Source organism: Perognathus longimembris, chromosome 14 (assembly GCF_023159225.1).
Source record: "Perognathus longimembris pacificus isolate PPM17 chromosome 14, ASM2315922v1, whole genome shotgun sequence".
Classification (NCBI taxonomy): Eukaryota; Metazoa; Chordata; class Mammalia; order Rodentia; family Heteromyidae; genus Perognathus; species Perognathus longimembris.
In genome coordinates, this window is record NC_063174.1 from 43,909,654 (window position 1) to 44,053,832 (window position 144,179).

Here is a 144,179-nt window from a genome sequence, read left to right on the forward strand (position 1 = left end):
GTGGTGTACAGAGGGGTTACAGTTTCGTAAATCAGGTAATAAGGACATCCTTTTCGGGCATTATTTCTCAATAATAATAATAATAGAGGAGTAAATTAGAGAAGGTCCCAGAAGCCAAGATCAAGGACCTTAAATTTAGTTCAGCAGATGATTTAAAGCTGAAGGAGGACTTAAGTAGAGGGCGTAGGTCAAAGAAACAGGCATGAAAGGCAGTTCTTGAGGCAGTCTGGGTTTCTATGGCAATGAGAGACAAAAGAGACTACTGGGGACAAGGTTAAAATTGTTAAATCAGTAAGGTGTAGACCTGGGATGTAAGACCAAAAGAAAGGATTAGAGAAGAGCTCATATAATCCATTCTCATTTCCAATAGAGGCATAGCATGGGAAGCATTTGCAACAGTCATAGTCCTTCAATGTTCTTGGGGTGTGAAGAGAATAACTGAGTTTACTGGCAATTTTAGCACAATGTAGTTAAGAAAGTAAATCTGCAAAATTGACTTACCCCAGGGGCAAGTGGTATGTGTGTGTGTGTGTGTGTGTGTGTGTGTGTGTGTGTGTTGGTGTTCCACTATAATGGATCTTCCTTGCCCAACCATCCATCCATCCATCCACCCACCCATCCATTGATCATCCATCAGTCCATCATTATTACTGGTAATTAGGAGCTGCTTGCTCACAGTTAAGAGATCACTGCAAGCTGAGAATTAGAGTGCTGCACCAAGTTGCAGCAATTAACTCATTCCACTCTGGGAATTCCCAGTAGATGATAGGATTTATTCTCAGAGGTCCTACAGCTTAACTTGATTCCTCACTAGCTGTGACTGTGTGGCCATAACTAAGGTAACATTTGAGGTGGTGGGGGGAGCAGGTAAGCAGAGCTTCTGTAGTCACTTCTCAATGAATTTCAACTCTCGCTCTCCAGTTGACTAGCTGTGGGTCTTGGGTTAGTCATCAAAGTTGTGTTGCAGTTTTCTCACTGGAAAAAAAAAGTATAACCTATTTTCATAAAGTTTGGATGAAGTTTAATGAGTTAATGTAATGTATAACATAGAGAAAGCACTAAAAATAATTACATTTTTCTGAACCTGTCATTAACAGTTCCTAAGCTTCTTCTATCTTTAAATGAAACAATTGTACTCAGTTTCATTTCTGTGGTACTTCCAAGCTACTGTTCTGTTACATATGGTAGAAATAAGAAGTTGCTCAAAGCATGGTTTCATGAATCACCTTAGCTTATTGACTTATTCTTAGGATCGTAATGCCTAAAGATGGGGAGAATACCATGAAAAAAATCTCATAAGAAATACACATGGTAGAGCATATTAGATACACAATGAAAACATTTCAACATTACTCAAGTCTCATTGTTAAATTAGGTGGATGCAAGCCTTTGTGGAAAGTAAAGTCTAATTAAAGGTTGAGGTGTGTGTGTGATTGAGGGGGGCGGGGCTTGACCATTACAGGGGATGTCTAGTACAAAAGGACATAAAGTACCTCTGTGCTAGGGCATGGTGCAGGTGTTGTTAGCAGGTGAGGCCTCCCAAGGCCAAGGCCAGCTGAAGCCCATGCTCTCTGCTTGCAAAGAAGCCGCAGACAGAGTGCAGCCTGGCCACAGCCTAAGCACTCAGTGTTGGTCAAACCCTTGACTATTATGCATTTTGAAGTCCAGTAGTTGAGATCAGTAACATACATGGGAGACTCAATAAGATTCGATGAATACCTCCGAAGGCAAGGAGAGCTTATTCACATTTTTGGAAGGAGAGGGAGTTTATTCCAGTTCTCACATACAGGATCTTATAAAATACCCACTCTAACAAAACATCAAAACAACAAAACACAGGCTCTAAAACAGAAACATCATGTAGCAAGCTATGTAAATGTTTGGAATGGTTTCAAAGCTAAGTGACACATTGTTCTCTCCCATATGATGTATGTTTGAACCATTTCATGACAGCCTGGTGCTTTATCATCATTCTGTAGGGAAAAGCAGTCTTCCACCTCACTGTCATTCCTTTTAGATGTCTGTCATATGTCCTCCAAATTTTTACACACACACACACACACACACACACACACACACCTCAAAGCTGTACAATGCATAAAATGAATAAGTAAATAAAAGCATGGTATAGTATCTCCTTCCCTCCCTCCCTCCCTCCCTCCCTCCCTCCCTCCCTCCCTCCCTCCCTCCCTCCCTCCTTGCTTGCTTCCTTTCTTCTTTTTTTTTTTTTGGCCAGTCCTGGGCCTTGGACTCAGGGCCTGAGCACTGTCCCTGGCTTCTTCCCGCTCAAGGCTAGCACTCTGCCACTTGAGCCACAGCGCCGCTTCTGGCCGTTTTCTGTATATGTGGTGCTGGGGAATCGAACTTAGGGCCTCGTGTATCCGAGGCAGGCACTCTTGCCACTAGGCTATATCCCCAGCTCTCCTTTCTTCTTTTGGCAGCACTGGGGGTTGTACTCAGTGCCTTTCCCTTGATAGGGAAAGTCTCAAGTTTTTCCTAGTTCTGGCCTAGATAATGATCCTCCTACTTACTGCCTTCTGCATAGCTCATATCCCTGAGCCACCATGCCTGGCTTTTTGGTCGAGACATGGTCTCACTATCTTTTTGCTAGGGTTGGGCTCAAACCACAATGCTTCTCATCTCTGCCTCCAAGTTGCTGCCAAGTAATATTTAGAGTTATTTTGTTAAGTTCTTTAGGCAAAAGTAACCCTGTAGGTATTTTGATTGACATTGAGCTATCTGTAAATTCACTTGGAGAGAGCTGATATCTTTGCCATTTAATGTCTTCTCAGTAGCATTATTTAGGTTTGACTTATTGAAATCTTTTCCACATCTTCCAATAACATTTAGAAGTTGTCTCTCCATAGATTGTACAGGTATCTCAGGATATGAGTTCTTAGGTTTTTTATTCTTTTGCTATCATGGATGTAATCTGTTTTTTAAAAATAAAATTACCAATATAACATAGGATTACATATAACAGTAAGTTGTATTAAGAAAGTCCAAAATCATCCGAAGTGCACAAATAAGGAGCAAATTTTGAGTGTAGAGGACTTATAGTCAGGGTCACCTTGCATTTACTGAGATGTGTTTTTATACCTCCTTTCTGGAACTGAGCAGTTCTTGGGGTGAATAAGTAGAAAGGAGTTTTCTATCAGCCACTTCTTCAGCTAGCTCTGGGATTTCTTGTCTAAAAAACACTGCAAGACCTGCTGACCCCATTTCTTTCCAGATTTAATTATTCCTCTTGAAAGTTGGCTCTAACCTAAGGGAATGTGAAATACAAGGATCCAGTGGGGATGAAGCTTTTGATGCAAGATAAACTATTCTTTTTCCTATTGTACAGCCTGACAGGGGAACAATTTGCCCCTTGCTCTGAGCCCTGTCATTTGTTTTGATCATTTTGATTGCTATCCAGTGTGCTGTTGGCTCAGAAGGCAGCCATCTGAGATCTGAAGTAATCCTGTTCCTTTAGAACCAAGATAGATATCAACCCCAAATATTGCCTGCTTGCAAGCCAAGGAATGGTAATCACTATGGTATGGATGGCTATGAGTTAATTTCTGTAAGAAGAAAACAGTAAGGCAATAAATTTGGCTGTTATTGGCTGATAATTCTTTTGTGGCTGTTTATCTCATGTAACCTTAACAATAGCCCTATGCATACAGCTGGCCTTTTATCCAGTGCTCAGGATTGAACCCAAAGCCTTGAGCATGCTACATGGGTGCTGAATCTCTGAATCTCATCCGCCAGCCCCCTCTGGTTATGGATGGGAGGACTGAAGTTTAGAGATAGTATGGAAGTTACCCAAGAAGGCAAACAGAAAGTGGCTCATCTACAACTTATATCAGAAAGCATAAGCTTAACCTATTTTCTGTACTCTCTCAACTTAGAATTATCTTTCTAAGAAGTCTAGAGCCAGACCTACCTGAGTTCAAATCCTGCCTCCCTCATTCCTTCATTTATAAACGTCCAGCAAGTCTACCTACATTAAAAGGCTGTGAGGGTGATAATAAGGAATTCAGGTAAAGTGTTAAAGTACACTTGAACACTGCTTCGAGTGCTGTGGGCACTAAATAAATATTAGCTGTAATACCTAAAAAAAAATTACGTGTTATTGGGCACCAGTGGGTCATGCCTGTAATCCTAGCTGCTCACGAAATTGAAATCTGAGCATTGTTCAAAGCCAGCCCCAGCCAGGAAAGGCGCTGAGAGGCTTAACTCCGGTTAACCAGCAAAACCCCAGAAGTGGGGCCATGGCTTAAGTGAAGAACACTTAGTGTTGACTGAAAAAGTGAAGGGATAGAACCCAAGCCCCAGAACCAGCACCAAAGAAAAAGAAACAAAAGTCCCTGCCAATCCATGCTGCATCTCTAAAGTTGAGGGTGCTGCCTTCTGGGTTGTAGTTGCTCTGTTAGGATTGAGAGAGAGAGAGAGAGGAGAGAGAGAGAGAGAGAGAGAAAGAGAGAGACATAGAGACACAGAGAGAGAGACAGAGAGACAGAGAACACAAGATAAAGCAAGGGAATTGTATGATTGAAGACAAACTAGATAAATAACAAATGAGGGTTGTTCTAGTGTCTGACCTGGTTATTTTTCTTATCTTGCTGGGCTCCTTGGGCACCTAAGTTTGCAAACCCTTGTGAAAACATGAAGCACTCCCATTGTGCTAAGTGTACTGTGCTGGCGTAAGTTTAAGGTGCGTTGGAAGCACTAAGAAGAGGTACTTCTCCAGGTCCACGGCATTCAGAAGATGTCTCCTCATAATGTCACCTAGCCAGGGTCATGCTCCAAAGTATGAAAACAATTCAAGTTTCTATGAATGCCTGGAGAAACACAATCCATGCACAGAAATACTCCATGATAAAAAGGGAAGGTTGAGCCCAGACACTAGTGGCTCATGCCTGTAATCCTAGCTACTCAGGAGGCTGAGATCTGAGGATCGTGGGTCAAAGCCAGCCCTGGCAGGAGAGTCTGTGAGACTCTTATCTCCAATTAACTACCAGGAAACCAGAAGTTGCACTGTGGCTCCAGTGATAGAGCACTGGCCTTGAGCTGAAGAGCTCAGGGACAGCACCCAGGCCCAGAGTTCAAGCACCATGATGGACAAAAAAAAAAAAAGGAAGGTTGTATTAATACATGTTTATAGGTGAGGTACTGAAGGACAGAAGTAGAGGTTTGGGTAAAAACTGAAGTGAGGGTCTTGGAGCAACATGGGAGTGGTATCACAAATACTAGGAACAGCCTCTATTGCATCTACTGACTTGCCCTTGATCTTCTTAATGAAGTTCCTATGCAGACCCCCTATTCCCAGGAGGAGAGAAATGGAAACATCTGTACACACACAGAGACACACACATGAACTTGTGCATCAATGTTCATAGCAGGATTATTCATAATAATCAGAGTATAGAAATAGCTCAAATGTCCATTAACAGATGAATAGACGGTATATCCACATGCTGAGATATTCAGCAACAAGAAGGAATGTTTTACGGACATATGCCCCAACATACATGACCTTAGAAGCTCTGTGTGAAAGAAGAAGTCTGTCACAAAAAGACTAGATTTTATGATATTCCGTTGGTATGAAATACACAGAACAGGCATAGCTACACATTGTAGATTGGCCATTGTCTGACGCTGGTGAGAGCAGAAAGCAGAGGCTGGGAAAGTAAAATGACTGTGAATTTGGTGAAAGTTTCTTCTTGGAGTGTTTAAAAGTAAACAATTCTAAAACCAAATACTGTTAGTGATTGCACAACTTTGTGTATATCATAAAAAGTATTGGATTTACATTTTGAAAGGGTGTTTTGTTTTTTTTTGCCCGTCCTGGGGCTGAACACAGGGCTTGGGCACTGTCCCTGAGCTTCTTTTGCTCAAGCCACAGCGCCACTTCTGGCTTTTTCTGTATATGTGGTACTGAGAAATTGAACTCAGGGCTTCATGTATGCCAGGAAAGCACTCTACCACTAAGCCACATTCCCAGCCCTGAAACGGTGAATTTTATAGTATGGGATATACTTTTTTTTAAAATTATTTATTTTGCCAGTCCTGAGCCTTGGAATCAGGGCCTGAGCACTGTCCCTGGCTTCTTTTTGCTCAAGGCTAGCACTCTGCCACTTGAGCCACAGTGCCACTTCTGGCCTTTTCTATATATGTGGTGCTGGGGAATCCAAACCAGGGTTTCATGTATATGAGGCAAGCACTCTTGCCACTAGGTCATATCCCCAGCCCGATATATCTTTTTTTTTTTTTTTTTTTTTTTTTGCCAGTCCTGGGCCTTAGACTCAGGGCCTGAGCACTGTCCCTGACTTCTTTTTGCTCAAGGCTAGCACTCTACCACTTCAGTCACAGCGCCACTTCTGGCCATTTTCTATATATGTGGTGCTGGGGAATTGAACCCAGGGCTTCATGTATGCGAGGCAAGCATTTTTGCCACTAGGCCATAGTCCCAGCCCCCAACATATCTTAATAAAACCTTTTTTCCCCCCAAATTTCTACATCAAGCTTCCTCAGACCACCTCTAAGGTAACAAGGAACCTCATATGCTTTTGTTTCTCTCTTCCTTATTTATTTATATTGGAAGACTCTCTTTGCTCTCTGTCTGTGTGTGTGTGTGTGTGTGTGTGTGTGTGTGTGTGTGTGTCTATGTGTATGTGCCAGTCCTTAGGGCCTGAGCACTGTCCCTAAGCTGCTTTTTCTCAGGTCTAGTACACTACCACTTGAGCCACAGTTCCACTTCAGGATTTTTTTGGTGTGAGGGACAGTAGTTTATTGGAAATAAGTCTTTCATGGACTTTCCTACCTGGGCTGACTTTGAACCTCAACCCTCCGATCTCAGCCTCCTGAGCAACTAGGATTCCATGCTTGAGCCGCTGGTGCCTGGCTCTTTTGGTAGTTTTATTGGAAATAAAGAGTCTCGCAGACTTTCCTGCCCAGGCTGGCTTTGAATGGTGGTCCTTAGATTTCAGCCTCCTGAGTAGGTAGAATTACAGATGTGAGCCACTTGTACCAGCATTCTTGAGTTGTTTTTTCTCTTGCTCAAGGTTTGCACTCTACCACTTTGAGCCACAGTTCCACTTCTGGCTTTTTGGTGGTTAATTGGAGATAAGAGTCTCACTGGTCTGTTGCCCTCATTGTGGGAGGGGGAAAGAAACACTGGCTGAAACTTAAGGTCCATTATCAAATATAAAGCGTCTCAGCCTTGGGGATATGACAGCTTATAAGGGAAAGAGGAAATTCCATTGCCACCTCAGCCTCTTGAGCAGCTATGACTACAGGCACATGCCACTATGCCCAGCAGTAATTCTACCTAGAATGAATCAGTTCCCTCAAATATTTTCAAGGAGCAAAAGTTTTAATGGCAAAAAATAGAGGATTGAGCTGGATGCTGGTGGCGTACGCCTGTAATCCTACTTACTCAGGAGGTTGAGATCTCAGGATCTGGGTTTGAAGCTATCCTGCCACAGAAAAGTCTGAGAAACTCTTACATCCAATTAATCAGCAAAAAGCTGAAAGTGAAGATGTGGCTCAAGTGGTAGGATGCAAGGCCTTAAGTTCAAGTTCCAGTACCGGAGTACTAGTACAAAAATAAAAAGAAGAAAATTGATTAAATAATTGTTAGGAACTAATATACCATTGCAAATATTAAGGATAATGCTTTAGAATTCCTGCTGGCATGAAAAAATATCATCTTACACGAGGAAGCAGTCATTCCCAGCAGGATTTCTATATTATATATTATTTAAAAGTTTATAAGAGTATACTGTAAAATGATAGTAGTGACCACCTTTGCAGGGTAAGATTGTAGGTCATTTAAATTTTCTTTTCTGAAAGTTTTCAAGTTTCAACAATGAACTTGTGGAACTTTTGTTCATAAAAAGCTTCAAACATAGTGAAAACAAAAGGAAAATAGTAAAATTACCCCAATGGATAACATACACTAGAGATATCTTCACACCATGTTTATTGCAGCACTATTCATGATAGATAAGTTATGCTATTGGCCTACACATCCATCAGTGAGAAAAGAATATTCTTCATTCCATAAAGAATTAAATAATGTCATTTGCAAAAAAAATGGGTAATACTAGTTATCATTACATTAAGCAAAGTAAGTTAGACTCAGGAAGACAAGTATGTTTTTCTCTCCTTTGTGGAATCTAGAATTAAAAAAAGATACAAGTCTATGTATAGTGGCTTATGCCAGCTACTAAAGAGGAGAAGATAGAGAGCAACGTGGTTCAAGGTCAGTCCAGCCAAAAGGTTATTGAGACTTTCCCCTCAACCAGTAATGTGGGTGTGGTGGCATGTGCCTACTATTCCAGCTATGCAGGAGGAATAAATAGGAGGATTGAGGTCCAAAGTAGCCTAGGAAAAAATGTGAGACTCTATCCAAAACCATAACAAAAACAAAAAGGACTGAGGTGTTGGCCAAGTTGTAGAGCACTTGCCTAGCAAGTGAGCCTTGTGTTCAATCCCCAGTATCAACCACCACCACCACCAATCAAACCCCCAAACCCCCTCCACAATAGAAGGGGATATTTGGGAAGAGAAAAGAGGACCAGTGAGAGGAGGAAGCAGGGCTAAGAGTGGTTGTGAGGATCTCTTCTCTTTCTACGTAGGCTTGAACTTAGAGCCTTGCGCTTTCTAAGGCAGGCACTCTGCCACTTTGAACCACAGCTACACTCTGGTTTTTTGATAGTTAATTGGAGATAAGAGCCTCACAGACTTTCTTGTCCAGGCTAGCTTCCAACTGTGATCTTCACATCTCAGCCTCCTGAGTAGCTGGGATTATAAGCATGAGCCAGCAGCACCTGGCTTCTTCCTTGTTTAAGTTAATTGAAACTCATCATAACAGTATCCTGATGAGATGTGCTATGTGTACTTTTTGTGAATGTCTATTTAAATACCCATTAATATAAGAGTTTAGCCACTTACTCCTTACTTTAGAGTCAGAGTCACAGGGATTGAGCAAGGGAAACTTGCAAATGGGAGGAGAAACAAGACAGCAAGGGAAAAAGCCCAACACTCCTATCGTTTCAGAAAAAAAATGTCTCCCACAGGGGTCTTGGGAGCATGAATGGAACTACAAGAATATCCCTCCTCTAGGCCCAAGGGCTGGACTTTTCTGTCCATCATTGACCGTGGAACTAGGTCAAAGAGCCAGGCAATTTCCTGGTGAGACAATCTCCTCCAGCCCATCAAATTTCCAGAAAATGAGGCAGCTGAGTTCTAGAAGCCAACGCTTGCAGCAACTCTGTGATGGGATGCGCAGGCCTAATAAGGATACCTGGTCAGTACAGTAACTATGAGGACTATACCACCTCACATCATCCACTGAACCACCAGAAAGCCTTGACCCGCTATCAGAAAATCCATCCTGCTGTAGAGGTTGGCCTAGCCAATGTAGTGCCTTAGTAAACCAATGTAGTGGGTTTTTTTGTTTTGTTTTGTTTTGTTTGTTTTTGCCAGTCCTGGGGCTTGGACTCAGGGCCTGAGTACTGTCCCTGGCTTCTTTTTGCTCAAGGCTAGCACTCTACCTCTTGTGCTACAGCACCACTTCCAGCCTTTTCTATTTATGTGGAGCTGAAGAATCGAACCCAGGGCTTCATGCCTGCAAGGCAAGTACTCTATGACTAAGCCATATTCTCAGCCCCTAATGTGGTGTTTTGTGGAATGACTTTGAGGGAGAGGAGCCTAGGAGACAGAGCAGTGGATGGAAGCCTGGGGAAAAGTCTAGGCTTGAGCTGCATGGGAAACTGCATAATGATCTTGATAATAGAAATGGAGAGGAGGGGAAAGATACATGGGTACCTTCCATAGCTCAAGCTCCGTAGGTCAAGACAGTGATATGGAATTAAGAAGGGGGTGAGGTTGGGATCAGCAGTGCTTGGGCAGAAACAGAGATTTGGACGTGAGAAAGCCCATTTGTTTCTACTGTCCAGATCAAGAGAACAATTTCCTAGCACTCGTATTCATGGAACTATAGTCTCCTTTGCTTTTGCCTGGAATGTCCAGAGTTAAGGGTAAGGATTTCCTCTTTAAATGTTAGCAAAAGGGGCACAGTATGTGAAAGTCTACTTGCTTTCTCCTCCAACAAAGGGGCTGATCCACCCACCTGCCAGTGTGGCTGCAGTTCTCAGAACAGGCTATAAGACCATTTCCTCTCTTTGGATTGAATCGTCCTTACATTTCCATTTGCTTTTCTTTTCTAATGAAGGGTCCTCACAGCCTTTCTTGATTTCCTTTTCTGGAGCTGAAGGGTGCCGTGAAATATAATTTGTGAAGGAAACTAAAAAGGACACCAGGAACCCCAGTTTGCATCTCATGTGAGCCAAGATCTTCTTTGGGGACAGAGGGTCAGTGCAGACAAAGCAGCTCTGATCATTCCTGATGGTTTTGCTCCCTCTAATTATAGGAAGTATTTAGCTATTGTTCCCTAATTGCTCACTGCAGTTGGGTTTGAGTATTGTTTTTTTTTTCTTCTTTTTGACAAAAGCTGGTTTCTGATGAGTTCCTTTTTCCCTCTCTCTCTGTTCTTTCTTTCTTTTTTTTTTTCTGCTTTGGTTCATTGCCATATTAAGGCCTGCCACGCCACTGGCAAACAGAAGGAGGTGGTGTGGTATTTCTGGAGAAGCAACTTGGCCTCATCTAGTTGTAAGTCCTCCTTGGTTGCTTAATAAGGAAGAAGGACAAGCGCTTGCACATGTCTTTAGTATGTACCTGGTGCTGGACTCAGCCCTGGAACAGGTTGTCTCATTTAATTCTTGAGCAAGCCTGAGAGGCAGATGTCATTACCCAAGATGACAGATGAGGACTGTAAGGCACGAGAGGATCTCATAGTCCATAGGTAAATGAGCAGGATTCAAACCTACCTATGTCTGCCTCCATATTTGTTTCTTCAGAAGGGCCTGAGACCATTTACAGACTCTTTGGCTAATCAGACACTGGTGTTGACATTCCTACCACAAGGCAGGCACCGAGGAATCCTGTTCTCACTGGAAAAGCACTTATTTCTATGTTTTTAGTGAGAGGATTTGTAGGACTTTGAAATGAGGGTCTTAGATCTTGTGTTGGTTGGTTCATGGTATGTGACAGATTTTTTCCATGTTGAGGGTAGCAATGATAAAGAGGAAACATACCACAACACCATGAGGGCTGTAGCCATTAGAGTCCTACAGGAAATGGCATGATCAAAAGTTAGTTACATGCAGATTATTTAGAGCATGGCCTACTTAGAAGAACTAAAGAAACCAATTTGGGATGGTGGGGAGTGGGGTAGGAAGCAGCTGAAGACTAGCAATAACAGGAAGCTATCTTCACCCCTAGGTCTAAGGCGCATTTGAGGTCATAGCAGAGGTTCCTAGACAGAAGCTATGGCTCTGTGAGACCTGAGTTCAAATCTCCATGCTGGCAAAAAAAAAATAAAAATCTAGTTGGAAATTTAAATAGAATTACATTGACTCTGTCTTCCCCCACGAAGGAAAATGTCTCCAAAAGGCATCTTACACATCCACCTGTCAGAAATGGAGGTCAACACCTGATAGACTCACATGACTGAGACTAACCTGCAAAATGCTTACCATTTAACTCACTGGTTATTTGTTCTACAAAACACCTAGGAATGAAACCTACAAATCCACAGCTGCGTCCTCCACCCAACAGGAATCTATGACCTAGTTGGAAGGGCTGGAAAACAGTTCTGGTGTTCTGCAGAGCAAGAGCTGCGAGGCCCCTGGGGCTCCAGGGTTAGATAAAGGTCAAAGGAGAGAGCTGGTGGTTCTGGACCGGCCGCCCTAAGCCCGGAACTACAAATCCCAGCAGGCCGCGCGGCACCGGCTTCCCCGAACAGCCTGGTGGCCTGGACACCGTTTCCTGGGAACTCGGGGACCACGGGGGCCAGCGGGACAGCAGTCGGGGTGAGCAGGGGCGGTCGGCGGGAGGTCTTCACTGGGGCCGCGCGGCACATGGAGCGCCGGGGGGCCACCGTGCAACCTGCGGGGCGGGGGGTGGAGTTGGGCAACGGGGAGGGAATCCCGAATCCCAGCGGTGACCTTGTCACCTGGGCCCAGCGCGTGGCCCCAGGGCTCAGGTGACTTCAGTGACCCCGCCCCAGGCCGCGTTAGCTGTGGACGGGGCTCGGTGCGTGCACCCAGGTAGCAGGAGCTGGAGGAGGGTGCCCGGTGGCTCCGCTAGGAGCCACTGCATGCTGGGAGCCTACTGGGGCTGAGGACTTGGTGTGCTTCTGAACAGGTGTGTGTGTGTGTGTGTGTGTGTGAGAGAGAGAGAGAGAGGAGAGAGAGAGAGAGAGGAGAGAGAGAGGAGAGAGAGAGAGAGAGGAGAGAGAGAGAGAGAGAGGAGAGAGAGAGAGAGAGAGAGAGAGAGAGAGAGAGAGAGAGGAGAGAGAGAGAGAGAGAGAGAGAGAGAGAGAGAGATCCTGACACCCTGGCACCCTCCGCTTGGGCTTGGGGACCAGCCCCAGGCCACTACTTACCCTCAGCACCAGCAGGAGTCATGGGCCTCAGGATCAGTGTGTGGAGTCTGTCTGCAAAAGAGTTGGCGCAGCTCTCGCCTAGAGTGAAATGACATGTACTTCTGCTAACTAAGAAGACATTCAACAAGTATTTATTGGTTGCCCCGGATGCACTTGGTGCTCCCTTGGATGCCCAGGAAATTCATGAGTGAAAAAGTGTGCAGTCACAATTTTTTTTTAAAAGCATTTTCTGGTTGCCATAGTTCTGAAAGTGTAGAGTTTGTTACTCCACAGAATCTGGACCCCTTCCCTCTAAATCTCTAGTTGTGGGATGGTCTTCCAGGGCTGGTATGGGTACCAAGCATATTTGCAGGTCTAACCTGGAGATGCTGTTGGTCTGGAGTATGTTATTTGAAAACTACTATTCTACAGGGGGAAAAATCATTTCAACTCTTCCCACCTGGCGAAGTGCCTTGTCCTTGTTTGCCAGTCTTCTGTTGCTGTAGCACACGTATACATATTACTTTACACACTATTAATTCTCCCCAAATGACTTTATACACAGATTTTCACAGCCACCTACACATATGTCAGTTATATCCTAATCTGTTTTGTTTCATTATTTACTTTGGCCATTAGACAATGATTCTTATGGATGTAAGATTTGACCTCACATCCTGGGAGAATTTGCATTTGTTTTTTGATGGCTAAGCCATCCGAGCCCCTTCCCCTCAAAGGGTGGGGGTACTGACTTACCTGGGATTCAGATTTGCCTACCCTTCTTCTCTCCATTTGTCTTTCTCCCCTCTCCTTGCCCCACTTTCAAGCTGCTTATTCCTTTTGTCCTTTTGGTTGGAACAGATAACATCTAGATTAAAGTTCTGACTTTGTCACTTACTAACTTCTAGGCCATATTTCTTTGACGTGCTTATCTGTATGTAACTGATAGCAGTTTAGTATTTGGTTTCCCATTTAGCTCGGTTCTGGGGATGGATATCAACTTCCTACCTATGAACTTGATATTATGACCCATAGGGATATTTTCCCTGGTTCTAACAGCACTGTCAACTTGGTAGAATGGAATGGATTGTCTTAGTGGGAAAATATTGCTTGATCTTGACCTTTAGTGACCTAGGGTGTCCTATTAAAGAGACCTGGTGCCATAAGTGGACAAGGGCTGAACACTTGGAGTGGGAAGGTCCGGTTCAATTGGTTACTCTGCCATTGTACTAGCCAAGCACCTGGGTTTATCATTCAACCTTGGCTCTGTGGTTTCCCAGTTTATACCTGGGAATGATGAGATTGGTTTCTCGTTACTGGTTGCATGGGATACTAATCAGATGAGTGTAAAAGGCTCTGTAAAAGTTAGTTATTGCTAGTAATATTTCCTAGTGATTAGGTTTTAGGCTTTTGCTGGCCTCAAGCTCCCTTCAAAGGTGTACACTTATATGGAAGATAACTCAAGGGAAAGTAAAAAAAGGCAAGTAAACAGAATGGGGCAGGGATTCATTAACAAAAAGTTTAATAATGAAAGGTGCTTTTCATTGACAGACATATTTCATGCCTGACAGGCCTTTTAAAACAGCCTGAGGGAAGCAGTTCAGTTGCATGTTAAAGACTCACAGAAGCCATAGAGAAAACTTCAGTTCCAATCTCTGTAGACACACTTTGGCTTCTATATCATCCATTTTATGTATTTCAATTTCTACCTCTTTTATTACTGAGGACATTTGTTTGAGGGGATGATTGCTGTACTGCAACTTCCTAACCCTGAGGTGGTCTCAGGGACGGGGGTGGTCTCCATGGATCAGGGGCAGGTGCAACTGGAGGATGGGGTCTTCTATATGGAGCAAAGCCTGAGGAAGTTCTGGGGTGGTGGTGCAGAATAGATTTAATTCATTTTTATTATTTTTAATTGTACAAAGGGGTTTCAGTTTAACAAGTCAGATGATCAGTACAATGCATCATCTTTATCAGTGCCACTGCTTCCATTATTCTCCCCCGTCTTTTCCATACATGGTTACATGATTCCATTTTCACATGTATATGGGGACTGGCAGCTCCAGGTATGTGTTTTTACTTAGGGACCTCATAGGTATAGTTGATCTATCACTAATGCTTCTAGTTTTGGGAGCACTAACTGTGTGATAGACTAGGATTTGGCAAGTTGTAATCTGGGGCCAAATCTTGCCAGGCCTGTTTGCTTGAAGGAGGATATATCTGTCTTTTAGCTGTGCCATAGAGAGGTGGTCACCACCAGGTGGTTGTGTGGGACAGGTATCTGGGTCAGCCAGAATTGGAGGAACTGGGAGAAAGTGAGAATTGGACACTGCAGGGTGACTAATCTGCTTCTGACATGAGAAAAGTAAACCTATATTCCAAGTGGATGGTGAGGTCACGTAAAACTATTGAATTTGCTATACGTTTTTTGCAATTATTTACATTAATTCTTCCCTTTGCACCTATTGGAGGAGGCAGATAGAGGGCCAGATTGCTAGAGATAAAACCAGACTGTTAGAGATAAAGTTGGATTCTTAGCCATCATTCACTCTGTGCCACCTTCCCCATGTGGGCTTCTCTGGAGACCCCACTGGAAGCTCCATGAATCTCCCTCCCTGGGGTCATCAAGAAGGAGGGTGTCACTTATTTCCACTAATTAGAGACCGGAGAGTACTAGTGCTGTTTATGTAGTACTGGAGCCTAACCACAGGCAAAGAAGTCTTCTCTTGGAGGCATTCAGCCCAATTACAGCAGGGGCCATAGGGATGAATCTCCATCCCTGAGAAAAGGAATAGCAAGAACAATAGAAGAACATTTCTTTAAACATAGCACACAAATTAGGAGGTATAAATAGCTTCCTATAATGGTCACTCTGGAGTGAGAAGTAGAAACGCAGGAAGTCTTATTAATGCCTCCGTGACAAAGTATGAATGCTGACTTATTATGAGGTCTGTGGTGGATCACCTCTGACCTGCTTTGAAGAAAAGTTAGAAAAGATCATGCTAATCCAATTCCATGAATTGAGTATGATGGGTACAGTTCAAGGACTTGGAGCTGGCTTTGGTGGCTTAAGCCTGAGGTCTCAGCACTAGGGAGGCAAGCAGAGGAGGCGAGAGAATAATGCTTGGTTGTGTAGGTCAGTCTGGGTGATATGCAAATCTATATCTCAAAAGAAGGAGAGGAGGGGAGGAGGGAGGAAAAGAGGAAGGGGGAGGATGGAGGGGAAAAGGAAAAGAGAGAAAGAAAGAGGAGTGCAGGGGAAGAGAGGATGAAAAGGAAGGAGAGAAGGAGGGAGGGGAAAGGGAAAGGATGGGAGAAGAAGGGAAGGGAAAAGGAGAAGGGGAAATGGGAAAGGGGAAAAAGGTGAGAGTGAGAGAGAGAGAGTGATTGAGAGAGCAATTGAGAGAAAGTTCATAATTCTATTGTTGTTCTAGTAGGACACTTAGCAGAGTCCTCTTACTAGAATGTAAACTCCACGCAGGCAGGACTCTTAGTCTGTTTTGTTTATTAATGTATAGCAAGCATGTGGCCTGTGTTACATCGGTAACAAATACCTCTTGGTTGATTAATATTCACCTTCAAAAAAAAGAGGGAGGATGTGTCTGACTAGGTTCTTGTATCCTGGCAGAAACAAAATAGAGGGTGAGCTGAGCCTTTTACCCTTTTAACAGGAAGTACTACAGGATGAGGCTGTAGACTGAGGTGAAAGGTAAGGTTAGGTATGGATTTGCTAGGAGATTAGGCCTGGGATATGCAGAAATTCGCTGGGAACTAACAGGGCAGGTGTCTGTGGTGTGTTTGTGTGTGTGTGTGTGTGTGGGGGGGGGGGGTGGTCCTATGCCAAAGCTTAGCATTGGAGGAAAAGATAATGAGAATAATTTTTTAAAAAACGAGTGACAAGGGATCAGCACCTGTGACCCTTGAGTTCCTATGCAAATGGCACCCTGCTGAACATTTTACATGGCTTATCTCATTGGTCACCACCCTGTCAGGTAGATACTGACATTAGTGTCTCATTTGATGGGAAACATCACTAGGTTTAGAGAGATTTAGCAGTTTGTCCAAGGGCCCTCAGGTTTGGATGAGGTAGGCTCAAGGGCGCCAGAGTGCATGTTCTTACCTCCTACTCTCTTGTTTGGAAGGATTATTAAAATGTTGGCCAAATGAAATGGGAATAGAGAGTTCTTCCTAAATAAAGAGAAATGTAAAGAAAAGAAAGAACTTGTCCAATGCAAGGTTTTAACTTGTTTTCTTTTCTGTCTTTATTGAGCTGTCCTGTGGGTATGCAAGGGAATGATTGTGCATATGCACTAGGAGGAAAGATTGCTCCAATCAAATTAATTATCATGGCAGCACCTCATGTACTTACCCTTTTTGTGTGTGTGTGGTGAGCACACTTACAATTGAATTCTTTGTTAATTTCAACTAAATGATATAGTGTGAAATATAGTCACCACCTTATCCATTAGAACCCAAGAACTTCTCTCTCAATGAGAACTTTCTACTCTTTGACTAATGCCACTCCATTTCATTTCACCCCTAGTAACCAACATTCCACCTCCAGCTTCTATGAATTTGACTCTTTTAGATTCCACATACCAGTGATCATGCACTATTTGTCTCTCTGTGACTTAGCATAATATCCTCCAGATCCAGCTATATTGTCACAAATGGCAGGGCTTGTTTTTTTTTTAAATGGGTGAATCATATTCCATTATATAGTTATGCTAGAAATGATTGTAATCATTCTTGGGTAGTGAATACAGTCAGCTGGGCTGAAGAGGGGGAAACCTGCTTTTGGGGAATGTTTTCAAGGATTAAATGTGAACACATGAAGCATCTCTATTAAAAATAAAATATTTAGAGGAATGAGTCACAAATATGAGCTTGTGTAAAAGTCACCTATTATCTTACTAGAACACAGATTCCCAAGTCTCCCTCAACTCCCCTCCCTCCCCGACTTGGTAGGCCCCAGGGTAAACTCGTGGCATGGTGATTTTGAAATGGCACCAAGGCTGATGTGCTTCCAGGCATTGCTCTGAGCATGCATTATAAACACTGGGTAGGAAAAGAAGAATACAAAGGGAGAATAAACAGACTTGGAAAAGTGCTAAGTCTAGGAAGAGTAAAGAAATGGGAGAAAAAGGATTGGGGTGTGGCTCAAGTATGAGGCTCTGATTTCAATTTCCAGTGCTACAGTGGGGGATGAGGGGAGAGAGAGAGAGAGAGAGAGAGAGAGAGAGAGAGAGAGAGAGAGAGAGGGAGAGAGAGAGAGAGATACTGAGCAGAACAGAAAGGGAGCATGGAAAAATGTTAAGTTTAAATATAAATTCGTAAGTTAAACGCAAACATAAAAATCAATTGGATGTTATTTATAGAACACAATATAAAATATAAATTGAAAGTAAGAATGGGAAGAGATATATTTTGTGAACACTTAGAAGAAGAAAATTACCTTGTGGCTATGAGGTCTAAGTCAAAGTAGATATTTTATTTTGTGCTGGTCCTGGAGCTTGAGCTCAGGGGTTGGGCACTTTCCTTGAGCTTTTGTGCTGAAGGCTTAGTACTCTACCATTTTAGCCATAACTCCACTTCGGGCTTCTTTTGGTGGTTAATTGGAGAAAAGAATCTCCTGGACTTTCCCGCCTGTGCTGGTTCCAGACCATATCCTCAGATCTCAGCCTCCTGAGCTGCTAGGATTACAGGTGTAATGGCTTTTTTTTTTTTTTCCGGTGCAGAAGCATTTTAATTTTATGCAGGCTCATTTGTCTATTCTTGCTCTTATTTTTGTGCCTGTATGTTCCAGAGTTTTCCTGTAATAGATGTTACATGTAGATCTTTGATTCACTTGGAGTTGGTTTTTGTACAGGGTGAGAGTTAGGGGTCTAGTCTAGGGGTCCATCTCCTATGTGTAGATAGCCAGTTTTCTTGGCACCATTTGTTGAAGAGGCTGTCTTTTCTCCAATATATATTTTTGACTCTTTTTTTTAAATGATCAGAGGCTGTAACTGTATCTTATTGTCATTTAGTAGTAGCTCTGATATGGTAGTATATCATGTATTTTTATTTATTTATTTATTTTGTTGGTTGTTGGGCTTGTACTCAGGGCCTGGGCGCAGTCCCTGAACTCTTTCACTCAAGGCTGCCATTTTGAGCCACAGAGCTTCAGGTTTTCTGATGGTTAATTGGAGTTAAGAGTCTCATGGACTTTGCTGGCTTTGAATCATGATCCTTAGATCTCAGCCTCCTAAGTAGCTAGGATTACAGGTGTGAGCCACCAGTGCTCAGATCATATAGCTTCTTGTTTATCATTGCTATCTCTTGAATGTAAGGTCCATGTGGACAAGGACCATTTTTTCAGTAGGTATTATCCTGTTTTATAAATGAGGAAACCAAGGCCTGATGAGATTGAGAAAATGGCAGAGTCAGGATTTGAATCCTGGATTAACTACTAAATCTTTCTCAATTTCCCTTTCTACTGTAGGGCCTGGGGACATGGCCAGAAAGGCTGTCAAACTTGCGTCATGGACCAGTGTGGCTCTTGGTGCCTCTGGTGTGTACTTCTACAGCAACAAGTACTTGGACCCTAATGACTTTGGCGCTGTCAGAGTGGGTAGAGCAGTTGCTACGGTAGGTTTTTCCCCTTTAAGGAGTGTCATGGGAACTATAGTACTACTTGCAGGTAGGCATGCTGCTCCCACTTGTATCTCCTATGTAGAGATACATGTGTGCCCTGGAACATGCCCAAGCTCTTTCTACACATCTGCATTTGTCATAGATGTGTGTGCTCATAACCCTTCCCTCCTATACCTTCAAGCTCTTCTGTCCTGCAGCTAAACGGAATGGTGTCATGGGAGATCTCTGCTCTAAAGCCTTTACACCATTGGATCTGTGTATCCTAATTTCATTGATGACTTAGCGAATGCTGAGGAAAGATGACTTGGTAGAAAAGAGACATGGCAGATTAAATTCTACCTATAAAGTAGATCTTGCTCCAGTGAGCAGGTGTGAATGTTCTGATGCAGGCCTCAGAGGTGGAGTGTTGAGGCCTTGAACTTTGAGAATTCCTTTTGATCCTTAAACTGATAGAGTTAGATATTTGACCATTCAAGGTTTCCTTCAGTGGGTCAGTAGCCACATCGTTCTGTGTCATCGTGTTGTCTTAACTCTGCTCACAGAGGTTCTCCCAGACATTGCCATACAATTGCCCCATTGGTAGTTAAATTGTCATGTGCCTCATGCTTTCTCTGCTTCATATCTCTGCCACCGGTGAGCTCATCTCCCTTCCCCTTGACGTGGAGATACATCAAGAAAGATGCATCTTGTTTGGGTTGTTGTCTAATTCTTCAGTACTTAAACATTATCAAGTGTTCTCGTGAGTCTGGCTCAGAGAAGGGGCTGCTGACAGAGTGCCTATCCTCAGGGTGAGCTGAGTTATAGGCTGTGGGATATAAAACCATCCACAAGTGTTTACCAAGTGCTTGTTTTAGTCCCAGTGTTATAATTATGTGCTTTGAGGGTAGAAAGAAACTGTCTCATTTGACCCAGCTTTCAAGGAGTCTTTGGTCACAGAGCACACACATGAGTGGTTAAAAAGCATTTCAAAACCATGCACCTGTCAAGCTTGCTAACTGTGGGCAGACATACAGGTGAGTGGTCCACATGAGTGTCCTGGGGGAAGCTGACTTTGAATGAAACCTTAGAGATTGAAACCTTAGGGCTGTAAACAAGGGAAGAAAATATCAGCAGTGCTTTATAAACCAGCTACTGTATAAGTTCTTTGTGTGTGTGTGTGTGTGTGTGTATGTGTGTGTGTGTATGTGTGTGTGTGTTTCTGTGGGTCTGTGTGTGTGGTAGTGGGGTTTGAACTCAGGGCATCATGGGTACTAGGCAAATGCTCTGCTACTTGAGCCATGCCTGTAGTCCTTTTTAGTTTTAGTTTATTTTTCAGATAGGGACTTGTGGTTTTTGTCCAGGCTGACTTCAGACCATAATCCTCCTACCTCTTGCCTTCTGAGTAGCTGGGATTACAGGTGTGCCTTTAAGATGCACATTCTTTAAAGGGCTTGAGCCTGACCATCCCATATCCTGCTCATTGAACAGATTCTGCTGGTGACTGGTGTTCAGTAAGTATACATTGGATGGAATTATGCTTTGGGCAGTGCAGACAGAGATAGGCTCTTTAATATAAATCTCCCTAAGCTCCTTAATTTTCAGTGTCTCAAGGGAAGTTTGGGTTCGATAATCCCCAAGACTCTTCCATGCTAGAGATATCTTTTTGTTTGTTTTTGTTTTTGTTGCCAGTCCTGGGGCTTGAACTCAGGGCCTGAGCACTGTCCTGGTTTCTTTTTGCTGAAGGCTAGCACTCTGCCACTTGAGCCACAGTGCCACTTCTGGCTTTTTCTATATATATGTGGTGCTGAGGAATCAAACCCAGGGCTTCATGTATACAAGGCAAGCAACTTTACCACTAGGCCATATTCCCAGCCCCCCTCCCCCCATGCTGGAGATATCTTGGTGCCTGTAATTTTCTGATTCTCCAAGGAGAAGAGATCCTCTCCAGGAGTTTTGATCAGAGGATCCAGAATCAAAACTTGGGCTTTTAGGATAAATATAACAATAATGTTTACTTGTGATACAAAAAAAGCAGAAGTTTGTCTTAACAGCATTCATTCAACTCACACTTATTGGGCATCATCCAGTGTGCTTGGGGTTCTGGGGTCACAGAGATGAACAGGAAGGACTAGCCCTTATGCTTACAGATTTTACATTCAGATGCCCCATAGACGAGGAAACAACTGTGCAAGAAAAGCTTGAAGGGTGGTTAGTTGGGATAAATAAATTGAGAGTTCCTGGTGCATAGGGGCAACTGGAGATTGGGCCCCTTGGAAAGATGGCATTTGTACAGAGCTCTGGATGACAGGAAGAAATCAGCCAGGTTAAGATCTGGGGGCTCCTTCTGAAGACCTAGCAGCCCATGTTGGGGGCTGCAGTTATAAGACTTAGGCAGAGGAGTAATAGGTAATGTCCAAGTGCTAAACTTTCCTTCCTTTGGTTCACAGACAGCTGTCATCAGTTACGACTACCTCACCTCTTTGCGGAGTGTCCCATATGGCTCAGAGGAGTACTTGCAGCTTCGATCTGAGGTAAGGGACCAATGAGATCTGTCTGGGCCCGGGCCAACTCTCAGCCAGCTTCCTGTGGGCAGAGGCCCACTTCCTCCTTCATGGAGGTGTTTCGGTGCTGTGAGTGGGGCTGCCCGACCTGCATTCAGCTGGGTTTCCTATACTGAAGTTATTCTTGGGAGATGCTGTTGGGGGGGAAGCCATGTATGTTTCCAGTGAGGGAAACTCAAGAGGGATGGAGGTTTGGTTCCTGAGATAACTCAGCAGGCTTCTAAACTGCTTTGTTGGGCCAAACCCACTTGAAAGAGGTTAATTGCTTCCCTATCCTCTAAAGTCCCTTGGGGACCTGTTGTAGGGGAAGTGGTGCTGTGGACCCCATGTGCCCTCCCTCCCCTTCCCTGGAGCAGATGTTAAGCTAGCCGTCCAAGCTTGCCGTTCTGAAAAGTCCTGGGTCAAGCAAGAAGGCATTTTTGCGTCACATAGGTTGAACTTGAGCTTAATGACATCTACTTGCTCATTTAAAAATTTCTTAATCCAAATGTCTTTTTTTGTAGTTAGTTTGTTCCAATCTGGGTCCACATAGGAACATGTATTATATTTGGCTGACATTACCTGAATATTTAAAAAAAAATCTACAAAGCCTATTGCATTTAAGTTCTGTAACATTTCTTCTACCTTTCTTTACTTTTTTTTTTTTTTTGGTGCTGGTCCTAGGGCTTAATTGAGGGTCTGGTACTGTCCCTAAGGTTCTTTTGTTCAAAGAGCTACAGCTCCATTTCTGACTTAAAAAAAATAATTTATTGGAGAAAAGAGTCTCACAGACTTTCCTGTTTGGGCTGGCCTTGAATTGCGATCCTCAGAGCTTAGCTTCCAAGTAGGTAGGATTACAGGTGTAAGTTGACGATGCCTGGCTATTTTTTTTTTTAAAGCTATTTTCTTGATGAAGAAACCAGATCATTCATTTGGTGTGGAAGTTTCCACATTCAGCATTTGGCTGATTGCATCCTTAAAGTGTTATTTAATGGGAAATACATTCAAATGATACACAATTCAAAATACATAATATTTGAAATGGTCAGAATGACCCTTTTACCCTTGTTCTTCAGGTGCCTACTTTTCCTCTCTGGAAGCAGTCATTATTTTTTTGTGTATCTTTCCAGAGCTATCTTCCTATGTGAATATAATCACTATGTTTTTATTGCTGCCACAGATAATAGGTACATGTCTCTGAAAAAAAAATTGGAGGATCTCAAAGTCCTTATTTCTGAAATGTAGTGCTTCTAGCCCCTTTCTCTATCTAATCAATGTGGTGATCTTGGCACCCATCAGTGTGACTTCTCTAGAGATGTCTGAGCCACATTGGAGGAAAGGCCTCTCCCTGCCTTTGGGAACCTGCAGAGCAGATGGTCTATGGATATTGTAAAGTTGCCTGCCAACTTTTAAGTCATCTGAAAGACAGTGGTGCCCTGGCTCCTGGAGAAGCTGACAGCTTTGGGGGATGTGTGAGGAAAGTACAGGCTGGCATTTGATGAGAGGGCAGCTCGTGATGGCTGGACACACCAGATAACAGGATGTGTAGACTGGTTCCCAGGAATTGTGCCTGGGAACAGGGATCTGGCTGGCGAGGAAAAGCACGAGTAAATACTGCGGGAGTGTTTTCTTCCATTTGAGCGCTTATCCCTTCTTGTCATCGTGACCGATAAAGGAGTGAGTGAAGGAAAATAAAAAGCCATCCCTATCTCACCTGTCAAGCCAGCATCTATCTGTAGGTTCCAGAGAATGTCAGCCAGGAGACTAGTGCATCAGGTAGTGACTTCGAGAAGCACTTTCAAGGTTGACACTGACAGGCTGGCTCAGTGACTCAGCTGTGATTCAGCTGTGAAGTGGGTCTGGGGCACTGAGACACTTAGCTTAGTAGCTGAAAGTCTTAGGAGAGAGGACTCTGGAGAAGTAGGCTTCTAGTGCCCAGGATGCTTATAGACTGAGATGGATGTGATCTGTTAATGGTAATGCAGAAGGAAGTCTGTTGGTTTAGGTGCATAGGCAAATGGCTGGTGGCAAGAGGACAAGTTGATTCTAAAGAGTTGGAGTACTGGTATTTGTTAATTTTTGTAGCTCAGAAGTCATTCTCATTGTGGGGAACCATAGTTTTTCTTTGGGGAGCTAGCTGCCTTATCTTATACACGTACCAGATGAGATTTAGGTCGGATTCAACCTACCTTTGTTTCTTAGGCAATTTGGTGGAGTCCTTTCTTCTGGCCCTAGAAATGGATTCATTGATGGTTATTGAGCCATTTCTAGCCAGTGAGCAAATATATGTGTGCATGCCTACTCATGCCCACATGCAGGATAAATAGGTCAAAAAGCTCTGGGTTTATACTTAAATCTCCAGTTCTAGTTCAACACCAGAGCCCTTAGCTTTCTCCCTTTCTTTATGTCATTTCTTTCTCTGACGGTGAGACCTGCCTCTTACTATCTACAATATTAACTAAAGTAGGCAAGACCCTAGAAGCATAGGGGAGCAGAGTGGCCCCTTAGATGGGAGAGGTGAATAAGGTATTGAGGCTGCATTTGGAAAGATACATTGGATTGAGACATGTACCACTGAGGGCAACATGATTTTTGGCTGAGGTTCATGGGCAAGACATTGGAGATTGTCCATAAAAAACAGAGATTACTTAAGTGTTACTGGAGGATAAGGGTACGGGACAGTGAAGGGGCAGGTCATAAAGGGACCGGAGACCAGATTATACCACAAAGTGAGAATCATGGAAAATTCTGGGGCATAGATTTCTTATGGCTTCAGGAAGAGCCTGAGAATGCTTACTAGTTACTGAACATCTTTTCAGCTTCTACTGTTTGTCAGGTAATGGGGAATGGAGTTGGGGAAAGAGATTACAGAGAGGAAGGAAAGGAAGAGGGAAAGGGGAAAGGGGAAGAAGGAAGAGAAGGAGAGGAAGAGGAAAAGGGGTGGGGGATATTGTTGGTTTTTTTCCTTAACCAAAGTCATGATGTCGGAAGGGCCTTGGCCTTGACCTTCATCTTTGAAGCCTTTCACCTGGCCTTGTTATTGAGCAGAGCAGGCCACTGGGACCTGTGTTATAGGGGCCTCAAGTCAGCAAAATGTGTGTGTAGATATTACACACACAGTTAGTACAGTTATTACAGATACTACAGTTCTTAATATCTGAATTGAGGGGCTGGGAATATGGCCTAGTGGTAAAGTGCTCGTCTTGTATACATGAAGCCCTGGGTTCAATTCCTCAGCACCACATATATAGAAAAAGCCAGAAGTGGTGCTGTGGGTCAAGAGGTAGAGTGCTAGCCTCGAGCAAAAAGAAGCCAGGGACAGTGCTCAGGCCCTGAAGCCATGCCCCAGGACTGGCAAAAAAAAATAAATCTGAATTGGGGTGGTAATGACTTTCCTTGACTGAGAAGGAAAATGAACCCAGGAGATGTAGCACTCTGCCAGGTAGAGATCAGAGACTCGACCTTGTTACTGATAAATTTTTGAGCAACAGTATGTGGTACTGGAGCAACTGGACTTGTTGGACTTGACTTTCAAATTTGGTGGATTTTGTTCAGCAGAGGCCTCTCTGGAGGAGCAGGAACTCTTTAATTGGGTTACAGATCCTTTGCACATGCAATGTTGGTTTACCTGGTGAGGGAAGTCAGTAGATTTCCATGTGTTGTGTCTGTCCCCCGGATCTTGTTCACTGTTTTCATTTGTCATCATGGGATGTTTGCCTGAGAGGACTCTGCATGGAAGTGGAAAATTGAATCCTTGTTATCTTGGTGACTGGCTTTCTCAGAGTTTGTGATAATTTTCCCCAGGAGCATGAGCTGCATATAATGTGCTCTGGTTAGGTCATCTAAGGATTGGTCTCCTGGATTGGACCCAATGCCTTCTCTTTAGCTTTCTGTGTACCCAAGCCCTTCAGAGCAATGTGAATCTGTGCAATTCTCTGCAGGGGTTCTGACTTCAAAGCCTGTCTGATTCCAGGAGTGTTCTATAGGAATTGGAAATTCCAATTCTATTGGAAATCTTAGGCCTTGGCAGGGTCTGGGAAACTTAATGGGGCCACTGCCTTCACTGAGAATCCTGGAGTAGGTGGGGTGGGGAAATGGGCATATGGATGTGGTGTGACTGGAGCTTCCCTGTGGAGACTAGGCTCACTGGGTAGTGAGGGCCTAGACAACCAGAGAAATACTAGTTTGTTACCCCCTTGCAAGGCCTAGGCTTGTCAGAAGCCTCGGCCTATGTCCAGTAGTAGCATCATACTGTTTTGTCATATCTGCATATACCTTCTATCATTTTTAAACATGAAACTGGGCACTGGTGGCTGTAATCCTAGCTACTCAAGAGGCAGAGATCTGGATCATAGTTCAAAGCCAGCACAGGCAGGAAAGTCTGTGAGACTTCTATCTCCAGTTAACCACCAAAAAGCTGGTAGTGAAGCCGTGGCTCAAGTGGTGAATCACTATCCTTGAGAATAAAAGCCAGGGGACTATGCCCAAGCCCTGAGTTCAAGCCCCAGGAACAGCAAAATAAACACCAACAAAAAGAAATATTTTAGACCTAAGAAACAGTATAAAAACAATACATTGACAATCCTTGTTCTCATTGTCCAATTTCAGAAATAATACTTCATTTATACAATTGTAGCCCTGGGTACTTCTTCCCTGAGTTCAGCCTTCTTTATTTTTTTCTTAATTTGATTTAAAAAAATTGTTATTTTGGGTCTGGGAACGTGGCTTAGTGGTAGAGTGCTTTCCTAGATGCATGAAGTTCTGGGTTCAATTCCTCAGTACCACATAAACAGAAAAAACTTGAAGTGGCGCTGTGGCTCAAGTGGTAGAGTGCTAGCCTTGAGCTAAAAGAAGCCAGGGACAGTGCTCAGGCCTGAGTTCAAGCCCCAGGACTGGTCAAAAAAAAAGTTATTTTAAAGACGATATACAGAGGGGTTATAGTTATATAAGTCAGGTAAAGAGTACATTTCTTTTTGGACAATGTTACCCCTTCCCTTACTCTCTCTTAGTTTTTCCCTCCCATACTCAGCCATGAATTGTATAGTTCATTTTCAACATAGGGAGAGTCAAGTGAGATTAAGTCTTTAGTGGCGATTACCATTATTTCCATTTTACAGATGAAGAAACAAGCACAGAGCAGTGAAGTGACTTGTGAAGGGTACACAGCTAGTCCTGTGTTTATTACTTTCCTGTGAGCACCATAACCTCAAACTGAGTGGCTTAGGAGAGTAATCTGGAAGCCAGAAATCTGAAATCAAAGTACTAACAGGATCATGCTGTCTCTGGGGGCTCTTGAGAAGAATCTTTTCCTACCTCTTCTAACTAATGGCAGCTCTAGCCATTTATGACTCCATCACTCCAATCTCTGCCTCTTGTCTTCTTTCTTATGGGGACATTTGTCCTTGGACAATCCAGAGTGATCTTTTCTGAAAATTCTTGATTACATCAGCAAAGGTCTCCACCACAAGTTTCAGAGATTAGGATGTGGGTATTATCTTTTTGGTGGCTTTGATTCAACCCATTACAGAGCTTGGATTCAATCCCACAAAGTACAGGGGCCCGTGACCATCTGCATCCTGAACTCTCAGGGCTCCCTTAGGCCAGCAGTCCACAGATTGTGGATTTGCTTATAGAATCAGGAAGTTTGGGCCACTTGTCAGGCCTTAATTAACCAGTATTCTCCCATGTCTCTCTCTTACCTTAATGTGCCGGGGGCTGGTGTGTGTGTGTGTGTGTGTGTGTGTGTGTGTGTGTGGCCACAGGGGATGTCAGGACAAACTCTTACCAGTGTGTCCAAGATGTGTTTCTTGTACCTCTTGTTTCCACATTGGGAGCCACAATAGAGGGCTGTGATGTTACTGAGAAGGTTGATGGCATGCTCTCATGTCTTGGCCCCAAGCAGCTATTTTCTATTAAATTAAAATCCACTCAACACTCTTCCTGCATAAGACTACCCTCAAAGTTACAAGGAGACTTTTTAATAGACTTTTCCTTGTAGGACCATGAGATGTATGTCCAATTTGCAGAATAACGTCAATTAAGCATACAAATAAGCTGTTGGCTAACAACAATAGCACACTAGTGGGACACTAATGTAAGGCAAGGTGGCCTCAGAACTGGAGTACTGCCTCTCCCCATCTCTCCTCTTTTGCTAGCCTCCCCCTCCCCCTTCCCTCCCCCCCCCCCCCTCCTCCTCCTCCGTCCTGGGGCTTCAACTCTGGGCCTGGGTGCTGTCCCTAAGCTCTTCAGCTCAAGGCTAGCACTCTACCACTTGAGCCACAGTGCAACTTCTGGTTTTCTGGTGGTTAACTGGAGATAAGAGTCTCATGGCCTTACATGCCCAGACTAGCTTTGAACTGCAATCCTCAGATCTCAGCCTCCTGAGTCAGCAGTGCCCGGCTTCCAACTTTTTTCTTGTGGGGCAGATCTCCTTCTGATGTCTTTGTGCTGTGTCTGGTCATAGTACAGATTTTTTTTTGGCTTGGGGTTGGACCCAGGGCCTCATGTTAGCAAGCATTCTATCTAACTGTCCAACTCCTATCTTTTTTTTTTTTTTTTTTTTTTTGGTAGTACTGGATTTGAGCTCAAAGGCTAATGCTAGGTAGTTGTTACACTTCTGAGCTGTACCTCCAGCCCTATTTTGCACTGGTTATTGAGATAAGGTCTTGCTTTTTAAAATAAATTTTGGCTAGGCCCATACCTAGATCCTAATCCTTCTAGTTTAAGCTTCCTGTTGCAGCTGAAATGGCTACCTCACCCAGCTTCTTCTGTTGGGATGGAGTCTGGTAAACTGGGCTGGCCAGAACTCTGTGATCCTCCTGATCTTAGCCTTCCAAATATCTGGAATGGCAGGCATATACCACTACACCTAGCTATTAGTTTAGAAGGGGTCTCTCAGACTTTTTGCCTGGGCTAGCCTCAAACCATGATCCTCTGCTCTCCATTTCTGGAGTAGCTAGGATGATAGGTATGAGCCAGCTCCAACTTCTGTTCTTGAGAAGACAAGAGGTAAATAACAATTGATGGAACTCACAGGAGCTGCCTCTACTCCAGAAGGTCAGAACTCTTGTCTGGCTTGCTGTTGTCTTTGTACCTTTAGAGCAGTCATGATACACAGCAAGAGCAGTGTACACTTTACAGTGAACCAGTGAGGGCAGGACACAATGATCACACTTCCTGTGAAGTGCCCTGAAGGAGATAAAATGATCAAGGTGTGTTCATAAACTGCTTTGTTGAGTGGCAACACCTGCTTAAAGATAATTTAGAAAAGAAAAAGGAAAAATAAAGAAAATACAGCATGGGACACAGAGCCACTGAAGTGGGGCTGGGAGAGGCTCTGATATTACTGGCTTTTCTGTTGGATCTAAAGAGCGATCCAAGAACTGGGGAGGTGGGGGGGGCAGAGGATGAGGGCATGGGGAAGGTGGAGGGGGCTGCTAGAGGAGGAGGCATGACTAGCTGTGTAGGGCTAGTGCAAATTGAAAACATGGCTCTGTAGGGAAGCCAGTCTCCCCTCCTGGGGCCCGCCTGCCCCAACCACAGAGGATGGGAGCTGCTTCATGCTAAGAGTACTCAGGATCTGTTGTGGGCGTGGTGAGTTCTCCACCATGTTGCTTTTTGAGGGGGATGGAATCTGAATGGCACCAGCGTGACCCTTACCCTCTCCATACCTATGCCAGGCTCCCTGCAGGGATGAAGAGCAATGACAGAACACAGCCTCCTTCACCTATGTGCCCAGCTGCCACCTGGGCATAGAGCAGCGGAGTTCGTAGGGCAGAGGTGGGAGGTTCTGGAGAGCCAAGAGGTTAAGGGGCTGGGAAGGGCTGCTGAGAATCCATGCTGAGAAATGGATCCCCACCAATGAAGGTTTCACTTAGGAAACACCAATTCAAAAGTAAAATCAAGAATTTCAAGCTGGGTGCTGGTGGCTCATGCATGTGATCCTAGCTATTCAGGTGGGTGAGGCGTGAGGATTGTGGTTCAAAGCCAGCCTGGGTAGAAAGGTCTGTGAGTCTTTTATCTCTAATCACCAGGAAAATGGAAGTGGCGCTGTGGCTCACAGTGGTAGAGTGCTAGCCTCGAACAAAATACTCAGGGGCAGTGCCTAGGCTCGGAGTTCAAGCCCTCTACCAGCACATATGCAAAAACAATCTATCTCTCTACGGAAAATTCCGAGTATAATTAAAAAGCACAGAGAATAATGAACCTTCTGCCTGGCACCTCAATCTAAACTATGTTGCCATAATCAGTTTATTTGTTCATCTGTTGCTGAAGACATTTAAAATAAACTGTAGAAGTCATGGCATTTTACCTGCAATTTCAGTATGCCTCTCTAATCACTGACATTTCTCTAAATAATCCCAATGTTATTTTCACAGGTCATAAGATTAACAGGCATGCTTTCATCCTTTTCCTCTGTGTGGACAGTTGTTCCTCAGACATCCTGCTGATCTTCATAGTGCCTCCTGGCTTTGTGTCTAATCTTGTCTTCTTTCCAAGAGTGATGGCTTCTTGCCTGCGTCTTTCAGGGGTTTGTGTTTTGGTCATTCTCATCAGCATCCAAGAACTCATAGCCATGAGGAAATGGAAAAGGTCCCTTCCAGTCCTACATGCAGGCCTGTGGCCTGAGCAAGCAAGCACAGCGGGGAAGGAAAGGGAAGGGAAGAGAAACTGGCTGGCTGGGTATATTATTCTACTTGGTTCCCCCCCCCCTTTTTTTTTGGTCCGTAATTACCATTCCAGAACTGCCCTCACTCTTCGAACCACAGAGCAAATGCGGAGAACAAATTAATTATGCATCTCCGTACTGGGTGTGATTAAGGGGCAGATGGAGGGAAGGGTTCTCTTCAGGTTTTTCTGTCAAATAGGTTCCCAAGTGGAGGCTTTCGAGACCCAAGTGTATGTCCTGGGCTCCCCTGGGACACACATCTGGCTGGGTTGCCCAGTCACACCAGCTCATTTGTTAGAATTTCAGGGGTACTTAATACCTCCCTAAGTCATTGCTGGTGCTTATAATTCCACTATTAGAAAGTAATTCCTTTGGCCTAAAATTTGGTTCCTTATTAAAATGCAAGTCTCTTTGCCAGCTGTTTAGGATGTTTTATTCATTAAGCATTCTCAGCCACTAGAACTGCCCCTCCTATAACCTTTCTTTTAGGATTGCTGTCTCTGAAACACAACCTATATTTGGAATCCCACCCATTCCATAGAATGCGGCCCTGGGTTGGTTGTTATGTCTGTAAGAAGAGAGGCAAAGGAGCTCCTTTTATGATTCAATATTCCCTTATAATCACACAGGTTACCGCCATAAGGAGTGCCTTTTTGTGTGTGTATGCCAGTATGGGGCTTGAACTCAGAGCTTGGGTACAATCTTTTAGCTTTTTTTTTTCACTCAAGGTTGGCCCTCTACCACTTGAGCCACATCTCCACTTCCAGCATTTTGGTTAGTTGGAGATGAGTCTCATGGACTTTTCTCCCTGGGTGGCTTGGAACCACAACCCTCCGATCTCCTGAGTAACTAGAATTACAGTTGTGAGCCACTGTCACAAGGCTATGTTTTCCTTCTGACTAGAACCTTTGGCAGCACCGTGCTTAATACAAGGAAACTTGTGCCCTTCATCCTATTGCATTAGCAGCTTTGGCCCGAGATCTCCCTTCCGTGGGATCAGCAGGACCACACTGACAGCAGATCCAGACTGTGTGATTTTTTTTTTTTTCCAGTCTTGGGCCTTGGACTCAGGGCCTGAGCACTGTCCCTGGCTTCTTTTTGCTCAAGGCTAGCACTCTGCCACTTGAGCTACAGCGCCACTTCTGGCCATTTTGTATATATGTGGTGCTGAGGAATTGAACCCAGGGCTTCATGTATACGAGGCAAGTACTCTTGCCACTAGGCCATATGCCCAGCCCAGACTGTATGATTTGACCCAGATTGACAATAGCTCAGAGTGGTTCATGGTGGACAGGGAGAAGGTACAGATGAGTACTTGATGTCATATTGTGGCATTATGTCTCTCTGATGGAGGGAAGACTCAGGTGTGGGGACAGCAGTCTACTTAGAGTTGGGGCTAAAATAAGAAAAAATAGTTTTTAGAACTCCAGTAACATAGTTGTAGGCTTTTGCTGTCAGAAGATACTCTAGAGACAGTGTAGCTCTGGGAATGCAGTTGATAAGTAATGCTGTCTCAAGTGTAGGCTGGAGAAAGTCTTCATCTGGGTTAGTGATTTTCATAGTTGATCACGTGCTACGGATAAAGTAATAGAGGGTTTTGTATGCCACACACTTGCTAGTCCTGATTCTGTTCAACCTTGCAGTTTACAAATGAGCCCACTGAGGTTTCAGGAAGCTAAAATGATTTGTCCAGATTTGCATAAGTAGAACCAGAAATTGGTAGATTTGGACCAGATTCGGTTCCTTGTGTCATTTTCTTTTTGAAATATAAATGTTATTTTTTGGGTGGGGTAGAGTGGAGTAGGGGTTGAATCTAGGAGCATACACACATTAAGCCTATACTCAATCCCTAAACAACACCCACCAGACCTGAAGATATTCTAGATATTCATTGTGGTTAGAGAGCATTGTGGTCTTGGACATAGAGTCCTGGGTTCCAGTCCTAGCTCTGCCCACTAATTAATTGTGTATCTCTGGTCAAGTTAATTAACCCTTCAAGTTACTTAGCTATACTCATAGTTTTTCATCTACAAAACAGAGAATCATTTTACACATTCTATGGGTAGTTATGGAATTAAATTAGATAATGCATGTATATGGAGTTTAGGATAGGACCTTGCACATAATAACATAGCATGTCTGGGGTGATTACTTTTGATGGTCAACTTGGTAAGATAAAGAGTTGCCTAGGAGATAAGTAAAGCATGGCTCTGAATCCACAGTGGGTTCAGAATGTGAGTAGATTATTGAGAGATGATGGAGCTTCCCATCTGGTTGGAGGAAGTAGACCACTGGAGGTGTGCCTTTGAAGGTTGTGCCAGGTCTCTAGTCCCCTCCCCTTGCCCTGCTTCCTGTCTGCCGTTAGGTAGCAAGCTCCTCCACCATGATGAACAGTATGCTCCTGCCACCATGATGTAATGCCCAAGGGCATGGGACCAAGCAACCACAGACCAAACCCTCTGAAAATGGGAGTCAAATCAGTTCTCCTCCCTAAAGTTGTTGTCTCAGATATTTTGGTCACAGTGATGATGTTAGCTAATGAATATAACCATCCTAATAAAAATCCCAGCAGACCTCTTGTAGAAACTGGCAACTAATTCTCAAATTCATAAGGGAATGCCAAGGTTGTTGGAGAACAACACTGAAAAAGAAGATCAGACCTGGAGGATTCATACTTCCTGATTTCAAGAGTTACTCCACAGTGATCATAATAAAAACAGTGTGGCATTGATGTTAAGTTAGACAAAATTGAGCATTGTGAAACAGAGTCCAGAAATAGACCCACACAAGTACAGGCAATTCATTGTTTACAAAGATGCAAAGATGGTTCTGTTATCTGTTCAGCTGCATAATTAGAAATTCAAATGCAGAACTGAACTCTGATCCATACCTCACATGCTACATAAAGATCAGTTCCACACCATGGCTCACATATGTAATCTTAGCTAGTCAGGAGGTAGAGATCAAAATGACTGTGATTTGAGGTCAGCTCAGGCAAAGAGTTTGCAAGCCCCATGATAAGCAAGCAAAAGCTGGTATTAATGTTTCATGCTTGTCATTTCAGTGATATGGGAAATGTAAATAGAATCATAGTCCAGGCCACCCTTATTGGAAAAATAATAAAGCAAAAAGTACTGGGGATATGGCTCAAGTGGCAGATTGCCTGTCTAGCAAGTGCAAGGTTCTGAGTTCAAATCCCAGTGTCCTGCATTCCCCTTAAAAAAAATCAGTTTCAAGTAGATCAAGTTTCTAAACTAAAACTACAAAACTTCCTTCTGCCTTCCATCTTGCCTGCTTTTTGTTAGTGTGACACAAATGACTTGGGCTGTATTTGATTCTGACAACTTTCATTAGAAAATGGAAAGGCAAGCCATACATGGGGAGAAAATACTTGAAAATAATTTGGAATACTTGTTTAAAGCATATATAAAGAACTTCTAAAACTTGGTTATAAGAAAACAACCTCGCTGAGCACTAGTGGCTCATAATCCTAGCTACTCAGGAGGCTGAGATCTGAGGATTGTGGTTCAAAGCCAGTCCAGGAAGCAATGTCCATGAGACTAGAGGTGACTCCGTGGCACTAACCTTGGGCACAAAAGCTCAGGGATAGTACCAAGGCCTAGAGTTCAAGCCCCATGGCCAACAACAACTGAACAAAAAAAAGGAAAAAGGAAAGAAAACAACCCATTTTAAAATGGACAAAAGATATGAGCAAACATTCCATCAATGAAGACATACAGAGACAGGAACCAATGACATACACCTGTAATCCTAGCTACAGGAGGCTGAGATCTGAGGATTGTGATTCAAAGCCAGACTGGAGCAGGAAAGTCCAATGACTTTTATTTCCAATTAATTACCAGAAAGTCAGAAACAGAGCTGTGGCTCAAGTGGCAGATCACAAGCCTTGAGCAAAAAAGCCCAGAAATTGTGCTCAGTCCTGGAGATCAAGCCGTAGGACCAACACCAAAAAAGCCCAAACTGTTGCTATTCACCTTATAGCATATGAGCCTATTTTGTTTTATTTAAGACTTAATACAGTTTGTGTTGGACTTTTGTTTTGGGTTGGTTGTGGGGCTTGAACTCAGGGCCTAGGTGCTGTCCCTGAGCTCCTTTGCTCAAGGCTAGCACTCTACCGTTTTTGATCCACAGCATTACCTCCAGTTTTCTGGTAGTTAATTAGAGATCAGAGTCTTACAGCCTTTCCTGTCTGGGCTGGCTTTGAACCATGATCCTCAGCTCTCAGTCTCCAAGTAGCAAGGATTATGGTGTCCTGCCATTGGCCTTTTTAATTAATTAATTAATTAATTAATTTTGTGAGGGTGTAGTATTGGGTGTTGAACTTAGGCTTGGGTACTGTCCCTTAGTTTTTTTTTTTTCTTCCTCAAAGCTGGTGTTCTACCACTTGAGCCACAGGTTTACTTCCAGCTTTTTCGGTGGTTAATTGGAGAGAAGAATCTCAGATTTTCTTATCCAGGCTGGCTTCAAACTATGACTCTCAGATCTCAGCCTCTTGAGTAGGTAGGATTATAGGTGTGAACCACTGGCACCTGGCTTGTATTAGCTCTTTAAGCAGGGTACACTTTATTCAGTTGTTGAGCATGGTGGCCTTCCAGAGTGTATTTCTGGAGTTCCAACTGCTCTGGCTACCAAGACTGAAGGGAGATGTGTGTGTGTGTGTGTGTGTGTGTGTGTGTGCGCGCGCGCGTGCGCACGTGCATGTGTATGTATACATGTGCATGTGTATGTGTGTTGCTAATGCATCTATCCTGGGCACTGGGGAATAAATGAAGGTATCAGAGAAGAGGGCAGGGAAGGAGATGCTGTTAAGAGCAGGTTGCACTCACCCCTCTCTGCCCCGGTCTGTCTCCCTGCAGGTGCACCTCCGCTCTGCCAGGCGACTCTGCGAGCTCTGCTGTGCCAACCGGGGCACCTTCATCAAGGTGGGGCAGCACCTGGGCTCTCTGGACCATGTGCTGCCAGAGGAGTACACCAGCACTCTGAAGGTGCTGCACAGCCAGGCCCCGCAGAGCAGCATGCAGGAGATCCGCCAGGTCATCCGTGAGGACCTGGGCAAGGAGGTACCACTCCTGGGATGGGGCTGGGACAGTGTGCTCCTGAAAGGCCCTGGCAGAGCTCTTGCCACCTGGGCCTAAGGGGCTGGGGATCCCCCACTGATGCATAGCCACAGATCACAGCAACTTTCATTGCTGAAGTCAGAAGCCAGAGAGTCTCAGGGGCCCTCAGGAAAAATAATCATTAAAATATGCAATTCCCATCATATGGTTCAAACCTATACATGAGTTACTAAGGGCTGACTGCATACTGACAGCTGAGTGGTATTGTGTGCGTTAACTCACCTTATCCTCCCAGCAAACGTGTGAGGTAGGTGCTGTTACCGACTCCAAATTGCACCTGGAGGACGGGGGTGGGGTGGGAGTGGGGGGGTTAGAATGGTAAGGTCAAGGTTCCAGGGGCATGTTAGTAAGTGATTTCAGCACCCTGCTCTGAGATGCCATCAGTGTTCAATACTTGGACTTTTCTGGAACATTGATGGTAGACGCCCTTTCAGCCTCCATGTAATTTGGCACAGTTGTATGGACCTTCATTGCTCTGTTCTGGTCACAGTACTTCTGGGGACAAGGAGGAGGGATTTGAGAAGTCCCCTGTAGATACTGGGGCAGTGCATCAGTCTAGGCTCAGAAATGCTGTGCTACACCTTGAAGGTCCCTAAGAGATGTCTACTGAAAGCATTCCCTCCTTTATCTATTTTTGTATCTGGACTCCTCCCCTTAGAGAATCCTCTGGATCTTCTAGAGTCTTCTGAGCCAAATAATATATAAGTTGAGCCTTCCACAGGCTAATACCTTTGATGCCTTCCAGTTGCCCTTGATTGAACTACGGATGTCCGCCCAGTCCCCATCTCCTACCTGTTTCAGGACTCAGTGGGTACAAATTTTATCCCCTTAGCATCTCATACATAAATGGGGATAACCATGGCGACCACTTCAGTGGATCGATTGCTGTGAGGATGGGGAGGGATAATCAATGCAGCTTGGTTTGGCTAGGCCCTAAGGTGGAGTAGATGTCCAACAGATATTGGGCACTATGGCGATGGGCACTTTCCCTATGCACTGGCCACGTGGCACTGGTGCCTTAGCCCTGGTGCCTGTGCCCATGCTTCCCTACCGACTTACAATGTCTTTTCTCTGTCCTCTCTCTGCCAAGTGATTCCAGACCAACTGTCCAGCTTCCCATCCATTTGGCAAATGCCAGGTGAAACTAGAGATTTTAGTTCTCTTGTGAAGCCCTCTGACCTGCCCCAAGTCCAGTCTTTTAGGTCCCACAGAGCAATGAAGGATATGGTAGGTTCCCAGTGCTTGTTTAATGTGTAAATGAGCTTCCTTTGGTGACACAGAGCAGGGCTGAGACTAGGCTCAGTGATTTGATAAAGACCAGTTCCTTTTTAAAAAAAATTGATCTGTGTAGAGCTGGCCGTGGTGATCAGTTCCTTAATGTAGAACGGGTACCAGGTACCCAGCATCCAGTAAAGATGTTCCACTCCTCAGCAGTGGCTTGGCCTTGAGGGGGGGTGTTGGGGGGCTCATTACCTGGGTCTTTGGGGCCTGGATCATGCAAGAGGTGAGCTCAGAAACAGCTCTGACTCCCTTGCACTTAGGAAGAGAAAAGGGAATGAAAGGAAAGTTTGATTTTAGGGCTGAGTGAGGGAGCAGGCTGCAGGCCGAGGGGAACAGGGTTAGGAGGGAACCAGGCAGAGGGAACAGGGTTGGCACAGTGCTGTTAAGCATGCCTTTGGCTCTTGCTGAGATTATTGGCCTTCAGTTTCCAACAGCACGCTATTTACCCCCAAATTGAAAAGAAATAAATCAGTGTAATAACACTGAAGCACAGCATTCCTGACATGTGGCAGTTCAGCAGGGGTGGATGTGACGGCGGGTGGGGGGAGCAGTAGATTACCCCTTGGAAGCCTGGGGGGTGGATGGGGGGAGGGGATGGGGCAAGAGCAGTGCAATGGCTTCCTCAGCTGGCTGGAGGATGTTTGGAGTGGGATGACATTTCTCTTATGTCCTCAGCCAAGTAGTCTTGAGCAAGGTGGCCCTGTGGTCTCCAGCCCAGTTTGTCTGGAGCCCCCTGAGAAAGAGAAGCTAATGTCAAGGTCACAGTTACTATGGGTTAGCCTTCACTGCTGGGAAGCTTGTGAACCTAGCTTTCTTACCACAGTGCCCCCAGGCACAGAGTCAAAGTCTTCCCTCCTCCCCTGCTTGGGAAGATGTGGTTTGTTCATTCCCGGTGACACATTTTGCAGGCTGTGGGTGGAGGGAGGGGAAAGGGGCTGTGTGGGAAGCAGGGTAGGTGAGTGTGGGGGTGTGAGGGCGGGGGTTAAGTCAGTCACTGTGCACTTCCCTCCTCCACCAGCCCCTCCCATGACACTGTGGGGGTCGGTGTCACTTCCAGGATGAGGCTGGAGCAAAGGCCTGGGTGCCTCACCAGCCCTAGGCCCTTCCGTGGCAGCTCTGAGTCTGGGAAATACCATCCTGCTGCCCCCTTTGGTATTAGAATAAAAGCTTTCTCTTGTGGGGTGGGGGGGGGGGGGAAGAAAGGCTGAGTCTATCTTGCATCACTCTCTTTCTAGGTTCCAGACCTTGGCTAGATTTTAAGGCCACTCCAAGGTCAGAGACTGCATGAGTACTCCTAAATCTCAGACTGTAGAAAGGGGAGGTGGCTGGGCGGGAGCTCAGGACTGTTGCTGGGCAAACAGTGGGCCTTGCTTTGTCCTTTCCTATCAACAGAGGCCTTAGAGAGTCACTCCTGTCCTCAGGGAGTGAGGCTGGCTTTGACCTAGCATGGGCATGGAGAATGAGATCTGGACCCTGCATCCCATGATTATATTTAGTTCAGATCAGTCCACACCTTTGGCCATCAAGTGGGCACCATCAATGGAGAGGAGTGGCCAGTGATGACGACCATCCTTTCATAGAGATTAACTTCAGCAGAGTGCCAGAATCACTTGGTGCAGCAGAAACCACAACGCGAAGAGACGTATGATCCTCTCATTCTCCAGGAGGCAGTGTCTTTAAACTGCCTCAGAAGGAACTGAGTTGAGGGTTTGGTCTCAGATTTGGTTCTGACTCTCCTGGTGTGTGTGTGTTGGAAGGGGATGGGGGTGGGGGATCGGGGGGGGGGGGGGGGGCATAGGCCCAGGTGCTGTACTGACCTTGGCCAGCAGATGGCGCCTGAGCTTGCGCATTAGGAAGGGTGTTGGAGGCTTGGCCTTCCCCCTAAAGGGGAGTCTTGATCAGATGGATGAGACTCTGGTTCTTTCTACTCTTGGACGTGATCCAAGGAGCCAAGGCTGCCATCTCTCCATCTTGAGTGGGGCAGGCACAGGCTAAGCTATGAGGCTGTTGACTGCTTCTGTGGTTGGAAACGTATCCTCCATGTATTATTAATGGTTTGGTCCCCTGGGTGGTGCTGTTGGGTGACCATGGAAATGCTATGGGGAAGGGCCTAGTGGGAGGACCTTAGTCACTGAGGACACACCCTTGAAGGGGATTATGGACCTTGTACGTTTCCTGTCTGTCTTGCTTCCTGGCCATTAAGTGAGTGGTTTGCTCTGCTGTGTATTCCTGGCCATTGACATTTGGCACCCCTATCACAGTTCAAAGCAAAGGGTCTGCCTGATTGTGGACTGGAACTTCTAGAAACATGAGCAGGATAAATATTTTCTCTTAAAAGTGAATTATCTCAGATATTGTAACAGGAAGATGACTAATAAAGCCACCTTAGCCTCCTTGAGCTCTTGACCCCTGGCTGGAGGAGTAGGCTTGATTCCTTGTAACAAACATGAACCATCGGGGCTGGGGATATGGCCTAGTGGCAAGAGTGCTTGCCTCGTATACATGAGGCCCTGGGTTCGATTCCTCAGCACCACATATACAGAAAATGGCCAGAAGTGGCACTGTGGCTCAAGTGGCAGAGTGCTAGCCTTGAGCCAAAAAGAAGCCAGGGACAGTGCTCAGGCCCTGAGTTCACGGCCTAGGACTGGCCAAAAAAACAAAACAAACAAACAAAAAAAACATGAACCATCCTTCCACCTTGCTCATCCGGGGTCCCACAGGTTCTGGAAGCCTGTGATTCTGTAGCTCAACAACATCTCCTTCATTCTTCCATTCCTTCCCCTCCCTTGCTTGTTCAGGCAATTAGGATTTGGCGAAAAGGCACTGTGCTGTGTGGATGGGTATGACGGGATTCTGGCTCATGGGGAGGTGTGCTGATCAAGGCAATGCCTGGCTGTACAAGTGTCTATCTGAAGAGTTTGCAGGAGAAAGAGGCTCCACCCCAGTAGATGGAGGCTTTCTGACACCAGTGGTACCAGACTCAGGCCCTCGAAGATGGCCGAGATTGGAGGAATTGCACAGGTTCTATAAAGGTGCAGAGATGAGAGAGCATAAAACTTCAAGGTGACGTGGAATCTTGTTGACTAGAATGTGGTGTTTAGGAGGCTACACTATTAGGGCTGAGGCTACATTTTGGAGGGCCTGGAACTTTCTTTTTAGATTGTGAGTCTGAAGGATTGGAGAACTTGGAGAGAGACATGAGCAAAGGAAAGTTGGTGAACGAATTGGGATATGAGAGGGGGGCATCCGTTGAAAGAACTCTCTAACAGCCTGAGCAGCTCAGCCTGAGCAATTTATACAAGTAGGGAAGACATAAATGAGGCTTTCTGAGTTGGGCAGAGAGCTTGGGGAAAGCAGGCTTAGCAGGTGATCAGTAGAATAGTGAACTGTAGAAGTAGTTTTCTTCAGCAATGGACACACACACACATACACACACATATACACAGACACACAGGCACACACACTAACACTCATCCATATGTCCCTCCCTCTAAACACAAGCGAGTCAGATTTTATTCCTACATATTTCAAGAGATTATGGAGGTTGGTTTGTTGTCCTCAAATATAGTTGTATCGAATGAGATTCTTTCTACCTCTGAAGTTTTATAAGAAACAGAAGGAAATGAGGTCAGCTGCTGGAGAAGAGCCTTTGTTAGGGGCAGCTCTTACACTGGTATCTCAGGAAGTGTGCTTTTATGTTTTTATCAGTCTTTTACCTCTTAACTCCCCTCCCAGGGGATGATGTGTGTGTGTGTGTGTGTGTTCATTTATTTATGAAGTGCTGGAAATTAAACTCAAGGCTTTGTGCTCACTGGGCAAGTGCTTTGTTTATTGAATTACACTTTAATCCTTAAGGTCTTTTTTTTTTTTTATTCTCCTGAGATATAGTCTTGCTAACTTTGCCTAGGTTGGCCTTGAACTGGCACTCTTCCTGTACCCACCTTCCTGTTTACAGGTATGTACTGTGAACAGCATGAACTGTGTATCAAGCTTGGCATTAGTGATGGAGAAAAGACACTATAGGCAGACACAGAGGCAGAAGCAGGAAGGTGAGGCAGGAGAATGGCTGGCGTGGGAGAGAGGCACACAGGACCTGGTCAGGACAGGGAGAACTTGGTGGGAAGTAGGAAAAGGTGCTCACTGTCCTTCAGCTTGTCCATCAGGCTATGGCCTTTTTGCCAAGGTGGGGCAGGATTTCAATCCTGGGTTCTCCATATAAATGGAACTAACAGGAGATGCATATATGTGTTTGTATGCCTCTATCTCTGTCTCTTTCTCTCTCCCCGTCTTTCCCTTTTCCTTTCCTTCTTCTCCCTCTGTATAGATAAGAGAGACAAATAGACATTGATTTTAGGTAATTGCATCAGATGATGATGGAGGCTGGCAAGTTCAAGATCTGCAGAGCAGCCTAGCAGGCTGGATTCAAGTGTGAGCCTGAAGGCTATCTACTGCCTTAATTCCTTCTTGCTCCAGGGAGGTCTACCTGTTCTATTCAGGTTGTCTCCTGAGTGTGTGAGGCCTACTCATAGGATGGAGGGCAATACGCTTCAAATGCACCAAGTAAATGTCATCCAAAAACATCTACACAGAATCATCTTGAGTAACATCTGACCTAATACCTGGGTCCAGTGGCCCAGCCAGGTTGGCACACAAGATGAACTGTAATAGTTCTTCATGTGGCCCTCGGCAGGGATTATACCCTCAGACCTGACTTCCCCTGACACTTAACCTTCATACTGAACTTGTGAAACAGGCAGAGGTTGCACTGCCTGTTGGTTCATTACCTTGGTGACATTGGCATGTAAAATGGGGTAATGACAGTATCCGTCCCAAGGGTTTGCTCTGGAGAAGAATTGATACAGGTAGAGCAGTAGAATCCATCTGACACAGAGCAAATGTCCTGTGGATGTTGTTAGCATTTCTGTGTGTTATGCTGGGTTTTGTGGGAAGGAAGTTGGGTTCTGTGAGACTTGTAAATGGCAGAGTTGGGTCTTTAACTGGGTTTTCTAATACTTTGTAGAATTCTCTGTCCCAGGTAGTATTTTGCTAGAAGAACCCTTCTTCCTATGCCTCTTAATGATCAGTTCTGAGAATGCGTTTCACTGATCAGCCCCTTCTCTCCTCTGGTAGAAATCCCCCATAATCGCCTAGGCAGTAGCCTGGACATCTGTGCCTATCCTCACTTTGGGGGACTGCTTGAGTTAGGAGCTCTGATGTTTGTGCTGGACTGATTGCAGGGATGAGGGTTGGATGCAGAAGTATGGTTACTGCCGAAGAGGAGCCCCAGGGGCTTAGGGTGGTAGGGTTAGTGGCGGAGCTATATTCAGGACCTGTCAGAAGCACATGAAGAGTATATGCAGGGGTGATTATGCTCTGGAATTGGCTAGGGATAGGGAAATGGTTAGGGCCAAAGGGACTAGGTGAGCCCCTCTTCTTCCTTACCCTGTGGGTCAGTAGGACTGGCAGAATACTTTCTTGAACTCCTGCCCTCCTGGGGTTAAAAGATGACTAGCTTTATTGTTCTTTGCTGCCTCCTTTCTGGTGCTGAGCCAACTTCTTCCTACCCTTTGGCTCACTCATGTGCACTTTAGAGTCCCTCCTCATACAGGTACTGCACAGTCCTGGCAGCCCTTTTGCCCTGGAGCTGTTGTCCCCATTGTTTCTGCTCTCCCTTGCCAGCAAGGGTCTGGTGAGGCCACCTCACCCTTTATGATGCCCCAGGTTTTTACTGGCTTGAAGCCACATTGAGGATCACCAGGAAGGGTTCAGCTGTCCCCAGACCTGTCTCCTCTGGCCCTGGGCACAACCTAGGTTTGTCCAGGTGTCTCTAGACTGTCCTCCAAAGGGCCACCTACTGAGTGGTCAGGAACAGAAGAGAGGGATCTGGTATCCACAGAGCTGGGTATGATAGAGAGGCCAAGGAGAGAGATGAGCCCCCTCCCTTTTGTCCTCATCCTGCCTCCCCGGCAGATCTCAATAAAAAATACATTTATATTAAAAACATAATGAAGAGTAAAAAAAAATTTTCCCCCCAATAATGCCGAACATCAAAAGGAGATTTTTATCAATTATGAGAGAGAAATTTTGGCCATAAAATGGTAATTTACCGAGTGGGAGATGGATGGCAGGAAGCATTAATGTCAGCCGGGACGGATGGCCTGCCATTAGTCACTGGGAGAGGGAGACTAGGCAGTGGCCACAGCCGCCTGGCTTTCCTCCTCTGATGTTCAGCTGACCCCCATCCCGCAGCTCTGTCCTTACTCAGCCTGTGCCCCCTCCCCGCCACGGGCTGTCTCCAATCAAGTCCTTTAGACCAGTTAGTCTCCTGCTCCTCAGTGGGCTTCACACACGGGAGTCCACAAGGCCTTGTGTCTGTGGACAAAGCCCCACTGCGGGCAGAGTAGGAGCTGCCCTTTCTCTCTGGCTCACAGCCTTCCAGCGTTTCATGCAGCTCCCTTCTGCTGCTGCCAGTCTCAGCCTACCGTGTGTGCTCCCTCAGGCTTTTCCTACCTTCTCACGGGCTTGAATCACTTGGATTAAAAAAAATCCAATCTTTAACCTTCAGGTGGAACCACTAGCATCCCCCTGACCATGACCACTACTATTACTACTACCACTACCACACCATCACCATGACTATAATACCACCTACCACCACCACCACCACCATCACCACCACCATAACATTATCTACCACCACTACAACCATCCCCACTAACATAATACCATCTGTCACCACCACCACTATCATCACTACCATAACACCACCTACCACCACCACTTCCAGCATCACCACTACCATAACACTACCTACCACCACTACAACCTTCCCCACTACCATAATACCATCTGTCACCACCACCACCATTACCACTACTGTAACACCACCTACTACCACCACTATTACCACTATCATAACACCACCTACCACCACCACTATCACTACTACCATAATACCACCTACCACCACCGCTATCACCACCACCATAACACCACCTACCATCACTGTCACCACTATCACCACTACCATAATACCACCTACCACCACCACTATCACCACTACCATAACACCACCTACCACCACCACTATCACCACCACCACAACACCACCTACCACCACCACTATCACCACTACCATAACACCACCTACCACCACCACTATCACGACTACCATATCACCACCTACCACCACCGCTATCACCACCACCATAACACCACCTACCACCACTATCACCATTACCATAACACCACCTACTGCCACTACTATCACAACTACCACCATCTCCACTACTGTAACACTTACTACCATCACCATTATATTACCATCATACTACCTACCACTACCACCATCACCACCATCACCACAACCACCACCATCACTACTCCCACTAGAAACCAGAAAGTTCCTCTGTCATGGTTCTGAGGCTGCCAGTCTGAAATCAAGCTGTTGACTGAGTCTTGCTCCCTCTGAAGGCTGGAAAGGAGGATCCATCTTTGCCTCTTCCTAGTTTCTGGTGACTCTGGGTACTTTTTAGAGCTCCTGTGTCACTCAAAACTTGACTTTCTTTGTCATATGGCCTTCTTCTAAGCACCCTTGTTGCTAGATTTAGAGTCTACCCCCTTAAAGACTGTCTTCTGCCTCTGCCTCCCCCTTCATATTTCCCATCGGGGAAGCAGAGGCTCTGAGAGGCCATAGCACATGTTTGAGAAGAAACAGAAGCAGAATTTGAACTTCAATGGCTGAATCTCTGCCCTCCAGCTAAGGAGCATTAGCTCTGAAGAGGGGCTGCATTCTGGGGGCTTTAAAGGGAGTCCATGGAGTTTGAGTATTGATGTGTCAAGCTTTAAGGATTCTTGTATGTAAATTCACATCAGCTCTGTGTGTGTGTGTGTGTGTGTGTCTGTCTGTCTGTCTGTGTGTTGTGTGTGTGTCTGTGTGTCTGTGAGCATGCGTGTGTATGCATATGTGTATTTGCAAGGCCAGTGACGGATGCAGACATTTTGGGCCAAATTAGCTAACAGTACAAGATGGACAAGGTGGCCTGATGCACGAGCCCTGTGCACCTGCCCCATGCACCTGTCCTTTGGGGAGTGCCCATGCAGTTTTTCAGCTATCTTTCTAAATGGAGTAGGGCCAGTTTTTCTCCCTCATTAGTCCTGTGGAACTCAGAGTGTCCCTGGATGGGCAAGGGGGTCAGGTAGAGTTCAGATGCCATGGTTGTTGCTTTGGAAGCGATACCCCAGCAGCTGCCCTTATGGAACTGCCAGAGAGGCTGGGGGATCAGTGTGTCCTCCTCAAATGGAACCTGTGGCCTCCCTTCTCTTCCCAATCAGGAGAAGAGTGGTGCCCTGTAGGTTGCTTGGGTTGGGTGGATGCATATCTTCTTTGGCTCTTCTCTGTGTCTCCTCATGAGTTGTTTTTGTGGGTGGTGGCTGAGGAGAAAGGCTGGAGGAAGAGCTCGGGCCTGGCCAGCTTGACAACTCTGCTGTGTGTTCACTGCACAGTCAGTGACCTGGCTCAGTGCGGGCTCTCTTAGGAGCCAACTCCAACACCGGAACTCATGGGCATTTTTGTGAGAAGCTAAGGGGCTGCAGTCAGGAAGTGGGGATGGGATTCAGGGAAGAGGAGACAGCTAGTGACCCTGGGCTCTTAAACCACCTGCCACTGAGGGTGAAGGAAGCTTAATTGTAGCAATGGGGCCACATACTCTGCACCACCTCATCCCTCTAGGGCCAGAGGGGAAGGCAGGCCATTATGCCCAACTTATTGACTTTATCATGGATGCAAATACTGAGAAGGGCAAGGCAGGCAGAAATGGGGAGAAAGATCTGAAGGGTGCCATGGGGCTCCAGCCAGTGCCTTGCAGAAATCTTATATACAGCGGTACCAGGAGGGAAGTGCTATTATTCTGATTCCCATTTTGCAGAAGGGCAAACTGAGGCCAGAAAGGTCAATCACATGCCCAAGATCACACAGAGTTGGAGCCAGGAGCAAAAGCAGAGCTGGCTAGGAAGCCCTGCCATTCCATTGCTTCCTTTAAGGACCCCCATGCTGATCAGTGAGTTTTCTTATCTTGGCAGGATCGGTGTCTCTCTCCTTGAGAGAGAGAGAGAGAGAGAGAGAGAGAGAGAGAGAGAGAGAGAGAGAGAGAGAGAGAGAGAGAGAGAGAGAGAGAGAGAGAGAGAAAGAAAGAGAGAGAGAGGTAACAAGCAGGTGATGACTGTAATAGCAAGGAACTAAGTGATTTTTTTTTTTTGTTTTGAACATGCATTTGGTGTTTTTTTGGGGTCAGTCTTGGGGTTGAACTTGGGGCACTGTCCCTGAGCTCTTTTACTCAAGGTTAGCACTGTACCATTTTGAGCCACAGCACTACTTCTGGTTTTCTGATGGTTAATTGGAGATAAAAGTTTCTCAGACTTTCCTGACTTGGCTGGCTTTGAACCATGATCCTTAGGTCTCATCCTCCAGAGTAGCTAGGGTTACAGGTGTGAGCCACCAGTGCCCAGGCATCCTTGAATATGTAGTTCCATTGAGTCCTGCAATCAGTAAGATGTGTCTCCCTTCTCCCAGTAGTTCCAGAAGTAGAAACAGATTCAGAGGCATTGATGACCTACTGAGGAACATACAGCAGAGCAATGAATAAGCCAGGCACGGAGCTTAATTGGCATCCTGTTTCAGACACATGGCTGCTCAGGCTGCCTCCAGGAGGTGAGGAAGCCAGGAGAGGGGCAGGTTCAAAGCCACCCTGGTTGGTCTGGGAGGCTGGCTGGTCATGAAATGGGCCTCAATTCTTCTCTTGACCTCTTGTGGATCTGCCATCTTACCTCCCATCCCTGGCTGGTCCCTGCCATATAGTCTCTAGAGCTGCTGGTGCCAGGATGTGGGTGGAGGGGAAAGCCCTTTCCCCCAGCAGAAGTAGGGTGCTGCTCTCTTATTCCTTCTCCAGGAAGAGCCCCCTCCTACCATCTCCTCCTGTCCCCCCATTCATTCTCTACCTGACGTGCAGCTTGCCAGTGGAGGGAGGCACGCCCTTTGCATCTAGCTGATTTATGTTCGCTGTTGAAACAATAATGTTTAATCTGGAAAGGGCTAATCAATTTTTCATGCTGATTATGAATAGGCCAGCTGGGCCTGCTGCTTTATTCATGGAGCTTCAGGAACAAGCCCATTTCCCAGGCCAGGCATCATTGTGGCTCAAGCTGTGGGAGACCCTGCTTCCAGGAGGGCACCTTTGAAGGCTAGCCTGAGCTGATTGGAAGGGGAAGGATATGTGTTTGTGTGCATATGGAGGAGTGTGTGTGTGTGTGTGTGAGGGGTGTGTGTGTTGTACGTGTGTACATGCACACACTCATGTGTGTATGAGAAGTCAGGGGAACCTGACACTAGGGGGAAAGCCAGACGTGTGTGGGTGTGTTTGTTTGTACACATGCGCATGTGTGTATAGGTTGGTTGTTAAGGACCTGGGCACAACTAGGGGTGCAAGATGGAGAATAAGGATTATAGACAGGTCAATGAGTTCTTTCGTCCTCTAACACCGTGTGTGTGTGTGTGTGTGTGTGTGTGCGTGCGTGCGTGCGTGCAGGTGTGTCCTGATACTGGGACTTGAATTCAAGGCCTGGGCACTGTGCCTTATCTTTTTTATTTAAGGCTATTGCTTTACCACTTACGCCACATCTCTATTTCTGGTCTTTTGGTGCTTAATTGGAGATAAGATTCTCATAGACTTTCCTGCCTGGCTGACTAAGATGTCAGCCCCTTGAGTAGTTAGGATTACAGTTTGTGAGCCACACCTGTACATTCCTGTACCCTCCTCTAACATTCTTATGTGTTAGTTAAGTGATAATGTAGACCTAGAAAGGACACCTATTCTAAACACCAGAGTCCCTGTTGTGAAAGCCCAGCACATGTCCCCACCCTGGGCCTGGAAGACACCACTTCTCTCTAGTCTCACTCAAAGTTCAGACACTCCTTGAGGTGACAGTCACCTAGGTAACACATTCAGTCCTGTGACTCTTGCCAGCTCAGCTCAAGCCAGTCCCTCTGCCTGAGACCTTCCAAAGGTCTCCTGGCTCATTCATCTCTTTATAACGGTGTCCTGCTCACATTTACCTCTTCCATGAAGACCTAGGCCATCCCTCCTACACCATGCTGGATCAACCACATCTGGAAGCTGCAGCCCACCCAGCAGACAGCTTCTCTCATCTTACGTTGATATTATCCCACATCTCAAATGCTGCCTCTCAGAGATGCTGATGGTTGCATTGAGTCAGCAGTCCAAGCCAAGCAGTCCACACAGACTATTCCTCTTACTCCCACTGTGTGGATGGCTATGGAAGGGGGAACAGAAGGAATTATGGTAGATACAGGGCCCAAGGCCTTTCCCATCTTGCTACCAACCAGCTGGATCCCTTTGGGAAGTCACTTCACCTCTCTTATGGGGACCCCCATGATGACTAGGCTGAGCTGGGCACCAATGGGGGTTTTGGTACCTCATTCTGGACTTGGAGGCATGGGGGCGGAGCTCAGGCTTATTTGCCGTGTGGCATTTTGCCAGATCTGGTGGCTGGGGAAGCCTGTTCTGGCCGTGGATGGATCTGCCATGGGCCAGGGTATCCTACTTCATTCTCCCTCTCCTTCTGGTTTTGGTGTGTGGATGTCTGGCGGTGAGTGGGAAAGGCCTTTGGGGCTTTATCAGGATGAGCTGTCAGCTCTCACATTTCATGGGCCTCCCAGGGTGAGCATGAACCTTTGGGGTCAGGCTTGATATTCCATCTGATGGGGGGAAAGGGGAACTGGAGCTGAGGTCAGCCAGGACTCTGGTGATGGAGATGCTGTGAGCTGGATTTCCAGCCCCCTCTTATACTGTATGTCACTTCCTGCCTGATCCTTTGCCTTGGAAGGCTCTGTCTTCACCTCCTCAGCCACTTACTGGTTCTTCAGGTGTCAACTCTTCTTACCTCCTCAGAGAGACCCTCCCTGTCTCTTCATTCCCTGAACACTAGCTCTTATGGGACAAATTCTGTCTTTACAGCACCCACTAGAATTCGCTTTTGTACTTTATGCTTGTGGTGACTTACTCCCTTGGCCCACTTTAAGTTCCAGGAGTGACTCTGGGTGGGGTGGTGGCTGCACCCAATTTGGACTCCCTCCCTATTAAGTCTCCAGTAATGAGTACAATGCCCGCATGTATTAGTAGCTCAGTAAATGAGTATAGAGGAATGACCTTTAGTGAATGTGTTGTCCTCTGTAAATTGGGGCAATAATATCTGCTCAGTTAAACGATGCAGGAATTCTGTGAAGGCACAAGTGTTATGCGTATATAAGGCATTACCTGAAGAGCAAAGCCATCCTGACATCTCCTTAGATGGACCAAGCTCAGGTTCAGGAGGAAGTGGGTGGCTTCATGCTGGAGAGAGGGGCAGCTCAGCTTCCTCATTCCTGGGCCTGTCTCTTGGAATGCCTGTTTTGGCCCTGTAATGGGGTTAGTCTTGCGCTTCCAGGGTGCTCTTCAAGGCTAAGGGTGGATACCTGCCTCAGTTGGACCCTGGAGGGGAGGGCAGTCTGTCGGTCCCTGGCTTTATTATTATCCACTGTCCAGGATCTCTGTTGCAGGCAGGAACATAGCCACGTCACCCTGAGCGGCTGTGGGAGTTATTAAGATGGGGAATGTTGAAAGATTAGATTTATGACAAGCAATGGTGGATTATGAAGAATAATTTATCAAATGTCAGTGCCTACAGCCTACAATTTGCAGAAGGTTTGCTTAAGCTGAGCACATAGGATTGGCCTGCCCCCTCCCCCACCACTAATGAATGACAGCTCTAATGGATGGCTTCCCAGGCTGGCTGGCCTCACTGGGTGTTTATCTGCTTTTTATTAATCATTATTATCACAATAGTCCCCTAGAGTCCTTTCACCCACTGCTCTTGAGGTACTCGGCACTCCGGAGGCTCCCTCAGCTGCCTCGATGGAACTCTTGCTGCTTCTGGGAGGTGTTTCAGCTCCCCTAGATCAGCGAGGAGGCCCTGAGCACCCCTGTGATGATGAGAGGAAGAACCTCAACCCCATTCATTCATTAAGCAGTGCTGACTGAGCACAACAGTTAAGTGTCTGGGACTTTAGATATGTTCAGTCGCAATCCAAGCCAGCAAGTGTGATGTCAAAGGAGGGAAGGGAGAGGCTGACTGTAATGGTGTCTGAGGGAGGGGAGACCTCCATCCCTCCAAGAGTCCACCACTCAGAGACAGTCTCAAGTAAAAAGATGAATTTATTGGGGAAGTTCCAGATGGACTGGTCCCAGGTTTCAGAAAAACATATAACACAGAGCAGGACAGTGGCACAGAGACTTACTTTCGGAGGATTTCCAAGTACCAACAGACCAATTCAGCTCCAATGGAGAGCTGAATTGGGACACCATGGGGATGACAGACACAAGACTCGAACATGTGACATGGCGTAATGGCGCCTGAGTTCACCTGCCCCTAAATAGGGTGAGGTCAGGGGGCAGGGTCACAGGAAGCTCCCAGTTCCAAGCACTTGACAGACAGGTTCAATAACCTATAGGCTATGTGTCACCCCTGTCTCTTGGGGTTCAGGAACTCCCACTACCTGGGGATGGGACTTCCCTTCCTGTAGGAGTCCAGGCATGCCCACCAAGAATTAGTGTGCAGATTCAGGGGGCATGGGGCACTATTGTTTATAGGGAGAGGGAATCTTCCAGGGCCTCTGAGAAGAGGGGGCTGGGGAGATAGTGGAGATGGAGTCAGCTTCTGCCCTCTTTCCCTGGCCAGATCTGACCTCCATATTACACTGACCACATGTGAATGGAGGTGAGAGGGCAGCTGTGGGCACTTGTTCTCCACCACACAAGAGCTCCGAGGAGTAAAAGATGAGTAGGGGATGGAAGCCTTTCAAGCACGTGCACAAAGACCCTGTGGTAGGCATGGGGAGAGAGGGGGAGTGTTCTGGGGCTGAAAGAGGCCATCTGGTTGGGAGAAGGAGGAGTTGGGTCCAGTGAGGTGGCTAGGGTGAGACTTGCTGAGTTGTAAGGAAGTCTCCAGGCTTTATTGTCTCCTAGGTTGAGCTTGCCCCAGGGCATGCTCATAGCCACCCTAAGTGTGTGCCTGCCCCAGGCTCATTGCTTCTCTGCCTGTCAGGAGGAAATCAGCCAGGTCTGATCCCTGAATTGCTTATGGAACCAAGTAAGTGATTGCCTTATGCCTAGAGGCTCTTCAGCAATGGGAAGACTTGAGCCTTACTTACTTACTGCTCCTGGGAACTTTGAAGCAATTTAAAAAAAATTCTGGGGTGGATGGACCTCAGGTTCCCCTTTATTTTCTTCCTAGCTCGGCCATTGCAATAGCTAATGGCTCTGCAGAACTGACAGTTTGATCCTTCAGAACCCCAGGAGGAAAAAGAACGCAAACTCTCCCGAAGATGGGGTCTAAGTGTTCTCAAGCTGTTCTTCCCATTATTATTTTATTACAATAAATGGCTCTTCAGGGAAGCGCTACCCTGCCTTGAGGCAGGGCAGCTGTTGAGTGGAAGGTGAGAGAGACTTCGATGCCCTGCCCTCTGTGGACTCCTCCCTCTCCCCAGAGTTGGTGTGTTCATCCTGGTAGTCTCCTCACCCTACCTTGCCAGATGTTGCAAGTCTTAAGGACTGGGTAGAGCAGCAATGTGAAGGGGCATGGTCTTGCTTTGTAAGGCCTCTTCAGTGCCAGAGAAACCACTTTGTTAGCCCATGTACTTCATGTGGTTTCTTTTTTTTTTTTTTTTTTTGGCCAGTCCTGGGGCCTGGACTCAGGGCCTGAGCACTGTCCCTGGCTTCTTGTTTTTGTTTTTGTTTTTTGCCAGTCCTGGGGCTTGGACTCAGGGCCTGAGCACTGTCCCTGGCTTCTTTTTGCTCAAGGCTAGCACTCTGCCACTTGAGCCACAGCGCCACTTCTGGCCATTTTCTGTATATGTGGTGCTGGGGAATCGAACCCAGGGCCTCATGTATATGAGGCAGGCACTCTTGCCACTAGGCCATATCCCCAGCCCACTTCATGTGTTTTCTATTGCATAGCAGGCCCGCCGGGCATATTAGTGGACTGGCTTAGTTAGGTACAGGAACAGCACACTGCTTCCATTTCATGTATTAACTCTACTCCATTGGTGGTGGCAGCCTGGAGCACTGCATGGAGAGAGATTGCAAGGCATCCCTGAATTCAGCAGCAATGAATGCCGGGAGGGGTCAGCCACGTCTTCTTGGCATGGGTGCACTTATGTATGTGTTACTTAGTTATGGCTATGTACCAAATGACTCCCAGAATTCAGTGGCTTAAAACAACAGCTCTTTGTCTGAGGCTCAGGATTGGGGGGTAGCTTATTGGATGGTTTTGCCTCAGTGTGTTAGAGTCATCCAGAGATAGGTACAATGGAATTGTTTTAGATACAAAGACACACGTGAAAGGATTTATTAGAGGATTGGCTCATGTGATCAGGGAGGCTGAGAACTCCCATGACAGTCCATCTGTAAGCTAAAGATTTTGGGATTCTAGTAGTGAGTGTCTAGGGAAGAAAATGGTGAAAATTTCCATTTACAGCCAAAGGCCTGAGAAGCTAGGGGATGGATAAGACCTGGAGTCTGGATAAGTCAAGGCTGGAGAGCCTGGAGTTCTGCTATCCAGGTATTAGGTATCTTTGCTTCAGGAGGAGACAGGGAAATCCTTTTCTTTCTGGACCCACAGCCAAATGGATGATACCTGCCTACATTTACTCAACCTGTTCATAGGCCAGTCCCCTCTGGAAAGACCCTTATACCCCAAAGTCATGCTTTACCTCTCTCCAGCTGTTCCTTAATTCAGTCAAGCTGGCAGCTACCATTATGACTGTTCCATGCATGACATCTAATGAGGCTGCAGTCATCTGAAGACCCATTTGGGGCTGGTGGGTCTGCTGCCTCTCTGGAGAGCTCTTTATGGGCTTGGGGTCTGGCTCCTAATCATGCATCTTGCGTGACTATCATCCTGACATGTCAGCTTGTCTCCCCCAGAACAAAATGAGACACACACACACACACACACACACACACACACACACACAGGAGGATGTTGCCATGTCTTCTGTAACTTAGTTATTTCCTACATAAGGGACTTAGTTATTTCCTACATTGTTGGGATGGAATGGATCATGAATTCCTGTTCACATCCACAGGGAGGGGGAAAGAGGGGGAAAAGACCCTTCAAGGAAAGATATATTTAAAACCTTGCGAGCCTCTTTTAAAACCACCACCTGGGGAATGAGAGTATATGTGTTACCTTTTTGCCGTCATAGTCCAGCGTCATCTAGGAAGGTACCGGATGGTCCTGAAGAGGTGGGCTACACACCAGATGTGTTTGAGGTTGGGGTGGCAGGAACAGCAGCCAGTGAATAATATCAGCTGGTAGGGAGGGAGACTGGCAGGGTGTGTGTGTGTGGGGAATGCAAGATGCCCGAGGCAGGTTTCCCTGGGAAAACATGCACAGCAGAGGGGATGCAGATGCAGGGTGCAAAGGCTGGATGCAGGAGTTTTCCAGTTCTTTCTGGCTGGAGCTCTCCTGCCTGCCTTAGGCAGGGGTAGGGAGAGCTGGTAAGGTTCACTTGAGCCACTACAGTAGCACAGCCACAGACTTTGTCTGCCCATCGGCTCTCTGGTGGATGGCAGCTGGCACCCAGCCAGGCGTGGGGTGGATCAGCCCTAGACACTGGAGCCAGATGTTGTTTACTGCTAATGCCATGGTAACCTGCCTTAGGTGGTCTGCCCCAGGTGCCCTGGGCAGTCTCCCTGGCTCCTAAGTGGAAACTGCCTGGCCCTGGCATCTGTGCTTGCATTTGCCTGCTTCAAGACAAGGTTCTCTCTTTACTAGGAGCCCAGCAGCTCCTCATTTGTAAGATGTATCTTCCATATGATGCTCAAATGTCTAAATCTGAAGTTAATCTGAGGTGAACGAATATGAGTCTGACGATGACAGGATGCAATATTTGTTATTTATTAGGTCTTGATGGAGGTCCGTAGTTCCCTCCCCACAGTGACCATGAGCAGCTCCAGGCAGACTGAGCTGCTGACTGTTGGGGCTGGCAGCCAAGACACTCTTACCCAGAAAAACTCCCCAGCAGTCATCGTATAGCCTGGCCCGGAGATCCCAACTCCCTGTCACAGTGTGTTGGGTTGAAGGAAGACCCTGGCCAGTGCTTAGCTGCTCAATGTGGCATTTTGGAAACCTTACCCAGCCAACTGGCTTCCTAGAAATCTGCAGGGCTGATTTAGTGGAGAATCGCTGTCCCATGACTCCAGCTTCTAGGCAGGACCTCCAAGCTGAGGCAGATTGCTGAAGACTTACTGGCCTCTTGTCTGCCAGGACCTGGGGGAGGACACATTCCTTCTGCCCCTGTTTTTCTCCTCAAAAAAGGACATTTCCCCTTTACACACACACACACACACACACACACACACACACACACACACACACACACACACGGCTAGAGAAACTTTTTTTGTGTTTTTTTTTTTTTCTTATTCTGTGCAGCACCATTGACCATCGATATATCTGAATCTTGGGTCGACAGTAATTAAAAAGCACATAAGTAGTCATTTTAAAATGCAGTTGTTTTACTTGATTTTGCCCACAGACCCAGAGAGAGAAGAAACAAGGAAGCAAGCCTTGGTAAGGGAGACAAGTTTCTGGGAGTGGCTGGAGGCAGCTGAGGGCTCTACTTGAATCTAATTACTGCAAATGCTGCAGTTGTTTTTCTTTTTCTTTCTTTTTTTTTTTCCCTGCTAATGGTTTTCTGCTGAAAGGGGGACAGGCAAGGCCTCACTGATTGGAGGGGGTGGGATTTGTTTCAGCTACATTGGAGGGAGGAGTAATTCTGCTTGCAGGACAGGGTCTATTTTTCTTTACTATCTATCAGCATAAAGTATTTCCACGGCACACTTGGAAATCAACTTCCATTTAGAGATACTTTATTCATATTTAATTACAGGCTGAAATACCAATCTTTAATTACCTTTTTTATAAGCCAGCTAGGAACATCCACTAGCAATCAATTAGTGTGTGTGTGTCTGCGCATGCACGTGTGTGTGTGTGTGTGTGTGCATGCATGCATGTGCTCTCATTTGTGTGAGCACAGGTGGGTGTGGGGGCTAGGAATTGCTTCCAGCTAGAAAGGGAAAGGATGATTGCAGGGGTGCTGGGGCAGTGTCATTGGGGTTCGATTTGAATAGCGCCTCTGTGCTGAGGGGTGCAGCCTCCTGTTCCCTGCCTCCTTTGCTTCCACTAGTGAAAGTGGAAATGTGGTCAAGACCCTCCCAGCTGGGCCTGCTTAGGGTGCTAAATTGGCTGGTGGACTTGGTTGGTATCTTGGGGCATCCTCAATCCCCTGGTGTGGTAGGAAATTGCGTGGGGTCCCTTCCTGCCCCTGGAGTGCAACACACTGAGGCTCCCTCTCATCCCAGAGGTTAGGATCTGCTTGCCTCAGCTCTTTCCTTCTTCCATGTCCCCGTGGGGTGCTCTTGGCAGCTGTTCTTGTCACACAGCCCTAGGATGCCATGTCACTCTCTAGGTGCAATGACTCCGCAATGTTCCTGCAATGACATGAGTTTGAAGGTTGGTTATCCTCCTTGAACAGCAAGCTGGTCTTCCCAGGGCTAGGTGGAGGCTGGAGGGTGACCCCAAGTTCCCTTTGCTGCAGGAAGATTGGACCATTCTAGCTGCCGGCGTGGGAAGAGGGGTCAGATTCACAGTTCTGCTCCAGAAACACTCTCCTTGTTGTTCCTGTAGGAACCACCAGGTCTCCATGGGAATGGTGTGGAGCTTGCTCCTTGTGGAATGGCTGGGGCAGGGCTGAAGCTCTTCCTTCTGGCCCAGAAAGAGAAAGGAAACTGGGTGGAACCTACTCACATACCCCACATATTCTCTCTCTCTCTCTTTCTCTTTCTCTCTCTCACACACACTTTTATATTTGTGCTATAGAAGATCTTAAAGAAATGGAAAGTAGTTGAATTTTGGTCTTAGCCATCTTTGAGAAATTTTTCCATTTGGCAGAATATTCACATGTAAAGCATATAGTTGTTACCATTTGCATTGAGAAAATGTTCCCCTCAGGAAAATTAGTATAGCATTCGAAAGAGTGAAGGAAAGGAAGGACAGAGGGAAAGAGGGAGGAATGAAAGAGGAAGAGAGAGATAAGGAGGGAGGGAGGGAGGAAGGAAGGAAAGAAAAAAGGAAGAAAGAACAGGAGGAAGGAAAGAGGAAAGGAAAAGGAAGGAAGAATGGAGCCAAGGATGGGAGAGTGGTTTGTTTTCTACCTTATAGAGAAACTGAGGCACACAATGGGTCAATCTGCTCTAGAAGGCGTCACAGGTGATGGCTTGGCAGTCTTGGAGTTGCTGCCAGCATTGCTAGGCCAGGAATGGCTTCAGGAAGCCAGGCTGAGGAGTTCCTCAGGACAAGAGGTGGCTGTTAGGTCTAGAGCCTCTGGCTCAAGTCTTATGAGCTTGCCCTGACAGTGGAAGTGGAGTTTCTATCATTTGACTCTATTATGGGCGTCTGTGGGACTCAGTTTGGTTAGCTTTTAATGATCTCTATGTGATAAGTCAGAGAACTCAATGGTGGATAATTAAGTGGGTAGAACATTCTAGATCGCACTGATTTGGCCTTTTATGGAGGTGCCCAGTGTCCCTGTGCATGTGGTACAGATGTGCCCTCCATGTGTCTTCTGTCCCACCACTTTTGTGTGCCTGGTGTGAATCTCTGCCATAGCAGAGAAGCTGACCATGGCCCTGGGTTGCCATACAAATGATAAAGGAGAACACCTATTGTGGAGCATCAGTTGGCTTTGGCCTATCTCTCTGACTCCTCTCACTGAATTACTCTTCCTCTCTCCATCCTGACAGATTCAAGACTTGTTCCTGAGCTTCGATGACACCCCTTTGGGGGCCGCCTCCCTGGCCCAGGTCCATAAGGCAGTGCTGCGTGATGGACGGACAGTCGCTGTGAAGGTCCAGCACCCAAAAGTGCAGTCTCAGAGCTCAAAGGACATTCTCCTCATGGAGGTGGGCATTGCCTTTGTTCCTTTCTTCTCCTGAAATCTCTATATCCCTGGGACACAGGTGACTTGAGTCACTGGCTGAAGCTGGAAGGCAGAAGGTGGCCTTTGAGCAGCAGACTGGGAGCTCACTTGAGACCTTGACTGAGGCAATGTCGTAAGAACTTTGACCAAACCATAGAGTGGAGTTAGTTATCATTTTTGATTTGCCTCTGGGGCCCTCTGAGATGGTTTCAGAATGTGCTGAACTGCTGGTGAGGGGCTGGGCTGGGGCTGGGGCTGGGGAGGGGGAGGGCAGGAAGGAAAGGGATGCAGGGGAAATGAAATGAACGGAGGTGATTTCCTTGGGGGCAGAAAAAGTTCCATGGTAATTTGCTAAATTATAACAAAAAGGACCATGTATGTGGTCAGCCAAGGGATAGGGAGTCATGTCACTTAGAAATATTTATGCTGATTGTATATTTGATTATCTGATGTTTATTTTGGATGAACAAACTTACCTGCCTAGTAATGGACCTGGGAAAAGCCCAGGGGCTCTAGTGTGCCTCTAGATTTTTCTTTTCTTCTTTTTAAGTTTCATGTATTTACTTAAAAGTTTATTGTCAAGGTGATGTACAGAGGGGTTACAGTTATATAAGTCGGGTAATGAGTACATTTGTTTTTGAATAGTGTCATCCCCTTCCTCATTTTCTCTCTCTTGACCTGCCTCTGGATTTTTCTAGTTTCATGTACAGACTAAAGGAACAAGAGGCTGAGCCAGCATCCCCCCCTCCCCCGCACACAGGGAGGTCACAAATGATTCAATCTGCTACCATGTCTTTTTCCTTCCTTTTCTTCCTCCCTGTCTATTCCCTCACTTTACTGCGGACTCTTGGATTATTGTCTAGTCATTTTGAACTAAACTCACAGATTTAGATCTCTCCTGCACTATGCCCTAAGTAATGAGTGAGTCGTCATCTTGGGAGGAGTAAGAAGACAGGTGTGTAAACAGCCAGAGTGAGAATAGAGGTGTGAGCTCTGGCAAAGGGGTTACAAAGGGCTCTGGAGCACCATGCTTGTTTGCACAGGGCCATCCCATGGAGCTTCATGGGGGAAGTGAGTTTGAGTGACTTCCTGGGGAGCCCATGATACAACTGGGCTGGGCAAGGACAGCCAGCCCAAGGAAGGTAGGTAGGATGACAGAGGAGCCATATTCCAGGCTAAGGCTTAGAATAGTATCCATAGTCAGCCCTCTGTGTTTGTGGGAAAGAGCAGATCTGATTTTCTCCTGTAGCCAGTGGGGAACCATTTAAGAATTTTAATCAGGGGACTGTCATGATCAGATGTGCATTAGAAATACAAATCTGTTGGCAGTCTGGAGGATATATTGGAAAGCAGAAAGCCTGTAGCCAGGAGACTAATTGAGGGGCTGCTGCTTTGGTCTGAGAGAGAAATAATGATGTGAAGCAAGGCGGTGTAATGGGGTGGAGGAAAAGGATGGGCTCAGGGAGTGAACTCATGAGACTCACAACCAGCTTTATGTGGGGGAAGGGGCAAGGACTGGTGTGAATGAGGCAGAGGAGAGGGAAGTCCATTTAGGTTTCTGATGATGAAGTTTGGATGCCTTTAACCATGTGTATCAGCCAGTGTCCAGTCAAGGGAGAAGAAATATCTCTGGATATTTCAAATAGAGGGAATTTGGAATAGAAAATGAAGTTTACAAGGGATGGCATTACAGAGACCACCAGATGGAATGTTGAGATAGATCACCAACAGCAGGAAGCCGCTGCCATTCTCATGGTGGAGGAAGTGAAAAGGACAGGTGGTTTTCTGGATCCCAGCCTGTGGTGGGAGCTGGGTCTGTAGTGGGGGCTAGGTCTGTGGTGGGCACTAGGCCTGTGGCAGGCCTGCCTGGTGGAGCAAGTGGGAGCCACCACTCTGGTATTTAAGGTAGAAGTTTTTCACTTCTTCAAGTCCCCCATATTCCACTGGTGTTGTCCATTGGCCAAACCTAGCTGGGAGCAAGTTAGCAGGGAAGTCTGGGAAATGTAATGTCTTATCAAGGGATGGACACCCATCTCAGAGCAGAGTGAAACGAGCGATGGAACGGCCATGGGGTAAGATACTTTTGTGGGTGGTTTTGGACAAAGCGTTCTCGTTGGTCTGGGGTTTGGGTAGGAATACAGATTCAGAAGTTATGCGCAGAGATACTCATGGTGGCTGAATCTAGAGGTGTGTTGAGGTCACTTAGAGAAGGTATGTACACCACCTTGCTTCATATCTTTATTTCTCTCTCAGGCCAATGTAGCAGCTTCTTAGTCTCCTGGCTACAGGTTTTCTGCTTTCCAATACATCTTCCAGACTGCCAACAGGTCTGTATTTCTAATGCACATCTGGTCACGACAGTCCCCTGATTAAAATTCTTATATGATTCCCCACTGACTACAGGAAGTTAAAAAAAAAGAGGGGGAAGGAAAAGAACTGTGAGGGGCATCATCATTTGAGGTGTGAGCTCAGGAGTAGGAGTTTCTGAAGGAGTTGGAGGAGGTATGGCTAGAGAGATTGGAAGACCCAGGTTTGAGAAAAACTAGTACCTTTGGTGAAGAATGGACATATCTTTGAGAATGGGTGTCAGTCATTCTGTGCTGCATAGAGAGCCACTTTGAAACTTAATGGCTTACAACAACAGTCAGGAGTTTTGTTGGTGAGTCTACACTGGTTAAGACTTGGTAGAGAGAGTACAGAACTATTTTGGGAGGTGATAGAAACTTTAGGAGGTTAGCCTAATAGGAAGGTGGTCACTGAGGGTGTGTTTTTGAAGCTTATACCTGGTTCACAGTTCCCCCTCTGCTTCCTGTCGGTAAACAGCCTCTTCCTCCACGTGTTCCTGCCACCATGATGTACTGCTTTACCAAGGACTGTGGACTAAATCTCTGACACTGTGATCCAAATAAATCTTTCTTCCTTTTAAGTTGTTTATGCCAGATATTTTTTGTCACAGTGATGAGAGAAGTAGCTAATATGCTAGGTTCTAGAAGCATATTAGAATGGCAGTTCTGTTATAGCCACTTTGGAAAATAGAGCTTTCTATAATCATTCGACATTTGTAAAGTGGGGAGATGAAACCAGGTAGGTGATGAAAAGGGTATTTGGGGTTTGGTGATTTAGAGTTATTAGGAAGAGCAGCTACAGAGGAGTTAGAGTGAAGGAGGATTGAGACCCAAGCAAGGACGTGGGAACACAATGTAGAATTCTCTTGGCCAATATTGAACTGTGCAAGATTGGGAGACAGAGCAGAGCATAGGTTTAAGTGCCAGGGAGACTGGAGCAGGCCTAGTTATGGGGAGAGCACTGAAGACTCAGCAGAGAGAAGTAATTGCTAGATAAATCCAGGATAAGCATTGAGAGACTGGACACTACAGACTCAATGGAAACATTCTTCAATGAGCCTTTGCTCTTGAGGAAAGCAGTAAGGCACAGATGAGCGTTGGGGGCAGAAGGAGAGGAGGGGAAGTGGGCAGTGGAGTATGTACCATCCTGATAGCCTCTATTTTTTCTCTGTAGTAGGAGGCGCGACCATCTGCTGAGAATGGGAGGGTAGGAGGTGGCACTGGGGGCCTGAGGGGGTGAAGGTTTGGAATAGCTGCTGTGCGTGTTGCAGAGGAAGATGACGGGATGAGGGATGGGGTTTGCTGAATAGCACTGGACGTATGCCTAGAAACCTGACTATCTACAGAGCTGGTTGGTTTGTAGAACAACCGTCACTGACGGCGAACTGGGTGGTCAAGAGGATCCCTAGGTCTCCTGATTGCAGGAACTTGCCTGCCCAGCTGTGCATCAGGGCCCCTGTGCCCCTTTTTGCTGTGCAGAGCCTTGCCAGATCCGTAAGTAATGGTGGCTGTAAGGTCAATAGCAATGACTGCAGTAATAAAGACTTGGCATCTTCCTTCCAGAGATAGGCACCATACACTGTCCTCGGGCAGCACTCCTGGCTTGTTTTGCTTATGGTTTACACCCTATTACTTGAGCCAGGACTCCAAACCAGCTTTTTGCTGGTTATTTTGGAGATGGAGTTTCACGGATTTTTTTTTTTTTTCTGTCAGGGCTGGCTTTGAATCTTGATCCCCTGGCTCTTGAGTAGTTAGGATCACAGGTGTAAGCCACGGGCACCTGGCTGCAGTGAGATCTTTTGAGTATGAGGAGGTGGGGGCAGGGGATGACTGGTTGTACTTGTTAGGATGCTTTCAGTCCTAAGAATCTGGGAAAGGCAAAAAGAAGTGATATAGATAGAATGACTCCATATTATCTCTTGGGTGGAGGTATCTGCAAACCCAGTGCTTCCTTGTGGTTTGTAAGGACCTATGTTCTTCCCAGTTCCCACTGCTTTGTCCTCTTATCAAGTGCCCCTTGCGGGCCCCAAATAGCTAAATAAATCCTGGTGACATCCAGATGCCAACGAGGGCCTTTTGTTGTTGCTTGTGGGGCTTGAACTCAAGGTCTGAGCACTGTCCCTGACCTTTATTGCTCAAGGCTAGCACTCTGCCACTTTGAGCCATAGCACCACTTCTAGTTTTCTGGGTTTACTTGGAGATCTTACAGACTTTCCTGCTTGGGTAGGCTTTGAACTGTGATCCTCAGATCTCAGCTTCCTGAGTACTAGGATTACAGGTGTGAATCACCACCTGGTGAGGGCCTGGTTTTTGTTGTTGTTGTTGTTGTTGTTTGTCCTCCTCCCTCCTCCCCACCCCTCCCCCACCCCTGCTTGTGTTCCTAACAAAAAGAAATTCCCTAACTTGTAGATGGTAAAGGGGTTTGGATAATGACAAATTGGATTTTTCTGGGCTCCAAGAATAAAGCAAGCAAGCAAGCAAACAACCAACCAAACAAGCAAGAAGGGAATTTTCTTCATTTCTTATTGTCTAGAATACCCACACCTAAATGGGCCTAGCAACAGGAACAAGACCACTTTGATTAGCTTAGGCAGTCATGACTCATCTTCTTAGTTAAGGCCTGCCTTCCTGTGGTTAGGATAGCTAAGAAGCGGGGGGAGGGGGAGATTTTGGGACTATCTCCTGGGAACAGCTACAGTCTGATAGACTGTGGAATGAAGGAAGACAAGGGGAAGTGGCCTCTCAGGGCATGATGTCTGATGAATCGGGTGATGTTGGTGACTTTGCACAAAAGAGAGACACAGCCAAGGATGTGTTTCAGCTTTGTCATTATCACCTGATACTGTTTCTTTAGCAGTTGGGGCAACCTCTACTTCTAGATGCATGGCCAGTGACTCTTATTGATTTGTGGGTCTGCCCAGAGCCAGACTAATTGGGCCCTGAGATTGGAACAGTGATTCAGCAGGAAGGGGTGAGGTGACAAGGCACAGTCCCTCTGTCTCTGGTGACTTGCTTTGCAGAAGTTCATCCCATGTCACTGCCTTTCCCCCTGCCAGGGCAAGTAGGACTAAGATGGGCCGTGTGCTGTCGGTAAGACTAACCTCAGGTCTCATGATCCTACCTTGAGTCACTCCCAGGTATCAAGCTTTTGAAATACATGACGAATACCTCTCACTCTCTTACCCCCTAAAGACGGAAGATATGGGCAATCACCATGCCTCAGTATAACCACTGGTCCCAGAGGTTCTCTGCTGTATTGGGTGAGCTGAGCCCTGCTTGAATGCCCAAATCCTGTCTACCACTTGGTGTCACCAGGCCCCTCCCAAGGGTCTCTAAAAATAAAGCCTGGTGACAGTCATGTTTTTGACTTTTCTCCTTGAGCAGCATTTGCAGCGCATGCTGTCTGTCATTTTGTTCCCCTTCTAAATGTGCTGATTGAACAGTGGGTGGCTAGGTAATGCTTGTGTTGGCATAGAACTCAACGGCTGATTTTAGTTTTTCAACTGTGTGTATATAAATATGCAGAGACATAAGCCATCCCATGGAAACTTCTCTTTGCCCTGTAATTCTGTTTTCTAAAATGTGTGCACTTTAATAACTTATCAGAACAAAGATAAAAACCCCGTGAATGGCAAGCTATTTACATAACCATGAATTGATTTTCGATCCTTGTCGAACATCCATTTTTACCAGTTTGGATCAGTGCAGGCATTCTATTTAGTGAGCTGCTTTTCCATGGCACATTATTTCTTTTATAGTCTATAATAACTTGATAACAGTAACTTCCATTGCAGTTGCATTTTACAATTTGCAAAGCCCTTTCTCTGCCTTATCTTAGCTCCCTATTGTATTTCCCACACTTTATTGTGGGAGGGAGGGCTACATAAAGAAAGAACAAGAAAAGCCTGGGTTGGATTCTGTTTTGACAATTCTAGACTCTGGCTTCAGTTCCCAGAACCTGTCTGTTTCCTTCTTTGTGGAATGGTTGAGAGAAGGATTAAATAAGTATGTAAGTCAAGTGCCTTAGCACAGTGCCTGGCACACTGTAAATGCTAAATAATGACCATTCTCTTTTCCTGCAGTTATAAATTGCCTTCACCAGGTTTTGTGTGTGTGTGTGTGTGTGTGTGTGTGTGTGTGTGTGTGTGTATGCCAGTACTGAGGCCTGTGTACAGTCTCTTAGTTTTTCTTTCTTTCTTTTCTTTTTTTTTGGTCAGTTGTAGAACTTGAACTCGGGGCCTGGGTGCTGTCCTTGAGCCTCTTTGTGCTCAAGAGTAGCTCTCTACCACTTGAGTTACAGCACTACTTCCAGTTTTTGAGTGGTTAATTGGAGATGAAAGTCTCACAGGGACTTTTCTGCCCAGGCTGGCTTCAAACTGCAATCTTTAGATCTCAGTTAGTATTGAGTAGCTAGTATTAGAGGTGTGAGTAACTGGCTCCTGGCCCTTAATTTTTTTTTTTTTCCACTCAAGCCTGACACTTTACCACTTAAGCCACGACTCTACTCCTGGCATTTTGGTGGTTAACTGGAGATGAGAATTTCAGACACTTACCTGCCTGGGCTGGCTGCAAACCATTATCCTTAGATCTCAGCCTCCTGAGTATCTAGAATTACAGATGTAAGTCACTAGCGCCTAGTATGTTGTGAGTTTTAAATTTCTGTGCGACCCTCCATTTTCTCTTATTTTATGTCTCAATTGATTTTTTTCTGTTTGTGAGCCAGTTACTTTATAGGAAACTAGTTTCATTACTTTATCTTGAAGGAAGTATTAATTATTGAATATACCTTGATTGATTCCTTAGTTTTCAGGTTCAGTAGGGAATTCTCAGTTGTTCTGAAACTGTGGTCCCTCCTCAAATTAAGAGGTAACCCCTTTTTCCACTTCAATCTCAGAAACAAACCCAAATTTATTTTGATAACACAAGTGTGAGCATGCCATTGTCTCAGAGAAGCCCAGACCCTTTGAAATATTCATGTGTTTATTTAACGTATTCCCTCATTCATTCGAGTATTCAGTAAATCTCTGTGGAGTGTGCTCTGGTGAAGGCATTGGCTGTTGGAAGGATTTTATGGAGAAGATGCATTTGGGGAGAAAAATAAAAAAGGCACACTGATAACAACACCTGTTTTATTTTAGCTGATTGCATCTGTTGTCAGAAAGAAACCAAGATGGATGTACTTAGAACAGTCTCTTAAGAAGGAAGCAGAATGAAAAGCAGAAGGTGAAATGAAGGAGTTTTTCTTACTCTCCTCAGCCAAGAAAAATCTAAACCTTTTGGACCAGATGACCATGACCTTGACCTTGACCTTCTTCCCCACCCATTGACTGGCAAAGGTGTTGGTGAATCCTCTGAATTAGGTGTAAAACTGTATGGTTGTATATTTTCTAGGTTTTATAGCTGCCATCAAACTTTTAAACTGGCCACCTCCCCTAGGGAAATACTGGCATGCCCTCAATGCTAAGAACCACAAGCCTCTCATTTTTAAGGACAATGTCCCCCTTATCCGTGGTTTTGCTTTCCAGTTACCAACAATCAATGGCAGTCAGCATACTGCAAAGCTTATTTTGAGAAAGAAAGAGAGCCCATTCATAAACTTTCGTTACAGTATATTGTTATGATTATTCTATTGAATTAGCTATCTTTGTTAATCTCTTACTGTGCCTAATTATAAAAAAATATGCCTTTCTATATATTAAAAACATAGTATCTGTAGTGTCAGTCAGGCCTCTATCTGGGTTTCTGGCATTCTTGGAATGTCTTCTCCCTGATAAGAGGGATTTTTGCAACTGCAAAGTGACCTGCTATGCATAGGATGCTGTTTGTGTGTGTGTGTGTGTGTGTGTGTGTGTGTGTGTGTGTGTGTGTGTGTGTGTGTGTTTGTGCTGGGGGGGAGATTGTTGAACTAAGGGACTTGAAGTGCTAGGCAGGTACTCTGCCACTTGAACCATGCTTTCTGCTTTCATTAATTTTGGATAGGGTCTCACACTTTTGCTCAGGCTGGCTTTGAGAGCTCTTTTGAAGGACTGAGATGACTGGCATGAGCCATTATACCCAGCCCACAGAAATGCTTTAGAATGCAATTTTATGAGTACTAGAAAGTTTCTTGGATTATGGATTAGTTTACTAATTAGTTGTTAGCAATAAATATGAATCCATAAAACCCAAGACTGTGTTTTCTTGATTAATGGTATGAGGTATTAATAGCAACCCATAGTATTAATAATGACTAATTACATAATTGATTAGTTACAGAAAAATCTTTAAAATGCCTTCCAGTGATGGTTGGATATTAATGACAGTTAAAAATTTCACAAGCTGCAATGACCACACAAGAAGTGATGCAGCATTATTGCTAGAACCAAAGATCCCTCCCACGAGTAGGTGTATCTCGCCCGCACGTAGCTCACAGTGTAACTCAAGTTTGGGCAAAGAAACTGCCCAAGGTAAAAATACTGATTCAGCAAATGAAACTGCCAACTCCTCTCTCCTACCCTTCTTGGGCATGAACCCCTGGAATCTAGAATTAAATGCTTTTTTTGCCTGAACTCAGAGCACAGAGAGAGGAATTTGGGTACTTTCAATGATCTGCTTTCCCTTTCTCTGGGCCTGAGCAAGTCACTTCTGTTTCCCATGTTTCTGTTCCACCCCTGCTTTGGTGGCAGCTGAGGGCCATTTGGGGACACCCAGTCAGACACGATGATGCCTGGAGATGGATGTGTTCAGGTGTCCTGGCCTTGTGGCTGCCACCTTTCCTTCTGATTTCATGTGACACAAACAGAAACAAAACAAAATGAAGCCTACCGGTGGAAGGTCACAGGTCCAGCCTGTGAGAGACTGAATAAGGACTGAAAAGAAATTAGACAACCGCCTAATGTAATTAAAAAGGGTTTTGTTGGAAATTGACCATAATAAACCCCTCAGGATGATTCTTTTAGAATGGCATCTGGTATATCACCAGGGTTTAAAGACAAAGCAACACATACTTTGTGGTTAATAGCTTTGCTTTAGTTACTTTTCAATCACAGATTCCTAACTCAGCATGCATGCATAATCACAGACCAATATAGGGGCACAGGCCCAAGCCCTGAGTTGATGCTTAGCACGTCCTTGTGACAAGGCTGGAAGGGGAAGATCCTTTGGGTCTCCACCAGCCCACCATGTTCTTGCTCTAGTCAGGGGCCTGTGTTGTGGGTGAACCTGGACTATAGTAGGAACAGACACTACTGGACGGCCAGACTTGCCCATGAACACACAGAGGGCTTCATGCAGGAGGACTGTCTTCTATGTGTCCCTCCTGGAATCTTAGCACCCTGACCTTACACAGGGCCAGCATCTGAGAGCTTGTGAGACCATCTCAAAATCAGCCCTGATGTCAGAGCTTTGGCACTGAGTTCTTGCCCCCAAAAGGGCTGTGGGGCTCTGCACATCTCACTGGGCTCTTGTTTTCTACCAGCCAAGTGCCAGGTAAGTCTTCTCAAACTTCTTTTAACCATGCTGTCACTCAAGAATCCACAGTGGTCCCAGGTGCCTAAAACTGAGGTTTTCCTTAGGGTTCACAAATCCTTTATTTCTCAATCCACTGTGTCTTGTCCAGTCTGTTCACTCCCTTATTCCAATTACTATTACTGTTTATTATTGTGACTGTGCTGTGGACTGAATCTAGGGCTTTGTGCCTGGTAGGCAAATACTTTACCATTTGAATTATGACCCCAGCCCTTTTGTTTTTGTTCTGTTTTTGAGATGGGTCTTGAATTCTCAATCTTCCTTCCTCTACCTCCCAAATAGCTGGGCGAGTACTGCCAAGTCTGGCAAAATATTTTCTTTTATACAGATCGTGTAGAAAGTAGTTCAGGTGGAGTATCCCTTATTTGAAATGCTTGGGACCTGGAAGAGTTTTAGACATTTTTGAGCTGTAGGATTTTGCCTACGCATGATAAGCTATCTTGGGGATGGTACACACGTGTCTCAACACACAATTCATTTGTATTCCATATGCACTTGACTCACACATCCTTAAGGGAATTCTATATGAAGTCAGCTCTGGGATTTCCACTTGTAGTGTCATGTCAGCATTTCAAAAAATTTCAGATTTTAGGGCATTTCTGATATCAGACTTTTTTTTTTTTTTTGCCAGTCCTGGGGCTTGAACTCAGGGCCTGAGCGCTGTCCCTGACTTCTTTTTGCTCAAGGGTAGCAACACTCTGCCACTTGAGTCACAGCACCACTTCCAGCTTTTTCTATATACGTGGTGCTGAGGAAGTGAACCCAGTGCTTCATGTATATGAGATGAACACTTTACCCCTAGGCCACATTCCCAGCCCTGATATCAGACTTTTTGAATCACTTTATATTCTGGGAACAGCAACAGCACAGGTCTGGCATGGTCTTTTTTTTTTTTTAATTTATTTGTTTATTAATTGAACACAAATATTTTGACAAGGTGTTGTGCAAAAAGGGTACAGTTACATAGTAGGGCAGTGTGTACATTTCTTGTGATACATAACGTCCTGTTTTTCTATCTCTTCTCTAGGTCAGGTAGACATATATACAATATACAATGTATCAAGAACATATACAGTTGGGCTGGGGATATAGCCTAGTGGCAAGAGTGCCTGCCTCGGATACACGAGGCCCTAGGTTCGATTCCCCAGCACCACATATACAGAAAACGGCCAGAAGCGGCGCTGTGGCTCAAGTGGCAGAGTGCTAGCCTTGAGCGGGAAGAAGCCAGGGACAGTGCTCAGGCCCTGAGTCCAAGGCCCAGGACTGGCCAAAAAAAAAAAAAAAGAACATATACAGTAGCCACGTGGCCACGCCCAAGAAAGTTCGCCTAGGGCTTTAAATGTAATGTCGATATTAGACCATATGTCGACAGTAGTCTTACATGAATATACATACCTAGCTTTTGAGCTATTGTATTCCCCTGAGAGGTCAATTTTTGACCTTTATATGTTGAGTAATTGTTTGGTTTTAGTTACATACTGTTGGGTCGCTGCCCCATTCCTGTGGGGAATACTATTTGACAAGCAGTTTTTAGTTTCACAGACTTGGTCTCTACTGTCTCTCCGTCTCCCTTTGTTAACAGTCATATATCAGGGAGATCACTGGCATGGTCTTATGAGCTTGAGCTTTGGACTTGAGGAGACTCAAGTTCTTCTGCTGGGAGAACTTGGGAAAATCACGCAGACCTTACAGTCTGAATTTCCTTGCTTATAAGATGAGATGAATACTCACACGCCTTTCATAGGTGTCCTGAGGCTTAAGTGAAGTACCAAGTGCTTGGTGGTTATCAAGGGGTCATCAAGCTTCACCACTGGGGGCAGTTGGCCTATCATGATCTTGGACTTGGTGTGGATTGCAGAGAAGGAAGACAGGAGCAATGTACTTCCATTACTGGGTGTGGCAGGCTGACTGTTGGGGTGCTTGGTGGCTTTCAGGTGCTCGTTCTGGCTGTGAAGCAGCTATTCCCAGAGTTTGAGTTTATGTGGTTGGTGGATGAAGCCAAGAAGAACCTCCCTTTGGAGCTGGATTTCCTCAATGAGGGGAAGAATGCTGAGAAAGTGGCCCAAATGCTCAAGCACTTTGACTTCCTAAAGGTAGGAGGGCCGTGCGGAGGGGGGGGAGGGAGGGAGGGGACTATGGTGGTGTGGGGTACTCCCTCTCTGAATCTCATCACTTCTAGGATGTATCTTAAGACATCTCCTTCCTGAATTTTCTTATTGAGGATGAATGGTTTGTCACTGGGGATACATCTTATGCAGTTTCCAAGAGCTACCTAGTGTGATCATTAACCTGTCAGTCCGTCGGGCAGATGTTAATTACATAATCTACAGTTGCAAGATACTAAGAACTACCCAAGGACCTGTGCACAGAGGATGGGTGGTGATGATGAAGATGATGATGCCCTGTCCACAACACATGCGTATTACATTGGCTATAATACAATATGCACTCCTAGAAATGAATATGGTACAGAATTGTACAACAGAAACCACAGAGCTCATGGGAGAAATGAATATAATGGCCACAGCACTGAAAACTGCAGGCAGAAAAGATGATAGGAACTGATGAGGATAGTGGCACAGTTTTGCACAACACACAGGACCTCTGCCCGTGGACATGGATATCACAGGGCTGCTGCTAGGAGCGTGGTAGAAGCGGGGTCACCTGACATGGGACAGGAAGTTGTAGTGTAGGTGTGGTGTCCCATCTACCTGTGATGATGTTGTGTGAGTGTTGCATGTTCTCATATGGCACAGGGTAGCACAATACAGTTTTCTGTCTTAGTGTTTCTAGTAGGCAGCAGCACACAGAAACATGTGCAAAAGTTGTCTGATAGTCAAGCCATTTCTTCTTGTTACTTTTTTTTTTTTTTTTTGCCAGTCCTGGGGCTTGGACTTAGGGCCTGAGACTGTCCCTGGCTTCTTTTTGCTCAAGGCTAGCACTCTGCCACTTGAGCCACAGCACCACTTCTGGCTGTTTTCTGTATATGTGGTGCTGGGGAATTGAACTCAGGGCTTCATGTATACGAGGCAAGCACTTTTGCCACTAGGCCATATCCCCTCAAGCCCTTAAGCCATTTCTTAATGCACCAATCCATTGGAATAAATTTTTTTCCCAAACAAGGGCTACAGCCAAGCTGTTCTAGGTCGTGGGAGATGCTGACTGTGGGAAGCACTATCAGATGGTATGGCCACGGCCAGAGGTGCCCCCTGGAGGTTCCATCAGAAGTGCATTGAAGGCCATTAGGTTCAGGAAGGCCGGGGAACTGGCCTTTGAAGACAGTAGTGATGCCCCACTGGGCACACAGAGTTGGGATACATGAGAGGGGTGCCAGCACCCCTATTCCTCCCACACATATTTCCTTGGTGGAGTTGGTGCCCATTTGCCAGATGTCCCTTTGATTGTGATGTGCATTCCTGGTAGTGTACAGCACACCTTCAACTCTGGAAGAGACCCACTCTCTCTCCTCAAGAGACCAGAAGAAGGTGAGAGGGGTGGCGGACATGGAGCCCTTTGAAACTGTAGTGCTAGTTCCAGAGGGCACTGTCAGGTAGCCATCTTCTTGGGGAGAGAGTTGAGAACACCTCTGGGAAAGGCCCTCCTGCCCTAAAGTGTTGATGTGGCTTTTGAAGCATTGCGAGGCGTGGAGCTGCTGTTTGTATTTCTGCTACTCAGATTAGAGAGGACTTGCCTGTACTCACCTGAGAATCCAGAAGCTCGGGCCATGGAGAGAACAGCTACAAGGATTGTTTTGAATGTTACTTGTGTGTCAGGTGCTAGTGCATTGGACACGGTGCAGGTACCAGGAGGGCAAATCCTCCCAGCAGCCATCATCCCATTTCACAGATGAATCTTTGAGTAGACATGCCTGGGTTGCAACCTAGGCTTCCTGACTCCAACTCTGGTACTCACCTCTGGGTCTCTGCTGCCTTTTACCTGGCAGGGGTGCCCCTCAATGCCAGAACCGTGAGCCAGACAAACAGAACTATTTCTTCCGTTACCATAGAAACAGCCAAATCATCCCCTGTGCATGGCCAACTAGCAACAGCCAGACCAAGACATGCAATAATAATAATATAATATATAATAATATAATATAATATATAATAATAGAAACAACAACAACAGTAGCATCAGCTGCAACAACACGGATTTTTGAAATGAGGATGCTAAACAGGTAAATAATTGATATACTAGTTTGACCTGCTTCCTCTAAAACCTGTACACCACGCCTAAGACGGGGGTGGAAGGAAAGCTCTTGAGTAATTAATTTTGCCTAAACACATCACAAGTGGGAAGTGAATTTTGTGCTGTGAACCCAGTTCAGCTCTTAAAACTGGAGATAGATTGCTTTTGCATGCTGGCACCCCATCACAACATCTGTGCGTAATTAAGCCTCAGCAAAGAGTTTTCCTCTCGGTGTGTGAGGCCTCTTCCAGTGCTTCTGTGGGGCTTAATAACCTGGCCCTGTGCAATCCATCTCTGAGCCTCAGACAGTGCTGAATGCGAATGCAGGAAGGCCAGGGGGCAGCTGAGCTGAGAGGGCAGTGGGCTGAATGGGCAGGCCCTGGGCAATTGTGGATCCGGCAGCAGGGTGTGTGTGCTGTGGACCAGGGCCAGGACAAGCCATGGGTGAGGTTGCGACTAATCTGTGGGACAGCTGGGGACAAGGCAGGGAGGGAAGTGCTTTCCAAGCACAGCATTGGGGGCAGGAAGAGCTGAGCATGTGTGAGGAGGTGGGGATGGGGGTGGGGTGGGGGAATTCAGGGTCATCAAAGATTTCTTAATGGGGACAATCCTTAAGAGGTGTGTGTGTTCTTTTAGAGAGATGCCATAGCTGCCACGATTCTCTACAAATGAATAGCTACTGGTGTATAATAATCAACAGTTGACATCATCATGCACATGCCGTTAGTGACTTTTAAAAGTGCTTGATGTGTACTTACTCCTTAATCCTTACAACAGTCCTGCAAGGCACGTGCCATTCTGAACCCAGAGAGGATCAGAGAGGTCAAATCATCTGCCCCATGTTACACAGTGTACCCAGAAGAAGCAGTTCTGCTTGGCTCAGAGACTACGTGACCATGGGGACACTTGCTTTGTGGATGGGGATGCTTTGTGGAAAGCATCTGCATCATGGCGAAGCATTTAGAGTACCTTGGCTACCACCCTCCCGGCATTCTTATTTGTTTTATGTAGTTTGCTATCGTTTCCCATTTTCTTCTTGTTTTTTTCTTCCTGGATGGAAAGAGGCTGGGCCGGGGGTGGGGTGGGGTGAGGACAGTGGCCAGACCTTCCTGCTCCATGGTGATTTGGGGACAAGTTACTTGCCTAAGGAGCAGGAAGCAGTTCGGCATTTTGTAGTTGGCTAAGTGTGATTTCATCCTAAGCCCCTGTGACAAACGCGCCATTTCCAGGTCTGCTGGTTCAGTCATTGCAGCCCGGAGTGGGCGAGGCAGAGGATGCATTCTGTTGTCATGCTGGAACGATCACATTGGAGGGAGCAAAGATGTGGGAGGGGACACCCCTCCACCTTGCCCACTCAGCAGCTGTGCACTCTCATTCCAACCCTCCCTCCCTCCACCCACCCATCCGCCCATCCACCCACCCATCCCTCTCTCCACCCATCCACCCACCCATCCCCCATCCCCCCATCCATCCATCCATCCATCCATCCATCCATCCATCCATCCATCCATCTGTGGCCTTCCACAGGCCGACCTCCAAGTGGTCCTGTCAGGGTCTGACCAGTTCCCAGAGCCCAGAGTTCCCCGCCTAGCAAACTTGCCCTTTGCTACCTAGATCCCGGAGATCTACTGGGAGCTGTCCACCAAGCGGATTCTGCTGATGGAGTTTGTGGAGGGCGGGCAAGTCAACGACAGGGACTATATGGAGAGGAACAAGATCAACGTCAATGAGGTGAGTGTGGAGTACGGGGGACTGGCCCCCTCCTGCTGTCGTTAATCAATGCGGGTCTAATGAAGAAGCAGAGTGATCCCCCTACCACACTGCCAGCCCTGCCCTCTGCACCAGTGGGGGCGGGGAAAAGCCAGGTCACGCCCACCCAGGGTTCTGCCCCACTCAGTGCCACTCAGCCCTCCACCTCTGCCTCCCTGAGGCTCCATCATCTGCTCTGCCACTGCCCCTGACACCCAAGATGTCAGGTAGAGGGGAGAGGTATATGTTGTGCATGGCATGTCATGTGCATGTCCATTCTACAAACGAATGGAAACATAGACTCTTTTTGCTTTTTTTTGAGCTTGTCTCTCAGTATGATGTCCTTCAGTTGCATTCCTTTTTTTTCCTGCAAATGACATGATTGCATTCTTTCTTTTTTCTGGCTCTGTAATATCCCATTATACCTATCTACATATCTATAAATCTCTATCTCTCTATCTCTATCTCTCTGTGTGGCTGCCATACTTTCTTGATCTAGTCCTCTGTTGTTGAACACTTTGGTGGATTCCACCATCTGGCTTATTGTGGACAATGCTGCTGTAAACATATATGCAGGAGCCTTTCTGGTGTAGTGATTTATTCTCCTTTGGCTATTTGCCCAATAGTGGTGTGGCAGGTCCTAAGGGAAGGTTTATTTTCAGTCTTTTGAGGATCCTCCATACTGATTTCCAGAGTGGTTATGTTTACATTCCCAACAGCAGTGCATGAGGATTCTTTTCCCCACACTCTCACCAGTGTTTGTTATCATTTGTTTTCTTGACGGCTGCCATTCTGACTGTAGTGAAATTCTAGTGTCTTTTTGTTTTTTTTTAGGCGGGAGTGGGGAGGTGCTCCATTGTGGGACTTGAACTGGGTGCTGTCCCTGAGCTCATTTGCTCAAGGTTAGTGCTCTACCACTTTGAGCCACAGCACTACTTCTGGTTTTCTGGTGGTTAATTGGAGATAAGTCTCACAGACTTTCCTGCCTGGGTTGGCTTGGAACCACGATCCTCAGAGCTCAGCCTCCCCAGTAACTAGGACTACAAGCATGAGCCAGTGGTACCCAGCTTTTAGTGTGGCTTTTAACATTTCTTTTATGCCTAAGGATACTGAACATTTCTTCATGTATCTAGACATGTTTATTTGTTATCTGAGAATTGTCCAGCTCACTTGCCTATTAATTTAAACACTGAAGCTCAGTCTCTACCATACTCCACTCCAACATAGGGGCCCGGGCCATTTCAGGTGTGCATTAGAGCTCACCTCACTGGTTTGAATCTGTAGGTATGACCCAGGTATGTTCACCTGCCAGGAACCATGGGTCTTGAGAATCTGCAGCCTGCCAGGGCTTGTTGTTTGTGTCTCTGTCCCAACAGATGCTATTACCAAGGGCCTGACCTGGTGATCATATTTGCCAGTCACTTTAAGAACTGGTGACAGCACTGTCATTGATCTCATTAAAAGTAAAGGTCGTGTGGACGCTGCTTCTGCAGACGGGATGGGGCCTCCCGAAGCCACATAAAGACTATTGATTGCAGAATCTGTATCGAAGGTTAATTGGATTTCAGTGAGTATGTGTTTAAGACCCTGCCTGGGCTCAGGCCCTATTTAATTGGCATGAAATTAGCCAGGAGAAAGGTGACACAGTCCGGAGTGGAGGGGTGGAGGGGATAGATGATTGGTGGCTGGTAGGCGCTGTCTACTGCCTGTGAAGGCTGGGGATAAATCCAGTCAGGGGCTTACAGGAGATGCCAGCCAGGCAGTCCCTGAGCTGTGGGAGCCTGTGGGAACAGAGGGCCAGGGGCTCTCCAGCCATGACAGACTATGTAGTCCTTGGTTCTTGGGGTGGCACCCCTATGTGGGGTACCCTGCAGAACCTGTCAATCCAGATTGTAAATCTGGTAGAGTTGGGAGAGGAATAGGGATTTGTCTAGGACCTTCTAACTAAGCTCTTTTACATGACCCCCAAATCTGTTTTTCAGGGATGCCAGAGATATCTGAGCCACCTTGGGTCTCAGAAGTGACAAATAGGGCTCCCTGTGGCTGGTTCAGGGGTCCATGTTTTCTAGCCTGTTGAATTGTTTCTCACAAGCCATCTATATGTTCCTTGCAGTGGATACAGTTTTGCTTATCTTGTGTCTGCTGTGGTTGGCGGCTCTACTTTAGAGTGGATCCTTTGCCTGCTTTTGTTCCTGTAGCATCACTTCAGTGGGATTTATCTGGTAGTGGAATCAATGGACTGGCATTTAGCCAGGAGTCCTGCTGTGCTTCCATTCCACCTCAGGAGTAGGAGCAGTGAGGGGGCTCAGTCCCCCTTCACAGGTTTATCTGAGCACTTCCTGTGTGAGAGGCCTGTCATACAGCTGTGGCCAGAGCCCAGACTGGGGTGGGAAACAAAGACGGTTTTACAGCTAGGGCTCCTGGGGTATGGCTGGCCCTGCTATCCCTTGACCAGGTGCCTTTGGGTTACCACTTACACCCCAAGTCTGAGTCTGCTTATCTTTGCAGCTGGGAGGATAACAACTGTCCTCAGGATGGTGTGTGAACCTTGCAAACTGTGAGGCTCTGTAAAAGTGGTTTGGTTTGTAATTCACAGACACACGTGTTCCTCTAGATAAATTTGTGTGTGTGTGTTTATATGTCAGCAGTGGGGCTTGGACGCAGTGCCTAGGCACTGTCCCTTACCTTTATTATTTTTTTTCTCAAGGCTTGTGCTCTGACATTTGAGCCACAGCTCCACTTCCAGCTTTTTGGTGGTTCATTGGAGAGAAGAGTCTCAAGGACTTTCCTGCCTGGGCTGGCTTTGAACTGCGATTCTTAGATCTCAGCCTCCTGAGCAGCTAGGATTACAGCTGTGAGCCACTAGCACCCTTCCTGTTACCCCAGGACTGTGATTTTTGAGTGTGTAGATGTGGAGGTGAAGGGCCAGACACCTATGAAGCATTTGGTGCCACCTCCAGCCCCCACACAACAGAAGCCAGCCCTCTGTCTTTCCCTTTCACCTTGATTCCCTTGGTTTCTACCCTGCCACCTCCTGATTGAATGGGATGTTTACATCTTTGCTTAGCATGGTTCCAGCCTGCCAGACTCTGGAAGTCTCTGGAAGAAAACAATCTCCTTCCATCTTCCATCCCTCCTCAGAGTGTGGCCACATGCCCTCTAATATGGGGTCCTGGAGATAACTTTCCTTACAGCACAGGGGTCGGAGTGGCCTAATGGAGTCTGGGGCCAGCTCTGTTACAGGATTGTTGCTGCATGAGCTTCGGGCTTGTGCTCAGCGCCGTCAGCATTACACTGGGTCTCCTGCCCTGGCCTGTTCAATGTTAGTTCAAGGACAGTACTTGACAGAGGATGTGGAAGGCAGGGAGGGAAGCGCCCCCAGCTCCATTCTTCAGGCAAGGTGGAAGGATATGCACATCTTCTTTGGAGTGAGTTTTTCATCTGAGGGGAGAGGTGCCAGTGTCACCTGCGTTTCCTCCATTTCGCTGTATGTTCCAGCACCCCTAGCCTGGGACCTATTTGTGCCTCTTCTGGGGTTGGGGTGACTCAGGACTTGTGTCTGGCAGAGACTTGAGGCAGCGTTCTAGTCCTTGTGGATGCCCACACCTGGCTCTTGGGTGGTGGTTAGTCAAGCTGGAGATTCCAGGCCATCTTCCAGCATTCCAGCACGGCCACTCCACTCCCAGGTTTGGGTGGCCACCCAGTACCTCACTTTAGTCCTCACCGCCTCTTAATTGGGACTAAGGAGATTCCTGTACCCCAGTGTCAGGGGGTCACCTCAACACTTGCTCCCCCACCTTGTGCTGTGCTGGGGACATTCTGGCCTTGGTGATGGGCAGCTGCTGGTCATTTGTGATTTATGAATCCCAGACATGGGCCCTGGGGACATGGTGCAGGGCCATGACTTAAAAGTGTCCAGGCTACCATTGAGCCTGAGGAGAGACTAGGGGAGAGGCAAGGAATTCACATGATGAGCCTCCCACGTAGTATCAGGCCACTGCGTGATTATTCATATTCTGCAACACCAGCCTCCTTTTCTTCCAAGATACTTGGCCTTGCATCCCAGACGCCCTCCAGAAGCATAAATAGACTTTCCCTTGGGGGTGGGAATAAATTAATTTGTGCAATTACAGAATAATTAAAGTACTTTCAGCCAATTCAAGTCTTGAGAAAAATCCAAAAATAACTCCTCCATTTAAGTATTATTTACTAAATTAATTTTTTTACTGTCTTTGTTTTTTCTTTTCTTTTTTTTAAGAGTCCTCCTTCTTCCCTTGTTAGTTAGAGGATGAGGCATTGTATAATTACTGAAAGACACTTAGGAGTGGCACTTTTTTTTTTTTTTTTCTGTTTTGGTGCTGGTCTTGGGGCCTGAACTCAGGGCTTGGGTGCTGTCCCTGAACTTACATGCAAGGCTATCCCTCTACCACTTGAGCCACAGCTCCACTTCTGCCTTTTTTTTTTGGTGGTAATTGGAGCTAAGAGTCTTGTGGACTTTCCTATCCCAGCTGCCTTTGAATGGTGATTCTCAGATCTCAGCCTCCTAAGTAGCTAAGACTATAGGTGTGAGCCACTGGCATCTGGCAGGAGTGGCACCTTTCCTTCCTTCCTTCCTTCCTCCCTCCCTTCCTCTCTTCCCTCCTTTCCTCCCTCCCTCCCCTCCCTCCCCCTCCCTCCCCCTTCCCTCCTTCCCTCCCTCCCTTCCTCCCTCCCTCTTCCCCCTCCCTTGCATGGAACCATTACAAGACTTCAGTGGTAGTTTTCTACATGGCTATGGCTAGCAGTTATGGAAGAACCACCCATCCAGGATTTCCTAATGAGGTGCTTTTCTCCAGATGGAGCCCTTTATTGAATCCAAAGGACGAGGATGGGGAGAGGGCTTCAGAAGCCTTCTGGGGAAGCCTTTGGTTCCAGGAGGAGCTTCCTGAGGATCAGGATGTTCTCTGGAATCTGGTCTCCTGGGGCTGGGCCACCCTTCTTTCCATGTTCATGCCCTCCTCCTTCTAGCCATTGCTTCCAAAGGCTGGCTGAGTGCTGTCCCTCCACGTTTAAGTGTGGGAACAAGGTCTGGTGCAGCATTGGCGGGGACCTCTCTAAAAAGGTGTTACTCCCATCGTCCTGCAGATACCACTATCAATGGGACAATGACAGTGGCAGGAGATGTGGCTGTAGTATTGTGGAAGGCAGGGGAGAGAGGCTCTGTGCCAGGTGATGAGGGAAACCTGGCTGCCTTTTCCTGACAGACTGATTTCCAGAGTCTATTAAGCCTAAGTCTAAAAGGCTGAGAGAGTGGTATGACCTCAGAGTCATGCTTGGGCTTTGTTCACTCAGCCACTCATACCCATGGCTTTTTCCTTTTAATGTCTATGGAAATATACTTACTTCTTTCCTCTCTCTCTCTCTCTCTCTCTCTCTCTCTCTCTCTCTCTCTCTCTCTCTCTCTCTCTCTCTCTTTCTCTCCCTTTTCCAGTGTGGGGCTTGAACTCAGGGCTTGGGTACTGTTCCTGAGCTCTTTTGCTCAAGGCTAGTGCTCTGCCACTTTGAGCCACAGCTCCACTTCCAGTTTCTGAGTGATTAATTGGAGATAAGAGTCTCATGGGGACTTTTCTGCCCAGGCTGGCTTTTTTTTTTTGGCCAGTCCTGGGCCTTGGACTCAGGGCCTAAGCACTGTCCCTGGCTTCTTCCCGCTCAAGGCTAGCACTCTGCCACTTGAGCCACAGCGCCGCTTCTGGCCGTTTTCTGTATATGTGGTGCTGGGGAATCGAACCTAGGGCCTCGTGTATCCGAGGCAGGCACTCTTGCCACTAGGCTATATCCCCAGCCCCCTTTTTTTTTTTTTTAAATTGTCAAAGTGATATACAGAGAGGTTACAGTTTCATATGTTAGGCATTGGATACATTTTTTGTACTGTTTGTTACCTCCTCCCTCATTTCCCCCTCCCCCTCCCCCTCCCCCTCCCCCTTTCCCTCTCCTGCCATGAGTTGTTCAGTTGGTTTACACCAGTTTTGCAAGCATTCCTTTTGTAGTCATTTGTCTTTTTATCCTGTGTCTCTCAATTTTGGTATTCCCTTTCACTTTCCTAGTTCTAATACCAGTATACACAGTTTCCAATGTACTCAGATAAGATACAGTGATAGTGCAGGTACAACCTCAGGAAGGGGATATGAGAGGATCATAAACAATAGAAGCTATGGTTTCACATGGCATGTTGAAAGTAATTACAGCAGTGATATAACAGTCATTTCTATAACATGGAGTTCATTTCACTTAGCGTCATCTTATGTGTTCATAAGGGCATAGCTATTGGGCTCTTGTGATCCTCTGCTGTGACTAGGCTAAACCTGTGCTAATTACTCCCTATGAGGGAGACCATAGAGTCCACGTTTCTTTGGGTCTGGCTCACTTCACTCAGTATAATTTTTTCCAAGTCCTTCTATTTCCTTATGAATGGGGCAATGTCATTCTTTCTGATAGAGGCATAAAATTCCATTGTGTATATGTACCACATTTTCCTGATCCATTCGTCTACTGAGGGGCATCTGGGTTGGTTCCATAGTTTAGCTATGACAAATTGTGCTACGATGAACATTGCTGTGCTGGTGGCTTTAGTGTGTTCTTGTTTGTGGTCTTTTGGATAGATACCCAAAAGTGGGGCTGCTGGGTCATAGGGGAGCTCTATGTTTAGTCTTCTGAGGAATCTCCATACTGCTTTCCAGAGTGGCTGAACCAGTTTACATTCCCACCAACAATGAAGTAGGGTTCTCTTTTGGCCACATCCCCTCCAACATTTATTATTGTCAGTTTTCTTGATGTAGGACATTCTTACTGGGGTGAGATGGAATCTCAATGTTGTTTTGATTTTCATTTCTTTTATGGCCAGTGATGTAGAGCACTTTTTCATGTCTCTTGGCCATTCTAATTTCCTCATCAGAGAAGTCTCTTTTTAAGTCTTTGGCCCACTTGTTGAGGGGACTATTGGTTCTTTGAGGTTTTGTTTTGGAGGAATGTAATTTTTTTAGTTCTGCATATATTTTAGATATGAGGCCTTTGTCCGTTGTATGGCCGGTAAAGATCTTTTCCCAATCTGTGGACTTTCTGTTTATCTTGCGAGTTATGTCCTTAGCCCTGTAGAAGCTCTGCAGTTTGATGCAGTCCCATTTGTGTATACCCCCAGGCTGGCTTTGAATTGTGATCCTCAGCCTCCCGAGTAGCTAGGTTATAGGTGTGAGCCACTAGCACCTGGCTGTGAAATACAATTTTGGTGGCATTGTTATTGACTAAAAATTAAGGGCTTAGACATCAACTTGTAGCTCTTACTCAGTAGAGATGCAAAAATTTCCCTGAAAGGCTGATTTAAAAAAAAGTCTCATAGAACAATAAACAGTCTGTATTTCATCCAGGAATCCTAGTCTCTTTTTCTTAAGTACCCACTTATTAAGTATTAACTTCCTGAAAATTCTCTTTGAAATAGCTCCCCTCTTTTACTTGCTTCCTTATCAAGGTGTTAACATCATTGGTGTGCACTGATAGTCTATTTGTATGAGCTGTATTAACTTGTTGACAATTATTGATAATCTTTTTATATGAGCTCTATTAACTTGTTGACAGTTAAACTTAGCAATGATAACCGGGATGTGTTTCTTCCGAGTTCAAAATACTAAGCTACCAGACTGGAAACAAAGCCATGGCATTTGTGTATCCTCTCCTAGGCAGTGTTCCTCATGGGTGATCATATTTGACTTTGGCTTTTGAGATCGCTCTGCAAGGAAGTACAGCAAATGACTTTACTTGCATTAAATTGCTAAGGCAGAAAAGGAGATGACTTATTCCCTAGGCCAAGGTGATTCCCATGCTCAGACATTGGCTAGCTCCTTCTCCTTTGCACACTTGTTTATCTCTGTGGCATCTGGTTAAAATGAACATCAAGAACAGATGGCATGGGCTGGGGATATAGCCTAGTGGCAAGAGTGCCTGCCTCGTATACACGAGGCCCTAGGTTCGATTCCCCAGCACCACATATACAGAAAACGGCCAGAAGCGGCGCTGTGGCTCAAGTGGCAGAGTGCTAGCCTTGAGCGGGAAGAAGCCAGGGACAGTGCTCAGGCCCTGAGTCCAAGGCCCGGGACTGGCCAAAAAAAAAAAAAAAAAAAAAAGAACAGATGGCAGCCAGGCACTGGTGTGGTCCTAGCTACTCAGGAGGCCAGTATCTGGAGGAGCACAATTTTAAAAAGCCAGCAGGGCAGAAAATTCCATGAGGCTCCATCTCCAAAATAGCCAGCAAAAAGCCACTTTGGAGGCATGGCTTAAGTGGTAGTGTGTCATGAGCAACATGAGCAAGAGTATAAGACCCTGAGTTTAGACCTTGGTATCTTCAAAATAAGGACAGACCACAAATGGAAAGATCCCTGAGTGGAGGACCTCTAGACAGGATGTTGTTGTGGGCAGGGCCACTGTGGAGGCTTTGCTGATGCCTGTTCTAGCAGCTGACACCCTCATTTCCCTGAAGCAGAAGCTTAGGCTACATAGACAAGAGCCGTCCCCCCCCTTACCTGCCATCCCCCTCCCCCCTTAAGGGCCATCTTTTAATGTAATAATAAGGAGCTCAGTGCGATTAGCAGTATTTCACAAAACTTAAAGAGATCATATATCTCCCTGTGACATATCTGCCCAGACTAAATGAGATGTCATTTCTCTGCTTTCTGGCTGGAATTCCGTCAGCTCAGTCTGGCTGCACTGCTTATCTCAGGCTGATCAGGAGCCCTGATTGGACCTTATAGTCGTCTCTGACAAATAAAAATGAGCGATTGCTTAATAAATGTGATTGGCTGGGCAGATGTAACCTTTCAGGGCACAGCTCCAAGGAGCGCCAAGGAGCCTGACAAAAGGGATTTTGGTGGCACAGACATGGGGACTTGCTGGATCATCTGGGGCCATCTCTGACTGAGGTCCCACCCCCCTGCCCCTCAGCAAACAGAAAATGATGGCCTTGAGCGCCTGGCAGATTTGCCTGGGAACTTGCCTGGGGCCAAGTCTGTCTCCTATGAACCCTGAAGTGTCTGTTTCACAGTCCTGGTAGCTGGGCACAGCAACTTCAGTGCCTTCATCTGGTCTAATGCACACTGCAACCTATCCTGCCTACCTTCCAGGCGTGTTAGGAGAATCAATAATGACAACTACAGGGGCACCTGGCAGAAGTCACCAGGTCCCAAGCCCTGTGATCTTCTCATTTACCTTGAAGCCATCCTTGAGAGCAGCCCTATTATTACTTCCGTTTTGCTGAGGCTGGGAATATCAGCAACTTGTTTCGGGTCACGAAGCTCAGTGGAAAGATGCAGAAGTAGGTGTGACCCATGGAGAAGAGCATTGCTGAATTCCACACTGAACCCTGGCTCTGCCGCTTTCTAATCTTGATGAATCTCAGTTTCTCACCTGCAAAGTGAGGGGTGTTACAATGGAATCTGCCTTTAGTGATGTTAAAATTGATGCTGGCTCTAAACTAGGGCTATTCTTGATTATTTCATTTGGGGCCAGTTGTAACTGATTGGGTTTCAGAGGAGATTAATGGGGTTAGGGAAAGCTGGAGAGGTGGGAACTGTGGCATTTCAGAAAACCACAGAGAGCTGAGGGTCTGTCTCATTCATGTTGAATACAGAGTCTTAGGGTCCCCAGGTCTGGTGCTAATACAAGCAAGTGCATGCATAATAGAGCCAGTCTATGGTATATAAATTATCTCAATAAAGCTGTTTAGCAAACAGAGCCAGTTCCTGCTGTCTTGGAAGTTTATGATAGTGGGCCAGATAGTCATTAATCAAATAATAGCACGAATAATTGCTAGTCCCATGGAAAAAGTATAGCATCCTCTAAAAATATATGGTAAAAGAACCTCTTGCAGCCTGTGGTGGTAGGAACAGGGCTTGAACCTAGGGATGGTGAGATAGATGGCAGGAATGATCCAGCAGTAGGAATAGCATGCGCAAAGGCCCTAAGGCAGGAAAAGCTCAGAGATCACTGGAGAAGAGAAAGAGTGACTGTCAGTGTAGCTCAAGATGAGACCAGGAAGGGAGGCAAGGTCTGGTTGTGCAGGACTTCGTAGACTGAGGAGAAATATTAATCCTGTGTCCCCGAATCTATGAGACCTAGCTCCTCTTCTGTGGTCAGGATATATTTGTTAATGACCATAGGGTCCAACTGCTGATACCCAGTGGCAGCTGCTGTCCTGGGGTGTCAGCTTTCTGGATGGACATGTCTTTGTCTCCCAAAAACTCATGCACAAAAGCATCTGCCCAGCCAGGTCTGCTCTATTCAGCAGCTGCTCCCTAGCTGGGAAGAGGCTTTTAGCTTTAATAAAAAAGGGAGTAGAGATAAGAAGGCTGCCTCGGCAGGGAGAGCAGCAGTGACAGGATGATTTAAATGGCCTCTCCAGTGTCATTTCTTCTGTGCAGACATCATAAATCAGATTAGCATTGGGCTCTGGTGGGGAGGGGAGAAGGGCCGGGGAGGGGAGAAGGGCCAGCATGGGGGCTCTGCCTAAGGTAGGCCTGGAGCCGTCAGGGCAACTCTGGAGGAGGGTGGTGTAGCCGCTCAGTCCCAGTGCTGTAGCCTGTGTTTTGAGCAGGATCGCTCCCCCTGCCCCTACACCATTCATTCTCATCTTTGGGGAAAGGATAAAGATGGGCAGACAAGAGAGTAGGGGAAAGAGAAATGGAGTGGGGAGAAGAGAAGGGCGATGTGGGAGATGAGGAGTTGTAGCTGTTCATTGAAATCACCTTGGGAGCTCCATAGCATGCCAGAGTTCCTGTGGTTCTAATGTGTGGCTGAAGCGGAGGAGGACTGGATTAGAGCTGAACGTCTGTCTTAAACACAAAAATGACACCATCTCAAAATCACGATGTTCACTGCCACCATTCATGCCCATTTGGTCCCTTTAGTTTCCTCTTGAAATTTGACCAGGTGGAGGGATCAGGGAAGTCCCCGAGACAGTTATAGATGGAACAGAACTGCCACCATCTCCTTTCTCTTCCAGATCTCCCGCCACCTGGGCAAGATGTATAGCGAGATGATCTTTGTCAATGGCTTTGTGCACTGCGACCCCCACCCGGGCAACATGCTGGTACGGAAGCACCCACACACAGGCAAGGCAGAGATTATCCTCTTGGATCATGGACTCTACCAGGTAGGAAGAGCCTTTCCCGCCCAGCCTGGGGACTGTTCCAGCGTGGGGTTATGGCCCACTGAAGTCTCCCCTTAGTCACACCCAAGTAATCAGATGGGGCTCTGCCTTCCCCGGAGACTGTCATCTTATGCATGTCACTCTCCTGAGAGCTCTCCCATACTTCAGTTTCTTTACAGTAAAGTGCCACCTCCTTTACCGGTGTCATGACAAGTAATGGAATATTGCATCCTCCTAGGGTCAGTGGGGAAAGGGCCACCCTCTGTGTGACAGCTAGGACTTCAGGTGGAGAGGTGATTGCACGTTTGAACCCAGGAAGGAAAAGGAGGTGGGAGGCCCCAAGACTTTGTCCTCTAGAACTCAGGATGAAGAGCTGCTTGGAATGAGCTATGAGCTTCCACCTGCCATGTGGGAAGTTCCTATATTCAATAGGGATGAGGTCCTCAGGGTTCTACAGCAACTTTCTCAGGCCCAGATTCTACATCCTTAAATCCCACCTGTCTTTGAAGTGCTTGCTGAAGGAGGGTTGCGGGCCAGGCTAGGCCAGCTGTTCTCTCACAGATGGCCCCGACAACAGGACTTTAATGGCTTGCTCACGTGCCTGTCCTGGGTGTGGCAGAGTCTGCAGTGTCTGGCTTACGCAGTGCCTGGCTTACACAGTGCGATCAGTCAGCAGCAAGGAAAGGGCTCCTAGGGGCATGTGTTGGAATGCATGGGGAAAAGTAGCTCACAGGGGAGCAGAAGAGGACAACACAGATATTGGTGGATAGTTAGCAGACACTATCTCTCTACCTCACAAGGCTTCAACATCCCTCACGTAAAAACCTGACATCCCAAATGCTTTTAATGGAAAGCTTTTGGAGCTCTATGATACCCAAGGAGAAAAATTCCATGCCTTGAAACTGTTTCATGCACGATATTATTAAAAACATTGCATAAAATTACCTTTAGGCCATGTGTGTAATGAAACATAAATGAATCTTATATTTACACTGGATTCCCATCTCCGATATATATATATATATATATATATATCTATGCAAATATTGCAAAACCTGAATAACATTAGAAATCTAAAACACTTCTGGTCTCAAGTGTTTAAGTCACAAGATATTAAACCGGTTGTAGACTTGACTTGAGCCTTCAGGGGTGGCTGAAGTTTGGGCATGCTTGACCTCTGTGGTAGTGGTTGGCTCCAGCCACAGGCTTGGGCCTTGGGTAGGGAGAGGAGGCTCAGGTTCTGCCGTTGCTGTCCTGGCCATAGGTGCTCACCGATGAGTTCCGCCTGGATTACTGCAACCTGTGGCAGTCTCTGATCTGGACTGACATGCAGAAGGTGAAGATCTACAGCCAGCGCCTGGGTGCTGCAAACCTCTACCCCTTGTTTGCTTGCATGCTAACAGCCCGGTCGTGGGAGTCGATCAACAAGGGCATCAGCCATGTGCCAGTCACTTCCACTGAGGTAGGTAACCCCCTCTCCTAGCACCATGCTCTCCCTCCAAATGACCTGGGAATCTCTTCCAATCTAGAGTCTAAGAGTCTTGATTACTGAGCTGTTTGTAGCTATGATGACTTTGTACATGTGGGAAGGGCGGAACTGGAGCGATGGTGGATGAGAAGCAGGGAAGGGAAAAGAGATGATGGTTCAGATGGAGGGGGAAAAGGAGAAGCTCTTGAACTGTGTCCCTACCAGGCCTTATCAGCCTGGAGCAGAAACAAGGATCTGTGGATATAATAACCTAGGTGTCTGTAGCTTTAACCCCAACCTGCTCACACAAGGTGTCGGGTTCCTCCAAGTTCTCCCCAGGACTTCCTAAGTTGGGCAGCCCTTCCTTGCCTCCTGCCGGGCACTGTCTCCTGTCACGGGACTCCTCAGGGTCTACAGGGAGGAGAGCCCTTTGCTTCTCCCTGCCACCCTCAAGCAGCTGTCCTTTCCTCCTATAGACTTGGTAGTGCAGCAGTTTCTTTTGTCTTTGTTACTTTTTCTCCTGCTGTGCACCTAACAGCCCAATGGAGATAGATCGTAGGAGCACCTCTGCTCCACAGAGGCTCACAGGGCAGTCTCATCTCTCTTACTCAGGTAGTCCCCTTTTCAGGATGTTTCTCCAATCTTCTTGAGACTGACTTATCCATCCACTGTTGGTTTCCAGGCTCAGCCATACTGGCCTGTATCTCAGGAGTAGATGGGCTCTTGTTCTAATTAAGGCTTCTGATCAGGACAGGAGAGGAGAAAGCACTCATGCTATTGGAATGCCTGGGCTCTAGTTCCAACCCCTTCCTCTTCCTAGTGTTGTACCTTGGGTATTCCCATCATTCCTTTGGGCTTCATTTATGGTAGGCAGCAGCTCTAGACATGGCTAGGTCCAGAGTCTTGCTATCTCCTGGCTCCACTTCCTCCAAATTTGATCTCATTTTTCTAGCAAGCTGGGTGAAAAGATGACCACCTGCTGGCCCTACAGCTTAAAAGCTCATGGCAGAAGAAGAGAGATGATAAAACTGCACGGGTAGGAATGGTGCTGCCTGTTGAGTTAATAATGCATGTACAGCGCCCACTCATAGTGCCTAGAGTTCATTCATTCAGTTTGTTTTATCTGCACTTGGTTCTGAGGAGCCCGTAACTCAGTACAGATAGGCCTGTTGTGTAGTTTACACTGATAGAGAGAGACAGTCAACAAGTGGATAAACAGGAAAGTGGGATAATTGCAGGTTAGAAGTGTGCAGAGGGAATGAACCAGGGTGATGATGTGAGTGAAGAGGAGAGGGCCGCGCTTAGAGAGGTCCTCCACGAGCCATTCACATTTGAGCTGAGGTTGAGGACAAGGAAGGCACCAGCCCCAGTAGGGCCCTGAATCACACATATCTGGCAGGGGAAGCCTCAGGGGAAGGAAAGTTTGGTGTGGTCCAGAGTGTGGCAAGGATGAGGGTGGAAATGGGAAGAATTTGGGACACTGAGCAGGTTGAACATCCCACAGGGCCTTGGAAGTCAGGGAAAGAAGTTTGGATTCACTTCCAGTATGAAGTGACTTTGACAAGCTTTAAGCAGAAAAGACGATACTCAGATGTGCTTGTTTCATTTTGTTGTTTTTGTGCTGATCCTGGGCCTCCCACACTCCCTTACTTTTTTTTCTGTTCAAGAGGTTGGTGTGGGGGCTGGGGATATGGCCTAGTGGCAAGAGTGCTTGCCTCACATACATGAAGCCCTGGGTTCAATACCTCAGTACCACATATATAGAAAAGGCCAGAAGTGGCACTGTGACTCAAGTGGCAGAGTGCTAGCCTTGAGCAAAACAAAAAACAAAAAACAAATGCTGAGGACAGTGCTCAAGCCCCTAGTCTAAGCCCCAGGATTGGCAGGAAAAAAAAAAAAAAGAGGTTGGTGCGCTACCACTTGCGCCACAGCCCCACTTTCTGGCTCTTGGGTGGTTAACTGGAGATAAGCGTTTCACAGACTTTCTGGTCCTGGCTGGCTTTGAGCCCCAATCCTCAGATCGCAGCCTCCTGAGTAGCTAGGATGATAGGTGTGAACCACCAGCACCCAGCTTAGGTCTGCTGGTTTTAGGTATGTCTCTGGAGATAAACAAGCAAGAGGTTGAACATTTGGAAGGCTGGGCCAGGCTTTCAGGTTTGGGAGATGATGACAGAGACTCAGACCATGCTGGTGAAACCAATAATGGAATCAAGTAGAGCCAAGGTGTGCTTTGGGAAGTGGGGGGTGGGGGGGGGAGAGGGGTGCTTTCTTTGGGATCAGGTGTGGAGGGGAATAAAGGGCAGAGCAAGGTTGCACTGTAGCTTTTCAGGATGCCATCCAGAGTGGGGATGGGTTGCTTCATGGCTTCATGTCACTGGGAAGACTTTGGAAAGGACATGCGTAGGGTGGAGCTGCCCAGTAGTTCTCTTGAATAGACAGGGGAATCCTGGGAAGTGAAGGTGGGAGGTGCAGGGAAGAGGCCAGATTTGGAATGCTTTATTCAACCTGGGAGTCTTCAGCACACTGGTGGTATTTAAAGGCATTGGGTGAGCAAGGTCAGGTGGCATACGGTAGGTATCTCCTGACTGGCATTGGTATTTATTCAGGAAGATATAATGATCCAGTTTCAAAGTCAGTTCCCAGAAGAAATCTCCTCTGTTCCAGAAAGCCTTTTCTTGGCACTTGTGCTGACAGTCTCCCCTTAGTACTGACTGTACCATTCAGGAGACCAGTCCATTCTGAGCCCTTGGTGGAGTTCTACGTACATCTTCACTCTCCACCTGCTCCCGGGTGAGCCTGGGAGGGACCTTGTTGTGCATCTCTTCAATCAGGTTCCTGTAGCCCTGAGACTGCATCTGGTAGGGAGCTGGATATTTGGATGAGGGGTGACCTGGGCCAATCCCAGCTAGCCCTGCCTCCACAATGGAAAAGTCCTGTGTTTCTGAGCTCTGTTCTCATTCAGAATGAAGAGAATTCTCCACTTCTGTGGCTGAAGTCTAACCCATGAGGAATTTATTCTCTCCATAACAAGAAGCCCACAGAGGTGGGGTTGGTCACCTGGGCAGAGGCGCAATCTGGGCTCACTGTGGTGGTTCTGTTGGCTTTCCTTTCCACATTCCCTGATGGCAGTGGCAATTCAAGGCTTCACATCTTCAACCAGGGTTAGGAATCAGGGGTGTATCCCCTCATCTGTCATTTTTGGGGGGCCAGTACTGGGGCCTTACACATACTGTTGGTACTCTGTCACTTGAGCCACATCTCCTCTTCCTGCTTTTTGATGGTTGAGTTTAAATTGTGATCATCACATCTCAACCTCTTTAATTGCTAGTATTATAGATGTGGGTCACCAGTGCTCTGCTTCATGTATCATTTCTCTCCCTTCTTCCCTCCCTCTTTTCTTTCTTTCCTCCTTGTCCTCCTCGTCCTCCTCCTCGTCCTCCTCCTTTTTTTTTTTTTTTTTTTGTGTGTGTGTGTGTGTGTGTTGATCCTGGGACCTGAACTCATGGCCTGGTCTCTATCCCTTAGTTTTTTCACTTAAGGCTGGTGCTCTAGCACTTGAACCACAGCTTCACTTCTAGCTTTTTTTTTGTGTGTGTGTGTGATTCATTGGAGATAGAGTATCATGATTTTTCCTGTCCAGACTGGCTTTGAACTATGATCCTCAGATTTTAGCCTCCTGAGTATCTAGGATTATAGTGCCACTCATACTCAGCTTACATGTCATTTTTTAAGAGTAAGGAAACTCTCCTAGAAGTCTCAGAAGAGACTTGTCCTTGTGTCTCATTAGTCAGAATAATGTGACATGTTCCAGCCTAAACCAACCATTTTGCAAGAGGAAGAAGTATGCTCAGAACCAGCAGGCTAGCCCCATTCCCCCCTGCCATGAGGGGAAGAGGTGGTAGAGCCAGGTGCTGAGTGTTCATTCCCAGGCTGCTTGTGGGTGAGTCCCACTACTTACTGCATGGACCTGGGGCAGGTTACTTGACTTCTCATTATCTCAGTTTAAGTGGACATAATATAATCAGCTTACAAGAGGTATTATGAGAATTCCAAAATAAATACATGTAAGTCTTTTCAAAACACTTACTTTTGAATGTCCAGAGTATGTCTGCCACCACTACTACCATCATCACAATCATTTTTCTGGATACTGAAAAGGGCTCAGAGGCACACTGCCACGCCCAGGATTCTGAAGGACTCAGAGACAGGGACAGACAGGATGCCAGGCCTCAAACTTAAACACAGACAGGAGTGGGGGCGGTGGGACTGACCAGTGGCAGGGACTAGCTCTGGATTCTATTCTGGGGGTGCCAGGCACTCAAGCTGCAGCACAAAGTGCGGTGATCAGCAAGACAGTGTGGATGACCGGTAGATCTGGTGGGATGCAGGGTCTAGAGTCCTTAGGAGTTGGTTGCAGTCAGGAGCTCAGATCTATGAATGATAGCATCCTGGGCTTGGCTAGGATGGGCATGACTCAGTTGGTACCAGCTCTTAGGGCTTCTTCCAGGTCTGGCCTGAAGCTGATAGCCAATGAAGAAGTCTTGGAGAGTCACTGGGCCTTTTGGATGCACTCTTGCTGCTTCCATGCATGCCTGAGAACTGAGCCATGACTTCCTATCCATGAGATTAAGCCACAGAGCTTCTGGTGCTAGACATGTCTTTGGGGAGGGCTACTCATCATCCAGGACAGCTATGCTAGGAGCTACCTCCTGGAGTCTTCCCCTACCCCCTTCTTTTCTTTTCTTTGACTTCCCTTCTCTCTCTCTTTCTCTCTTTCTCCCCCACCCCGCACCCCCCATATGAGTATGGGGCCTGAACTCACTTATTGTTGGTGCTCTACCACGTGAGACACATCTTCATTTCTGGCCTTTTGCAGATTATTTCTTCATTTCCTGGATAATGTCTGCTCAGGATGGCTTCAAACCTCACATCTCCGAGTTCTGAGTAGCTAGGATTATAGGCTAGAACTCAGGCCCTGGGCACTATCCCTGAGCTTTTTTCTCAAGGCTAGTGCTCTACCACTTTGAGCCATAGCACCACTTCTGATTTTCTGGTGGTTCAGTAGAGCTAAGAGTCTCATGGACTTTCCTGCCTCAGCTGGCTTCCAACCAGGGTCCTCAGGTCTTAACCTCCTGAGTAGCTAGGATTACAGACATGAGCCACCAGCACCTGGCTGTCCTGAAGCTTTTCCAGCCTCCTTGGTCCCAGGATGCCCAGGCCTTTGCCACCCTGAACTCCTTTTCCCACATCAACCATCTGTCTGTCTTTGCTGCTTTAGGACTCAGAAATCCGCACCAATGTGACTACCTGCCTCCCTGAGATCAGCCAGCTCCTCAACTGTGTCCCACGCCAGATGCTGCTCATCTTCAAGACCAATGACCTGCTGCGCAACATCGAGGCCACCCTGGGCACCCGTGCCAGCGCCAGCTCCTTCCTCAACATGTCACGGTGCTGCATCAGGGCGCTGGCGGAGTGAGTGTGGATTCCTGCCTTCACTCCCCTCCTAGCTCTTGGCCTGCCCCATGGGTCCCACTTGCCTCTGCTTTTCTCCACTAGCCCACAGGGCCCTGCTGTGCTGCCCAACTTCCACTCCCCCCCCCCCCCCCCCCGCAAGAAAGTTAGGGAGAGAAAGTCTTGGAAACTGTTTTTGGGGTAGCCCAAAGAATTGCCTGTACTGTGAAATGGCAGATTCTTTTTTTTTTTTTTTTTTTGGCCAGTCCTGGGCCTTGGACTCAGGGCCTGAGCACTGTCCCTGGCTTCTTCCCGCTCAAGGCTAGCACTCCGCCACTTGAGCCACAGCGCCGCTTCTGGCCGTTTTTCTGTATATGTGGTGCTGGGGAATCGAACCTAGGGCCTCGTGTATCCGAGGCAGGCACTCTTGCCACTAGGCTATCTCCCCAGCCCCAAAATGGCAGATTCTTGTACCTTACCCTACTAGTTTTGCTTGCCTTACTCAAGTTTGAACTGTTTTCTGAGCATCTCAGCCCCATCTAGTTGTTCCCATCTCTAGCTGGCTCCGGAACTTGGCTCCCTAGAACTAGCAAGATACTGAGGCTAGTATTCTTTCTTGCAGGTGGTACTATGACTCAGGAAAGTATAGCCAGTGGGCTCTCTTGGAACTCAGCTCTTCCTAAATGCCTCACACCTAGATGTCTCACACCTTTAGGGTTTTGACCTCAGGGAGGTCTGTCCACAGGAGAAGGGTTCTTGGTCTCCAAATGAGAGCCAGGAATACATCAGAAGGGCCATATTCTGTTGGAACTTTCTTATCCCAGAGAGAAGGACTGGCTGTGGTCAATCCAGGCCTATCCATGCATGCTAGGTAGGAATGAGTCTTTCTGGGGAACTGAGATTTGACCACATAGATCATTACCAAATCAAATTAGATTAGAACAAAATATAATGTACACTGAAAGGGCTGAGCATAATTTATATTTTCTCTGAGGGTTTAGGAAGTAAGTTGAATAGGTCATTATCATAAACAACAGTTTTTATCGTGTCTTTTTTTTTTTTTTGTAAAGAAAGGACTGAACTGATCTGTAGGCCTCAGCTTCCCAGTATCATCTAATTCTAAGTGATTCTCATCCACAGGAAATTTAGAGAGGCTTTGTTTATATTTGTTTGGGGATTCTGGATTGACATGTGTTTACTATGTTTTAGGAGAGAACCTTTGGAATGTTGTCTCCAAAGTTCTAGCAAACCTGATGCCCTAGGAAACAACTGCTTTTGCTTACCCCATGATTTGAAAAGCCCCATTGAGATAGCTGAGTTCCTCTGGCCCCTGACTGGGTAGTGGCATGACCATGTGACCAAGTGAGGTCCCAAGAGCAGAGAAAGCTGGGAAGTTGGCCAAAGCGCCATTTTTTTACATTTTTTCTTAGACATTCTGAGCTCGTGTTTCTTACCCCCTTGTCCTTTTCTTTCTTTCCCTTTAGGCACAACAAGAAGAATGCCCATTCATTCTTCAGAAGAACCCAGATCTCTGTCTGCGAGGCCTTTAACTTATGGAAGATTGACCTGCATGAACTCATTCTGCATGTGAAGGGGTCAAAGCTGGCCTGCTGGGTCTCATCCCTGCTTTGCTGGCTGGTTTCTGTTCCACACTGAGTCATGCCCTGCCCCTTCCTGATGTCTTTGGATTCCTTGGTCTTTCCTTCACATCCTGTCTTCACCTAGTCACCCCATTTATGTCCTGTGGTTGTCTGCAGTCCCAGGACGACTGTCCACACTACCATCTTGGACCCCTCTGGACACTCTCCCCTCCCGCTGCAGCCCTTTCTTAAGACTCAATGGCTGCACCATGAAATATGCTTCTCTCCTCCTCCAGGAAGAAAACACAACAGCCTCTCACATCCTGCGTGTGCCATTGGCTTGGATTTCGCCTCTACTTCTGTGTCCCCATGCATGGATCTATGGGCCATGGAGGGCCCAATTGACTTGTAGGAAGTTTGACTTTGTGGGAGGTGATGTGATCTTTGGAGCAGCTAGAGAACAGGCTCCCCAGTGGTGCTGTCCTTCAGTGAGGCATTGTGCCTGTGTGCCATCCGGGGCAGAACCATTGCACTGTCCCAAGTGTTTACTGTTGTTTCAATAAATGCCCTCAAGGCTGTGGGCTTGTCCATCCTAACACATGGACCCATTTCCACTGGGCCTGGGCCTGGCCATGGGCTTTTGGCTCCTCTTGACTGCTGCCTCCTAGAGTTCCAGGAGGCTTATAGGAATATGGTCAGAGCTTGGTGGTGGGATTTCTAGGTTGGGGGCAACTCCACTGGGCCAGCCGTGGCCATGAACACTGAGTGCCACAAGGCCCTTTTGCTTGACTTCTGGCCTCTGTAGCCTCTGTGAGCTGTAGGACTTTTCCCACTGGGCCCCCTTCCTGCTCCTTGGTGACTTCACTCCCTTCCTATCTTCCCCCGCGCCTCCTCCCACCCCCCAAGTCTCTGAGACCTGGATGAAAGATGTTCAGAAGCCTAGGACTGGGAACTCAGGAGGTCAGGTGAAACCTGGGGCTTCACTTCCCTGGGTTTTCATGTCATCCCCTGGGAATGGGGTGCCCATCTTATTCTTGGCTTCCCCTCAGGATCTCACTTGATTCCCTCCATTTGGGGCTTGGGATTCTACCAGGGCCTCCCAGGCCTCCTGGAGATGTCAACCTTCTAATGGAATGGTAGGTTTCATCTCTGAGACTTCCAGGTCACCTGTTTTTACCGTTGCACTCTTCTAGCATTTGCCTCCTCCAACTCCACCCTCTTCTCCTGTTTCTGGATTACCTTCAGACTCCTTCTCTAAGGCCTGTGTCTGTGTGGGCTCCCAGTCCCCAAGATCCGAGGTGTGGCAATTCCTTGCTCCTGAGCACTGGGGCTCACAGATGATAGTTGTGCTGTCTCTGCTCTTCCGCCTCCCTTTCACAGTGGCAGATAGCCCCTGAATCTCATCTAATTTTCTGTTTCTTTATTCATAATAAGCAGGTTTTCTAGTGATCAGAGATGATTTGCAATTCTTTTTTTTTTTTTGCCAGTCCTGGGCCTTGGACCCAGGGCCTGAGCACCGTCCCTGGCTTCTTTTTGCTCAAGGCTAGCACTCTGCCACTTGAGCCACAGTGCCACGTCTGGCCGTTTTCTATATATGTGGTGCTGGGGAATTGAACCCAGGGCTTCATGTATACGAGTCAAGCACTCTTGCCACTAGGCCATATTCCCAGCCCTGATTTGCAGTTCTTTTACTTCCAGAAAGAATTGTTTTTAGTGACCAGTTGAATGTACCCAGAGACCTGTGAGAATAACTTGCAAGATGTTATTAATCATGAGGATACATGCTGCATATTATATTTTATGGGGTCTTTTGTAGCCATGGATGTAAATATAAATGACCTTTCTGCTCAAAGTAATGGTTACTTGCTTTTTCACTTTTGATGTAGTGGGGAGCTTCCCCGGCACCGGGATCTACAATATCAACATAGTGTGCATAGTTAGCTACCCAGGGAGAGCAGAGAGGCAGGGATTACAGATGCAAGGCAGCACGCAAACAGGGCCAGGGTTGAGGTTTACTGCAAGGCTCTGTAAATACATTATAAGGCTAAACTGTCCCATCAGTTCTCCGAGGCAAAGGTCACTTTCTCCATCTTCATGGGAAACAAGGTTTAGAAAGGTTTGGTAATTTGCCTGGGGCCATGCAGTTGATGAGGGGTGGCCCGGTGCTTTGATTTTTAATTCCACAGCATTCTAGATGAGGATTATGCGTGCCTCCTGGGCTATTGGTGTGCTTCTCAAATCTGTCTCCCACATGTGGATGTCCTGCCTTACAGGAAATGCTCAGTAGCATGCAAATACATTAAGAGTCTGCATATTAAGTGATTTGATATCTGTAGTTTGGAAAACTGCACACGTGTTCATCTCTCTTGCAAGAGTGGATGGCCAGGTTCATGTTCCAGGACCAAAGGTGAATCTCAGCACTAGGCTGCATCTGTAGAACTCAGAAACTATCTAACTACACCTCAGAAAGCAAACGTAGCTCCTACAGGCACCCAAGAAAAACCTGGAGAATGGGATTTATGGGAGGTGGGCAGTGTCCCCTGGTGTAGGCAGATGTGAAAAGCACTACACAGGACAAGGAGTGGTCAGGACAGGTGCAGCCAGAGCTGGCAGCAGGTGACTGGCAAGATGGTAACAGATAGCCAGATGCAGGTGGTGCACACCTGTAATCTTAGCTAATCAAGAGGCGGAGGTATGAGGATCAGGATTTGATGCTAACTCAGACAGAAAGTCCATGAGCTCTTAGCTCCAATTATTCACACACACACACACACACACACACACACACACACACACACACACACACACAAAAGCGCTGAAAGTGGAGCTGTGGCTCAGGTGGTAAAGTGCTGGCCCTGAGTGAAAAATCTAAGCAACAATACCCAGGCCCTGAATTCAAACCAGTCTGCCTAACTCTAGGGCAGGCCTACCATTTGTTTTTAACACTTTAACTGAATAATAATGCTTTAAGAATAAGCCCCTTTGAGAGGTTTCGGATGCCCACACTCACCTTTGAAATCCTTCATGGTTTCTTGCTCCCCTTTGCACAAATGTAGAGCTTCAAGAGGCCCATAGTGCTGAATCGCTGAGGTTAGGATGGAGGCCATGCACTTTTTTTTGATAGTTTTTTTTCGCCAGTCCTGAGGCTTGAACTCAGGGCTTGAGTACTGTCCCTGGCTTCTTTTTGCTCAAGGCTAGCTACTCTGCCACTTGAGCCACAGCGCCACTTCTGGCCTTTTCTATATATGTAGTGCTGAGGAATCAAATCCAGGGCTTCATGTATATGAGGCAAGCACTCGTGCCACTAGACCATATTCCCCCATGCATTTTTTGAAAGTTCTTTTCTAAAATATTATTGCAAAATAACTTCAGATTTACTGTAGAGCTGCAGCTAGTACAGAGGGTTCCTGCCAGTCCATCACTTCTTTCCCTGAGGCTAAGCTCTCACATCATCAGGCTCCCTTGGTCAGTGAGGAGTTCTCAGGGAGGGTCTTCAGGGTGCCCAGCAACCCATCCAAGTGGCCATCTGCGTCCAAGTGACCTGGCTCCTCACATTCCTGAGGACTGTGTGACAGGGTGTCAGACTTTCCTTGTCTTTTGTGACCTTACCCTTTTAGAAGAGCACAGGTCATGGATTTTGTTGCCTGTCTAGCCCTTTGTGTTTGGTGTTTCCTTGTGATTCGCCTGGCTCTTGGTTTACAAAAGTGAAATGTCCCTGTCATTCCATTCTGGGACCATGATGCCAGTATGACTTACAGCTTTTGTTCTGTAACAGAAGCTCAGGGTTAGGACCTCTGCTTTAAGCTCACACACTGAAGCAAGAAACATGACCACCTTAACCCCACATGTGGGCACTGGACAGAGCTTCTCTGAGACCAAGAGAGGCCTGGCAGTTTCCCAGTGTAAAGGCTCTCAGGTATGTCAAATGGCAGAAATAGCAAAACAAGGTAACAAAAATGGTGGTGTGCTTTTACTATTTAGATTAACTGTGAATTAATTCCTTTCTTTGTTGTCCAACGGGAGATTGAATCCAGGGCCTCATGCTTGCTAGGTAAGCATTGTACAATATGAGCCATTTCCCCAGGCCATGAGTGAACTCCTTAAACATACAGACAGTGATGAATTGAATATGACATCAGAAGCATGACCACAGCCCTCTCCCTCTTCCCCACAGAAAGGAAGGGAGACCTAGCACTGAGGCTTTGTCTATACTGGCAGGGGTTGGTAGAGAAAACAGGTCAGATCCCCTGATCAGTGGGCCTGGCACCCTCTGCATGTGTCTGACTAAATTGGTGTGTTGTACAAGCTCTGGCTCTTTGGAGCCTATGACTTACTGGTCATAAATTGATGGAGTGGTGTGTCTAGGTGGTAGCAAATGGAGCAGAAGGCCAGGAGGGTGGGTTGTCAGCAGCATGGACTTCCTTTTCCATAAGGCTGGCTACCAGGTGGACCCAAAACCCTCCAAGGCTGATGATCAGGAGCTCTGGCTATTTTCTGCACCTTGGAGCTACCAGAAGGCACAGCTCAGTTTCCAGGCTGTGTAGTTGATAGGTGAGTACCTTCCCTGCCAGAGGTAAGTGTGCACTTCAGGTGTCAACAAACATCTGTTTGTGATGCTGCCACCAGCACCAAGACAGGATAGGGTAGCAACTGTGGGCATGGGTCTCAGGTTGGTTCACATCCATGAGTTCAAATTCTTTTGTCCTATGATACCCTATTGTACTTGTGTAATCTTGAGCCTCATTTCTTCAGTATGGAAAGTGGAGGTAATAGTGCCTACCTACTTCATATGATATTGAGAGGTTCAGGTTAGCTAATAGATGCAGTGTGTTTGGAGAAGATAAGCTACCTAGTAAGTGTTGAACAAATGTTTACCATTAATCCCTGTGACAGACTTGATTTCCAGTCCTCTTATTGGTTCTTGCATGCTTTCTAGTTAGGAGAGTGAATGAGAGGTCTTGCTCTCCCAGCAGCTAGGTTGATAGATGACATGACGAGGATGAAAGGGAATCTTAGAGACTTTCTAGGAAAGGTTTTCTTTAGAAATTGGTCAGGGTATGATTTATTTTTGTTGTCACTTCTTCCTTCCAGTAGGGAGATTGGTGTGTCATTTGGAATGTCTTGAACTGTGGCAGTTATTTTTGTAACCTTGAGGTAATAAGCACAATACGATATTTTATTCAAGTATTGACATGGACATTTTTGTCACTCTTCAAATCTGAGGTTGAATCCTTACTCTTAGTGTGACTATATATGGAGACAAGGTCTTTCGGGAAGTGATTTAAGCTATGGTGTCATGCAAGTAAAGTAGTAGTCCTACGGGACTGGTGTTTTTTTTTGTTTGTTTTGTTTTGTTTTTTTTTTTTGGCCAGTCCTGGGCCTTGGACTCAGGGCTTGAGCACTGTCCCTGGCTTCTTCCCGCTCAAGGCTAGCACTCTGCCACTTGAGCCACAGCGCTGCTTCTGGCCGTTTTCTGTATATGTGGTGCTGGGGAAGCGAACCTAGGGCCTCGTGTATCCGAGGCAGGCACTCTTGCCACTAGGCTATATCCCCAGCCTGGGACTGGTGTTCTTATAAGAAAAAAATTAGAGAGATCAGAGCTTTCTCTCCATTAGCACTGAAGGATCACTTGAGGACACAGTGAGAAAGAGGCTGTGTACAAGTCAGGAAAGGAAAGGAGGCCTCCCTTGAATCCAACCATGCTGTCCTTTGATACTGAACTTCAGAACTGCAAGAAATAATTCTGTCATTTAAGCAGTACCCTCTTGACCTCTGTTTGCTCATGGCTTGGGTTTTCTGTTTGCTTTTTTTTTTTTAAAGTATTTTTATTATCTTTAAGTAGTTGCACAAAAGAGCTGCCATCCCCCAGGCTCTGTTTGCTTTTGCTGGAGCAGATGGCTTCCCCTGTACCTGGTCCTGTCCGGACTGCTGGAAGTGAGTCCCTCCCTGCCTTGCCACTGCTTCCTTTAGCCAGGGCTGGTAGGCTCTTGCAGTGGGGGGCTCCTGGGACTCTTGTAGTAGGGGTGTGGCTGGGCTGTAGCACTCCCAGAACTATTTTCTGTGTGGAGGGATATGCCCTAGACATTAAGGCCCTTGGGCCACTTTGGATACTAGGCTATCCCCTTATCTAGGGACATCCTGGTAAGAGAAATTCATATCAGCAGGAATGTAGTTTTTCCCCTTGGTAAGTAAGAACAGAGCAAGTTCTGTTTTTCATTTCTTCCTTTCCTTTAGATATTTAAGGAGAAGCAACCAAACTGTGAGGGGATTTAGGAGACAAACCTCAAACATTCCACAAGTTCCAGTAAGTAAATCAGAAGTGAATTCTAACAATAGTTTGCGTTTCCAATAGTCTGATGGCAGCTGTGTCCAGAGCAGCTCTGAGCCTCTTCCTTTCACTGGCCTGGATCAACAAAGGCCAGAGTCACCCACTGTGCCAGGCTGCTAGAGGTCAGGCCTGCTGTCACTTGGTCCTTGAACCTCAGAGTCTCTGCAGTAGGGATGGCAGTAGTTGTCTGCAGGTTTTTCTTCTTGACAGGCCATCGGTACTGTTAACAGACAGTGCTGGTGAAAGCAACAGGAGAAAACAAGAGTAAAATACTGGTCTGGAGGCATGACTCAATGGTGAGGGCGTCTGCCTAGCAGTCACGAGGCCCTGAGCCATGAAGCAGCAGTTGATCTATCCATTATTCCTTGCAGCTATTTACACAGGCCCCCATGGCTACAAGCTCACGGATCCTTGCATCTCCCACGGTCCACAGACTGATGGCCACCCTTCTGACCACCAAGGTCAGTTCTAGTGTCATCTCATGCCTTCAAGCAGATCCTTCATGGGGATGCTGTGCTATATTGCCTGCCTTATCCATGGAACTTCTGGATCCTGCCATTTCTGAAGGCCAGAACAACTCTTGATTTTTTAAAGTACATGAACCATAATCTGTAATATAACCATTCCTGCTCTCCACCCATCCCCCCCCTCCCCCCCCCCCCCCCCCAGTTTTTGCTGGTCCTGGGGCTTGAACTCCAGGCCTGGGCTCTGTCCCTGGGCTCTTTTTGCTCAAGGCTAGTGCTCTACTACTTGATCCACAGCACCACTTCTGGCTTTTTCTATGACTAATTGGAAATGAGAGTCTCACAGCATTTCCTGCCCAGGCTGGCTTCAAATCTCTATCCTCACATTTCAGCTTCCTGAGTAGCTAGGATTATAGGCATGAGCCACAGGCGCCCAGTTAACCTCATTTTTTTTAAAGTGACTTCAAGTTGGTTATCTGTTTCTTAATGGAAAATAGCTATTATCTTTAAAGGCCCTGGATCCATGTTGGCAGATGTGGGGAGCCTAGAGAAATCTAGAGGAGAACCCTGAAAGAGATGAAAAAAATCAAGAGACACCAGACTAGACATTCTGTCGAGAGCTGAACAAGAGAGAACATTGACAGGGCAATGTGTTGTGACTGCTGTTGAAATTATGAGAGCAAGGGCTACTTACTGCTTAGTTAATGCTACTTGCCATTTTTTCTGGTTGAAACCAGCGGAGTCCCCTGTCATTCTGGCAGGGAACCAGCGGTTGAGTGTACTTTGCCAGGGGACTGCTGGGGTTCTTAGAATTGATTGGCTGAACTAGGCTTAATTTCTCCTGTTGATTTTGCTTATTTCTGTCTGTAACCAGTCACTCCCAGAGAGTAGGGGGGATCCATTTCCTTAATCACAGTGTTTTTTAACACAGACATTCCAGGTAGGATAAGAACAGTTACCTATAGGCTGTCCCCACCTGAAGGGACCAGATTTTGGGACCCAGTTGAATGAGGAATAAGCTTGCAAACTGAGCATGTGTGGAAGCTCCTCTCTCCCTTTCTCTTCCCCATTATTTCCACAAGTCTGATTGAGTCAAATAGAGCTGGTGTGAAGCTGTCACCTCTCCCTCTGGGTCATTCTTAAATAGGTCCATGAAGATGGTTCTGAGAGAGCAAACTTACCCCCAAATTTGTGCCCGCTTGCTTGGCTTTTCCATATATCCTCTACTCCCCACCTTGGTGACAGGTCCCCTGTCCCGCGTTCCATGGGGCCTCCTGTCTGCCTACCTTCCCTGCTCTCCTGACCTGTCTCCTCACTCCCACCTTCCACACTTATTGTCTCCCCGGCTGTGCCATCCTTGGAAGGTGAGGCTCAGGGTTTCATCTTAGTCTCCATGGTGGAGACTGAAGTCAGCCTTGCCTTTGTTGTGGGGCTGTTCACCTTAGCTTAGCCCGCATGCTGGCTGGGAACTGGGGGGACAAGATCAGTCAGATTCTATGCTGCCTTTAAGGTCTGTAGCCTCTGAAAGAAGAAGGAAGAGTCTTACTGGTGAGAGCAGTGGTGAACTCCCATCTGTGGTCTGAGGGGGTGAGAAAGGGATTTGGGTAAGTCTAAGGACCCCCTGGCAGCCCCACCAAGAAGGAAGGTTTGATGAGATCATTGTTGTATTTCTCCATGAGGTATCTCCAGGATATCCCAGAATTGTATTTTGCCCAAGGGGACTACATTAGCTGTCTCAGTGGCCCAGACTATCAGCAACTTCCTGGCCCAAAAGCCAGGTGCCTGCCTCTCCTCTTTATAACCCTTCCTGCATCTGCATAACCATCACTTTTCCTCTACCTCTCTAACCAACACCTGTTTCAGACCTGGTCCCTGAACCAAAGAGGAGCTTACTTAAAATTCAGTATTCATGAGGGTTTATAGAGTTATTTGATCTTTTTACTATATCTCTAATTTTCTTTTTTTCCCCCTTGGACTTTTAAAGATTTTTAAAAATCATTTCATGATAGAACAGGTGTCTTAATTGTATATTTCTAATTAGTACAATATAGGCGGCATTTGTGAATAATTATTTTGTATTCCCGTGACTACTTTTTCTAGGGTACTACTTTCATGAACTTTAAAGATTACCACTGTTGTATCTAAAGACATTTTCCTCAAAATATAGCCATTCTAACAATAAATATTCAAGGCATTGGACACAATCAATTTTATGCACTGTGTCATCTTGATCCCTTACCTAAGGGCACATGAATTTTAGATGAAAAATAGGTATTCACATTAAGTTTGTGTGATGCATATTGTTTTATGAGTTAGAGATCCTGAAAAATGATGACTCTTAAAGCCTGTAGGTTTGCCTAATCCCGCCACGGCCCGTGACTGGAATGTCGTGTATGTTCGACTTGTGTGCCTTGGAGGGAATGAGTGAGGAGACTCTGAGATGATGGCTTATAGCAAAGCAATTTATCCTGTGATTGGACTGCATCAACAGTCAGGAAGGAGGCAGTTACCTCAAATTATATACAAGGGAACTGACGGAATGAAATAGACTGGCATTGGTAGAGTGAGTGAGCTTTTGGTTTAGAAAGTTGACAGATTGGCCTGGGATTCTAAAACAGATAGGAGAGGCACCTGGCATGGTGCCTTCACCCTACCAGCCAACACAGACCTCACAGATCCATTGCTGCATCCTTTGGGATGAGCTGGGATGTAGCCCCAGCATCCTTGTTAACTCAGCATCCCAATCAACTGCTACTGATTAAAGCAATCCTGGCATGTATGCTCAATTTCTGCTCTCCGCGTAGAAACCTTTCTTTACTTGGGATAGATTTAGGACTCTCATAAACATCAAGGTAATGGGCTTATTAACCTCTCCACATGCTAGGGCAGTTCTAGGTTTTTCTGTGATGAGTGGGAGACAACTTGGTCCCATTTGGGGACATTATGCAACAGAGTGACATTTTCTAGTGTAGAGAACATTTCCATCAACACTGTGTGTCTGTGTCTCCTTTGAAGTGGGTTTGAACTTCCTGGTTATCGGGATCCAGCCCAAATATCCCCTGGAGCCCAAAAGGGTTGGGAGTAAGGGCTCATTCCCTCCCATGCTGCTCAGCTTGAGAAGCTGCAGCCAAGAGCCTGGAAAGGATCCTTGATGGTCTCCCAGAGACCTATGGATCACTTAGGGCAAATATGCCTTTGCTGGCCCTGGGACTGTGTATCTGTAAACTAAGGAGACTAGGGTATATCAGTGGTCCCCAGCAGAGGCAAGCCCAGAGGCTTTCTAGAAAATGAGTGGTGACATTTTTGGTTAACATTGTGATTGGGGAATTGCTACCAGCATTGAGAGGGTAAGGGTCATGGATGTCACAGGTTTTACTCAACCAAGAACTTTGCTGTAACCTGGGTAATGTTTTTGTTGTTGTTGTTGTGGGACTTGAACTCAGGGCCTGGGCACTGTCCCTGTGGTTTTTTTTTTTTTTTTTTAGCTCTGGGCTAGTGCTCTATTACTTTGAGCCACAACACCACTTCCAGTTTCTTGGAGATAAGGGTCTCACGGACTTTCTTGCTTGGGCTTACTTTGAACTCCAATTCTCAGATCTTAGCTTCCTGTGTAGCTAAGATTACAGGTGTGAAGCACTGGCTCTGAGTGAGTTCTTGTGCACCTTGGGATATGCCTGTGGCGGAAATGCTGTTCATAATGAACCAAATCAACAGCTGAACTCTGCACACATGCATAGGAACCATGCTTGGCATGCATTTCACATACCTCCTGAGTTTTCCAGGAATGCAATGACCATGGAAGCTGATGGATCATTTATTTGTTTCATTGGGAATCATTGTTCAACATTGGAGAAACTAAATGACCATTGCAATAAGGAACTTGCAGGTGAATGGCCAGCAACACATCTGGTTCCCTCTGATTTAAAAACCATATTTGTAGCTGGGTGCCATGACTCAGGACTGTAATTATAGCTACTTAGGAAGCAGAGATTAGAAGGATTGAGGTTTAAGGCCAACCAGAGCAAATAGTCCATGAGACCCTATCTCAACCAATACAAAGCTGGAGGTGGCAGTAAATGCCTGTCATCCCAGTTATGTAGAGAGTGTAAATAGGATGCTTGTAGTATAGGCCAGCTTGGTCATAATAGGGAACCATATTTGAAAAATAGCTAAATCAGAAAAGGCTAAGCCCAGGGCTTAAGAGAAAAAACACCTACCCGACAAATGCGAGGCCCTAAGTTCAAACTCAAATATTGCCAGAAAAAACCTAGGTAGTTTACAGGGTTGATGGATTTCCCACCCCTGTTGTGGGGCTTGAATTCAGGGCCAGGGTTGTCCCTAAGCTGTTTTTTGCTCAAGGGCTGGTGCTCTACCACTTTGAGCCACACCTCCACTTCTGGCTTTTGTGTGGTTAATTGGAGATAAAAGTCTCACGAACTTTCCTGCCTTGGCTGGCTTCAATCCTCAGATCTCAGCCTCCCGAGTATCTAGGATTATGGGTATGAGCCACCAGCACCCAGCTGAGTTGACAGATTTTATTTGAGGATGGCAAAGGATATTACCAAATTAGTTGTTTTACAAATGGCATGTTGGGTCTGAATGGGTTAAAAATCCACTGGTCAGATTTCCCAAAAATTGTTTTTAGACTTAACAGCTTCTGAGTCTGAGAGCCGAGGGGGAGAGGCAGATGACATGAAAAATGGAAAGCATGCAATGGGGGAAGTGGGTCAAGGCAAATTCCGAAGCTGAGCAATGCCCACAGCACAGACCCACCTGCTGCCTGTTCTGCAGGAACTGGAGTGACGTCTTTGATTTTGTGCCCAAATGGGATTCAGGGTCAGAACTCACTCCTTACATAACAATGGGATTTTTGTTGTGGTTGTTATTAGGTGTTATGGACTCAGTGTTTGTGCACACTCCCCTGCCAGTCCTTACATTAAAATCCAAATCTTCAATGTAATGGTAATTATGTCAGGAGAGTGGGTGGGACCCCACAAATGAGATTAGTGCCCTTATAAGAAGAAGGGTAGGGAGGGTGATGGTGTCACAGGAGAGAGTGGCTATCTACAAGAGCAGGCCTTGATTTTGTACTTGCCTGCCCTCCATACTATAGGAAAGAAATGCCTATTGTTTCATTCACCTATCCTATGTCATAATAGCCCAGCCTGTGCTAAGGCAGCAGCAGTGCCTACTGTACACAGAAATATTGCTCATCGTTCCTTCCCTTTTGGTTCCTAGTCCTTCCTCCTGCCTTGTTTTCATGATGCAATTTTAGTGAAATTAAACTTGAACAGCCCCAAATTATATAATTAATTACATTCAGGTTCAATTACAACCACTAATTGATCCAAGGCAGCTAGCACAACACTTTCATTATTGGGCACACTATTATTGAGCGCCTACTTTGTGCTGGGAATAATTCAGGAAATGGTCAATTTCTCCTGGGGAGGGAGAAAGGGGAGGGAGCTAGGGTTGTGGAGAAAAGCTCCCTGAGGACAGATGGTTGTACTCAAGGATTTGGTGGGGGAAGTGGCAGGTGGGTAAATCCTGTGGGTCTCCCTCTGGGTCTCATTCTGGGTTGGATGAGCTTGTTCTGGCACTGGATGTCACATATTATATTCTAGGTATCTGTGTTTTTCTCCCCCATTGACCCTTGGGTAATAAGTAGGTAAAAATGAATAGTTATGAGGCAGGTGTGGTGACATGCATCTGTTGTCTCAGCTCTTTGGGAGGCCGAGATAGGAGGATCTCTTGAAGCCCTGTCATCAAGACCAGTCTGGGCATCATAATGAGACCCTGTCTCAAAAAATAAACCTAAACGTGTTAAATATCTACAATGAACCCCTGTCACTCCAAGTACTCCTGATTTGTTCCCTAAGTCTTTCAAGTCCTGCCACAGGAGCTTGACTATGTGTTTGGATCAATGGGCCTCTTGTTAGAGGCAAAGCCTGACTCATCTGGTCCAGGGTAGTGTTTCAGGTTCTATATTCCAACAAGCTCCCAGGTGATGTTGATCAATGCTGCTGGTCAGTGGAGCACATTTTTAACTTACAAGGTCTTAGGGTCACTGGATTGCCTTGCTTTCAAGAGTTGACATTCTTAAAGAGAGAAGCCAAATACCAGTCTCACCATTCATTTGGGATGCTATGACAAAAAAAAAAATACCTTGAACAAGGTGGCTTAAAGATGCCAGGAATTCATTTCTCTGAGCTCTGGAAGCTGAGAAGCCCAAGAACAAAATGCCAGCAGAGATGGTGTCTGGTGGGCCCACATCCTAGCTTGTAAACGGCCTTTTCTCAGTGTCTTCCATGGCAGAAACGACAAACTAGCTCTCTGAGGTCTCTTTTATAAGGAGCATTAATGTCAATTGCTAGGGCTTCATCCTCATGACCTAATCCCTTCCCAGAGCCTCACCTCTTAACCTTAGGGATTAGAATTTCAACATATGGATTTTGAGAGGCCATAAGAATGCTGTATCATGGAGCTTGTCATGATGCTTGGCTAGGAGATTGTGCTACAATGTTTTTTTCTTGAAAATAGCTTATATTTACTATCTAATTGTACTGGGGAGTATGTTTTCTGTTTTCTTCTGGGTTCTCTTTATTAGGATAGGGTATATATGCTTTCTTATTTCTCATGGGAGTGACTGCAGAAAGTAGCTCACTGAGTGAGAAAAGCCACCTGTCCCTGAGGCAGGTTAGGTGTCTGTTAAGTGATTTATTCACGTGGCACTTCCTGGGTAGTGATCCTCATTCCTCTCTGCTCAATAGCTTTAGGGGGTGCTGCTCACTCATGACGTCTTTGCACAGCATTCTCAGAGTAACTGTTCCTGAACCACACCTGGGCTTTGGAAGCTCACAGACCTAACCACGCCATATGACCTCTTTCTCTGGGGGCTGGCCTCTAGTCCACGGCAAGTTCTACTTACTCTAGAAATGGTCCCAGTTCTCCTATGATCTCACATCTGAGGACTCCTTGGATCAAGGCAGAGGATAGACAGTTCCTTCTCTAGGATCAAGTGATGTCCCAGCTTTTGTAATTCTCCCCATTGTCTCTTTCCTCAGAATATAGATCTTGAACTAGGAATATGCATATATGATATATATTTGTATGTATATAATATTACATATAATTATATAATATAGTGTCTGATTATTAGATATTATATAATTATAAATGATATATGATATGTTATTATATATTATATACTATATATAATTATGTATTATATATTTATAATTATATATATTATATATTGATATATCTAACAGTCACATAATCAGGAGGCAGAAGAAATCTGTACAATATGTTGTGCCAAATCGCAAGACCACCCCCAAGAAGACCACCGAGATTCAGACACTCCGAAATGCAAAAGCAAGGCAAGGCTTTATTTAACAAGTTGCCAACTCGGGCCTCGTCCTACCCACTGACACAGCGGAGGTTAGGAGGGAGCCCCGAGCTGTGATTACACAGGGCTTATAAAGGCAAAGAACAAGGTTACAACAATCAGCTGTGCAAGCAAGATTAGAACACAGGTACAAATCTGATTGGCTCAGGGTTTGATTCTAAAATGGGGTTCACGTGGTGGGGCCTGACTTCAAAGTCTGGCACCTCACAATACACTCCAGACTGCATTAAACAGACCCAAACCAGCATTTGGAAATATAAAAACCCACCAGGAACCTGGAAGCCAAAAACTCAGAACAAGGGCTGAGAATATGGCCTAGTGGCAAGAGTGTTTGCTTCGTATACATGAAGCCCTGGATTTGATTCCTCAGCACCACATATATAGAAAACCACCAGAGGTAGTGCTATGGTTCAAGTGACAAAGTGCTAGGAGCAAAAAGAAGTCAGGGACCAGTGCTCAGGCCCTGAGTCCAAGGCCCAGGACTGGCAAAAAACCCCCAAAAAACCCAAAAACAAAAACAAAACTCAGAACAAAAATGGGTAACCTGAAGACCTTCCTATGTAAGTAGCTCTGACTTAGAATCATGTCAATATTTCATAGTCTCAAAAAGTAAAAATAAAAACAAAAACTAGAATGTGAAGAACCCTCAAATGGGTGACAGTGACAAATAAACCTAACTGTATTACCATTGAATTATGGAAGCATGCAGGAGGGAGAGGAAAGAGAAGAGGACAAGAGAAAGAGGAGGAGGAGGAGGAGGAGGAGGAGGAGGAGGAGGAGGAGGAGGAGGAGGAGGAGGAGGAGGAGGAGGAGGAGGAGGTCCTCAAGATAGAACGTTATCCATAGCTCTGATCAGATGTAATACAAAAGGAGGAAAACACACAGGCCTAAGAAAAGCTACGAGAGAGAGAGAAGTCAGATTTTGATTATGCATATGGAACTGTAACATTAAAAACTATACACAGAGTTGTGCTGTAGTTAGTAAATTTGTTTTTCATGGGTGAAATACTGAAACCAGTAGGATTGAACAAATAGGTAGAATGTGTCACAGGTAATAAAAGCCAGGCTCCTCACTGTCAAGGAAAGATACTACAAATCAGCCAAGAGGAATGCAAAATGAACCTTGAAGTTGGTTGGAGACAGAAATATTAAGTAATGATTGCTGATGGATAGACAGGTGGACAGACAGATGTGTGCATATACACATAATAATTTCTGTGTTAAGGAACAGAGTAGACAAAGGACACAGGAGTGGAGCTAGGAAGGAGAAGGGACAAAGTTTTTTTCCTAGGACATGCTCCCCATCCCCCGCAGTATCTTCCTCCACTTAGGCCTTATCTTTTTCAGTTCTACCACCTCCCAGTAGTCCATTCAGATTTTGAATTCATCAGTGGATTAAATCCTTGGTTTAGTCAGCGCCTCCACGGTCATCTTATCTGAGGAAATGCCCTCTCCCCCATACCCAGAGCTATACTTTGTTCATCCCTTCAGCATCTCTCAATCTAATCAAGCCCACAGTGAAGATTAACCATCAAGAAAATCTAAAAACAGCTGAGCTGGGTCCTCTTCTCAGAGAAGGTCACACAAGGCCACAAGGCTGAGCGTATGGTTAGCCTGTGCTCTTTTTGCATGAGGCTTCCAATTCTCTCCTGAGTTCATTGATGATGTTGGTTGTGTATAGGTTCTTAAAGTTGAAGGCTGAGGCCTTCAACTCCTAAAGACCCTCAAGAGAAGACCTTTCAAACTCAGGAGAGATCAAATCCCTCTCACCAGATTAAGTCAGGCCCACCAAGGATAACTCCCCTTTTGGTTAATTCCAAATTAGCTTAGAAGCATTAACATAACCCAACCAAGGAGAGCTATCTCAACATAGTCCACCAGATTGGCTCACATTTAAAGGGAGGTGATTACAAGATGTGTTGAAATGTATGGGGTGGTGAAAGCCAGCTTAGAATTCATTCTACCACTGAATATGTTTTCTACATTTCTGTGTCAGATCAATAGATATTTTTACAAGTGCGAACTACCAAGTATTGTTTTTATATTGAACTACTGCCCCACAAAGTCAGTAACAATCATGGTGTCCACATGCCAGATGCTCTAAAGAATTTTAAATATCCTCTTAAATATCTTCTTTAAATATGACCATTGTGTTTTTCAGAGAAGGAAACTGGGGTGGAGAGAGGCTAACCTGAGTTTGGGGAGCAGGCTGGGAATATGTACCTGTGCCATCCAACTCGGCCTGATCTCTTAACTCCCGTGTCCTCCACGGAGCTTAGAAAAATATTATGCATAGGATGAACAAATGCCTGATAAATGATTTAAAATGATGGTAAATTTTATGCAAGTGCTGGATGCCTGTCTCGTCCTCTCTACTTCTCCCCATCCTCCCCACCCTCCTGGCCTGCTCTGATATTAAAGGCTTGCTTACTCAAGGCCACCTTTCTTTTACTTCCCAGATGAGAAAATGGAGAGAATATTGGAGAGGGAGGCTTAGTGGGAATACTCACTTGGAGGGACACTCTGACACTGGCTCTGAAAACCAGCTCTGAGGGAGCTGGTTTCCTCCTTTTCTTTGCATGTCACCATCTCCCCCACACCGGGCTCAGCTGTGATCTCCCAGCAAATTTTTTTAGCACCTCATCCAATGGAGATGCCCATTTTGCTCTTTGTCTCCTCACCAGGGATCACAGAGCCATGTTTGGATTCTGCTTGGTGTGGGAGGAGCTAACTCTGTCCTACTCCCCAAACAAAAGTCAGACTTGGCTAATCAGATCATCCCATCCCTCTGCTCATAGTGATTGGATAGAATATGGTTGTGTGATCTAACTTGGACCAATCAGAGTCTTCTCTGAGACAACTTCAGCAATAGCAGGAAATAGGTTGCTGGTGACTATTCCAATAGACAAAGCTTGTATGGGAAATGGCACTGAGGATATAGATTAGTTGAGCTCCTGGATTCCACTGTGCCTGAAGTCTTCATGGTACTGAAGTCTGGGGTTATATAATGCAACAGTCCCCTCCCACTCCTTACCATTTTTCTTTTGTTTAGGTTGGGGTCAGCTAGGATTCTGTCACTGGCTTGTGAAAATTACTTTATGCAGGAACAAATATTCTGGAAATGATGTACTTTAAATTCATTATTTTAATCTTTTATGTACAGACCTTGCACTTAGTCTTGATTACTTCCATTGTACCAACTGGGAAAACAGAGGCTTAGGCAGGTAAGAAAATTTGTTCTGAAAGAAATGTACTTATTTCCTGACTTAGGTAACTGTAACCCCTCTGTACATCACCTTTACAATAACAATAAACCATATTTTTAAAAGGTAGTATTAAAATTAAGAAAAGGGAAGGCATGGAGTGGGAGGGGTGGGTGAAAGTTTTAAAGGGGTGACATTGCTCAAGAGGCACCATATTCATAAGCTGCTCTGTTGAATGGCAACTCCTTTGTACAACTACTTAAATAAGAATATATTAAAAAAAAGAGAAAAGACATTTGTTCTGAACATACAGCCAGTGGCAGAGCAGAAACCCTGTGATTTTTGCTTTGAACCATAACAATTAGCATCTTTTCTGTTCCTTGGTATTTGGGGATAAGTTCCTGGTGAGAGACGATGATGCAGGTTCTGCATACCATCACCCCACAGGGATTCAGGGCAATGAGCACTGGGCGAAATGCCTCACAAATCCCGAGAGCACCCTTGCTGAACTTACAATATGTCAGCCTGTCTTTAAAGACTTCACAACGACATCCTAAGACCCGAGAGGGAGGGAGTGTGCAGTCAGCTCTTGTGGGGCTAAGTGTGCTCATTGCCACACTACAACCTTGTCTCCCCAGGCGCTGGCTCCAGTGAGCCTCTACTGCTTGTTCATTCCATAGCCATCCATTCTTTTATCAACATGTATTTTCTGCTGAGCACCAATGGCTCATGCCTGTAATCCTAGTTACTCAGGAGGCTGAGAGCTAAGGACTGCAACTTGAAGCCAGCCCAGACAGGAAAGTGAGACTTTCATCTTCAATTCACAAGCAAAAAGCCAGAAGTAGAGGTCTGACTTAAAGTGGTAGAACAACAGTCTTGAATGGAAAATCTAAGGGACAGTGCAGGGGCCCTGAGTTCAAGTCCTGGTATTGGCACATGCACACACAACAACAACAACAACAACAACAATAACAACAACAACAAACTGCAGCAATAAACCCACAAGCATTTTCTGAACATGTATTATACACCAAAATACATTGCAAGACGGAGGGTGCTCAATGAGTAAGGAGAGGACTTTTACCTTTCAGTTGTCCCAATGAAAAATTTCCAAAGCATTGGCAACTGGGAATATTGTTAGGGCTGCTGACCACCCACCGCCTGTCTATCACTGGACTTAAGCATTTTCCAGGAGAAGAATGTCCTGCTCCCCAATTGAAAATGATCAACTTGTAGGACTGTCAGGACACGTGACTGCAGCATCATTTACAAAGACCGAGAACCGCTTAGACATGAAGCAGTGTACATCTCTGACAACTCAACAGGGCCCACAAAGGGGGCCCATCCCATGCAATCACCTTTGTGGGACACCATTTCAATGTCTCACCAAGTCCCTGTTGAACTGAGAAATTCTATTTGGGTTCCCATAATGCAAGCACGTCTCTAATGCCCTTCAGCCCATGGGACTCTCTGTGGGCTCCCTGAGCTCCCTGGAACCCCCTCTCTGAGGGTGACAGCCAACCCAACTGGCGACAATCACCAAACACCAAGCTGTGTTCACAGCTCCAGGCTTTCTTCCACCCTGTAGATTTTGCCTGGAATTAGCAGCTCAGCAGAGGTGACTGTGCGGGTATTAGGAACGTATTCCTTGTTTGTCTTTTCAGCCCAGAAATCCTGTCAGTGGGGAGAAGCGATAATAACATGCTATTAGGTTCTTTCTGGGTAATGTAATTCAGGAGTCAGGAGGCAGTTTGGTCATTGAGGTCTCTGAAAAGCTTAGAATAATTTCAGTGTCATTATTCCCCATTTTAAAGAGCCAGGCTGTAATATATAAAAATCTATAGCTGGCTACTCATGTGGAGATATATCTATATCTATATCTATATCTATATCTATATCTATATCTATATCTATATCTATATCTATATCTATATCTATATCTATATGCCCACAGGTGAATGTGTGTTCCTGCACACGTGTGCAAGCACAGGAAGGTGGGCAGGTGTGTCCACACACCAACACAGCTCCTACTTTCCAGATCTCTATGTGTCTGCCCCTCCCCCAATACCATTTCTTCCACCATCCATTCCTACCTGCCACCAGCGTCTCCATTTCCCCCATCATAATAACAATTATTATGCCAAAAACAATTAAAATCCCAGTTATGTACACAATGTCCAAAGTGTGCAATGCCAGCTGGTGGGGACAGCATTTCAGACACCTGGTTCTTGTTCATAAAGTCCTCTCTTTCAGAACCCCCAGTTTTCATCTGCAGCTTCTCTCTCCAGCTTTTATGGAACCTTCTGATTCGATGGTTTAAAAAAAAATCATGTCTGGGGCTGGGCTTAGTGCTAGAGTGCTTGCCTACCATGCATGAAGCCCTAGGTTTGATTCCTCAGTACCACATAAACAGAAAAAGGCAAAAGTGGTGCTGTGGCTCCACTCTAGCCTTGAGCAAAAAGAAGGTCAGGGACAGTACTCAGGCCCTGAGTTCAAGTGCCCAGACTGGCAAAAAAACCATGTCTGATAGACATCAATTATTTGTTTTTCCCTTAGACGTGGTAAGTCAGACACGTTGGTCAGGAAAAGTGTATATATTGGATTCACTCATATCTCTTGTTAATGGAGTTGGTGCTGAGTTCTGGACTGGGATTTCCAGGCAGGCGGGATCATGTGAGATGGGGTCAGCTCCCTTCTTTGCAGTGTAGAGATGGTCCTTGGGAGAGTAGTGGTTTGTCCAAGTTCCTGAGAATTAGTGTCCAAGCCATGAGGAGAAGTTAGACCTCCTGGACTGCCCTTGCCCCTCCGTTGGGGCTCTTTCTGGTAACATGTTTCAGCCCCCCTTGACCACTTACCTCACCCAGGTACACTCTTTCTGTATTTCTTTATGAGCAAGGGAGTGGGGATAGGTTCCTGCACCTATTGTAACTTCCCTATGGCCCTCCTCAACTGGTTGGAAGAGCAGAGAGATGAAGGCCTGGCTTCCAACCCCAGCTGCCCTGGGTGTATATTAAGATCTTCTGTGCTTCTTTGGTTACCTATAGATTGGAAATATTAGTAATATTTAACTCTTAGAGTTGCCGTGTAAGGTTTAATTAAATAAGCACTTATAAGGTGTTTGGCATATTTTATGAGCTTATTGTCACTATTCCCTGCACCTGCTCTATGGCATTTTCATCCTGTCTTCATTGTCCTTTTTACCTGCAGTTTAGACACCACCCTGCCCAGGGAGTTGGTATTGCTATCTCTGTGTCTCCTCCTCCCTCCCATGGCTCTGCAAACCAACACCTCCACTCATGTTTTCACAGGGTTTCCACAGGCTATCAAGTAGCTTCACTCATCCACTTGTTCACAGAAACCTTGTGGAGTGCATCTCAGGTGTTCTTCACTTCCAGTGACTAGGGAATTAGCAACCAGCTGAACCACCTCCAGTTCTCACTCTCATGGAGTCTAATGTCCTAGTGGGGAAGATAGGGGAAAATTTCACACCATGACAAATTCTGTGAGGAGAAGGCAGAACAAGATTGGGAGACTTGGAGGAGCATCAAAGTTATGATTTTGAACAACTCATTAAGAGCTGGGCACCCGTGGCCCCTGCCTGTAATTCTGGCTACTCAAGGGGCTGAGATCTGAGGATCATAGTTTGAAGCCAATCCAAGCAGGAAGATCTATTGGGATTCTTATCTCTAATTAACCAGGAAAAAGCCAGAAGCGGGGCTGTGGTTCAAATGGTAGAGCACCAGCCTTGAGTGAAAAAAGCTAAGAAACAAACAGCACATAGGCCCTGCATTCAAGTCCCAGTATTGGTGCATGTGTGTCTTCATGCGTACACACACACACACACACACACACACACACACACACACACACACACACACACACACACACGCGCGAGGGAAGCCAGAGCATGCAGAGGAACAAGAAGCAAGGCCTTTGGGCTGGGATTCTTGGTCTGTTTGTGGATGAGACCAGGGGCTGGAGAATGAAAGGGAAAGTAGACGGAATAAGTATTGTGGCTGAGGCAAAGGCTCTTGCAGTAGCCTACAGGGTAGGCTACTCCTTAATTCAAATATGGAATCCAACAGATGACTCTCCTGGGCTACATCATATAGACACATATAAATCACCTCAGTAATTGTACTAGGAGTAGACTTAGGGACAAGAATGGAAGGAGAACAGTTGGAGGCCACTATACCAAACCAGAGATCACGGTAGGGCTGTGGATATCATGGATGGGTTTCAAGGTGAGAGCCAATTGATTGTAGGGACTATATGAAGGGGTTGTGAGAGGGAGAGAGGTGCTCAAGAAGACTTCCGGATCTGTGGCAGGGTAGCTGGTAGACAGCTGAGTATTACTGAGATGGAGAAACCTCGGAGGTGAATAGAAGATTTTGTTTTCTTGTGAAGCTTGAGATCTGAGGATCATGGTTCAAAGCCAGTCCAGGCAAGAAAGTCTGTAAGACTCTTATCTCCAATAAACTACTCACACAAAAAAAGCTGGAAGTGGAGCTGTGAATCAAGCAAAAGAAGCTCAAGGACAGTGCCCACACCCTGACTTTCAACCCCAGGACTAGTGTAAAGTAAAATAAAATAAAATAAAATCTCAGAGTATCTCCGTTCAGAGCTACTTCCAGCTTTGTTCTTGTAGTTTATTGGAGATAACAGACTTTACTGCCTGGGTTGGCTTTGAAACATGATCCTCAGATCTCAGCCTCCAGAGTAGTTAGGAGTATGGGCTTGAGTGCCTGGTGCCTGGCTGAGATGGTTTTTAAAGATCCAAGTGGCTAATTCTGAGTAGGGGAGAATCTGGAGCTGGAGATAGAAATCTGGGACCCTCTTTTTAGAAATGGCTGAGAGCCTAGTGACCAGACTGGATCATGTGAAATGGGTGTGGACAGGGAAAGTCTAAGGCCTGAGGCAACCCAGAGCTTCCTCAGAACACTGGGGAGATGAGATGGGACATACCAAAGGAACAGTGAGTTAGGGCCTCCAAGTCAAGTGCAGTGTCTTAGGCATGGGCATTTTCATTAAATATTGGTGACAGCATGAGTAAGAAAAGAATTGAGATGAATAATCAGTGGGGTTGGCAATGAGGTGGTCTTTGGTGATCAGCATGATCAAAGGACTAGGGTCTAAGCTTTGTGGTTACAGCGAGTAATTACAACCCAGTACTACTATGCACAGAAGCAGATGTTAACATGGTTTCTAGATGTATGACAGGTTGTTCACCTTCACTCATGGTGGAAGAAATGCACATTAAAACTATACTAAAATACCATTTTAGATAATATCTAGTATCCTAACTGAAAGTCAAAAACTTGAATATTGAGCCGGGCACTGGTGGCTCACGCCTGTAACCCTAGCTGCTCGGGAGACTGCAATCTGTGGAACACAGTTTGAAGTCAGCCCTGGCAGGAATGTCCAAGAGACTCTTCATCTCCAATTGACCACCAGAAAACTGGAAATGGCTCTGTGGCTCAGGCTGTGGAGTGCTAGCCTTGAGCAAGAGAGCTCAGGGACAGTGCCCAAGCCCCAAGTTCAAGCCCCACGACATTCAAAAAGGATAAAATAAATTATTGCTCAGGGTGTGAGGGATCAGGTACTCTGATGACGAGAATGTAAATCATTGCTAACTCTGGGAGAACATATCTGAGTCCAGTTCAGGGAAACAGATCACCTTAGGTGTTTTAGGAAAAAAGGTATATAATATAGGGATTAGGTGATGACAAATGCATTGAAAGAGCTGGAGGAGTTAAAGTTAGTATTAGGCTATTCAACACGTTGTTGGTCGCACTGACATAATCTGTGATCAAATGGTTTCACAAGTTCTTGGAGCTACCTGGAAACTAGGAAGCCACAACCAAAGGCATAGCTGTCTTATAGCCCTGAAGACAGTGACAGGTTGGTCATGGCACAAAGTGACAGTGGCTGACAGCCTTTTTGCCAGCTGCCAACAGAACCAAAGTAAGAGTGACCTCTTCTGCCTCCTGCCCTCCACATTTCATTGGCAGAGACTAACTATTCTCATAATGCTATTGGGAAGGAGTCTGGGAAATACAGCTCCCCAGCTTCTAGCCCCTGTGATTTCTATCATATCCTTTTGTGGAAGAGAATAGAGAAGGGAGTAGAAGGGAGTATTGGGTGCCAGTATAAATAAAGGACCTCCTGAAGTTTAGCTTCTTAGGATCCGTGAATACTCTTTCGTCCATATTTAAATTTCCAACAGTAACCACAACGATAGTAACAGGCAATCACTTAACAGAAACAAAGGTTATATAAAATAATGCCAGTGAAAATCTTCTTTTCTAAAGAGGAGAGACCCCCAAGTCCCATAGGTCACTGAGTCCATTTCAGCTGTGTTATTTTCTAGGTCAGTTTGATCTCAGATGATACTTGAAAGAATACATTGTACTATTAAGTACCACTAAGACTCCTCATATGAAATATCGAGAAAAAGAATCACTAGAGAAACAAATCACAAAGCATGGGAAATATATGCACATATGCTATATTTTTGCAGCCATCCTCTGCTGGTCATTTGTTACTTCTTTCTCTTATGTATCATCCTCTTTGCTCACAGCCAGAATCCAGTCTGGATTTCTCTGTGTAGTGCTTTTAGCATTGTGATGCCCTTAGCAGAGGATCTAGCAATGCCATTCCTGGCTTCTGTCCTTTAGAATTGTGAGCTAATATCGGCATTGTTTTAAGTCACCACCTAATGTGGTGCTCAGCAGTAGCTAATGACTATGCCATCAGAGATTAGAAAGCTATAGAAACCCAATGTTTAAAATTAGTATCGTCAATAGTGGGACAACTAAGTATTATGTGCCTGCTAATGTGATATTTAGCCCAACAGGAAGTTCACAGCATCCTTTTAAAGTATTTTGATCAATTGTGTTAAATCTGAATCAAAGCAAGCTTTTAGGTTACATGACTATTGCATTTACCAACACATATACAACTATAAACTAATCTAAACAAAGAGGACATTTACTGTTTCTAAATTATGCCTGAATAATTCTGGCTGAAAAAGCAGGCTTTAGGCAGGTATCTGTGGCTCATGACTGGACTACTATAGTACTCATATACTGTAGCTATTCAGGAAGGTAAAAATTGAAGACGGGGGTTCAAACTCAGCCGGGATAGAAAAGACCCTTGTCTCCAATTAACCAGCAAAACAGAAGTCAGAAGTGAAAGTGTGTCTGAAGTGGTAGAGTGCCAACCTTGCGTGAAAAAAAGGTAAGGGGGTAGCCCTTGGGCCCTGAGTTCAAGCCTTAGTACTGGCATAAAAAGACAAAAAAAAAAAAAGCCTAGGCTTTAGATCTAGCTCAATTTTCAGAAAATATGAGGGATACTTAAATGACAGCATGAAAAAATAGCCATTCTATATGACAACTAGTTTGATGTCTTCAAAAAGTCATAAAAAACACAATGAGGTGGGATTGTGCTAGCTCAGGAAAAACTAAAGAGACATTATAAACAATTTCACTGCATGAAACTTATTGGATCTTGTTAGAAAGAAACAGCAATAAGATATTCTTAGGATAATTGTATAAATTTGAATGTGAAGTAAGTTTTAGATGATATTAGGGATTATTGCTGTTTTATTAGGTGTGATGTTGTTAATTGGAGAAAATTTCCCACTTTCTTGGAAATACATATTGAAAAAATGAAAAGTCATGATGTTTTTAATTTACTCTGAAATGATACCATAAGGCCAAAATAGCCAGATATTAGAGTGGCAGAATTGGTGGATGGTGTAGAGATGTTTATTGTATTATTTTCTCTTCTTTTTTGCTTGTTTCAAATTAAAATGGAAACTCCAGTGAAAGAAATGAAGCAGGAGAAAGTGGCTTGCTAGATCTACATAGCTGATCTGTAGCCCACAGCTCCAAGCAAGTGATGAAATACACAGCCCAATGCTATTGCAGAAACTTCTGTCAGCTGAAACCAGCTTTGCCCTCTACCACTGGCAGAGGAGGGTGCCTGCTTTCTTTCTTTCTTTTTTTTTTTTTTTGCCAGTCCTGGGCCTTGGACTCAGGGCCTGAGCACTGTCCCTGGCTTCTTCTCGCTCAAGGCTAGCACTCTGCCGCTTGAGCCACAGCACCGCTTCTGGCGGTTTTCTGTATATGTGGTGCTGGGGAATCGAACCTAGGGCCTCGTGTATCCGAGGCAGGCACTCTTGCCACTAGGCCATATCCCCAGCCCTGCTTTCTTTTTTTAATTAAATTTTATTGACAAGGTGATGTACAGAGGAGGTACAGTTACATGATAAGGTAGTGAGTACATTTCTTGTCTTATTTGTTACACCCTCCCTCATTTTTCTTTCCCTAGTTCAGATAAGCATATATACAACATCCAGTGTACCAAAATCATATACAGTGACCACAGGGGGTACGCTATAGGAAATTCACCTAGTACATTAAACATAACAACAACAATAAAATCCTCCTGTTTCCATCTCTTGGAGTTCATTTTCTTATATAACCATGTGTAGGTAGATGTTGAGCTATTGTGATCCTCTGATAGGTCTATCCTAGACCTTCTTATGTTTATTTAGTAATTGTTTGGGTTTAGAGACATAATGTAAAGTCACTGACCAAAACACGGGGAAATACCATTTGAAAAGAAGTTTGTTATTTTACAGACATGAGCTCTACTGTTCTCCCCCCTCCCAACAACCACATATTAAGGAGACCATGCATGCGCCTTTGTTCTCTGTGTTCTATGCTTGTCTTGCTCAACATTATTTGTTCAAGATCTGACCATTTCCCTGTGAATGCCATTATTTTATCATTTTGATCGCTGTGTAGAATTACATTGTGTACAGGTACCACATTTTTTGGATCCATTCATCTGTAGTGGGGCATCTGGGTTGTTTCCATATTTTGGCTATTGTGAATTGTGCAGTGATAAACATGGATGTACAGGTATCCTTATGGTATCCTGGATCCTATTGTTCACTATAGATGCCTAGGAGTGGTATGGCTGGGTCATAGGGTATGTCTATGCTGAGCTTTTTGAGGAACCTCTATACTGATCTCCAGAGTGGTTGTACTAGTTTACACTCCCACCAACAGTGGAGAAGGGTTCCTCTTTCTCTGTATCCCCTCCAGCATTTGTTGTTGCCTGAGTTCAGAGTATAGGCCATTCTAACTGGAGTGAGGTGGTATCTCAGGGTTATTTTTATTTGCATTTCCTTTACTGCCAAGGATGTTGAACATTTCCTCATGTGTTTCTTTGCCATTTGTATTTCTTCTCCTGTGAAGTCTCTCTTTAGCTCCTTTGCCCTTTTAATAATTGGTTTACTGGGTTTGGAGGGGGTTAGTTTCTTGAGTTCTCTGCCTGCCTGCTTTCTGCTGTCGAAGACAAGCATGCCCCATGAAAGAGACTGAATCCCCAACTCTGCTGGCCAGAGGCATTCACCAGCAGAAGAATGGACCTGGAGCTTTGGAGCTCCTTGCTTGCCTCTTAGGAGCTTTTTCCAAGGCCCTGGAAGGCCCTAGCAAAGTATCCATTGCATAATTATGTGATCACATGCTTTAGAAGTATCCACTGTTTCCTCCACTTTAGGGGCAAAAGTAAATTATTCCAATTGCAAATAGATCAGATAAGATAGCTGGCTATTTCCATAGCCAGGAGCCAGCTAAGAGGATGTTGACCTGGATGGGATGCACTTAGCTGGTGTTTAGTGGTATCCATTCTGTCATTGTACTTGCTTGTGAGTTATCCTATTATGACTTCCACAAATAGCCCTACTGCTCAGGGTTCAGGCTCACCTCTTATGCTACAAAGGTACAAGGCCAAAGGTCAAGTTACATAGTAAGGGTATATCGTGTGTGTGTGTGTGTGTGTGTGTGTGTGTGCTGGTACTGAGCTTGAACTCAGGGACTGGGCACTGTCTCTTAGCTTTTGTGCTCAAGGCTGGCATTCTATCACTTGAGCTACATCTCTACTTTCAGCTTTTTGTTGGTTAATTGGAGGTAAGGGTCTCATGGACTTTCCTGCCTGGGGTGGTTTTGAATCTCAATCCTCAGATCTCAGCCTCCTGGGTAGCTAAGATTCCAGGCATGGGCCACCGGCGCTGGGCATGCATGGTACTGAACAAGAGAGGCTAGCAGCTTTGATGGTGGTGGTGGTGTTGGATATGGAGAGAGAGGCAGACAAGTAGGTACATTTTGGATGTGGAAAGTGGTCAACAATAGTCTCTCTCTCCACCCCAATTACACAAGTATTGATTTGCCCTCCTAGGATGCAAACTGAGGCTGAGTTTGCCCTGTAGGAGGCTCAAGGAGCCCTTGGGCCCACACCTGTGGGAAAGAGGAGGCAACAGGTACAGAAGCAGGCCTAGGGGGAAATCACCCACAGTCTCAGCCAACTCCACAGCTAGTCCTCCTGAGCTAGTCCTGCTCTTCAAGTGGTTTTGAATTGGGCCTAGATGTTAGACCTCCATTCACCTATGCATGGGGGTCAACTTGGAAAGGGCATGCTTGACCTTGGGCCAAGCTGTTCTGTTCAGCTGGGATTACCGCTATCATAGTGCCCATGATATCAGAGTCTTCCATGCCTTAGGTAAGTACTGGCCAAACTAGCAATGACTAAGAAGGAAGGGTCCAGGTGAGGATGAGGCTGTGAACAAAGAGATAGGCAGCATCAGGAAGTGAGAAGTGCAAAGCAGAAAAGCAAACGAACTTATAGGCATGGCAGCTGCACCTAGAATGAAGGTAGTTGTGGTGGAGGCCTAGATTTGGAAATCAGAAGCAACCGGGCAGTGCCTCCCGCCCTGCCCTGGGTTCTCAGGGTCCTGCATTTTGACCACAATTCCCAGCCCCCGGAGGCAACCCAGTCTCTGCCTAACCCCGCTTCTCCCGCACCCTGCTTTGGTGCGCATGTGCAGCATGGGGTTTCAGGAGTCAAGAAGCAGTGCAAAGGAGCCATAGCTGGAGGTTGGCACATCTTCCCGCTGGCGCCGTGGCCTTCCACGGGAACAGCTGGCACTGCCTGGGGCTTGATCATTAACCCCAGGGAGAGGGTGGAGGATGGATTGGCAGAGTGCACGGCTGGGACCAAGCCAGGGCAGAGACTGTGTGAGTGTGCATGCGTGTGCCTCTGTGCTGTGCACATGTGTGCAGGTTCCTGTGTGCCCGCCCCCCAAGCGCTTGCTCGAACCCAGGAGCTGAAGCCTGCTTCCTCTGCCTCGCCTTACCCGGGAAGGGGCCTGCAGGGGCCTGCGGGGCGCCCCAGTTTTTGGAGCAGGGGGGAAGCAACGCTCCCACAGCCAGGCTGAGGCTGCGCCACATCCTCTCTCCTGCCCCCTCGTCGTCGCCAGGTCCTGGGGCGGGCGTGTGCAAATGCAGGTTGAGTGCGTTCCTCGTGGGGCGGGGGCGGGGGGGGGCAGTGTCTGCGCACGTCAGGGATCATTAGGGCTGGGAGGGAGGGAGGTGCACCCTGGGCTCTGGCAAGGGCGGGGTGGCTGCTAGATGAGTGAAGGGGGATCAAACCCGATGGTCCTGGGGCTCCTGGTTGGCCTGGGAGCGCCCCAGCTGGGAGACTGCAGATCCGCCTGGGTCTCCTGCAACTGGTTTAGCAAACAAACACAAGCCAATAGGTAACCTTTCCTCCAACAGCCCAGACACCAAAGCCCCTCTAAAGCAGCTGGTGGTCAATCCCCACGTTTCCCAAGGCTCGGTGGCTTCTCAGTGCCCGAAGTTGGGAGGTAGTGACCGGGCAGGGTAGAGCCCTTTTCCCAGGTCTGGTGAGGTCCAGCCACCGAAAGCTTCAGGGGAGGTGGGCCGAGGGAGAGTCACTTGGAGAGTCACTCCAAGCAGCTTGCTAGAGGTTTCCTGCTTTCCTTTGCCAGACTTTCTTGCGCGGGCTGGCAAGGCCCCTGGCTTTTTAGGGTTGCCAGATTTAGTACAGGAAAAATAAAAACATTTAAATTTCAGATGAATGGGGAAAAAGTTAGTATAAAGATGTCCCATGAATTATTTGAGATATACTAAAATAATTCGTTGTTTGTTGAGATTTTTTTTTTTTTGGCCAGTCCTGGGCCTTGGACTCAGGGCCTGAGCACTGTCCCTGGCTTCTTCCCGCTCAAGGCTAGCACTCTGCCACTTGAGCCACAGCGCCACTTCTGGCCGTTTTCTGTATATGTGGTGCTGGGGAATCGAACTTAGGGCCTCGTGTATCCGAGGCAGGCACTCTTGCCACTAGGCTATATCCCCAGCCCGTTTGTTGAGAATTGAAAGAAAAAAATAGTACATCCCAAATAATTTCATGGGAGACATTAAAGCTAACGCTGACCTTGTATCTGAAATTTGAACATCCTGAATGTTCTCTAGCAGTCATACTTGAGAGCTGCTTTTCAGCTCCCTAAGCCCCTGGGTGCTCTCTCTCTCTCTCTCTCTCTCTTCTCTGTCCTCTCCTCTCCTTTCTTCTTCCTCTTCTTCTTCTTCTTCTTCTTCTTCTTCTTCTTCTTCTTCTTCTTCTTCTTCTTCTTCTTCTTCTTCTTCCTCCTTCTCTCTCTCTCTCTGTCTCTCTGTCACTCTGTCTCTCTGTCTGTCTCTCTGTCTCTGTCTCTGTCTCTGTCTGTCTCTCTCTCTCTCTTTCTCTCTCTCGGGCGCGCATGTGCGCCCAACCCCCTCCCCCTGCTCCTGAGGTTTAATCTCAGGGATTTCTACTTGCTGTATTTGCTTGCTGGGCTGGCAATCTACCACTTGGGCCACAGTTTTTACCATCTCTCTCCCACCCAGTGCTGCACAGTGAGTACTCCCTGAGCTACTTCTGAGGCAGAATCCTGACCCCAGGGTGTGGACCGTGTTGAATTATGAAGCAGAAAATGTAGGCACAGAGGCCTTCCCCTTCCAGCACTGGGTTAGCTACAACCAATGCCCTTGAGGTCAACTTCCCCTCCTTACTTTGAATGGATGTGTAGTCCAAGGAAGGACCGATACATGAGATGAGTGTGCTGTGCGTATTCACCTGCTCCAGGACATCTGGTCTGTCACTGAGCCCTGAAGAGCACAGGATAAATCCATCCAAGCACTTCATAAACTCTTCTCCAGATCTAGTGTTTAAACCTAGATGAGGCCAAGGGCCTCTGCTGAACTGGTCCTAATCTCCAAGGAAGCAACATAATTTTATGACGAGGTGCTGGCTTGGAGTGGGGTTAAGACACCTGCTTTTTGATGGAGCCTACCTATCTTTGCTTGTGGATTCTTGGGGCAGGTCTCCCAGCTCCTCTAAACCTCAGTGTTCTCATCTGTAAAGTGAAGGGGTAAAATCATGAAAATTCCTGCCATCTCTGAAGAGTGGTCAGTTTTTTGACTTCATCTCCTCCTGATCATGGAGATTGGCTGAGAAGTAGGAAGCTAGAATTTCAATGTTCCTCTTCTTGGCTTCAGCCTGGCTTGGATGTTCGCATCTGATTGGAGGGAATCTGTAAAGGACAGACTGCTGAGAAATAGAGAGGAGAGCAACAGAGATGGAGCCCTCAGAGCAAGGGGAGAAAAGAAGCTTGAGGCTGACATGGTGCTCAGGGAGGGGCCTATGTTTTCTGACAGGGGCCACATAAACTCCTTTGTGGATTGTCCTATCTGATCTATGGAAGGATAACTCCTCAATACTTGTACTTCAGGTGAGGCTGTTAACCATGGAGGTCTGCCCATGCCTAACCAGAAGTGGGGATTTGTGAATCGTTTTCAGAAACCAACAGAGGAGAGGGAGAGAGGTAGTCCTCTTTTTCTGGCCTCACTAGCCTGTGTATAAAAAGTAAGCTTGGAATCACGCTTGGGACCATCACCTTTGAAGCCTGGAAATGAAGCAAACTCAAGGGAAAGCAGAACAGAAAGAAAGGCGATCTTAGTGATACAGTTTGAGCTTCTGGAATCAGCTGTGTCTAAAGTTAGAGCCATCCTTGGACTTCCATTTTATCTGTACCAACAAAGCCTTCTTTTTGATTATTGTAGTTTGAGTTGAATTTGTATTGACTGCAGTTGACAGATTCCTGGCAAATGTAGTCCCTAAGAAATTATCATTTCAGAATGATATATTATATTCTTCCTACTCAAAGTGGTCCAAAGACCAGCATCATTTGAGCACGTTGGAAGCATGTACAAAATTTAGACTTGCAGTCACATGCTAGTGGCTCATACCTGTCATCCTAGCTGCTTAGTAGGTGAAGATCCAGAGGATTTTGGCTTGAAGCTACCCCAGGCAAAAACATCTGAGAGACCCTTCATCTCAACAGAAAAAGCTGGCTATGGTGACACATACTAGCTACAGTGTGAAGCATAAATAAGTAGAAAGAGGTCCAGGTTGGCCTGGGCAAAAAAACAAGATCTTAGCTCAAACCTGATTATAGCAAAAAGGGCTGGGGGCATGGCTCAAGGGGTAGAGTGCCTGCCTAGCAAGCATGAAGCACTGGATTCCAATGCCAGTACTACCTCTTAAAAAGATCCCCCCAAATAAGAGATGCAGACCCCTTAATCTATGTGAACAGACCTATTGACTCAAAATCTGTATTTTAACCAGGTTTCAGCTATGGATCAAGAAATGAAAGTTTGTGGAATATTGCTTTGGAGCAGTGTTTCTCAACTCTAGCTGCTCCTTTAGAAGTTCCAACACCCAAACCCTACACCACATCAATTAAATGAAAAGCTGCAGGGGTTGACCCTGCCGCTAACAGTTTCCCCCAGCTCTCCAGGTGAGAACAGTACACAACAGTTTACAACTGAACCTGGGAGCCACCACTCTAGTGTAGTTTTCTTGACAGTAGCTAGCAGGTGCAGAGACATAGAATGGAAGCTGGTTTCTGTGTAGGGCACCCCAAAGGACACTGTGGCAGTGGTGAGTGGTTCCATTGGAAAGTAGGAGCTGAGCTCTTGGGCACAGGGAGAAAGACCTGGCTGTATCCCAAAGATGGAGTCCACAAGGACTCCAAGGGGGAGTTCCAAATCCTGGAATACATTCTCTGACCCCTTCTCCCCCCAAAGAAAAACCCCATCTATTCCTCTGAATTCATAACACAGAACAGCCTGAAAACCTCTTTTATTTAAAAAAGAAAACCACTTTCAAATATTCAGATCCCTCTGACATGGAACCTGAACACAAATACAATCAAAATCCCAAACTGAACTCAAATATTATTTTTTATTGAACCGTGAACTACCTCCAAAATATGTTGTGGGTTTTCATTTTCCTCCTGAAAGACATTGTTGTGGCGAATCAATTCACTCTAGAACTAATCCAGATGTTTCTAAAACCAGTCAAATGGAAGGATGTTCTTGACACTGAGCCTGAGTAGAATTCTTCACTGATGGGTCTCTTGCTTTCTTTCCTTTTCCTTGATAACTTTGGAAGGAACCGCAAGGACACCTGTGACCAATTGTGGATCGGCTCAGGCAGCTTCATTAGGGATGCTAAGTGACTGCAATGTATATAAACATAGTAAGTTAAAGCCATCCTCCTTGGGACTAGGAGAAGGGAGATGGGTAGGAGAGTGCCTGGGGTTTGTTTGTGTTGGGCTTTGTGGTTTTAACTGCTAGCTCTGATGGAGACCAGGGAGAGGAGTAGGTGGGGTTGGGGAGCAAGCTGGAAAGTGCCTTCCCTTGCTAACCAGTCAGCAGCTCATTAAGGATTCTAATCAGGCAGAAATATTTTCCCATCAGTTCATTACCAACTCTAACATGGTCCCAGCTCTGGGGTCCCGTCTGCTTTTCTCCTGCCGGTGGTAGCCACGGGCAGCTTGTTGGAGCCTTTGGTAACTCATTTGTTACAACATGCGATTTGAAGCAGCAGGAGAGCTCTGAGGAAGTGAAGGAGAGAGATGAAGAAGAGATGGAGATAGAGTTCGCTTATAGGAGACAGGAAGGTAATGTCTAGTGCTTCAAGAAAGCCCATGCCAGAGCTTATGGGACACCTAGAATCTTCTGAGAATCTGGGCCCTGCTTGACATGAGATACAGATGGGATTCTTGCTTAAGTAGAAGCAGGTGGCACTGTGGCTGGCTGGGAGCGGGGAGGGGTAGTAAAGGGCAAACTTGGGTCCTGAAGTGTAACTTTCCCTTCTTAGTTGTGAAGAAAGGCTCAAAAACTCTCCTCCTCAAGGCCCCCGAGGCCAATTCGCCACCTTTGTGACTTGAAAAATGTTTGCGTGTCATCATTTTCCAGCTAAAAAATTGTCACTGGCTTCTTCAGTTCCCATTGTCTTAGGCTCAACTTAAAAAAAATTGTTCATCAAGACTTTCTATAAAATAACCCCACTCAAACTACCTGTTTCAAGCACTTTTTTTTCTATCAAAGAATCTAAAGCTCCGGATCTAAAGAATCTAAAGCCTGAGCTCCTTAACAGCACATAAAAATTATTACTTCAGGGCTGGGAATGTGGCTTAGTGGTACAGTGCTTCCCTAGCATGCATGAAGCCCTCGGTTTGATCCCTCAGCACCACATACACAGAAAAAGCTGGAAGTAGCACTGTGGCTCAAGAAGTAGAGTGCTAGCCTTGAGCAAAAAGAAGCCAGGGACAGTGCTCAGGTCCTGAGTCCCAAACCTCAGGACTGGCAAAAAAAAAAAAAGTTACTTTATCTTCTTGAATATTCAAGTGCTATCCATTTATCAGGGTTTAACTGAACCATTGCATCATTCTCTACATCCTTTAGGGATTTCACTAGCCTGTATTGGATGTTTGCAGCATTGCCAAAAACAGGGATGAGATCTGGCCCATGGCCTATTCTTATACAATTTTATTGGGATACAACCATGCTCTCACATGTATGTATTTCTGTGACTGCTTTTGCAATACAACCAAAGAATTGAGAGTTGCAACTAAGATTAAATGAACTAAAGAGCCTAAAACATCTACAATTCATTCCTTTGCAGAATAAAGGCTTGGCTGTCTCAGCACTTAAATTTAGCATTTAAATTTATAGCAAACTTCTTTAAAGTCTTACAAAAGCTTTTCAGATTATTCTTTTCTCTTTTCTTTATTTACTCTGTAGTCCTCCCATCTTTTCTTGCTTTGACTTTTTTCTTCCTCCTGCGGGGGATTGAACCTAGGACCTTGCACAATAGACACACACTCTACCATTAAACTACACCTCTAGCCTTCTGCTCTGAGTTTTGACCACATTTCACCTGTATGCTTTCTATCAAAAGAAGGTTTTCTCTTTTCTAAAAATTAAAATATTTATTTATGTGCTAGTTTTGCATAGTACTCTAGTGTGTAACACTTGCAGGATGGAATCTTGATGGACCCATCTCTCACACCTCCAACACTTAGCAGTAGTGAAGAATGAACCTTGCTGGTTGCAGAGTGTGATACAGCACTTGACTGCGGCTCTATGAAATTGCTACAAGGAGCATTACCAACCTCCAGTGGGGACATCACACAATGCTTTTTTCTTCTGCACTGAGGCTTTCTAATCCTACCTTTGAACTAGTAGCCCACACCTGCTTCCACGGTGCTGAGATCAATTCTCATGGAGAGATACCACCCTGCAACTTGATGGAAAAATTATGGGACATTATTGACTTTGTTTCATTCTCAACTTTCCATTCTTTTCCAACAAGAGCCCATTTTAAAGAATTTTAGGTGTAAGTCTATCAGTTCTGTAAAGATATACAAAAAACAAAACCCTCGTTTCTTGTCTCTCAATCCTTATTATAGAAAACCACAACCACAGGCATATAGTAGCAATGAGGATAATGTCCTTTACCCCCAAGCCCTTGTCTTGAACTTTGTGAGTATGTTACATTATAAACACTTTGACAATAAAGAAATTAAAAAAAAACCCAATGGGATTTTGCAGATCTGACTATAAGGACTTTTGGATCATTCATTGGGTCCAGTTTAATCACCTGAGTTCTTCAGAGTGGAAGAAGGAAGCAAGTGGGTAGGTCAGGGGGAGGTGATGTGAAAAGAAGTTGGTCCACCATTCCAGGCTTTGAAAACTGCGGAGGGGCCATGAGCCAAGGGGTGCAGACAGCCAGAAAGCCCGAAAGGCAAAGGAACAGATTCTACTTTAGAGTTTTCAGAGAGCAACAAATGGCGCTCAAGTTTACCTCAACAAGTCCACATCTGTAGAATAGTCAGGAAATACATTTATGTTGTTTAAGCCACTGAGATCATGGTAGTTTGTTAAACCAACAAATGAATCTAGATTCACTTTGAATTTTTTTTTTTTTGTGCTGGTCCTGGGGCTTGAACTCAGGGCTTGGGTACTGTCACTGAGCTTTTGTGTTCAAGGCTAGCACTCGACCACTTGAGCCATGGCTTCACTTCTGGATTTTTATTTTTTTTGGTGGTTAACTGGAGATAAAAGCCTCACAGACTTTCCTGTCTGGGCTACTTTGAACCATGATCCTCAGATCTCAGCTTCCTGAGTAGCTAGGATAACTAACATGAACCACCATCTTTAAACAAATTTTAAGTAAATGTTTGTCATTTGCCACTTAAACTAAGTCATTTGGTGACTCAGAAAGGTGAAGTGGGGAGGTGGAGGCCTGATAAGCAGTCCCATTCATCACAGCAAAAAGCAGTGTTGTCTGGGGCACTAGCACTAAAGATGGGTGATTGTCTTGGAATTCACAGCCTCTGTCCTTAAGAATGAGTTAAATTGGGAAAAAGTGAGTGGAAGCAGCAACCTTATTTGCCATTCTGTTTTTGAAGGAAGGATTGTCTGGGCTTTTTTCTTCTTCTGTTGTTATTGTTGTCACATGTGTATGTCTTATAGCTGTTAGAGAATCAGGAAGCAGAGGCTGGGAATATAGCCTAGTGGCAAGAGTGCTTGTCTCTTATACATGAAGCCCTGGGTTTGACTCCTCAGCACCACATACATAGAAAATGACCAGAAGTGGTGCTGTGGCTCAAGTAGTAGAGTGCTAGCCTTGAGCAAAAAGAAGCCAGGCGGGGCTGGGGATATAGCCTAGTGGCAAGAGTGCCTGCCTCGGATACACGAGGCCCTAGGTTTGATTCCCCAGCACCACATATACAGAAAACGGCCAGAAGCGGCGCTGTGGCTCAAGTGGCGGAGTGCTAGCCTTGAGCGGAAAGAAGCCAGGGACAGTGCTCAGGCCCTGAGTCCAAGGCCCAGGACTGGCCAAAAAAAAAAAAAAGAAGCCAGGGACAGTGCTCAGGCCCTGAGTTCAAGCCCCAGGACTGGCAAAAAAAAAAAAAAGAGAGAGAGAGAGAGAGAGAGAATCAGAAAGCAGGAGAATCAGGAGCCCCGAAGTGTAAGACCTGGAGTAACTTCCTTAGGCATTGCTCCAGCTACGAAGACACTCTAACAAACCCTGGATCAGTTATCTGTCATTACAGCAATCGTTCAAATCACACTGAATTCAAAGAGTAACCACTGATATGGTTCTGGTTCTGATCTAGGTGGTACCCATTTGGGTTCACTCATGTATGTATGGTCAGCTGGCAGGTTGGCTTGATGCTGAGATGGGCCAGGACAAACCCAGCGGCTTGACTTAGCTCCTTTCTACGTACTGGCCCATCTACCATCTACTCAGAGAAGCAGAGTCAAGGAGAGAAAGAAAGAATTGGGCCTTGGATTGGGAGGACATGCTGTCATTCCTGATCTATCCTATTGGGCAGAGGAAGTGGCAAGGTAGCTCATGGAAGTGGGAGATAGACCAAACCTTTTCATGAGAACACCCACCAAATCACATTGTAAATACCTGGGGGGAGAGGGGAGATAGAGAACTGGGCCACTTTTGTAGTTACACTGTTACTAGATCCTGCAAAGAGAAAATGTTCTTTGTCTCAAATAGGTCCTGAAGACTGAGGTGAACTAGGCCACTGCCCACATCTGGCCCCTCACTGCAGGTTGGCTCTAAGAACATCCTCTGAGGGTCCCAAAGGAGCCCTCTGATCCTCCAGACCCCTGTCCTGTCCCCTCTATTCCCAGCAAGCTAAATCACTCCCTTCAAAGGGCCAGCCGCCAGCCCCTCCCTTCTGCCTGTCTGCTGCAAGCCCTAGGGATGTCGTGGGCGACCAGCCGGCTTGATGAATGCGGCTTCTGTAAACCTTCTCCTGGCCTGGGTCGCAGCATCAGCGTGAAATGAACTTGCTAATACTCCAAGAGCCACAAACCTTTTCCCCTTTCCCCAGCAAGACGGCATCAAATCGATCTGGCTGGGTGAGCTGCGACAAACCCCACAGAAAAAAAAGCATCAGCAAATTTAAAACCTCATCCGAGGACTTGATTCACCATAAACTAAGTCTCCCCCTCCCCCCACAAGCAGGCACTGACACTTCTACCGAGAATGATACCGGGATTTATCGACTTGCCATTAGATGTTGATATTGACCAAGACTGAGTTCCAAATGAAAAGGCCCACGGCTGTATATCTTTATTGCTCAAGTAATCTGAGGACTTGCTAATCCTTCCTTGTCTGCCAAGAGGGTCCCACTTGATAATGTTGCAGAAATTCTTTTAGGTGGGAGCAAATAACACTTAGATGAAACACAATGCTGTTTTCCCACAAGGCCTCTGAAGGAGAGTGGAGGTACAAGCAGTGCAAAACCAAGGCACTGGTCATGTTCTGTTCATACAACCCAATTCACCATACTTCTTTATTGTCCAGAGACCCCCTCCACCCACTTTGGAAAAAGCCCAGAAAAATAAACCATAATAAGCCTTTGTTTGGGGTCTACTCATGAACAGGGTATGTTTCCTTTTTCATACTTGGCCCACTTGAGGAGCCCAGCCTTGCTTACCTCTACTCCAGCCCATTGAAGTCTCATCTCTAGTGCATTCTCTTGACACTCTCAGTGCTGTCTGCTTTGTAGTGAAATCAGTGTGATACTTAATTTTTCTGATTTTCTTGGGTCCATTAGGAATACAGAGAAAGAGGGTCCATTTCTTGCCGGCTGCTAATTTATTTTCTCACAGAGGTGCGGTTTGCAGCCCTCCCTTTTGGGGACATAACATATGATAGCAATAGATGGGGTCACAGATGGTGCCTTCTGAGTTATTTTAGTCACGGGGTCCCTGAGGAAACCAATAAGAACAAAACAGGGCTAAGGTAGTAGATTAGAATGGTTGGGTCATAGAGGGACCCAGAGTGGCAGAATTTCTCAGCCCAGCTTTCTTACCAGTTTGGAGTTTCCAAGAACTCTACAAGAAGGAAATCTGAAGCCAATGCACAGAGGGCCCGAAGGGTGGACACATCACAAAGGCCTCTCTTACATTCAAGGAAGCAGCACAGGCTATCCCCCATGCACATATACTAAGGCTCTTGTTTCAGACTCCCTTTAGGATTTCGGCTCTCTACCAGCTTCCCTAGCTTGACACTTTGGAGGCGAAGGGGTAGACTACAGCATTAAACTTTTCCCAAAGTGGTACCATCACATTGAGATTCAGAGCCCAGGTTGGCAGTCAGCTTGGGGACAACCTGGCTGTAACATTTACCAGTTGGGTGGCTTCAGGAACCTTTGTAAGCCACAGTTTTCTCATTTGGAAAAAGATGGAAATAATAGCACCAGGGCAAACATTGTTTACTGCCTCCTTTCTTCCGTTTGGGCAGAATATCAGTCCTGCTCAGGGGTCTCTTCCCAGACTCTCTGAAGATGTAGGTCTAATTCTTCATCTAGAAGTGAACATGTGATAGTTCTAGCCAATTAGAAAAAAGTATCAAGTTTTCTGGAGTAGTTCTTGAAAATGTTTCTTTTCTTCCCTATTAACAGAAGGACAAGGAATCTCTCTCTCTCTCTCTCTCTCTCTCTCTCTCTCTCTCTCTCTCTCTCTCTCTCTCTTTTGGCTAGAAAAATGTATCTCTTTTCTTTTTCAAAATAAAGTTGGTGGGTGAGAAGAAGGTCCTGTTTCCCATAGGGAACTTTATTGGGTAATGCTACAACTTTGGCAGCCATTTGAGATTTCTCTTTGGTGGTGCTGAGCTTTGAACTCAGGGCCTCATGCTTGCTAGGTGAGTGTTTTATCTCTTAAGCCACACAGCCAGTCCCAGCAGCCTCATATGACTAAGCCATTAAGAGAATGTGGAGTCACCTATCTGGAATCATGCCATCATAAGACCATGACAACAAAGCCATTAGCTGCCTGTGTTTTATGTGGGCAAAAGGAACACCTGTTTGCAATGCCACTATAAACTAGTTATTCTGTTCCTTGTAGTCCAAATCATCTTAAACAATGCAAGTGTTTACTCCATGGGTGTTATGAGAGAATAAAATGAGAAAGCAGATTTTTTATTTATTTATTTGGACATAATGCTAAAGGTTTCTCTTGTCGGCAAAGTCTTGGCATATGTTTGTGAAATCTTTCTGGAAATAAGGATTGAAGAGAAAGACTGGATGAAAAGAGCATCAGAGGGTGAGTATCGGTCTGTTTTTCTCTTCCTGCTTTGCAAAGACAATTCAGACTTTAGCTGATGATTCTCCATCCTTCTGGCTTATACTTTCTGCCGGGTCAGGCATGGTCTGTTATAGACAATGGCTGGATTTTAAAACTTGTATATGTCCCAAATATTGGTAAATTTTATCCAATTTTTTCTCATTGCTTTATCTACGTATTAATTTTGGGGCTGTGAATGACAAATGACATCATTTTAGTTTGGGTTCAGTAAGCAACAGCTCCCATTGTCTTATTTGCCACTAAACCTGCAGTCTTGCATAATCAAGGGACTAGAGAGTTCCCCAAGCAGAAGGAACCTTTTGTTAAGTGAAGAATCATTTTCTAATGCCAAGAAATCATTTTCTAATTATTTTCTTTTGCTAAAAATCCACCCCCTCCAGTATAGATGTTTCTAGACTTATAATGGGCATAGATTACAGGAAACCTGATTGTTACTGAAAATTAGGTTGAGAATGTATTTAATGCACCTAACCTACCAAATACCTTTGCTTAATAAATACAGTGCACAATAACATCGAAATGTTTCCCATGGAGATATGAGGTTAACTGGTAGCTGCTAGCCAGCATATCTAGAGAGTATCTTACCACATATTGCTAGCCCAGGAAAAGATCCAAATTCTAAAATTGTATCACGTTCACACCACTATACATTAGAAAAATAGTAAGTTGAACCATCTGAAGTTAGAGACTGTAGTTGGAAATCTCCAAAAAAGAGGCAGAGCTCTGCTCCAGGATGCCTTTTTTTTTTTTTTTTTTTGCCAGTCCTGGGGCTTGAACTCAAGGCCTGAGCACTGTCCCTGGCTTCCTTTTGCTCAAGGCTAGCACTCTGCCACTTGAGCCACAGCACCACTTCTGGCTTTTTCCATATATGTGGTGCTGAGTAATCGAACCCAGGCTTCATGTATACGCGGCGAGCACTCTACCACTAGGCCATATTCCCAGCCCCCCAGGATGCCTTTGTGAACCTTGAAGCTAGTAGATGGAAGGGGACCACAGCCTGACTGTGGGCCTTGCAGATGATTGCAAAGATGAGGAAGGGGTTGCGAGGCAACACATTCTTCACTTTGAGTTGGTAGAGTTGGTCTATCTCCTAGGTTCTTATTCTTTAAAAAAAATGTAATTGAAATCATATAGTAAAATTAATCGTGTGTGTCTGTGTGTGTGCGCATAGCGATATTAACTGCTTCAACACCCAAATGGATGCATGTGACCATCATGTTAGTCAGTGTTATTTTTTCTCTCTTCCTTTCTTTTTCTTTAAATTGCTGTTGTTGCTACAACAAAATACCCGAGACAAATAACTTAAAGGAGGAAGGTTTATTTTGGCTCATGACTTCAGGGGTTCCAGCCCATGACTGGCTTGTTCCATTGTTGCAGGTCTGTGGTGAGGCAGAGCAGAGCATCATGGTCACAGGAGTGTGTGTCATAGAGAAGGTGCAGCCAGGAAGTAGAGAGGAAGAGACAGGAAGCCAGGGAGAAGATATACCTTTTAAAGTCATGCTCCCGCCCCTCCCCTGGCCCTGTGACCCCAACCAAGTTCTGCCTCCTAATAACGCATGCAATCTGAACTCACCAGTAGATTAACCCATTGATAAAGTTAGCACCGACACGATCTAATTACTTTTGTAGTTTTTAGGTTTTTTTTGGTAATTGGTTGTGGGGCTTGAACTTAAGTCCCTGAGCTCTTTTGCTCAAGACTAGCTTACTTTGAGCTCCACTTCTAGCTTTTGAGTGGTTAATTGGAGATAAGAGTCTCATAGACTTTTCTGCCCAGGATGGTTTTGAACCACCATTCTCAACCTACTGAGTACCTAGGATTATAGTCATGAGCCACCAATGCCCAGCCCAATTACTTTTTTAATGATTGAATCCACCAAGTAGAGACCAAATCTTAAGCCCCCAAACCTTTGGGGGAGGACATTTTATATCCAGATATTTTATATCAAATTGCTGCATGGAAGTCCATCAACATGTTTATAGTCATATTCTTCCTTCACATCTAACCTCTGGTACCAACTTATCTGTTCTCCATCACAATAGTTTTGTGGTTTTGAGAGTGCCATATAAATAGAACTATACATGTAGTATGTAACCTTTGGAGACTGGGTTCTTTCACTGGGAATATGCCTAGTAGATCTCTTTCAGTTTTGTGTGTATCAATAATTTAATCTTTTTTCAATTGCTGAGTGGTATTCCTTTGTCTAGTTAGTTTTTCTGCTTATCTTCTCAAGGATTTTTAGATAATATCTAGTTTTTGACAAATATAAATAAAGCAGCTATATACATTTGTGCTCATGTTGCTGATTGAACCGATGTTTTTATTTCTGTAAGGTAAATAAAGTAGACATGATATTTCTAGGTGGCATGGTAAAGTGTATGTTTAGTTTTATAAGAAATTGCCAAGCCATTTTTTAGAGTAGCCACATCATCTTGCAAAACCCGGGAGTTCTAGTTATTTCATATTTTTATCAGCACCTGCTATTTTTAGTGCTTTAAAACTTCATCTTAACATGGAAATCATTTCACTTAGCATCATCTTATGTGTTCATAAGGATATAGCTATTGGGCTCTTGTGATCCTCTGCTGTAACTTGCCTAAACCTGTACTAATTACTCCCAATAAGGGAGACCATAGAGTCCATGTTTCTTTGGGTCTGGCTCACTTCGCTTAGTATAATTTTTTCCAAGTCCTTCCATTTCCTTACAAATGGGGCAATGTCATGGAAACGATTGTTATATCACAGTTGTAACTACCTTCAACGTACCATGTGTATCTGTAGCTTCTATTATTGATGATGTTCTTGTATCACCTTCCTGTGGTTGTACCTACACTATCTTTGTAACATTATCTGAGTATATTGGAAACCATGTATACTGGTATTAGAACTAGGAAATTGAAAGGGAATATCAAAACTGAGAGACTCAGGGTAAGAAAAAGAAAAACAACTACAAAAGCAATACTTGCAAAACTGTATGGTCTAAGTGAATGGAACACCTCATGGGGGGAAAGGGAAAGGGAGAGGGGGAGGGGGTATGAGGGATGAGGTAACAAACAGTACAAGTAATGTATCCAATGCCTAATGTATGAAACTGTAACCTCTCTGTACATCAGTTTGATAATAAAAATTTGAAATAAATAAACAAAACAAAACAAAACTTCATCTTAGTCTTCCTGGTGCTGGTGGCTCATGCCTATAATCCTAGCTACTTAGGAGATTGAAAGCTGAGGGTTATGGTTCAAAGCCAGGATAGGCAGGAAAGTCTGTGAGACGCTTATCTCCAATTAACCACCAAAAAGCCAGATGTGGAACTGTGGCTCAAGTGGTAGAACTCTAGCTTTGAGCACACACACACACACACACACACACACACACACACACACACACACACACACTGTTCAGGGGCAGTGCCCAGTTCTGAATTCAGTCCCAGTTCCTGAATTCAGTCCCAGCACCAGCACACAAAAACCCAAAAGTAACAACAAAGAACCTTTAACTTATTCTATGGTAAGAATGTAGCAGCACACTACCATGATTTGGTGTCCTTTTTCCTAATAAAGATGAGTGTGTGTGTGTGTGTGTATTCATGTGCCTGTGCACACTTGTTTGACAAGCATATGTGCTCTTGTGAAATGTTAGTTGTAGTCTTTTGGCAGTTTAAACAATAGTGCTATTTCTTGTTGAGATTTTTCCTTTACATATTTTGGACAAAGTCCTTTGTTAAATATATGGTTTCAAACTATTTTCATTCTCTTAACCTTGTCTTTTGTAGATCATAAGTTTTTAGCTTTAAAGAAGTTCACTTTTCAGATTTTGAAAAAAACTAAATTGCTTTTGGTAAAAAAAACACTTTAAACTATGATATGGTTCACAGTTATAACAGCTCTTGGATCTGTAACTTCCTTATAATTTAGAAATCTAGTAATACAGTTTTGAACTGAGATGTCTTATCTCAATGTTCTTACTGTTCTGAAGGCAACTAAAATCACTATCTGTAACAGAGAAGCAAAAAAGAAAATGCTATATGAAAACCCACAGTTTCTGGCCCAGAACATGGGGCTAGTAGAGGTAAGGATTTCAGGGTTTGAGTGGGTTGAGGTTTCTTGCAGACCTTGGAGACTTAAGTGTCTGAGAACAACTTTCCAGAAAGGTAGAATGAAGAAAACCATTATACATCTTCCTTTAAAAACTCTGGGCAGCTCCTGTGTCATCTTACCTATATCTTGCTTTCCTTCCCAAAGAGATTCTTCTAGATTGGTAGGTCCCCTGGTTCTAAATTGCTCTGAGAACAACATGCTCCTTTTCTGCCAGGTGGGCTGGTGATCCAGGAAGGAGTAAGAAGGAGAAGTGAGATGCACACAGAGGAGCCACAGGTGCGCCTGACTGTGGGCAGAGTAGATGGGGCAGGGGATACTTGGTTTCATCATCTCTGTGTTCTTGGTATCTCAGCCCCTGAGACAATGGCTGAGCCAGTCCCACAGGTGTATTTTAAAAATAAGCAAAATGAAGAGGAATAGAGAAGACCCTGTGCTGCAGCTACTAGGTGGCATTCAGGCCTTTCTCATTTTCAGCTACAGAGGTGGGTTCCACACAATCACAAGACCCCAGGAAGAGTTTCAAAAGACAAGAAACAAGTGTTGTGTGTCCAGAGACAGGGAAGTCAAACAGGAAACTGTTTTTAGGTGTCAGACATAGAACAGAGCATTCTGACCTAGAAGAGTCCTCGCAGGGGCCCTGATGAGCCACCATGGCCTGTTTCTGTGTCTCCAGTCTTAGACCGAAGGACAGATAAGAAACACACACACACACACACACACACACACACACACACACACACACACACACACTCTGATTATGTGCCCTGATCAGTCCCTACAAGATGTCCTTAACTACCTTGCCTGCCCTCCCAGTCCTTAGGAAAGGAGAGAAAATAACCTTTTAACCAATAGCAACAGAGCCTGCAATCAGTTTAAGAGTGGAGGGGGCCTCGGTGGGAGTCAGGAATCTGTAGCTGATGATAGCTCTGTGGCGAACTGGTTTCTACAAGTAAATCAATGGCACATCCTAAAAATAAAAGCCTATAGGGAAATGCAATTAACAAAGACATTTTAGACTATAAAAAGTGCAGCATGCAAGATAAACCGCTCTGGCCACTTGTAAGAACAGGTCCACTATAAAGTGAGTAGCAGTGGCTTTGGTATCCCTGAAACTTTCTCATTTCAGCCTCCAGAGGATTTTGAAATACAACGGAGCTGGGAAGGGCCACTTGACTAAGCTCTCTAGATGGAAACTAGAGGACCCAAAGTGAGTTGAAATGATGAAGTTCTCACTGTTCATTAGCAGTTAAATCATTGGAGCTATTTCTACTTCGTGATATTATTATAAGCACAAGAATAAAGAGACAAAATACAAAAGAAAATATGGTGCTGTTCATATCATACCTATGAACATTTAGCTTAACTTCAGGTCTCCAGGATTTTTGCCTGTGTCTTCTATGGGTTCTATAGTGTCACATTTTATAGTTAGATCAGTGATCCATTTGAATTAAAATTATGTTTGGTGAAGGCACTGGGGTTTGAACTTAGGGCCTCACATTTTCATTTGGCTTTTTCACTGAAGGAGAGGCTCTACCACTTGAGCCACACCTACACTTCTGGTTTTCTGCTGGCTAATTGGAGATAAGTTTCCCCAAGGCTGGTTTTGAACTGAAATCCTCAGATCTCAGCTTCCTGAGTAGCTAGGATTACAGATATGAGGCACTAGTACCTGGCTGAGTTAATTTCTGTGTATGGTATAATATTTAAGTTGAAATTATTGTCTTTTAGCATATATTTTGGGTATTACAGTCTTTACAGGTTCCCCCAAAAGTTTGTACTTTGCCATTGAATTGCTTTTGAGCATTTTTGGGAGAGCCTGTTTCTAGACTCTATCTTTTAGATTAATGCTTGTGTGTGAAAACTCATTCTTTACTTACTCATCTTTCCATAGAAATGCCATGTTTTGACAACCATAGCTTTATAATAATTAACTAAAATAAGACTGTGATTTTTCTAATCTAGTTCTTCATGAATCCTTTTATTTGGGCTCTTCTAGTTCCTTTGCCTTTCCATAATGTCTAAATCTATAGAAAGGAATCCTATTGAGAATTTGGTTAAAATTAAGTTTGATGCTAGCTTTTAGTTTTCTGTAGATGCTCTGAAGATGGTTGATGGAATTCTCTTGTATTTCTAGTTTGCTGTGATAAAACAAAAACACAATTAGATGCTGAAATTTTTGTATCAGTTGATATTGCACATCATGTGGCTTTTGTTTCCTAGATCAGTGATCTGCTGGATTTCCTTAATATTTTTGAATATTAAGCCATATTTGAGCTGGTACATGGTTGAATTAATTTTTATATATTGTATAATATATATTATGCATCACAGCATATAATACATATAGTATATAGTATAATATAGATGAAGACAGAAAACACTGTTGAAGAAATGAGGAGAAGAGAAAAAGGGTGAGAGAATATAAAAGAGAAGGTAAATTTGTTCAAAGTATACTATGCGCATCTGAAATTATTAATGAAATTGCATATACTAGAAATGTACGGTAACTGAGAAATAAGATTTTTTTTTTTTTGGTGCCAGGCCTGGGGCTTGAAATCAGGCTGTGGGTTCTGTTCCTGAGAGTTTTTGCTCAAGGCTAGTGATCTACCTTCTTGGTAGTTAATTGAAGATAAGAGTTTCCTGGACTTTCCTGCTTAGGCTGGCTTCATACCACTATCCTCAGATCTAAAAATAAGACATTTAATGTATGTTAATTAGAAAAAAATCACCAAATTGAACCAATCAAAACAAGGAATAATATAAACAATTTCTTGTTTCTAGCTTATTCTAAAAGTTCGGTCATTTCATTAGGTTCTTTTAAATATAAGATTATGTCATCTGCAAGTAAGGATAAGTTAATGTTTTCTTTTCTTATTTGAATACCTTTTACTCTTGTCTTATTCTGACTAGAAATTCCTTCTCTATATTAGATAAGAGTGGAGGGAATGGATATTCTTGTCTCATTCCTGATTCTACAGGAAATGGTTTCAGATTTTTTTCTCTATCATGAATACTATGTTGGCCCTGGTTTTGTTATATGTAGTCTTTACTATATTGACACTCATTCCTTTTTTCCCTCCCTCCCTCCCTCCCTCCCTCTTTCCTTCCTTCCTTCCTTCCTTCCTTCCTTCCTTCCTTCCTTCCTTCCTTCCTTCCTTCCTTCCTTCCTTTCTTCCTTTCCTTCCTTCCTTCCTTCCTTCCTTCCTTCCTTCCTTCCTTCCTTCCTTCCTTCCTTCCTTCCTTCCTTCCTTCTTTCTTTCTTTCTTTCTTTCTTTCTTTCTTTCTTTCTTTCTTTCTTTCTTTCTTTCTTTCTTTCTTTCTTTCTTTCTTTCTTTCTTTCTTTCTTTTCTTTCTTTCACTTCCAGTTTTCTGGTGGTTAATTGGAGGTAAGAGTCTCATGGACTTTTCTGCCCTGTCTTTGAACCAAGCTCCTCAGATCTCAGCCTCCTGGGTAGCTAGGATTACAATTGTGATTCACCAGTGTCCAGCGACACATACTCCTTATGTGCTTCTTCAGGGTTTTTGTTATGAAGGCTGTTGCATTTTGGCAAAAACTTTTTCTGCATTTTTTTGAGAGTATAACAAACAATGGCACAAACAATGGCAAAGCCATCACCCACCTTTCATAGTCTTTCTTGTACTTCACATTTAGAATTTTAACTATAATGTATCTTGGAGTGGTTTTTTCTGATCTTGTCTGCTAGATGTCCCCAATGCTTCTTGATCCTATATGTTTGACTTTTTTTTTCCCTCATACTTTTGAAAAATGTCTCCCATTTTACTAAAATAATTTTCTATTTCTTTAGCTAGCATCTCTACTCCTTCTTCTATGGCCATGATCAATATATTTGGTGTTTTAATAGAATCCCAGAAATCTTGAATGTTCCATTTATACTTCTTTTATTCTTTTTGTTCATCTAACTGTTCTAATACATCTACCTTGTCTTTGAGCTCTCATATTCTATCTTCAGTTTGGTCCACTATACTACAGAGATTTTTCCAATGAGGTTTTTATTTTAGTTATTGATTTTTTTTTTTTTTTTTGCCAGTCCTGAGGCTTGAACTCAAGGCCTGAGCACTGTCCCTGGCTTCCTTTTGCTCAAGGCTAGCACTCTGCCACTTGATCCACAGCGCCACTTCTGGCTTTTTCTATATATGTGGTGCTGAGGAATCGAACCCAGGGCTTCATGTATACAAGGCGAGCACTTTACCACTAGGCCATATTCCCAGCCCTAGTTATTGAATTTTTATTCCCAGAATTTCAGCTTGATTTTTTCAGGTTTTATATATCTTTATTAAATTCTTTTTTCATATTTTGCATTGTTGCTCTTACATCATTTAGTTGTTTATTGTGGTCTCTGTGTATTCCTTCAGCAGTTTATTTGTATCCTCCTTGAGTTTATTCAGTCTTTTATGCATGTCTTTTTTCATTTAACTGATTACTCTTATAACTATACCTTTGAATTCTTTGGGCTTTCTTCCTCTGTCTTTAGTGTCTTTGTTACTGTGGAGTTTTAGATATTGGAGGTGTTACTTTGCTTTTTAAAAAGTATTTCTTATGTTTCTGCATTGACATTTACATATTGTAGGCCATGTTGTTAGAAATTTAGTCAACTTTTTCCTTTCCTATTTTTATCCTCTTCATTTCTCTCTCTTGCCTCATTGCTCTGCTGACAATTCTGGCACAATATGAGTAAGAATGCAGAGAACACATACGCTATCTCATTCCTTACTGCAGAGAAAATAGTTTCAATTTCCCCCATTCAGCATGATGTTAGCTATAGTTTTATTATGCATAGCATTTATTATATTGAGGTATATTCTTCCTTTTCCTAATGTTTTCAGTTTTACCATGAATGGATGTTGAGTTTTGTCAAAGGCATTCTTCATCTACTAAGATGATTATGTGTTTGTGTCCCCTTTTCTGGTTATGTGTTAAATGATATTTCTTGCTTTGTGTGTGTTAAGCCATCCCTGTATCCTTGGAATAAAACCAACTCAATCATTGTCACTGATCTTTTTAATGATATTGAATTTTGTTTCAAGTATTTTTTTGAGAATTTTTGTGTCTATGTTCATCAAGGAAATTTGTCTATCATTTTCTTTTTCTTTCCTTTTGGTTTTGGTATCAGGGTAATACTTGTTTTGATGATCAAACTTATAGTGTTCCTTCACTTTCTATTTTATGGAATAGTTTGAGGAGCACTATTGTTAGTTTTCCTTTTAAGGTCTGGTAAAATTCAGTGATGAATTTTCCAGTCTTTTCTTTCTTCTCTTGGGAGTCTCCTTAGTACTGCTTCAGTTTCATTACTTCTTGTAGATCTGGTTAGGTAGTTTATGTCTTCTTGGTCCAATTTTGGTATCTATAAAATTTTTTCTGTTTCTTTTACATTTTCCAGCTCATTAGCATTCTTTAAGTTTTATTGCTTTTTGTTGTGCTATTCCTTTTCCTTTGTTGATTTAGATCTCTCTCTCTGTCCCTCTGTTTTTTTCTCTGTCTCTTTCTGTCTCAGCTAGTTTCCCTAAGGATTTGTCAATCTCATTTATCTTTCAAAGAGCCAATTTTTTGTCTCACTGATTCCTGGAATTATCCTTTTAGTCTTCATTTAATTAATTCTTGCCCTGATATTTATTATTTCTTTTATCTACTGATTTTTAACTTGGCTTGTTTTTGTTTTTCTAGAAGCTTGAGGTGAATCATCAAGTAATTTAGTTGAGAGCTCTCTGCTTTTTAAAACCAAGGCACTTATGACATTTCTCATCTCTAGAAAACCTAGATTTTTTTTTACTTGAATCCTTTTTTTTTTTTTTTTTTTGCACCAGTCTTGGGGCTTGAACTTGGCCTGAGCACTTTCCCCGAGCTTTTTTTTTTCCTCCTGAAGGCTAGCACTTTACCACTTGAGCTCCAGCTCCATGTCTAACTTCCAGCCTATCTTTGAACTACAATCCTCAGATCTCAGCTTCCTGAGTCGCTAGGAGTAGAGGTGCGAGCTACTGGCACCTGACTTCTTTCTTACTTTTGATGGCAGTCATTCAATGCTATAAATTTCTCTAGCAGTACTCCCTTGCTATATCTCAGAGATTGGGCTATATTGTTTTATCATTTTTGTTTAGGTAAAAATACTTCCTAACTTCTCCTGAGACTTCTTTGTCTTTAACCCATGGCTGACTTGAAAGTGTATTATTTAACTTTCAAAAATTTCCTACTAACACTCTATTACTGATCTAATTTAATTCCATTATGGTCAGATAATACTTGGCATGGTTTCAGCTAATTTTTAAACATGTTAAAGTTTATATTATATGCACAGTGTGGTCTATTTTTGTGATGGCCCAAGAATACGCATCTGCTATTTTTGCATGAAGTTTTCTAGAAGTGTCAATTAGATCCAATTGGTTAATGACATTGTTCCGTTCTTATATTCTTGTTGGGTTTCTGTCTATTGGTTCTATTTATCATTGCAAGGAAAGTGTTGAAGTCTCTAATTATAATTATAGACATGTTTAATTCTCCTTTCAGTTCTTATTAGTTTTTGATTCATGTGTTTTGAAGCTCTGCTATTGGGCATATGCTTAGGATTACAGTTTGTTCCTGGTAAGTTGACCCTTGTAATTTCTTCAGCTTTGAAATCACTTTTTGTCTGATAAAAATATAGCTGCTCAGTGGTGTTTTCTTTTATATGGTATCTCCATAATATCTTTCTCCATCCTTTTATCTTAACCCACTAGTACCATTATATATGAAGCAAGTTTCTTATAGAAAACATGTAGTTGGATCATGGGTTTACAGAAATCCACTTGACTATATATGTCCTTTTTTGTTTTGCTTTGTTAGATGGGGTCTTGGGTAACTCAGGCTGGCTTCACACTTACCTCAGATTCTTTAGTGCATATATAGGCATATATTGTAATAGCTGGATTTTATTTGTCTTTTAATGGATGTGTTTAACTCATTTATTTTGTAGTAATTAGTGATAAGTTATAATTTTGTTCTGACATTTTGTTATTTGTTTCCTGTTTGTACCTTCTGATTTTTGTTCCTCTGCCATTTTATTTTTTTGTTTTCTGTTTGTGCCTTTTGCTTTTTCATCATGAGTTTTTTTTTTTTTTTTTTGGCCAGTCCTGAAGCTTGGACTCAGGGCCTGAGCACTGTCCCTGGCTTCTTTTTGCTCAAGGCTAGCACTCTGCCACTTGAGCCACAGCGCCACTTCTGGCCATTTTCTGTATTTGTGGTGCTGGGGAATTGAACCCAGGGCCTCATGTATATGAGGCATGCACTCTTGCCACTAGGCCATATCCCCAGCCCTGCCTTTTGCTTTTTATTCCTTTGGTTCCCCTGTCTTGTTTTTATTAAGGTTTTTAGAATGCTTTCTAGTATTTTATTAAAAATTATTTTTGTATATCTTATAATTTATAAAGAAGATGTCTAGGGATTATAATACACATGGATATACACGCTCATATAACATTTCACAAAATAATTACAGACACAGTTTTAGTGACTGTAGGTATCTTATACCAGTCCCTCATCCTTCCTGTCCTATGTTACCATGATCTACTTAGCATATCTAATAGGTTGAAAGTTTCATGAGATGAAGTTGTAATTGTGTAGGTCATCTGTAATATGTCCTATGGGAAGATTTAATCTGTGATTCAAATGAAAAATCCTTATATTAAAAACTTTAGAAAAAAGAGCTTTAGAAAATTCCTAAAGACATCTGAAACTATATCTGTGGATTCCTAGCTGAGAAACACTGAAATATTATTTAATTGGTATTTTCAGCAGCAATGAAAGTCACTACTTTACAGTGAGGAAACTGGGCTAGAGCAGTTAAGTACCTTAGCTTAGTTCTGCTGACCAATGACAAGCGTGAAGTATAGAGGGACGCTACCCTCTATACCTTGGCATCCCTCTACACCTCACACCAAGGCTGTTTCTCTCCAGACCTTCCTCTCATGACTGACTCAGTCAAGACTATGTTTTCTTTAGGAAAGCTTATGTCTTGATCTGTGCTTTCAGAATAGGCAGAAGTTAC

General features: G+C 45.3%; 1 protein-coding gene across 2 annotated transcripts; it reads left to right on the forward strand.

The window, feature by feature from the left end:
* The first annotated feature begins 11,855 nt into the window (after positions 1 to 11,855).
* On the forward strand, positions 11,856 to 93,737 carry Adck1 (aarF domain containing kinase 1). Of its 2 annotated transcripts, none has more exons than XM_048362133.1 (11): positions 11,856 to 11,924; positions 18,963 to 19,108; positions 21,541 to 21,624; positions 35,179 to 35,382; positions 56,640 to 56,798; positions 68,601 to 68,759; positions 72,469 to 72,585; positions 83,627 to 83,776; positions 85,038 to 85,235; positions 90,520 to 90,713; positions 92,177 to 93,737. In XM_048362133.1, exons 2-11 carry the CDS (start codon positions 18,974 to 18,976, stop codon positions 92,346 to 92,348), a joined length of 1,572 nt encoding a protein of 523 aa, XP_048218090.1. In that variant the 5' UTR covers positions 11,856 to 11,924; positions 18,963 to 18,973; the 3' UTR covers positions 92,349 to 93,737. The 2 variants fall into 2 exon arrangements, with proteins under 2 accessions (XP_048218090.1, XP_048218091.1); XM_048362134.1 differs by lacking the exon at positions 11,856 to 11,924 and adding an exon at positions 12,147 to 12,161.
* Positions 93,738 to 144,179: the final 50,442 nt, after the last annotated feature.

What these genes read in the sequence shown, in the direction of transcription:
- Adck1 (XM_048362133.1), top strand. Translation starts at nt 18,974, where the DNA reads ATGGCCAGAAAGGCTGTCAAACTTGCGTCATGGACCAGTGTGGCTCTT. An exon ending in ACTTGCAGCTTCGATCTGAG is followed by an intron (nt 21,625 to 35,178) that starts GTAAGGGACCAA and finishes GTCTCCCTGCAG; the next exon opens with GTGCACCTCCGCTCTGCCAG. An exon ending in TGCCAGTCACTTCCACTGAG is followed by an intron (nt 85,236 to 90,519) that starts GTAGGTAACCCC and finishes TTGCTGCTTTAG; the next exon opens with GACTCAGAAATCCGCACCAA.